General features: G+C 39.0%; 1 protein-coding gene, 1 long non-coding RNA gene, 1 other non-coding gene and 1 pseudogene across 5 annotated transcripts; 3 read left to right on the forward strand and 1 right to left on the reverse strand.

Moving 5' to 3' along the window:
- Positions 1-14825: 14825 nt before the first annotated feature.
- On the reverse strand, positions 14826-92427 carry WAPL (WAPL cohesin release factor). 2 transcript variants are annotated; one of them, XM_060125666.1, is made up of 19 exons: positions 92009-92427; positions 88820-89340; positions 66512-67555; positions 63207-63325; positions 39041-39136; positions 37728-37880; positions 37316-37452; positions 36487-36598; positions 34071-34298; positions 30848-30959; positions 30376-30473; positions 29590-29666; positions 26640-26815; positions 25823-25938; positions 25285-25449; positions 21854-22061; positions 21021-21109; positions 17487-17582; positions 14826-17156 (listed from the first exon to the last, which is right to left on the reverse strand). In XM_060125666.1, exons 2-19 carry the CDS (start codon positions 89316-89318, stop codon positions 17091-17093), a joined length of 3591 nt encoding a protein of 1196 aa, XP_059981649.1. In that variant the 5' UTR covers positions 89319-89340; positions 92009-92427; the 3' UTR covers positions 14826-17090. The 2 variants fall into 2 exon arrangements, with proteins under 2 accessions (XP_059981649.1, XP_059981648.1); XM_060125665.1 differs by lacking the exon at positions 92009-92427 and adding an exon at positions 89942-90068.
- Positions 23411-23510, forward strand: LOC132507677 (U6 spliceosomal RNA; annotated as a pseudogene).
- Positions 80049-80155, forward strand: LOC132507660 (U6 spliceosomal RNA). The gene has a single exon (XR_009536239.1). It is a non-coding gene; the product is annotated as a U6 spliceosomal RNA (small nuclear RNA).
- A 195-nt stretch (positions 92428-92622) lies between the features above and the next one.
- LOC132506874 (uncharacterized) lies at positions 92623-98831 on the forward strand. 2 transcript variants are annotated; one of them, XR_009535977.1, is made up of 3 exons: positions 92629-92742; positions 95190-95305; positions 95961-98831. It is a non-coding gene; the product is annotated as an uncharacterized LOC132506874 (long non-coding RNA). The 2 variants fall into 2 exon arrangements; XR_009535978.1 differs by lacking the exon at positions 95190-95305 and having other exon boundaries at positions 92623-92742; positions 98553-98831.
- Positions 98832-144179: the final 45348 nt, after the last annotated feature.

Consider the following 144179-nt stretch of genomic DNA (forward strand, 5'->3'; position numbering starts at 1 on the left):
AAAAATTCTGATGTTTCATATTCTAAGAGAATTATAAGGTTTCAAATCAGCCATCAGGGAGTATTACTTGAAAGCTGAAAAGTGCGACTGCCCTATGGTGTCATCCTCAACTTGGCTCTTCGTCGGAGGGTCAGGTTTCTGCTGCTCACAGGCCTGCTTTCCCTCCCAAAGTCTTGATCGTTTATCAGCAAATAGTGGTCCCGTTCTCATCACATCCTTGAACAGAGTTGTTTTGAGTTGCTTCTGCTCTTGATGTTTTAAAACACTTTAAATGCCTTAAACAGACTGTTATTTGGAAATCGACTCTGTTTTCAATAGTATTTGCTTTTTTCCAGGGATCAAGACATTCATTAAAAAGATCTAAAAATCATTCCCAGTTTTGCATTAAGCTATTCATATGATGCTGGTTGAAATATACAGTACCTGTTAACCTCTCAAGGACTCTTAGTTGCATGTAACATGTTTATTATATTTACTGCCTACGTCTGGCACTAAATAATGATAACTTGCCCCCACAAAGCTCAAGTTTCCACTGAGATATTAGGACTATTTGAACTAAGTTGAGGGCGGTTTGCTGGGATGCTCTTGAATGTAACCAGATCACCATTTAGGCTCAATATTTAGAATCCTCTGTAGATAGCTACTAGGTAGCAGTGGCAAAAATACCAGCTTTATGTCTGTTCATTTGATTTTCTGGCCTTTCAAGTTTATTTTTAATACATATGAAATGAATAAATATGTTCTTATTTAAAAGAAATCCAAATCGATACCGATTAAACAAAGTTCACCCTGACATCTCCCTTCACCTCATCTTCCAACATAAAAATCATCGTTATCAGTTTGATAAGTAGCCTTCCAGAATTTTTCTGTCTATGCACTCATAAGCATATCTAGATATCATATAAATATGTACTTTAACTGATTATGATGCACTGTACATATTACTGTGCAACTTAAATATCCCCCTAACAATACGACTTTGAGATCGTGTCAGTAGAAGAATGATCTCTTTCTTTGCACAGATGTATGGTATTTCAGAGATGTGCCTATGTAATGTTTATGACGCATAATCCTTTTTAAAGTTTCACTGTTGGGGCTTCCCTAGTGGTGCAGTGGTTAAGAATCCACCAGCCAATGCAGGGGACACAGGTCGGAGCCCTGGTCCGGGAAGATCCCACATGCTGTGGAGCAGCTAAGCCCGTGTGCCGCAACTACTGAGCCTGCGTGCTAGAGCCAGTGAGCCACAGCTACTGAAGCCCACGAGCCTAGAGCCTGTGCTCCGCAACAAGAAAAGCCACCCTGGGCTTCCCTGGTGGCGCAGTGGTTGAGAGTCCGCCTGCCAATGCAGGGGACACGGGTTCATGCCCCGGTCTGGGAAGATCCCACATGCCGCGGAGCGGCTGGGCCCGTGAGTCATGGCCGCTGAGCCTGTGCGTCCGGAGCTTGTGCTCGGCAACGGGAGAGGCCACAGCAGTGAGAGGCCTGCGTACCGCAAAAAAAAAAAAAAAAAGAAAAAAAAAAGGAAAAGCCACCCTGATGAGAAGACCGTGCACCACAATGAAGAGTAGCCCCCGCTTGCCGCAACTAGAGAAACCCCACGTGCAGCAATGAAGACCCAACGCAGCCAAGAATAAAATAAATTTTTAAAAAAAGTTTCACTATTATTACCTGGGGACAAGGAAATCCCTCAGGGCAAAAGTGATTGTGAGTGCTGGGTTCTTCCTTCTCACCTCTTTGTTAAGCCAAGTAATGATTCACTAGCCTGTTAGTTCTTCAGTGCTTTTCTTAAAAGGTTTAAAAGAATTTTTTTTGCCAGCATTTTAATTTGTCTTCAGCAGGATGGTTTGAACTCTTCTGTTGGCTGTTCAGTTTTTTTTAATTCTTATCTACTATATTGCTAAACTATCTTTTTATTTCTAACAAATTCTCTATGGATTTATTTGGATTTTGTATTAGACAATCATATCTGCAAGTGGTTTCAGGTTTTCTTTATTTTCAACTTCTATGTCTATAATTACTTGTCATCACACTGGCTAGAACCTCTAAATAATGTTAAATAGAAGTACTGACATTGGAAATCCTTATTTTGTTACAGACTTTAAAGAAAATGCTTCTAGGATTTTACTATTAAGATACATTTCTGGGGCTTCTCTGGTGGCGCAGTGGTTGAGAGTCTGCCTGCCGACGCAGGGGACACGGATTCGTGCCCTGGTCCGGGAAGATCCCACATGCCGTGGAGCGGCTGGGCCTGTGAGTCATGGCCACTGAGCCTGCGCGTCTGGAGCCTGTGCTCCGCAACAGGAGAGGCCACAACAGTGAGAGGCTCGCGAACCACAAAAAAAAAAAAAAAAAAGATACATTTCTGTAGATTTATACTAGATACCTTTGATTGTTTCAAGGAAATTCCCTTCTATTCCTACCTTGCTAAAAGATCTTTTTTTCTTTGAATATTTTTGAATTTGTTTTGTTAATACTGAATCTTCAAATAAAATAATTCTTTCAGCTAGGCTTTCGATTTATTTTGAATATTATTTGAATTTAATTAAATGCTTTTTGTGCATCCACTGAGAAGATCCCACGGTTTTTGTCATTTATTAATGTGAAGAGTTACAGATACTGATTTCCCTAATGTTAATTTACCATTGCTTTCCTGTGATAGATCCAACTTGGACATGTTCTGTATTTTTTTAATAAATTGCTGGACTCAATTTGCTAACATGTTTTAAAGGAATTTAGTGTCTATGGTTTTCAGTGGGAGAAGCCTGCAATTTCCTTTTCCTTGTTGTCCTTGTCTTATTTTGTTATTAGTGTTATATGGACTTCATCGAGTATTTAGGCAAGTTTCCTCTTTTTCAATGCTCTAGAAGAATTTGTGTAAAATTGGAACTGTTTATTGCTTGGAAATTTAGTGGAAATAACTTTCTTTCTTTCTTTCTTTCTTTTTTTTTTTTTTTTTCTTTTTGTGGTACGCGGGCCTCTCACTGTTGTGGCCTCTCCCGTTGCGGAGCACAGGCTCCGGACGCACAGGCTCAGTGGCCATGGCTCACGGGCCCAGCCGCTCCACGGCATGTGGGATCCTCCCGGACTGGGGTACGAACCCATGTCCCCTGCATCGGCAGGCAGACTCTCAACCACTGCACCACCAGGGAAGCCCAAAAATACCTTTCAAAACCATGAACTTTCTGTTATATATGTTATGGAATTTTTTTCTTAATGTTGATTTCTTTAGAAGTTATAAAACTCTTCTGCTTTTCATTTCTTTTTGTGTGTTTTGTTCACTTAATTTTTCTGATTTGATAATGTCTCTTATCTATTTCATTAGCATATATCTATTCAGAGTATTCAGTTAATGTCTTTTAAATCACTATCTCTGTACTTTTGTATTTTTATAGTTAATTTTTAAATGTGTACTTTATGTCTTCGTTCTTGGTCAGTATCCCCAAAGTTAGGTTACCCTCTTCAAAGAATCTATTTTTGGCCAATTAAAAATTTTTTTTCTATTAACTTCTTTTTTTTTTTTTAACTTCTTTTTTTTTCACTTTAAAATGGTTAAACTGATACTTTTATTTTATGCATGTTTTCCTAAAATTAAAAAAGAAGCTATCAAGAAAGTAAAAAGACAGCCCACAAAACGGAAAAAAAAATTTGCAATTTCTATATCCGATTAGGGTCTAGTATCCAGAATATAGAGAGAACTGTTACAACACAACAAAAAAAAAGAACAAATAACCCAGTTTCAAAAATAGGCAAAGCAATTCAATAGACAGTTCTCCAATGAAGATATGTAAATGGCCAACAATCACATGAAAAGATTCATGTAAAAGATTCTTGTATATGAATGCAAGAGATTTTGTGCATTAATTTTGTATCCTGCTACTTTACCAAATTCATGGACTAGCGCTAGTAGTTTTCTGGTAGCATCTTTAGGATTCTCTATGTATAGTATCATGTCATCTGCAAACAGTGACAGCTTTACTTCTTTTCCGATTTGGATTCCTTTTATTTCTTTTTCTACTCTGATTGGTGTGGCTAAAACTTCTAAAACTATGTTGAATAATAGTGGTGAGAGTGGACAACCTTGTCTTGGTCCTGATCTTAGTGGAAATGGCTTCAGATTTTCACCATTGAGAACGATGTTGGCTGTGGGTTTCTCATATATGGCCTTTATTATGTTGAGGAAAGTTCCCTCAATGCCCACTTTCTGGAGGGTTTTTATCATAAATGGGTGTTGAATTATGTCAAAAGCTTTCTCTGCATCTATTGAGATGATCATATGCTTTATCTCCTTCAATTTGTTAATATGGTTTATCACATTGATTGATTTGCATATATTGAGGAATCCTTGCATTCCTGAGATAAACCCCACTTGATCATGGTGTATGATCCTTTTAATGTGCTGTTGGATTCTGTTTGCTAGTATTTTATTGAGGATTTCTGCATCTATGTTCATCAGTGATATTGGCCTGTAGTTTTCTTTTTTTGTGACATCTTTGGTTTTGGTATCAGGGTGATTGTGGCCTCATAGAATGAGTTTGGGAGTGTTCCTCCCTCTGCTATATTTTGGAAGAGTTTGAGAGGGATAGGTGTTAGCTCTTCTCTAAATGTTTGATAGAATTTGCCTGTGAAGCCATCTGGTCCTGGGCTTTTGTTTGTTGGAAGATTTTTAATCAGTCTCAATTTCAGTGCTTGTGATTGGTCTGTTTATATTTTCTATTTTTTCCTGGTTCAATCTTGGAAGGTTGTGCTTTTCTAAGAATTTGTCCATTACTTCCAGGTTGTCCATCTTATTGGCATATAGTTGCTTGTAGTAATCTCTCATGATCCTTTGTATTTCTGCAGTGTCAGTTGTTACTTCTCCTTTTCATTTCTAATTCTATCGATTTGCATCCTCTGCCTTTTTTTCCTGATGAGTCTGGCTAATGGTTTATCAATTTTGTTTATCTTCTCAAAGAAGCAGCTTTTAGTTTTATTGATCTTTGCTATTGTTCCCTTCATTTCTTTTTCATTTATTTCTGATCTGATCTCTATGATATTTTTCCTTCTGCTAAATTTGAGGGTTTTTTGTTCTTTCTCTAATTGCTTTAGGTGTAAGGTTAGGTTGTTTATTTGAGTTGTTTCTCGTTCCTTGAGTTAGGATTCTATTGCTATAAACTTCCCTCTTAGAACTGCTTTTGCTACATCCCATAGGATTTGGGTTGTTGTGTTTTCATTGTCATTTGTTTCTAGGTATTTTTTTATTTACTCTTTGATTTCTTCAGTGATCTCTTGGTTATTTAGTAGTGTATTGTTTAGCCTCCATGTGTTTGTATTTTTTACAGATTTTGTCCTGTAATTGATATCTAGTCTCACAGTATTGTGGTCAGAAAAGATACTTGATATGATTTCAGTTTTCTTAAATTTACCAAGGCTTGATTTGTGACCCAAGATATGATGTATCCTGGAGAATGTTCCATGAACACTTGAGAAGAAAGTGTAATCTGCTGTTTTTGGATGGAATGTCCTATAAATATCAATTAAGTCCATCTTATTTAATGTATCATTTAAAGCTTGTGTTTCCTTATTTATTTTCATTTTGGATGATCTGTCCATTGGTGAAAGTGGGGTGTTAAAGTCCCCTACTATGATTGTGTTACTGTCAATTTCCCTTTCTATAGCTGTTAGCTGTTGCCTTATGTATTGAGGTGCTCCTATGTTGGGTGCATATATATTTATAATTGTTATATCTTCTTCTTGGATTGATCCCCTGATCATTTTGTAGTGTCCTTCCTTGTCTCTTGTAACATTCTTTATTTTAAAGTCTATTTTATCTGATATGAGTATTGCTACTCCAGCTTTCTTTTGATTTCCATTTGCATGGAATATATTTTTCTATCCCCTCACTTTCAGTCTGTATGTGTCCCTAGGTCTGAAGTGGGTCTCTTGCAGACAGCATATATACAGGTCTTGTTTTTATATCCATTCAGCAAGCCTGTGTCTTTTGGTTGGAGCATTTAATCCATTTACACTTAAGGTAGTTATAGGAACATACCTATAGGAACATAATAGGTATGTTCCTATAGGAACATAATAGGAACATAGGAACATAGGAACATAATAGGAACATAATAGGTATGTTCCTATTACCACTTTCTTAATTGTTTCGGGTTTGTTATTGTGTTTTCCTTCTCTTGTGTTTCCTGCCTAGAGAAGTTCCTGCCTAGAGAAGTTCCTTTAGCATTTGTTGTAGAGCTGGTTTGGTGGTGCTGAATTCTCTTAGCTTTTGTTTGTCTGTAAAGGTTTTAATTTCTCTGTTGAATCTGAATGAGATCCTTGCTGGGTAGAGTAATCTTGGTTGTAGATATTTCCCTTTCATCACTTTAAATATGTCTTGCCACTCCCTTCTGACTTGTAGAGTTTCTTCTGAAAGATCAGCTGTTAACCTTATGAGGATTCCATTAAATGTTGCTTTTCCCTTGCTGCTTTTAATATTTTTCCATTGTATTTAATTTTTGATAGTTTGATTAATATGTGTCTTGGCGTATTTCTCCTTGGATTTATCCTGTATGGGACTCTCTGCGCTTCCTGGACTTGATTGACTATTTCCTTTCCCATATTAGGGAAGTTTTCAACTATAGTCTCTTCAAATATTTTCTCAGTCCCTTTCTTTCTCTCTTCTTCTTCTGGGACCCCTATAATTCGAATGTTGGTGAATTTAATGTTGTCCTAGAGGTCTCTAAGACTGTCCTCAATTCTTTTCATTCTTTTATCTTTATTCTGCTCTGCAGTAGTTATTTCCACTATTTTATCTTCCAGGTCACTTATCCGTTCTTCTGCCTCAGTTATTCTGCTATTGATTTCTTCTAGAGAATTTTTAATTTCATTTATTGTGGTGTTCAGCATTGTTTGTTTGCTCTTTAGTTCTTCTAGGTCCTTGTTAAACATTTCTTGTATTTTTTCCATTCTATTTCCAAGATTTTGGATCATCTTTACTGTCATTACTCTGAATTCCTTTTCAGGTAGACTGCTTATTTCCTCTTCATTTGTTTGGTCTGGTGGGTTTTTACCTTGCTCCTTCATCTGCTGTGTGTTTCTGTGTCTTCTCATTTTTCTTAATTTACTTTGTTTGGGGTCTCCTTTTTGCAGGCTGCAGGTTCATAGTTCCTGCTGTTTTTGGTGTCTGCCCCAGTGGCTAAGGCTGGTTCAGAGGTCTTCTGCCACCGTTCCGTAGGTGTTCTGTAGGAGGTGTTCCACTTGTGGATGTACTTCTGGTATATTTGTGGGGAGGAAGGTGATCTCCACATCTTACTCCTCTGCCATCTTGGAGAGCTTTAGCCCAAGCACAGTCAGGAAGCCAGGCACCTTTAGCCTCAGTTTGTCAGTTGGGGAAAAAAGGGGAGGTGAAGACTCACTATCCTCTTCCTCTAGCTGGAACTGCTTCGCCCCCGGGGGCTGTCTCCAGGGCGCAGCACAGCAGAGCCTAATGCCTGTTAACTTCTACTTATCAAAGGTTTATTCTATTGCTGTTCTATCTTTAAAGTGGAAAGTTTGTCCTTTAGAGTTTTCAGTCATTCTGTTTTTCAAATATAAACATTTAAGGTTAAACGTTTATCCTTAGTATTGTTTTGCTGCTTCTTATGACTTTTGATATTTTATTTTTGTCATCATTTAGTTCTAATTTTTGAAGAATTTCCATCATAATTTCTCTAACCCATAAATTATCAGGAGGTTTGTTTTAAACTTTCTAAAAAAAGATTTTTTCATTTAACTTTCTGTTATTTTTTTCCAGACTAATTGTTGTGAATGTTTTCACCTTAGGCTTGTTTTGCCAGTTCTACAAATTTGTATCAATTGATTCATGCTATATGTAAGTTTTTTTTTGTTAGGCTTCTTCCACTCATCATTATAAATATGAGATTTATCTACATTGTTGATTGAAAGAGTAGGTCATTCCTCTTTATTGCTAAATTATGTTGCATAAATAAATCACAATTTGTTTATCCGTTGCCTGTTGATGGACATCTATGTTGTTTCCAGTGTTTGGCTATTGTTAATAAAAAATGGCTATGAACATTTTTTCACACATTTTTCTGTTGAATGTTTTCATTTCTCCTGGACAAAATGGAAATACTGAGTTGAAAGAGAAATGTATTTTTAATTTTACAATCACATCCCAAAACTTTTTCAAAGTGGTGTTATGACTTTACATTCCCACCAGCAACATTAACAAAGTTCCAGTTGCTCATTTGTGCCAACATTTAGTGTTATATTTGGTTGAATTTTGGCTGTTCAGTTGAATAGAGTAGTATCTCGTAATTTAAACGTGCATTTTCCATGATTACTAATGATGTTGAGCGCTTTTAAATGTGTTTATTAATTCATACATCATCCTTTGTGAAGTACCTATTCAAGTTCATTTAAAAATTAGACTGCTTTTTTTTTGAGTTGTAGTTCTTTCTATATTCTGGATACAAGTCCTTCATCAAGCATATGATTTGTGAATATTTTCTCCCAGTCTAAAACTTGCCTTTTCATTTTCTTAATGGTGTACCTTTATGAACAGGCGTTTTTGATTTTCATAAAATTTAACGAATAATTTTTTGGTTATTGATTTCTGTATCTTGTCAAGAAAATTCTTGCCAATCCCCAAATCATGATGATGTTCTTTCATGCTTTCTTCTAAAAGCTTTATAGTTGTTGGGTTTTTTTTATAGGTAGTAGGTGGTACATCTTTATTAAAAAAAAACAAAACTTCTATTTGATTGACTTAGAAATAATCACTTACAAATTAAATATTTCTAAATATCAAGGTAGCTGGCTAGAATGAACTTTAGGGTCATGTGATCTAGTAAATATTTAATTTTGAGTCAATATCTGGTATTAAAGCTAGCTTAAGCTTGTTGGTTTAATCAATACAGATATATCTTACTTTTTAATTTTTTTTTACATCTTTATTGGAGTATAATTGCTTTACAATGGTGTGTTAGTTTCTGCTTTATAACAAAGTGAATCAGTTATACATATACATATGATCCCATATCTCTTCCCTCTTGCATCTCCCTCCCTCCCACCCTCCCTATCCCACCCCTCTAGGTAGTCACAAAGCACTGAGCTGAACTCCCTGTGCTATGCGGCTGCTTCCCACTAGCTATCTATTTTACATATGTCCATGCCACTCTCTCACTTTGTCACAGCTTACCCTTCTCCCTACACATATCCTCAAGTCCATTCTCTAGTTGGTTTGTGTCTTTATTCCTGTCTTACCCCTAGGTTCTTCATGACATTTTTTTTTCTTAAATTCCATATATATGTGTTAGCATACAGTATTTGTTTTTTTCTTTCTGACTTACTTCACTCTGTATGACAGACTCTAGGTCCATCCACCTCATTACAAATAGCTCAATTTCGTTTCTTTTTATGGCTGAGTAATATTCCATTGTATATATGTGCCACATCTTCTTTATCCATTCATCCGATGATGGACACTTAGGTTGTTTCCATCTCCTGGCTATTGTAAATAGAGCTGCAGTGAACATTTTGGTACGTGACTCTTTTTGAATTATGGTTTTCTCAGGGTATATGCCCAGCAGTGGGATTGCTGAGTCATATGGTAGTTCTATTTGTAGTTTTTTAAGGAACCTCCATACTGTTTTCCATAGTGGCTGTACCAATTCACATTCCCACCAGCAGTGCAAGAGCGTTCCCTTTCCTCCACACGCTCTCCAGCATTTATTGTTTCTAGATTTTTTGATGATGGCCATTCTGACTGGTGTGAGATGATATCTCATTGTAGTTTTGATTTGCATTTCTCTAATGATTAATGATGTTGAGCATTCTTTCATGTGTTTGTTGGCAGTCTGTATATCTTCTTTGGAGAAATGTCTATTTAGGTCTTCTGCTCATTTTTGGATTGGGTTTTTGTTTTTTTTGTTATTGAGCTGCATAAGCTGCTTGTAAATTTTGGAGATTAATCCTTTGTCAGTTGCTTCATTTGCAAATATTTTCTCCCATTCTGAGGCCTGTCTTTTGGTCTTGTTTATGGTTTCCTTTGCTGTGTAAAAGCTTTGAAGTCTCATTCTACAGATTCAATGCAATCCCTATCAAACTACCAATGGCGTTTTTCACAGAACTAGAACAAAAAATTTCACAATTTGTATGGAAACACAAAAGACCCCGAATAGCCAAAGAAATCTTGAGAACGAAAAACGGAGTTGGAGGAATCAGGCTCCCTGACTTCAGACTATACTACAAAGCTACAGTAATCAAGACAGTATGGTACTGGCACAAAAACAGATAGATCAATGGAACAGGATAGAAAGCCCAGAGATAAACCCACGCACATATGGTCACCTTATCTTTGATAAAGGAGGCAGGAATGTACAGTGGAGAAAGGACAGCCTCTTCAATAAGTGGTGCTGGGAAAACTGGACAGGTACATGTAAAAGTATGAGATTAGATCACTCCCTAACACCATACATAAAAATAAGCTCAAAATGGATTAAAGACCTAAATGTAAGGCCAGAAACTATCAAACTCTTAGAGGAAAACATAGGCAGAACACTGACATAAATCACAGCAAGATCCTTTTTGACCCACCTCCTAGAGAAATGGAAATAAAAACAAAAATAAACAAATGGGACCTAATGAAACGTCAAAGCTTTTGCACAGCTTTATAGTTTTAGCTTTTACACTTGGATCTAGGAACCATCTGGAATGAATTTTTTGTTTGGTATGATGTGGGATCAAGATTTTGTTTTAAATGGATATCTAGTTGTTTCAGAACCATTGTTAAAAAGTAGTTTCTGCATTAAATTGCTTTGCTGCCTCTGCCACAAATCAGTTGGTGATATATATGTGCTTCTGTTTCTAGGCTCTATTTACTGTACTGATCTATTTGCCCTTATGCTAATATCACAAGGTTTTGACTACTGTAGTTTTATAGTGAAACCTGAAGTTCAGTAGTGTACGTCCTTTGTTATTCAAGATTATTTTGACTACTTTAGGTCCTTTGCATTTTCATGTGAATTTTAGGTCCGTGTGCCAAGTCTTCTTAAAAAAAAGTATTGAGATTGGACATCTCTGCCTTTTTCTCAATATTAGGAGTAAAGTATTATACATTACTGTACTTTTCCTATATGCTCTTTTTCTTATTATGGTGGTTCCCATCTATTTCTAGTTTGCCAAGAGTTGGGGGGTTTTAAAATCATGAATGGGGGGGTGCATTTGGTCAAATACTTTTTCTGTATCTAAAGAGCTGATCATATTATTTTAGTCCTTTATTTTGTTAATATGGTTTATTATCTTGATTTTCATGTTAAAACAACCTTGTATTCCTTTGATAAACCCCACTTGTGATGTATTATACTTTTTATATAATAATGGATTTTATTTTCTAGTATTTTGTTAAAGCTTTTGCATCTTTATTCATAAAATTTGGTCTGTAGTGGTATTTTTTCCCTTTGCTGTTTATTTTTTCCATTGTCTGCCTTTAGTATTAGGGATATATGGGTAAGACCATAAAAGTGATTTGAGAAGTATTCCATTCTCTGCCTTCTCAATAAGTCTATTTAAGATTGATACTCTTCCTTAAATGTTTTATGATACACTAGTGTTCTTCTGGGACAGGACTTTTATTTGTAAGAAGATTTTAAAATATAAATTATTTTTATAGATAGAGGGCAAATCAGGTTTCCTATTTCTTGAGTCAGCCTTGGTAAGTTTTGTTTTTCAAAGAATTTGCTCATTTCACTTAAGTTGTAAAACTTACTGGCTTAAGTTGTTCATAAGTCTTTATCATCCTTTCAAAGGTCTGCAGTATCTATAGTGATATTCCATCTTTCATTCCTGGCATTGGTAACTTGTAACTTCCTTTTTCTTGATTAGTCTTGCTAAGTGTTTATCAATTCTATTAACTTTTCAAACAACAAAATTTTGGCTTTGGTAAAATTTCTCCATTGCTTGTCTTTTTTATTTTATTGAGTTCTGCTCTTGTTTTGACTTCTTTCCTTCAACAACTTACTTGGCTTTAATTGCTCATCTTTTTCTAGCTTCTTCCAGTAATTAGCTTCTTCAAGCTAATTTTCCTCTAAGCACTGCTTTATCTGCATCCAACAAATTTTTTTTTGTATTTTGTCATTTAGTTCAATTTTTTTTCTAGTTTTCCTTTCTGATCTGTTATTTAGAAGTGTATTTAATTTTCAAATATTATGTTCTAGATATTGTACTGTATTGCCTTCTGATATAATTCCTTGTGATCAAGGCTTCAGTCATCTGAAATTCACTGAGACCACCATCTGTGGTCTGTCTTGGTAAAGGTTTCACATGCATTGGAAAAACGGTTCAGTGTAAATGTCCCACAAATGTCAGTTAGGTCAAGGTAGTTGATATTGTCATTCAGTTCTTCTTTTCTTACAGATTTGTAAAATGTATCAATTCCTGAGAGGTGTTAAAATATCAAACTGTTACTGTGACTGTATCTATTTCTCCTGTGGAAAAAGAATGTTGCCTGCCCTCAGCCACTGCACACCCCCTCTCCCCACCACCACGAAGGCATACCCTGAGGGGAATTCAGGATGGAAGAAAAAAGTTAAGATTCTGTGATCTGGATACTGGCCCTAGGTAGTTAAGATGCATATCTAAGGAATGATTTGTGAGCCGACGCTTGCATCTTCCCATGCACAGAAAAGCACTAAAACCATTAGCTTGAAGTTTTTGTGATCAGCAGTAATCTTTCAATGTTTGACTACATGTTCTTTTCAGCAAAAACTCCTATGTGTTCTGGCTCCACCCTCACCTCTTTGGAGGAGTTCCTCAGAGCTATATGAGAAGCTCTCGGGCTATAGTCCTCAGTAAGGTCCCCAAATAAAACTTAACTCACAACTTTTAGGCTGTTTTTCTTCAGTAGACACTCCCTTTAATTTCAGTTTTTACTGTGCATTTTAAAAGTTCTACTGCTAGGTGCATAGCCATAATTGTTATTTCTTACTGATACAGATTTTTCCCTTTCCCTAATCATTATGCAATGCTTTTTAGACTTGTTAATATTCCTTTGTCTTGAAAGTCTACTTTGCCTGATTTTAATCACTCCAATTTTCTTATGATTAATTCTTGCACAATGTATCTTTTCCCATCCATCTTCTTTGAAACTATTTGTATATCCATTTTCTTTGAAATTATTTGTACATTTGTGTTTATTGTATGACTCTTCATTTTTCAATTTGACAATCTCTGTGATTTAATTGGAGTGTTAAAATAATTTAAAATAATTACTGGTATCATTAGATTTAGTGAACAACCTTGGCTTGTTCCTGTCTTAGGAGGAAAGCAGTTTTTGCTTTTTACTTACATGTGTTTTCTATTTTTCTCATCAGTTTTTGTTACTGCTACTCTTTCCCTACCTTTGGTTAATCAAATATTTTCCAGTGTTTGACTTCGATTCCTGTAAGGAATCTTTTTGCATTACTTTTTACTGGATGCTTTAGGCATTATAACAGGCATCTTTAATTGACTTCAGTCTACTAAGTATTACACTACTTTACATTAAGATTTCTGAGCCTTGTAACAGTATAGTTCTATTTACCCATAGTCTCCGTTATACAACTCTGGCAGACAGGTCCTTTTAATCTAGGTGGTGTACAGGTATGGTTTTCTATTTTTGCTCCTTGAGCCAGTGCACGGCCTTTGGAGTATTCAAATTGCAAACACAGAAGCTAAGGAAATAGAGGTTTGACCAAAACACTCAACAGTATTTATTCAATTTTTTTCTTCAGTTTAAAAACTTTCTGTATGAAATTATCTATGCATCCAGTATCAGGATACCAATTAACTGACAGTGAATTGTGCAAACTTCTTCTGGTCCTTGCTTCTAATGTAAGGAAAAATCTTATTTGAAACATTTTAATGATTACTTAATTTTATTCCATTTTTCCCCTGCTTTATTAGTCACTACCAAGATATTAATAATATGTTTTGAAACAACAATTTTAGAGATTTGCCTTTAAAGTAACCCAAACCCAGTACCCACAGTGATATGAAAAGGTATTATCCCAGGTGTTTAAAATTGTTCTTCACATTTGTTCTTCCATTTCCTGATGGAGTGAAAACAAAATTGTTTGATAAAAGCTACTGTTTACCAAGACCTGTTTGAAACACTGAATGCTTCACATGTACCATCTTAATTGTCACAACACTGAGGTTAAGTACTATCCCCCATTTCTGGCTGAGTAAACAGAATAAAAGTTCAGGAATTTATTCAAAGTCCATAAACATCACTAATATTCAAAATTTATGCATTTTTTTTACGATCTTTCTATATCCTTAGCCTGCACTCTTAAACAGGTTATATACTATCTCTATGTGGGTAAGAGGGGAAAGTAGATGGGAACTTCCAGGACAGATCCTTTCATCTAGGTTTGTAGTTAAAAGCACTGAGGAGAGGTTGAGGAACCCACTTGAGTAAATACAGGAAACTTAAAGGCTGTCAACTAAGAAGAAAACTGAAAAACTAAAAAGCAGCTCTAAAAACTCAAACGCAAAGAAGTCTTGGGTCATATTCAGAGGAGCAAAAGGATTAAAGCAACTTAATAAACACACCGAGGGCATGACTGCTTAACCAGAAAACTACCATCCCTAATATGTGAGCTGCTCAGTTGACATTACATTCAGATGAGTATTATTAAAAACATGGGGAGATATAGTGTTTAACAAAAATTGGTTAAATTTTTATGTGCATATTCAAAGTGTGAAACTCACTTAAGTGACACATCATGTTCCCCATTAGTTGGCTATATCAAGTTCGTGAGACTTCCTCCTCCAAAATAGTTCAATAGATTTATGTTAAAGACAACATGTGTATTGAAAGTAGCAATTTTATTTGAGTTAAAATTATTTACAAAAACCCAAAGACATACTTCATGAAACTGGTACAAACTAGTTTTTTCCTGCCGTTGGCTTTTGCTCCAAAGATCACAGCTGAGAAATACTGTATAAAATAAAAATAGGATTGGATTCAAAAAAGTACTCTACCTTCTAATTTCCGATTGATAGTATTTACAGAAATATTTACAATGGAAAAAAAGGTTACTTTAAAACTTTAAATTGCAAGTCAGCCTCAAGTACCCTAAAATGCAGAGTTCTCTGAGGGTTAAAAACACACAAATGCACTGCGGTTGGTGAGGTGATTTCTCCCCCACCACTCCCCACCAAAATCTGCATCTCTATCAGTGCTTGACAATTAGTTATTATTTAAAAAACAAAACAAAAAAACTGTTAAACACTGAGGTAAATCAATTCTCAAATGATTACCAGTGTAACAGAAAAATGTAGTTCGCCCTGATTGTTCTTATCCAAATGTTTTATAATACCCCTTACCATCTGCCACAAGTCAGTTTGATCAACACTAAAAATCTCTTCCTAAATCCAATGAGTAATAAATATCAGTGTATTTTAAAATAATTTAACTAATTCAATTTTATGGATATCATTTACCAATAAGCTTTTAAAATAGTTTGCTAAGCTAGCTTTTATACTCAGGGCAAATACAACCTCAATCTTTCCCAAGTTACACTGGCATACTATGCTCTTAAAAGGTGATGGGTGGGGTTTGGGGTGGGTAGGAGGAAGAAGAAAACAATTTGACTGGAATCAGTTACTTCGTTATAGATTTCCCAACAATCTGCATTATCAAAAATAGGAAGACAATAAAAGGCAGCCACTGCATTAAAAAACATTACAGGTGGCACTGATCCAAGAGCCCCAATTTGTCACTTTATACAAGGAAATAACAAAGTCTAAATGGGTAAAAATTAGACTTTCAGCTATTTTCCCCAATACACACCAAACTAATATTTTTATGGCTTCAAGTTTTACAAATCCAATGAAGAAACATAACTACCTGAAAGGTATTTTAATGTATTAAACGAAATCTCTGGAAAGCCTGTATTCAGGCCTGATCAAGAAAAAAGAAAAAATGTATTAACCAGTGGTCTGAACAATAATTAATATAATAAAAATTTGCAGTGTTGTGAAATTAAATACATAAAATGTGTTTTGTGTGTTCCAAACAACACACTGTTCTATGAACTAAAAGAATCTGAATGAAAAAAAGGATCTTCTCTAAACCAACAATTTAAGGCTTTGCGTTTATGCATTTGATCCTGTCACTCTTATAGAAGAATATACATGTTATCTGGAAACATGAATTCTACATTGGTGTTTTAGCTTACTTATATTTACTGTACTGAACATTAGAAAATATATCTAGAGAGTTCTCCCTCAAAACTTAATCATGTTTCAAGAGCCTCCCCTAACATTAAGGGTAAACTACCCTGGGTTTGTCTATTTTGCTTCATCCTTTTAACAGGGCACATCATCTTATATTCCCTCAAACTGTTATTTGTTTTCTTGCGTCTATAGCTATGACTCATTATGATATGATAATGAATATGGTCATGGTCTCAAAGGTGAAAAATAGTTTTGACAACCCAAACCAAATCAAGAATAAAAAAATATACTATTAATCCCTTGTGTCTTTGGATTCCATCTAATTTTAAATATAGACAGTAGTTCAGGGAACAACAACAAAAAAAATTCACAAAATTATTAAAAGCTTTATTTACGATCGGAATCATTCAACAAAAAAGCAAAAGCAAATGAGCCTGAAAAAGGAACTAAGCTGTTGTCTAGAATGTCCCCAGAACATTCGATACCTCAGTAGCTAAGCTGCCTTTGCACCTGGCTGGCATGACAACAGTGGCTCAACATACACAGCAGTTGCACTAACAGCAGCACAAATTTTCCCCTTAAAACTTGCCCAGAATAGAAGCAAGAAAACAAGGGGAGAGTATAAATTCTGCCAAAGTGTGTTTAAATACTGTGTGGAACTGTTAACAGCCTGAACCTTTTCCCTCATTTTTGATAGTTGCAGATTGATGTAGTAACTGTCATTTAGCAAATGCAGAATGCATGACGAAGAAGAAATCAGGTGGCCTTAAAAATCCACATATGAATGATACTGATGAATGTTCTTGGTATATCTTCAAGGACTTCTTTCGTGACTTTTCTTTGTCTAAGAATAGCTCCAGCATTACCGAGCACCTGAAGCAAAGGTAAAGCAGCTAGCAATGTTCCAAGTATTCAATCACTCTAGAGATAGATTTCTGGCCTGTGGTTCCAACAGCACACTGAAAAGGGGAGGATTTGAGGTCGGGGGGGGGGAGAGGAAGTAACAATTAATATTTATCAAATTTTCAAAAGTATTGAATAAGAGCTTAAATTCTTTAGCTTTACTAAACCAAACAAACACTATGAATCAAAACAGATTAAATTGTGGCTTTGATAATACAGTATCAATATATTTGGCCATAATAATTCAGTTATCTTAAAGAAACAGAACACAATTATTAAGAGAATCTTTTTTTTTGCTTCTATTCACTATGGCCAAGTATTTGTATTTCTACTGTCATTAATGTATCATAATTAAAACCACAGAAGCTGCAACAGAAGCCACTTACAGTAAGATTCATGAAGCTCAGGAATTTTTTGAGCATCTCTGTCATTATTGAAAAGTCCCCTTCTGGCAGATACTCACGCACAGTGGTCACATTGATCTGAGGAAACATGGAAACATTGATCAGGTGACACAAACCATAAGCTTGAACCTTGCACTGTGTTGTTGGTTTTGGCACACACACCCTATTTCAAACTTCTACAAGGTCCTTGAACTCCTTGTAGATAGTAGTTCAAGGACCTATGTGATTTCCTTTTCCACACTCCTTAATTCTGTAAGTGTGTGTGTCCATTCCCTACTCTATCCCATTCTCAGAAAGAAAGGAAAAAAGGTAAAGCTGACAAAGGCTACAAAGAAACATGTGCATGTTTACTTTTGTAAATGCACAGAAAGATGCCTGAAATAACAAAATGCACTGTTGAATGTGTGTGTTGGGGGGGTGAAGGGTGGTGGAGATGGAAGGAGATGGAGGGAGAGGGAAGGAGTACAGACTTAGAATGTATCCAAAAAGCTGCTTAGGAATACAAAGAAAAAGATCAAAGAAAATTCTTAGTGTTCCTATGTAGGCTAGGAATTAACTGTATCTTTCCAAAGATAATATAATATTATCTATGAGAAGGAAAATGTAGGCAATGCCAGGAGAGAAGATTAAAATGTTTCCCTCCATTATTACCAAGAAGCAGCCAAACTATATATAAACCAATTTGTTGTAAGAAAAATAGATGGCCTGCTTTAAAAACTGTTTTATTTCAATATATTTTTTAAATGCTTTAAGCATTTTAAGCATAGCTCTTCTAAGGAGGCTCACCTATAATAAAAAGCACATACAAAAAAATGTTGTCCCGAGTTTTGGGCCACAAGATGGGGGGGAAGTGGGAAGCTTCCGATTTGACTTTTGTTGATGGAGGCAGGGGAGGAAAGAGTACATATTATCTCTTAGGAAATTTGCAACCAATCCCCTCCTTCCAACTTTAACTGCTACTGGGTTAGATCTTGGAGCTAAAATCTTTAAAATACTTATATTTTTTAAATATACTGAAAAGTGGAGAGTATGTTATAAGGGCAATAGCTATGGTAACTAACTGCAGAGGTAAAGGAACGCTGGATTTAATGACATCTTTAACCAGTTTCTAGGAAAGGGACATGATAGCACCGTGGTGGGAAGAACAGTGGCTATGTTGTCTATGAAGAGTGCTCAATAGAAAAGTGTACTTCTATCATTCAGAATAAATGATGAGATCCTAGATTTTGAGTGAAAGCCCTCAACAACCCAAATCAAATCCTTTTCTATCAACACACTACAGAATACAACATAAAAAGTAGCTGAGGCATAGGAAGGAGAGCCTGAGCAATTTTTTTTTTTTGGCCGCGCTGCATGGCATGTGGGATCTTAGTTCCCTGACCAGGGATCGAACCTGTATCCCCTGCATTGAAAGGTGGACTCTTTACCACTGGACCACCAGGGAAGTCCCTGAGCATTTATTTTTAAATAGTGTGCAGCAGGTATAAAAAGAAAAGGTGTGAAATGGCATGGCCTATTTGGGAAATTTAGAAAAAGTACCCACAGGGTATGACAGATTTTAATATTGGATCAACTATACTTCAATAAAATAAAATTTAAAATAAGAAAAATTGGAGAAGCATTTAAGTTTGGAGTCTTACAGTAAACAAAGTCATCATTCCCTAAATGATGGTGAGTCAGGAAAGACTGATGAGAGAGGAGTTACATGATCAGATGTGCTCTTAAGGAAGTCAGCTATGGTGGCAGTGTGCAGGATTTCAGGAATGGAGAGTGTCGAGAGCAGCAAGGACAGAAAGACCAGAGAGAAGACTGACCATTGCAATGCACCAAGATGTATAGTGGGTAATGGAAAATGACACCAGAGTCTCCTGGGCTTCCTAAGCATGTTGTCCTTTACCATAAAGCAGCACTTAACTGCATATAACCACCTGCTTTCTTGTCTCTCCTCGACTTAAACATTGGGCAAACCAGTTTCTTTCAGATTTTGTGGCATCAGCTAGCTCTTTGGGGTTATAATCATAATGATTCCCAAGGCAACAAAGACATCCTGGGCTCTATGAATTCACAATATTGTTTACAACCTAAGGAGCTTATCTCTTTAGAGACAGGAGAGAAATAGACAAATAGGAAATTATTAACATGGGAAAGATGGCCCTAAATAAATCACACCTGATAATTAATTTTAAGAATGATTATTTAAGAAAGAACATGATTGAAACCAGGTGTATACAAAATACAATACCTAAAAATCTTTAAATTTAAATAGCATACCCATTGTTTTTTTCTTTTGAGGGGGCGAGGGGGGAGTCTTCCTCCTTCCCTTTGCTTGGTATGTGTTTCTCATTTGTCCTTAATCTCCGGATTTTAAGGAAATAAGGAAAAGAGCTGAGCTGAAGGATTCAGGAAAAGGAATAAAGATTTGCAGAGACTCCAGAGCCACAGTAAGAACTCTGGTCTTGATCCTGAAAGCAGCTGTGCCAGCAAAGGCCACAACGAAGTGGGCTACTGTGCATTTAGATCTGAGCTGTCTATAATATAAATATGGAAGAGATGAACAAGAAGGATTCAGAAAAATGCACAGGACTTAAGACAGATACAGGGCAATGCAGAAAACTCAATGGCAAAAATGAGGAAATAAGGGTAGGCTGATAGAAGCCCTTCATATCATAATTATGTTCTTCTAATCCTCCTATACAATACATCTCCACTCTTTCTTGCGTCCTGAATGCCCTTGCTTGTAAGGGAAAAAAACAACTCCTTTTTTTGTAAAATTTGGCTCTTCTACTGGGCCTTTATGTTAAAAAAAAAAAAGAAAAAATCCACATGTCCCCGATTTTAAAGCAGACTGTCTGAACAGCCAGAACCTGTCCACTTTTGTGCTGATCCAGCCCAGTTGTGTAGACACTCACATGCTTCTCATAGTTACATAATGATGATCTAAATCTCACATAGTAATCCCATTTTCCCGGCCAGTGAGTAGATCAAACAAAATCATGTGAGCTAATGTTGGCCAAGGTAAAGGGAAGTCTACTTTTTGCAGTGGGTGTGGAGAGGTCCTAGAGAAAAGAAACCATTGCTCTTACAAAGAAACAAAGAGGCCACGTTCTTCTGCTGGACATTATTTAACTAGATGAGACACATAGCCAGAGTCAGCATAGGGCCATGAAGAGAGCTAGCAAAGGATAAGACAATATGCAGAGGACAGCAGAGTTTAAGAATAGAAATTATGAGTCCTTGATGATATCACTGAGGCTAGACTTTTCCACCTTAAGTCAGCTGAGTGCAGGTTTTATATGATGTTCTTTTACTTCAACCAAAGACATGTGAAATCATTCCTCCATCAATCTGGAACTTACTCATCAAACCCAATATACTCTTACTTTGAAATGCACCTTCTAAAGCTCACCAAATATATAAATGTTTTTAGCATGAGGGGAAATAAATAATAATTAGGTAATGATGTGAAGTGATCGCAATGGAATCCTTTTAAGATACATAAAACAACACTGAACTTACTGGACTCTCCTGGCAGAGACACCCGAGAAGTAGTGCTGTGTATGAGGCCACAATGCAGTCCTCCATGTGTTTGCCAGCATGCTGAAGGGCTGAAAGTATTAAAACAAAACCGTAACAGCACATCCAAAAAAAAGCCCACAAGAAAACAAACGCCCCCAGGAAACCAACTGCTGAACATCAATAAATGGTGCTAGGAAGATGGGATATCCACACAAATTAACAAAAAAATAACACAAGTGGAAGAGGGACCTTAATTAAAAGCTAAAACCATAAAACTTTCAGAAGAAAACACAGGACTAAATCTTTGTGACCTTGGGTTAGGAAATGGTTTCTTAGACACAACACCAAAACCACAAGTGACAACATAAAAAACAGATTAAGTTAGACTTCATCAAATTTAAAGCTTCACCATCAAAAAAGTGAAGACAACTCACCGAATTTACCTGCAAATCATGTACTTGATAAGAGTCAAGTCTCTAAAATACACAGAATTCTTAAAACTCAACAACAACAAAAAAAGACAACCCAATTTAAAATACGGGCAAAATTTCAAAACTCTAAAACCTTTAGAGGTCACATTATTTGGCTGCTTCTCTTTACAGATGAGTAAAGAACGAACCAGGGAGGAAAAGCAAACCTCCCCCACACTGCACATATACCTTCCTCACTGCTAGGAAGCCAATGAAGAAGAACTATGAAAAAGCAAAGCTTGTCTGCACTGAACTAGAGAGGCCATAAAATAGCAAGATTATTACAACACACGAATTAAAAGAAAGTCTTGCAGGAAAAAAACCACATTACTTTTTTTAATACACCAGTCAAAATAAATATACCTTTATTGAGGTCAAGTTCTTCATCGTCCTCCTCCTTCTTATGTTTCTCTTCTGTACCATCAGTCTTTTCAGTTGATACCCACTGTATTTCTCCACTTGTTTCTTGCCACTCTCCACTCTTATCATGCTGAGTGGTGGGAGCATCTTTGATCAATTCATCTGTTTTACTTTCTGCCAACTGTGCTGCTCGCTCTCTCTCAAGGAATAGCTGATAAACATCATTTTTGAAGATCATTAAAAGGATCACCAACCAACATGTATGTACCCAAATATAAGGCTCTATTTGCTTTTAAACATCACTAACCCTAAGAAGCATGCTGTTTGGTAAAAAGGGTATCAATAAAAGCCTTCACTCTACATCCAACTGAAGGCCAAAACAAAAATATAAATGCCACTGGGGTTCAATCAAGTGCAATCTACTGATGATGCATACATTGTTTTTATGCATACATTGTTTTTAAAAATGAAAATCTTAACTCCTTCCCTTAATTTAGATAATACTGACAGGAAATTCAAGCAAAAACTACAAATTAAAGGTTAAAATTAAAAGAGTTAAAAATTCTTTAAACCTAAGCAGCCTGGATAAATTAACTGGAAGGAGGGAAGGAAGGACACTGAATAAAGCTACATAGTATTGGGGAAAAGCAACATAGCTTCTTTAAAAGAAATTTAAAGAAATAAACAAGAACCAGTGAAAGTAAAAGGCCAGTTTTCAGAGAAAGACTCAGAAGTGAATCTCAACTAGTATTATTAACAATAGAAGTACCGGGTGTGGAGAAAAGGGAACCCTCTTGCACTGTTGGTGGGAATGTAAATTGATACAGCCACTATGAGAGCAGTATGGAGGTTCCTTAAAAAACTAAAAATAGAACTACCATACGACCCAGCAATCCCACTACTGGGCATATACCCTGAGAAAACCATAATTCAAAAAGAGTCATGTATCATTGCAGCTCTATTTACAATAGCCAGGACATGGAAGCAACCTAAGTGCCCATCAACAGATGAATGAATAAAGATGTGGCACATATATACAATAGAATATTACTCAGCCATAAAAAGAAACGAAATTGAGCTATTTGTAATGAGGTGGATGGACCTAGAGTCTGTCATACAGAGTGAAGTAAGTCTTTGAAAGAGAAAAATACTGTATGCTAACACATATATATGGAATCTAAGGGGAAAAAATAATGTCATGAAGAACCTAGGGGCAAGACGGGAATAAAGACAGACCTACTAGAGAATGGACTTGAGGATATGGGGAGGGGGAAGGGTAAGCTGTGATAAAGTGAGAGAGTGGCATGGACATATATACACTACGAAACATAAAACAGATAGCTAGTGGGAAGCATCTGCATAGCACAGGGAGATCAGCTCGATGCTTTGTGACCACCTAGAGGGGTGGGATAGGGAGGGTGGGAGGGAGGGAGATGCAAGAGGGAAGAGATACGGGAACATTTGTATATGTATAATTGATTCACTTTGTTATGAAGCAGAAACTAACACACCATTGTAAAGCAATTATACTCCAATAAAGATGTTAAAAAAAAAAGTACAGTGCTCACTTCAGCAGCACATATACTAAAATTGGAACAATAGATTAGCCTGGCGCCTGCACAAGGATGACACACAAATTCGTGAAGTGTTCCATACTTTTTACAACTAGAGATTATCATACTAAGTGAAGTAAGTCACAAAGAAAAAAATACCATATGATACCACTTATATGTGGAATCTAAAATATGACACAAATGAACCTATCTACAAAGCAGAAACAGACCCACAGATACAGCGACAGATTTGTTGCCAAGGGGGAGGGGAGTGGGGGAGGGATGGACTGGGAGTTTACGGTTAGTAGATGCAAACTATTACATATAGAATGGGCGGACAACAGGTCCTACTGTACAGGACAGGGAACTATAGTCAGTGTTCTGGGATAAACCATAATGGAAAAGAATATGAAAAAGAATGTATATGTGTAACTGAGTCACTCTTCTGTACAGCAGAAATTAACACAACGTTTTAAATCAACTATACTTCAATTAAAAACAAACAATGGAAGTACAATTGTCAATGGAAGTATACACCAAAAAGTCTGAAAGGGAACACACACTAAAATCTTTTGCCTTCACTTACTTCCCTGTGCTGATACAGTGTTGAATGTACAGAAAGCATTTCATATATTTGCTGATACAATTTGGAGAAAATCCCAAGTTACTAATGACAACTACCTGAAAACTAAATGCCAAGTAGATCTCAAAAACTTGCTGAGTATATACAAGAGTGGTATGTAAACTTTAATACCCTTAAGAAAATAAAATTTAAGCTTTATATAAAGCAATATTTCTTAAAATTGGGTTCAAGGATCCCTAGGGGAACGCAAGATCCTTTCAGGGAGTCGGTGAAGTCAAAACTGCATTCATAAGAATATTAAAAGGTCAACTGACTTCTTTCATTCTCTCATGACTGTATGATGGAGTGTTCCAGAATCTACATGCTATGTGATTATGTTATTGCTCCAGTGGTTAATAGAATGAGTGCCTGTATTTTACACTTTTCTCTGTTTTGATTTCTAATTTAGTAAATATCAATAGATAAAGCACACATAAACAAAAGTTCTTTGGAGTTCCCAATAATTGTTAAGAGTATAGAGAAGTCCTGAGATCAAAATGTTTGAAAAGAGAATGATGGGCTTCTAGTTATGACTCAGGAAAAGATCCAAGTTGTTGAAGATTACCTCAAGACACAGTTCAAGCACTTCTAGTTTCAAAAAGGCCGAAAGGATTAAAGGTTAGCAAAGGCTTCAGAAAAAAATGAAAAGAATGGTTCTCTATCACTTGTGAACATGTACAAATTGTCATTTAAGAAAATTACAAAGGTAGCTAGGAACTGGCAAAAAGTAAAAACTGTAATGCCCAGCATTGTCAAAAAACAAAAACTCACATACGGTTTGGGGGGGAGTATAAATAGAGGGGAGAGGGAGTGTTCGGTTTTTGGGGTGGAGCGAGTTGGAGACATCAATTTTAAAACACATATTCTGACACAATTCCTAAGCCAGGAAATTATACTTTGAAAAGTACGTCCCAATATTTAGTTGCACAGATCAGACCAGTAAGTAAATGCTGGAGGACTTGAACCAGGATAGCGCTAGAACTTAATTCCTAATTTGTTGTTAATCATCTACCTTGATTCATAAACAAATATGCCTTGTTTCTGCTTTTTGCTAACAATGTCTAACAAGTGATTATAGTAGTTGAAAACAGTCAGCAGAGAAGTAATGGTATACATTCTAACCCAGTGTACCTCTCACAGAACTGGTGAGAGTTAGAGAAAGGGAGAGGGGAGGTAGGGGGGAGAGAGAAGATGCAACTGATCAAGAAATTGGACAGATGCAACAAACTGAAAGTGTTAGGTTTTAAATTGTTGCTTACCTGCACTAACGCCTGAACTGCGTGAACTTGTCCAGCTATCCTTAAACTATCATCTCCTTCTCCACTACAGAAGGAAGAATCAAAAGAACACGATGTTTCCATGTTGACAAGACAGTGCCGATTCCGAGCACTATACTCCACTAGATTTATCAGTAGACCTAAACCCTATAAAAATTAAAACATGCATGTTACCACAGGGAAGAATTAAAAGCAAATGAACACAATATACATAACTCTTACTGGCAGCCAGAAAACTAATCAGTGCTCTACCATCTACAAAGTGGTTAAAAACCAGTATATGATCTTCCCAAACAAAGATTTCACCACTTTTAAAAGTCACCACTTTTAGTTCTTATACTTTTTATTTTTACACAGGGCCCTTCATAGCTCTCTTTTGTACAATAAGAGGTATATTCATAAGGAATCAATTGAAACCCACAACATATTAAACAGCTGGTTCTTAAATCCAAAACTAAGATGAAGTTTTTATCTTAATAGATCAAGTACTCATTTCTGAAACAGTCACACTTCAACTCACCAGCACTCGAATATCAAATCTCTGCTCCTGAGGTAGGTACTTTGGAACCTGAAGCACACAGTTCATCGCTGTGCCAATCAAGCCATCCTGTTCTCCTGTTTTGGTGCTGCCCCATTCTAAAATGGAGAATGGGAAGAGTATGAAAATTGTTACTGATTCTTTATGACAACCAATACTTATTAACATGAATATTAAAAGTTAAAAACATGTATCTTGAAAAAAAGTATAGCTATTCCTTTATTAAAATACATCGTTGATTATAATATTTCTGAGCCAAGCTACCAAGCCGGTTCTAAAAATATCAACTCCTAAAAGCAGTTAAATCTATACATGAATAAGTGAATTACATGATGGCAATTTAAAAATCACTACATCAAGACAAGAAACAAGGGAGAGGCTTCCCTGGTGGCACAGTGGTTGGGAATCCGCCTGCCAATGCAGAGGACACGGGTTCGAGCCCTGGTCCAGGAAGATCCCACATGCCACAGAGCAACTAAGCCCGTGTGCCACAAGTGCTAAGCCTGTGCTCTAGAGCCCGCAAGCCACAACTGCTGAGCCCACATACCATAGCTACTGAGGCCTGCACACCTGGAGCCCATGCTCCACAACGAGAGAGGCCACCACAATGAGAAGCCCACACACTGCAACCAAGCGTAGCCCGTGCTCACCGCTAGAGAGAGAGAGCCCATGCACAACAACAAAGACACAACACAGCCAAAATAAACAAAAGAGTAAAAAAAAAAGGGGGGGGGGATTAACTTTCTTAAACATGTAATACAATCTATCATTGAGAATATATGTAGAAAATATGACTTACCATTATCATTAGTTAAATTGAGTAACACCCCAATGATGGCTCTCATGCAGTCTTCCACTGCTTTGCCCACGTGATTAGTTACATTCTGGTGAGGCAGAGGCTTACTGTCAGGTAAGCATATACTGTTCTCAGCACGGTTATACTGCTTAATCAATTCTTCACAATGCTGTAATGCTCTTGAAGAGAAGATAAAATACAGACTATTATGCTAAACTAAAATAGTTACACTAAGAATTTCTACCTACTTCGACCTTAATGTTTTAAATCTGTCATGAGGACCACCCTGGTGGTCCAGTGGGTAAGACTCCGTGCTCCCAATGCAGGGGGCCCAGGTTCAATCCCTGGTCGGGGAACTAGATCCCACATGCATGCGGCAACTAAAGATCCTGCGTGCCAGTACTATGACCCGACGCAGCCAATAAATAAGTAAATAAATATTTTTAAAACATACAAAGAAAAAAGATAAATCTGTCATAAATGCTGCCAAATTAATTTTTTTCTACCCCAAAAGTTATATCAACTATCCAGTCATGTACCAAACATGTCTGATATCACACCAGGTGCTCAATTTTATTTTGGGAAAACCTGGTAATATAAATTTTTCTAAGCAAAGTTAAAATTATAAAGTCAATGCAGAAGTTTATAACTATACTACCTACAGCTGTCCCCCATTTTACCAATCTCTCCAACATAACAGAACTACCACTACCCCACTCCAAACAAGGTAAAACCTTTAAAAGCTAACACTGGACACTTCTGAATTTGATTTAATGTTTTTCCTTTAGAATGTAAGCTCTTAGCAAGTAAAGTATATTATTTATATTAACATTGCATAATAACCTTATGTAAATGGATGTTAAATACTTCATAAACATCAGAGCAAATCTTTTTTTTTAAACATGAGGTCATTTAACTGACATGTCTCCTGGCAGACATACAAGGGTACCAGAAACATCCAAGGACTCTCAAGATGCTACCCAAAATAACAAGGAAATGTAATTTTTAAGTGGGTCTAGTATTTCTCAAGACTCTCTTTAAATCACTAAGTCCATTAACTTAAAAAAGTCTATGAGAGAATGAGGTAAGCTGACTCTGTCAGTTGATTCTTCATGTATTATATACCACACAAAACCCTTAAAGAAAACTGTACTATATCTAATCCCCCTCTAGCTGCTCCTTAAAACACATCCTCTAGTGAGGAAGGTGTTCGTGTCTAACCTAAAATAATTTGTTTAGATGTTTGAGGATGTTCGCCAGAATTACCATGCCGTTACTGTTAACTGCCTTAAGTAGTACTGAGCTAAATCTGTTGGGAGGTGAGGGGAGAACAGTAAGGGTACACCATTTAATCGTTCAATATGCTATCCCTGCATTTATCAGGGTTCTACTGAAAGTTTCAAAAAGTCTTTCACAAACATCCAATTCTGACGTCTACTGCCACTTCTAAGACATCTGACACAAGTTCCTAATCGCAAAGGTTCCTAACCTCCTTTTAGAAGTCCATTTGTCAGGGGTCATGAAGTATACAGGAGACGTTTTAAAAATAAGAAATAGATTTAACTTGCAAGAATACTCTTTGGTGAGGGAGGGTAAAACATGCTAACAAAACAACAACACATGCCTTAAGGATACTAACTGTGATACAAAATTTAAAGAGATGGAGGGGAAACCTACAGATTAAAAACAAGTCTATTGGGACCTAGAGACTATTAGAAATTTGAGACTATGGGAAATTTGAATACTGACTGGATTTATGATAATATTAAGCAATTAATAATTTTTAAGAGATGAAAATGGTATTGTGGTTATACTTTTTAGAGTCCTCTTTTAGAGATTATATACTCAAGTATTTATGGATGAAATCTGTAATTTGCTCCAAAATAATGTAGAGGGGGGAATGGATAGGGTTATACATGGAAACAAGACTGGCCAATGTTTGATGATTATTCAAGCTGCATGAAGTGTACACTGGGGTTTATCAAACTATTGTCTACTTTTGTCTCTGTTTGAAATTCTCCAAAATAAGAACTTAAAAAACAGATAAACTTGAGTCAGGCTGTAGTGGACCTTTGATACTCTACTAAGGACTTTGAACATACATCCAAAGACAAGGGATCACAGAGATTAGGAGTTTGGGATTATTTTTACAAGACAGAAATCTGGGGAAAGTTAAACCCCTGTGGTATTATGTTGGAGAGGCTAGAGGCCAGAGTACCAGGGCAGAGGTATCAAAAACTAAAATAGACATATTAGGAAGAAGCTGCTGTAATAAGCTAGAACCAGGACTGGAGACATACTTGGAAATTTTACACACACTGAGTGACAGCATTAGCCTAATGTCAAGAAAGTTGGGTGGAGAGTGTGAAATGGAGGAAGCTACATATAGATCTGGGGAAACAGGTATAAATAAACAGTAGAAGGCAGCTAGTAAACTTCATTTACAATAAAAATAAGGACTAATGCTTAGTGCTTACTATATGCCAAGCATTGTTCTAGACTTTACATATATATATAAAAACTCCTTAATATATATTGTATATAATATATATTATATACAATATACAAAAGATAGTTTAAAAATTTTTAGAATTAAAATATTATTTAAAATATATATCATATATAATTTAAGATACATTAACATATACTAATTCTTTTTATTGCAACAACAACCTTGGGTGGGTAGATACAATTATCACCCCCCTTCTGAGGAACCTGTAAGTATTCTTGCCCAAGGTTATAGGGCTGAAGTTCTGAAGCTGGGATCCAAACTCAAGTTATTCTGGCTTCAGAATCTGTACTCCTCTAACTTTTGTACTATACTGCACCACTTCTGGTTCACAGAACTTGACAGAAAGAAGTTACTTTATGGAGGAAGGTGATACAATGGCACTTCCTTTATGGTCAATCCAAATGCTTTAAATAAATAGCATGACATTTCAGAAAAACTTACTTAGCTGATGAAACAATGAGTTGTGAATCTTTATATGCTATCAAGTAGCTTTGATTCTCTGGATTATGCACCGTTACCTAAAAGGGAAAATTTTGAAGTTTTGTGGCAATCCATAACATTCATTCATTCACACACAACACACAGTGCTCTAAAAGACATAAAGATGAGGCATAATTAGCCCTTGTCATCTAAGGGAATAACAACCCACATGTTCTAAATTTAAAATAATAGAGCTATAGCTTTTTTACAGAATGTAAACACCACTCTTATAATTGCTTGCTCATAATTAATATATTCTGTACTATACATTCACTGTAATGAACTACCAAGCACTTTAAATGTCAGAAAAGAGCAATCACTAACTTAATAAACTAATATTTTAAACTACTTAAGTAGATTCATTTAGAATTTTAAAAAATTAGATCTGTTTATCAAATGTACCTGACACTCTAGAAAAGGAACAATTTCAATTTCATCTGTGCCAGGAACTTTTCATTCACACTATTTTCCCATAGATGTTTCATAAAGTACCTAGCTAATCCAATCTGCTCAACACACAGTCTATGCATCCTGAAATTCACCGGCAGAATAAATTCTAATCTACACTGAACTGGGTTAAGTCATTCATAAAAGTCAAAGAACAAATAGACTGCATTACAGTTACAATTTCAATTTGGATTAACAAAAGTAAAACTCTAGGGATATGTAATATAAACTATGACAGTCTCACATACAGAGTCACATTTAAGATTAAATAATTTTCTCCAAATAGTTGTCCATACTTACACTTTCTAAGACTCGTAAACATCTCTCTGCTCCCCATAATGAGGCTACTAGTTTCTCTTCATCTTCATCTTTACTTAAATGATCCACACATTCTTTCACTAGGAGAAAAGAAATGGACATAAATTAGCATGTCTCACCACTTCAATACTTACCCCCTTTACTAACATTAAAAGCCATCTGTACACATGCTATGAATATGCTGGAACCTCTCCGAACACTGTTTATTCTAAGTTTTATAGTGTGAGATGCTGAAATTTACGAAAATCTGATTTATAATTATTTTATTTCCATAATTCCCCAATATCAAACTGTTAATGGCCTTTCCTTTAAAAGTTAAGAGATTTTCAAGATGCTACGAAAAGGAACAGACCTTTTCAAACTGATGCAATTATTCTTTGAAGTATGTAAATAGAATATTTTCCGCAGGCTTCAAATAATATATAAAAATGTTATACGTGTGTGTATATCATACCTTTATCTACAATATGATCCAGACCACCCAAAAGCCGTAGTTCTTCTTTAAACCAGTCTCCGGCTCGTTTAGAAGTAAGGGACAGTAATGTCTCCATAGCTAAATGCCCAGTCTGAAAATCAAAAGCACCATTAATGAATACTGACTCTTAGCAATAACTCTGAGGCAACACTTCTAGAGACTGCTTTTTTTAAAACACATACTGCATGCTACCAGCCCACAGTAATACAGAAAATGCTTTTTTAAATAAAATTAAACATTTAAATTCTTAAGCTGAAATGTTTTTAACCATTGGGTTGTTTTCAGAGAAAATCCATTATTTAAAGTAGTCTATCACTTGCCAGTTCAATAAAATATATACTGGTACCATCATATAAAGACTCAAGGGCAAATTGAAGGGTACATGTATTTTAACTGCAAATCAATATGTTGGATTAATTTACCACAAAGGCTGTAAAAGGTAATACTCTAGGAACAAGGTGTGGGTGTGTCTAAATTTTTGTCTGTTGGTAAAAACTGGTATCTTATTGCTTTACTTTGCATTTTTCTAATTATAGCAAATGAGCTTGTATTCATATATTTATCAGTTAACTGTATTTCTTCTACTGTTAAGTCCCGTCAAATATTCTTTCCTTATTTTCTTGCAAAGTTGCTTGTCTTTTTCCTGTTGTTCTATACATTTTCTTATCTATTCTGAACAAAAATCCTTTGTTACTTTTAGGGTTTCAGATTCACCAGTTTTAAACTTTATACTACAGGGTTATTAGCAGCTTAGATATACATAATGTGGCCACCATGACAAAATTATATATAAATAATGATTCAGGACTACCACTAGAGGAAGCATAGAACAGTCAGAGCCATATTTATAAACCAGTTTCGGTTTTTCCCTCTCTTTATTTGCCTTTAATTATTAATCTTACTTTTTATTGTATTTCTTTTAAAAAACATAAAACCACCCACCAACAATGGGCAATTTGGTTCCTGTTGCAATAAAGGAACGTTAGTGTAACAAAAGAAATGCTTTAGTTAACAAGGCTGAAAAGACCTGGGTATCTTCCCAAAGCTTTTTCCTTTGAAAGATCCAAGTTTACATTAAGTCTTCCTGGCCTATTTGGAACTGCATATAAAATAGATATTCAGAAATGCAAAAAACAGACCTTATCAGTGAAAATCTTCCTATTACTGATTTAGAAGAGATTTTATTCTGTACCTTATAGATTTTACTCTATACTTTAAAAAGAACAAGGTTGATATCCAAGGTGACAAATATATAACTAGAATTCAACACTACAAAAACAAATTAAATTTTGCTCATTCTAAGTCCCTGAAAGAGTAATGTAATGAGATCGGTACAGGCAGGTTAGCATATGAGTCACAGAAGTGAAACTGAAGACTAATGAGGCTTTCTTTGCTTAGGAAGATTTGATGTTAATATAGCAAAGACTCATAAGATTTTATGCAAAAAAGGGACTTGACTGTTTCTGTAGGCATAAAAAGGACTGTTTGATATTTTAGGCTATATTCAGTATATAATAAGCTAGTAACAGCCTACAATTCAAACATTTTATTTGAAACTGGAATAGTCCTCAAAGCATTAAAGCACAACCAAATCACTAATCAGAATGCTATTCAGCAATTGTGAGCTCTCAGTTATTTGAATTATATTTTAATATTATTAATGTTTTAAAGTATCTTTCCATGGCACATCAGGAGAAGCAATGTATTTCAAGGAAGAGGTTGAGCAATTAACGAAACAAACAAAATTAATGTGTAGGAGATAGTCACTGTATGAAACAATTCTACTGTTAAAATTTAAAACAAACACAATATCCAAGAATAGCTGAAGTTGGGGTGGGGGGAGGCAGGCATCCTAATATTAGCAACTGTGTGTTCTGGTTTTAATCATGTGAGTTAACTACTTAACACAGTATAACAAAGTTATTATCTGGTGTTTACCATCCTAATAAATTCCACAAAAGATGGAGAAAATTCAATGAACAAGTTTCCCATCATGTTATTTAAGAGCGAATGCCTGGAAAGAATCTAAATGTTCAATAATATGGGAGATGAACTAATAATAATAATTTTTAAAAGCTGTATTTATTCCATTATGCAAATAAAAATTATAGGCTCAAATTTATTTTATAGCATTAAAAATTAGTATATGTTGTAAAATTGTTAAAAGTAAATAAAAATTATGAATATATTTTAAAAGCAGTATACAAATAGTTTGGTGAGGTAGAAAGATTGTTTAGCCACACTTTGAACGTAACAGCTATTTTCTAATTTTAATAAGTGAAAGTACTGAATACGTGTCAATTTTGTATCCTGCTTTTTAATGTTAACGTGCTTTACCCCTCAACCCTCCACTCTACCTGAATCTATTCCCTACTCTACCTTAACTAAACAGAGCAATAACCCTAAGTTCATATGTGGGTAGCACAAAGCATTCTGTAATTTTCTGAGGCAAATGTCTTCAGTTGTCAGTTTAGTGGGCAGTCGAAAAATGAATGTTTATATAGTTCAGATGTTGGAAATATCTGAAAGTCAGGTATATACAAATAATCTTATTTTTTCAAAACGACAAGGCCAATTCATCTTCTACTGGCCTACTAGTCTTTGGGGATTCTACAAGTTAAAAAAAGCCAGAGGAAAGTAGAACTAAAATCAACCAAAGGCAACATAGTCATCTTGAACTTAGGGAGTTGTATTGAGCATAAGGGTAGCCATGGCCATGACCCTGAGTATGAAGGACACTGCTTGACAGAAGGGCAGGTGCCTAGGAATCTTCCGAGTCTTGGTGCCTTGCAGCAGTTAATCAGACATCGTAAGATACTATGGAATAAATGAATGCTCATTGAAACTGGTTCTTTCTGAAGATCCTTTAAATCTTTATTCCTGAAACCCACAGAGGGTTAAAAACTGAAGTTCCTAATAGCCTAAATGTAGTTTCTACGCTGGAAAAAAATTTTTTTCAAAAGGGAAGGATTAGGCAAAACACAATAAAAAATTTACTGGGAAAAGAAATCTAAATACCAATGGGCCAAGTTTAGGAATTTCAGGCAGGGAACAGAATTATGCTCAGAGCTAAACCTTAGAAGAATTTGCCAAATTGTAAACCAAGAGGTTAAATGATTTGTCCAAAGTCATACAGCTGCTGTGACAAATTAAAAACTTTCTGAAAGTAATTTTCATTTTACAATAGAAGGAAGGAACCCACCGTTATATTTTCTAGATCAAGGTGCTTGTTGTGTACAGTTTCACAGAGCCTTCGAATTTTTTCTTTTATTTTGTTCATGTCTTTTTCATTCAGCAGCTTAGCTGAAGAAGCATCTTGTTCCAGTTCTAGAAGTCGAATCATTAGATCTAGGCTAGCTCTATCAAGATCCATGTTCAAACGATCTCTACTCAGTATGTACATGAGGGCAGCTGTACAAAGGGACAGATTCTTCAACGGACCCCCCGCAAAAAAAAAAAAAAAAAAAAGTTAATGTAAGCAATTAGTGACAATTTCAGGAAACAAGACTATTTTGACATTTGTTCATATGTTGGAAACCTTGAAAATGTTTTATTCAGTGAAAACCTCACTCTTAAAATATTCTAGGGAAATGTGAATTAAATAAATACATAAATAAAGCACCACTGCTTAAGATTTTCCTTTCTACAGACCTTCCCTATATGAACGCGCCACAGCTAGAAGCATTTAAGTGGAATTACATGTTTTTGGCCATTCTGTGCTAAATGAGTTTACAAAACCTTTTTTCAGATATATAATCCTATTTTACAATACACTTCACTCTTTGTCCTTTATGATACAGTAAAGTCAAATTTCCATTTAAAATCAATAATGTAGGGACTTCACTAGTGGCGCAGTGGTTAAGAATCCGCCTGCCAGTGTAGGGCACACGGGTTCGAGCCCTGGTCTGGGAAGATCCCACATGCCACAGAGCAACTAAGCCCGTGTGCCACAACTACTGAGCCTGTGCATAACTACTGAAGCCCGCGCGCCTACAGCCCATGCTCCACAACAAGAGAAGCCACCGCAAATGAGAAGCCCACGCGCCGCAAAGAAGAGAAGCCCCCACTCGCCGCAATTACAGAAAGCCCAAGCGCAGCAACGAAGACCCAACACATCCAAAAAATAAAAAAAACAAAAACAAAATCAATAATGTAAATGTGTTTTAAAATCTGTATCAGAAACTTATTTTTTTCTTGTAAAAATAAACACAGCTGGGTTTGTGTCAATACATAAAACTAGGATGCTCAAATAAACATATTTAGACTCATTTCTTTAAAATAAACCTATCAGGTCTGGTTGAACCAAGTAATTTTTTTAAAATCATTAATATAATGTGCTCTCAAAATCATTCAGATCTGGTAGTTAGCACACTCTGCTTATAATAAAATCTACAAGTACTGAAGGTGATATAGGTAAGCATTAATATAACAAAGAGGTCTATGTTTGAATATTCCAACATTTGAGATATTACTTTTTTTCCCTCCTACATATGTATTTATTTTTATTGAAGTATAGTTGATCTTACACTTATTTCAATGCACAGAAACACAATTAACTATCTAAAGATTTAAACTTTGAATCCCCAAAATTCAGACTAGGTGACTAATTAAATGCTTACACAGCAAAATATATTTGGAAATAAGGATGTCACAGTACAGGACTTAGGAGATCCACTGCCCCTAAGAACACATATTAATGCCTTGGTCCTCTCATAACTGCATAAGAAAGCAAATTAATTCTTAGTTCTCTTCTCCCTCATTGTTTTGTACCTGCTACAACTTGGTAATGGAGTTATCCTCACTTGGGGTTAAGTATACTGATTTCAGTTTCAGAAGACTCAATATTAGATTATGTCACCTAATCTGCACTTGGAACATAATTTCCCTGAACAAAAATATAATAAAGCCATCTCAAAATATCACTATTGATGATTAATAATGATATTTTTCTAACTTTGAAAATGTTAAACCCGATTTTTATATGTAAATACGCTTTTAAGTGTCAAAGTCATAATGAAAATGAGGATATGATTCCATTTCACAGTGGGATTCAACATCCAGACAGAATGCTAAAAAAAAATTAGTATCAAAACTTTTTTTCATGCTATTATTATCAAAAACTAGTAAAAGATTTTTTTTCCAGTACTTTCTAATTTGAGGAAATCAGTACTTACAGAATTAAATATCCAGTATGGCATGGTATGTTAGCTACAGTATCCAGTATGGTATGGTATGTATGGTATGTTATATAACGGTTAATAGGATATACTGACAAGTTAAGGAGGAAAAATGTCATGAGAAGACAATCTTAAATGATTTATTAAGCAAGAATTCTGGCATTAAGCTCTAAATATTTAGCACATAAAACTAACTCAACCCATAATGAGAAATATTTACAGATGAATATCCAATGAAGGTTGCTTTTTTTTCCTATTTTGGTCATGCCACACAGCTTGTGGGATCTTAGTTCCCTGACCAGGGATCGAACCCAGGCCCCTGGCATTGGAAGTTCAGCGTCCTAAGCACTGGACCACCAGGGAACTCCTGAAGGTATTTCTCAGTAGCCAAATAAACTAGAATTCTAAAATAATGCTTCTCAATCCCAGAAACTTAAATACCTGATGATGCTGGGAATCATCCAAGGTTTTAAAGACCATTGCTACCATTCCATGTGCTCTCAGGTGCATTCGAAAACTGGGCATGGCACATTTAGTAGCCAAGCTAATAACACTAGAAGAAAATAGACTAGGTTAAGGGGGCTGAAGTTTTTTTATTTGCATAATACCAAAATAAGCAAAAGGGTGCTCAGGGGTGGGGGTGTATGTGTGTCAAAGCATTGCCCATGCAGATCACAATATTAAAAACACGGGCAAAACAAGTTATTAAAAATTTACTGATGTGATTAGGTATGCTATATAAAAAATATGAATAACCCATGATCATCTTCAGTGTTTTCCTTACATTACTACTACCATTAAATGAAAAGCAAAAAATCTCAGCTACCTTTCAAAATGCTTCTGATCCATAAAGATTATAAATATCTAATTGGACATATTCCAAATGACTGGATAACTCAATCAAACCAAAATATTCAATCCATTACAGTATATAAAAGATGATCCAAATCAAAACATGCTTAAATTAAATCAAATCTATCACTTGCATGTGTAAAATCTGGGGCTAAAAGTACTTAAAAGATTCTTTGGCATAACACTCTTTTAAGCATCTGGAAACTGAAGCCTATGCTGTGCTAAAATGCTGTATCATCCAACTTTCCTTTGTGCATGTAGAATCAAGTCCCTTAAAAGAAATCAATCACATTTTAACATCACTGGCTATAACCTACACCTATGATAAGAAAAATCACAAATGTTTGGCTCTAATGAGCTAGAAAATTTTAATGAGAAAGCATGCACACAATTTTCAAATATAAAAATAAGATCTTACCTAAGGCAACGTGTGTTTAGAGGCTGAGTGCTCTTTAAGCCACTTAACAAGTACTCAATGTCATCAGTGAACTCTTGATTTTCACCAAATTCCACCACATCATTGAAGTGCTTCACGTGCTGAACAACAGTATACAACTGCCAAGAAAAAAATATGTCCACCTCTTTTGTAACTATGAAGTAGCATATTTAAATATTTAAAGCACTTGCTATGCTTTATTTAAAAGTGTATAAAATAGTTTATTAGATGGCAACCAAAAGAAATGTTTTAAAAACATGGGTAGTAGTAGGACAAGATAAGTTTGTGGCTCAAAACTGAGTATCAGTATACTGATATGTGTTCAAGATATTAAAAGGCTAAATTACATACGAAATTCTATCCACGTGCAGTAAAACTGTATATGGCTGCTTACTTCTTTGTCTTCTTTTCTGCATTTCAGTGCAGTAACTATATCTTGGTAGGGCTGAGTAGGTATTGTCACAGTTTTTATCACTTTGGGTGGTGGTGCAGGAGCCTTAAAAACTCCATCATCTTTTTGATTTTGCTCCTTTGAAGACAGCCTCACCTATTAATAAAGGTATTAAATTAGTTGTTCTAAATAAATATATAAAAATAGTAACATCTCATCTACTTGGCAAATTTAGCTTAAGAGTAATAAAACCCCTATTCTCCCCCTCAAAGGTAGGAGGAGGCCTCTGAAAGGTCACAAGGGATACTTTAAAATTCCATGCACTACAAGATAAGACTCATATGTATTTTATTCACAAAAGAACCACTCAGGAAGTTATTCTGGTCTTTTTAACTTTACATTTCATACAATTTGTTATCATCTCCAGGACCATTACAAGGAATAAAGAACCACCATTACATACATAAATAGCATTGATAAGCAGCTCAGGACAGACAGGAAAACTATAATAGATAGACAAAAGAATTTTTTAAGTACAGGAGTCCATAGTTTGGGGTAGGGGGAAAAAGCCATAATAAGAGCATGGTATATAATTACTAATATACACAATAATGGTTTAATACTAGTGAAAGAAGTTTAATATGTCAAGAAGACATGGAACTGTACATTACATTTTAGAATGATCTCTATCCCTATTTTTTGTTGTTGTCTATAAAGAACCCATTCCTTGATAGCTCCAGATGACGGAGGTGTCACCATTAATCTGTAAGTATTAATGCATGGTCCTACCAGTTATTCTGAAAAAAGTAATTTGATAAGAATCTTTTTCAAATGTGTTTTGAATTGAAAGGTATTACTGGAATGCAGGAAAAAGTTCTGCTCTGAAAAACAAATTAATCACTCAAAGACACTTTAAGATCAATGTAGGATATAATTTATAATATAGCTTTTAATCATTAATACAAACTTGAAATATGTAATTTATAATATAGCTCTTAACAGTTAATAAAAACTTCAAATAATTTTCCCTTAAACACTAAATACTATAATTCCATAAAATGTCAGGAGTGAAAAAGTAGTCCAATATTTTTTAAGGCTTTCATTTATAACCGAGCAACACCAGAATTTCTGTTATCCTGTCCACAATCCTTACTTTTCCAATGAGTTGAACTAAAGCCACTAAATTTTAGTGAGGAAGTTGAAAATAAACTGTTAAACAGAAAAGCCAGAGACTTTCAAATTATGAATGAAGATAGCAACTGTTTAATTTAAAATTCATTACACAAACATGAAATTAAAAAGTACAGTTCACTTACTGTGACACTCTGAGGTTTTACTGCTGGTGGCCCAGGTAGTTCTTCTGAATCTGGATGATTCCAATGCCTGGCATTATATACAGCTTTTGTAGGAGACTAGAGAAATGAGAAAAAGATCAACTGTTTCCATCTTACTTTGCATCCTTATAAAATTACCTCATTTTAAAACTAAAACTAAAAATCATATAGAGTAATTTAAATACATAAATATATATCCTAGACAGAGCAGGATAAACAATATCTGGCTTATACTCCCACCACGCTCCCATGCCGATGGCAGACATGGAGTCACAGTGCTATTCTGACACAAAATCAACAATCAGTGTTCCGGACAGTCATTACCAACCAAGAAAAGCAATTAAACCTCTTGCCAGGCTTATATTAACTTATAATTATATTAACTAATCAATATAGTTAAATTCAACCTGTTCTTTATTCCTCGTAACTGCTGATTCATGCCCCACGTTCTTCTAACACGGAAAATAAGGCAGGTTATGACAAGGGATAAAAGTCCTTATTCATTTAAGTGAAACTGGTGAGGCCAGATGAGTGCCGTTATTCAAGTTTTCAGGTTTTATAAAGGTAACTATGGTATGTATAACATATTACATAACACACTGGAATCTAAAGCAGTACTATATACTAAAATACATGCAAATGTATAAAAATTCACACCGGGTGGGATAAAGATGTAAATTGCCCCACCCCAGTTCAGATTAGTTTGCTGCCAAATCAATATACTATAAGCTTAATGAAAAAAAACTTTCAGTTTTAACACGTTGAATTTCAGAATTGAGGATAAATAACTGTGAGCCTGCATGATCAAATCCATAGGATTAAATCTGTATAAAAGGAACAAATCCTCACTTTCAAAAGGGGACTAATTAAACAGACTGACATTTTCTCCATCCTTTACAAAAGTGATATTAAATTATGTCCTTTAAACTTCAAATAAATAATCTCATTAGAAATTTTTTGTTTTTAATACTGTAATTAATGATCTTCATACTTTCAGTACTACATTAAAAAAAAGAGTACAAGAGAAACATACTTCAAGACTGGCCAAAAATCTGCATTAAAAAATTAACCATCTTCCCTTATTAGCTGCAGTGAAGTAACATAATTGGAATTAAGCATCATACAAAGCTATCTTTTTATACAAATATTATCTTCAAAATAACCATGCTGTGACAAAGACAACAGTGTAAGCTCCAAAAGAACTGGTTTTTCAAAAGATAAAGTTTAAACTGACTCACATATTAAATTTGTCAGAAAATCTTAATGCTAAAAGGAATCTACTGTGAAACTTACATAAAGCAGTCTCATTTGTATTGTGTATATGAACGTATTATTCTTATATATCAGGTTAGCATAAAGTAATGCAGCATTAGTAATCTAAAGCAATTTATGCACTCATGCAATGACTTGATCAGGCCCCCTAAGGCACAACCATACAGAGCAGACTGAACATAAATTTTTAAACCTAGCTCTATTCCTTACTATTTTCCTCTCAAACATTATCTATATAATCTACATGCCTGCTAACTGTTAGATCCCTCATTTAAGCAACCTCTAATCCCCAAAGCACAGCCATAAGCTCAGGAAGATAACAGACTTTTGAAAGGAATAGGTGCCTCAAGGCTTAAGCACTTTACTTATTTTTAAAAAGCACTGATTTCAGGTAACAAACCATCTTTTGGATAACAAAAAGATTATCTGGTTCCACAGATAACAATATAGCACAGTCAGGTCAACGTTCTAAATTAAACAGACCCTGGAGATTGGGACTGACATATACACACTACTATATATAAAACAGATAACTAATAAGGATCTACTAGATAGCACAGGGAACTCTACTCAGTACTCTGTAATGGCCTATATGGGAAAAGAATCTGAAAAAGAGTGGATATATGTATATGAATAACTGATTCACTTTGCTGTACATCTGAAACTAACACTGTAAATCAACTATACTCCAATAAAAATTTTAGAAAGATTAATACCAAAAATTATATATAAATTAAACAGACCCCCTTCCAGTTAATTGTGAGTGGCAATATATACCTAACAGTTATAAAGGAGACACAGGAACCAGATGGTCCAGATAAATAGTAAGCTCTACTACTGCCTGTTACTAAACATCTTTCTCATCTGTAAAATGGGGTTAATAACAGTACCGACTGTAAAGGGTTGTTGTGAGGATTAAATGAATATATGTAAAACACATATTAGAGTGCCTGAAACAATATGTGCTATACAAGTTTTATTGCTGATAATTCAAGTTATAATAATTATGTGATGATGTGCAATTCTGAGTTCAGCATCTTCATAAAAAGAATTGGAGTATATGGTCTACCCACATAACAGAGGACTGCAATAAAAGGGATAACTGACATGAACACACTCTGTTAACAAATACTATTATTACAAAAAGTAGACTGGGATATACTGTTCTAATTCATCTCAAAAGTAATTGAATGATATGCCTGATAAATACAGAGGCAAAAATCCTCAACAAAACACTAGAAAACTAAATTCAACAGCACATTAAAAGGATCATACACCATAACCATGTAGGATGTATCCCTGGGATGTAAGGATGGTTCAACATATGAAAACCAACCAATGTGATACACCACCTTAACAGAATGAAGGACAAAAATCACATAATCATCTCAATTGGTGCAGAAAAAGTATTTAACAAAATTCAACTCTCTTTCATGAAAAAATCACTCAACAACAGGAACAGAAGGAAATTGCCACAACATAGAGGTCATATTTTAAAACATCATACTCAACAATGAAAAACTGAAAGCTTTTCCTCTAAGATCAGGAACAAGGCAGGGATGCCGATGCTCACTGATTCTACATACTAGCAGAAGTAATTAGGCAAGAAAAAGAAATAAAAGGCATCCAAATCAGAAAGAAAGAAGTAAAATTTTCTCTATTCACATATATAATCTTGTATATAGAAAACCATAAAGATTCCATCAAAAAAGAACCCTGTGAGAACAAATAAATGTATTCAATAAAGCTGTATGATACAAAACTCATCTGCAAAAACAATCGAAAGAGGAAATGAAGAAAATTCCATTCACAGTAACATCAAAAAGAATAAAATACTTAAGAATAAACTTAACCAAGGAGGCAAAAGATTTGTACACTGACAACTACAAAATGTTGAAAATAAAGGCACAAAGAAATGGAAAGACATCCTTTGTTCATGGATTAGATGACTTAATACTCTTAAAATGGTCATACTACCCAAAGTGATCTACAAATTCAATGCAGTTCCTGTCAAAATCCCAGTAATAATTTTTACAGAAATAGACAGAATGAACCTAAACTTCATATGGAATCCCAAAGGACCCTGAATAGCCAAAACAATCTTGAGAACGAACAAAAAAACCAAAGGCCCCACACCTGCTGATTTCAAAACATTACAAAGCTACAGTAATCAAAACAGTAGGGTACTGACATAAAGACAAATATATAGACCAACAGTACAGAATAGAACGCCTATGAATAAATCCATATATAGTCAAATGATCTTCACCAATGGAGACTGTCTCTTCAATAAATGGTGCTCGGAAAACTGGATATCCACATGCAAAAGAATGAAACTGGACCCGTATCTTATACCATACACAAAAATCAACTAAAATGTATTAAAGACTTAAACATAAGAGCTGAGCTACAAACTCCTAGAAGAAAACATGGGAGAAAAAAATACGTAACACTGGTCTTGGCAATGACTTCTTGCCAAGAAGCACAAGCAACAAAAGCAAGCATAGACAGGTAGGACTACATCATAAAAAGCTTCTGCACAGCAAAGAAAACAATCAAGAGAGAAAAATGCAACCTACGGAATGGAAGAAAATATTTGCAAACCATATATCTGATAAGGGATTATTATCCAAAATATATAAGGAACTCCTATAAGTCAACAGCAAAAACAAACAAAACAAAAAACCCTGACTAAAAAATGGGCAAAGGACTTGAACAGAAATTTCCCCAAAGAAGAAATGGCCAATAGGTATACAAAAAGAGGATCAACATCACTAATCATAAGAGAGATGCAAATCAAAATCACAATGAAATATTACCTCGCACCCATTAGGATGGCCACTAGCAAAAGAACAGAAAATAACAAGTGTTGGCAAGGATGCAGAGAAATTGGAACCCTCATGCAGTGTTGGTGTGAATTTAAATAATGAAGCCATTATGGAAAACAGCATGAAGGTTCCTCAGAGAATTAAAAGTAGAACTACCACATGATCCTGCAATCCCACTTTCAGGTATTTATTCAAAAGAATTGAGAGCAGGATCTCATAAAAATATTTGCACTCCCATGTTCAATGCAGTATTTTTCACAACAGCCAAGAGGTAGAAACAACCTAACTATCCATCAACAGATGAACAGAGAAAATGTTACATATCCATACAACAGAATACTATTCAGCCATAAAAGAGGAAAAAGGAAATCCTATCATATGCTACAACATGAACCTTCAGGATGTTACCCTAAATGAAATAAGCCAGTCACAGAAAGACTTTAAAACTGTATGATTCCACTTATGAGATATCTAGTCAAACTCATAAAAACAGAAATGGTGGTTGCCAGGGGCTGGAGGGAGACTGAAGTAAGAAGTTACTATTCAATGGGTATAGAGTTCCGATCATGCAAGATGAAAAAATTCTAGAAATCTGTGGCACAATACTGTGCTTACAGTTAACAATACTGTACACTTAAAATGTTCCTAAGAGGGTAGACTTCATGTTGTGTTTTCTACAATAAAAAAAAACTTTGAAAAGGCTTTGAAGCTTAAAAGTATACAGAATAACTGCATAAGTTATATTCAAAAGACACATTCAATGAACATTTTGTTTACTCTGTTGAACTAGGCAGCTTAGTAAATACTATTATTTTAAAAGTTTTGACAAGGTTTTGCCATTTTAATGCTAATGATTAATCTAAAAGAAAGTGAATCCAATGAGAACTGTTCCTCGACTATTAATTATTTCAAAGTTTTACAAGGTTAATATAGAGCTTACCATCGGCAGCAGGAGATGAAGATACACCCTACTATCTAAAAATTAAAATAAAAAATAACATCTGGATGTGGCTAATACATACACATGGGGTGGGGGGGGTGGCAGAGGTTAAGTTATGACAACACTGACCGACTCTGAGCTCTTCACATCATTCCAAATGGTATAACAGTTCCACATGCACCTAAGTGAATTGTATATGGAAACAATACAACACTACTATGTCACATCATAATGTCACTCAGTGAAAGTGACTGTGTACAGTACCTGCAAATATACCAGATAGCAATCAACTTTTCATGGAAAATGAAAATCACTCCTATCATTTAGCAACCTAGCTAAGTTTTAACTGGGTCATTCTGATTACACCACCAGGCTTATCTGTAATTCCTGTTAATTTTTTTCTGGTTTAAAAAGCAGATGCACATATTAACCAGATTCCTTAACTTTTCTGTGTTAAAAGATTTGTGGATTCTGTTTCCTCTGAAATGTAATGGGAAGAATACTTAGAACGAAAAAAGCAGAAAGCTCTTAAGACTACTCTAACATTCTAAAGATTTGCAATCATTGTAGCACATTTCAGTCCTCGTAATCTTTTTTTTTTCTTTTTTTTTTTTCCTAGTAATCTTAAACATACTATTCTCTTCTTTCAGTTCTCCAGGGGCATGACAAACAAGAACCTCAAATGTAACACTGTATTACAGCTAAGGAAAAAATATGCCAGTGACAGACCCACAGAGCATTTATCCATGAGAGAGAATCCAGCACCTATAAAAACAATGGATAAAAACTGGTTTTTACATTAATGCCAAGGCTGTGGTTAACAGATTGGCTTATTAAATCACAATTATAAAACAGAGGTAAGAAGAGTTCCTTCATGAAAAGCTAAGAAGAAATTACAGTATTATGTTATCCTTTATTGAGCTGGCTCTCAAAAGGGAAAAAAATTGGAATAACCGCTCTTAAGCCATATGAATTTTTTAGCAGTACCAAACGTATTTCTGAGTTTTAAAAAGTACTGTGTATACTGTGTACTAAAGGAGAACAAATATAGTAAGCCTATTAGAATTCATCCAGCCTTACGCACACAAGGATGTCATAACTGAATTGCACTCCCACCAGTAATTCAATCAGCACGTTCTAAAACTAGAAGAGTTCTGAAAAAGCAAAGTGCCACAACGCACCACTGTGCGTGCGTTTGTGCACACGTGCAGTACTTTAGTGGCAATTCAAAAAGGGAAAATTAATCTGGATTTGGCTTTTTAAAAAAATTGTTAAGTTTTTTTTTCCCCCCTAAAGATGGGCAGTAGAAGCAGAGGGAATTTGAGGAAGAAAGTTTTACAAAGATTAGGGTACCTTTTAGCTCTTTAGAACTTTCTTTTAAGCATAATCATATAATCCCAAATTGTCTTAAACTATGACCAAAAAAGCCTTAAAGTAAATTTTCATAATTTGTTACATATTCAGGGCATTAAATTATTTGAGGAAAAACTGCAGCTATCCCTAAACTAAAACCAAGAATGTCTGTACTGCTAAGATCTAGACATTTAGAATATGTTAAGATAGAGCACTATGCAAAGAATATAATCCAAAGGTATACGGGAGAAGTAGAGCTGAAAATCTTTCTTTTCTGCCTGATTCAATTAAGTGCTACAGATAAACCTTTCAAAGATACAGCTGCTATTTTTATGAAGAAACTGTCAATTCCTATCCACAAGAAGAACAATACACCTACTACTCAGTTGTTTTAACTTCAAAAGTATTTATATCAATATTATAAAACTTTATAAAAGCGAGCATTGCCACATCAGAATATCACCTTGAAATAGCATAACCTGAACATAAGCTCTAAAAAAGTCCAGGTAACAAAGCATAAAATCCAATACTTGGCCCTTTGTGAAAACTAATACAACTAAGCCTACAATTCAACAATTGTTAAATAAAAAGATACTAGAATGATCCATGATGAAAAATCGGCTGAAATAAGCATCAGTTTTACAACTAAAAATATCACTAAATATAGAATGGACCAGTCGTATTAGGGAGATGATTTATCAAATTTAGAAACACGAAAAGAGAAGCTGAAAATATCTTCAGACACCTATGGGTAGAAAGAGAATGTTCATTCTCCCCTTCGTTTTCCTCTTATTTAGCTGGACGTATGCTTGCCCTGATTTTCCAACATCTCTTGCTACTTGTGTGGGCACATGACCAGGTTCTAGTCAATGAATGAACAAAAAAGTAGGGTACACCTTCTGGGTCCTGGGCTTCTAGGGATGGTTCTTTGCCTCCCCTTCCCGTTCTTACTATTTGTACTCTTCAATACTCTAGAGATGGCAGGACACCACCCACAGAGGAAGGGGTCTCTGACAATACAGCAACTTGAAAATAGTCCAAAGATAAACAGCCAAGGTCTGATACGCCACAGAAAAATAAGCTACCTATTAAAAACTAACTTGAGATTTCTTTCACAGTAGTTGAGGCAAATGCTACAACTGAAATTAGGACTAAATAATGATAGGGGTGTGCTGAATATATAAGATTTTGCCAACACTGGATTTGTATATATATAACCTACACACGTATAACCTTAAAAGAAACAATTTGAAGGATATAAAGAACATTTAAGAGAAGAAGGAAAAAACCAAGGAAAAATACAATCTAAAGCCAACTTTTTTAAAAAAAAAGTGTAAACATATATATTCTGAGGAAGATCTATGAACTCACAGGGTACAATTTCCAAGAGTTATTACTAAATAAAAATTTAAATAGAAAGAAAAGTGCACATACAGATCCTACCTTTTATATAAGGGGGAAGATAAGAAAATTTGTGCTTATCTTTATAAAAAGAAATACAGAAAGGATAAAGCAGAGAAGTCCCTACCAGGGTGAGTGATGGGCCAGAACATCACTCAATGAAGTGACCGTTCATTGAACTTACCTTTTTGTATAGTGCTGACTTTTGGAAGCATGCTAATGTTGTACATATTCAACCAAATAAATTAAATAAATGAGAATGAAAGGGGAAAAAAAACCTAAAAGTGAAAGCAAACCAGAACACATAAACCTACTCATAATTCAAATGAATAGCAAATACAATGAAGGGAAGATAGGAAGAAAAGACAGGCAGACAGAACTCATCTAAATTACTTATGAACACAGTATTTGACTTTATACCTTGGGTCAGTGGCAGTGTAGGGTAGGGCAAGTGCAGGATTACAAATAAATCCTAAACACAGTAGTAGAGTTATTTATTGTAGTGGAATGGACAAAGCAATTCTCAAACTATTTTAGATGTATTATAGATTTGAGTAAAAGTGTTGATATTGCTGGGAGTCAGGGTTAAGACAGAAGGCAAGAAAGAACCCTGTAGGGATGGACTAATATTGAAGTTAGTGTGAACTCATGATTTCTAGAACAGGTACGTGCATATGCAGGAACCTATATGCATATACATGAATGTTTCCTATCTCCATCTATTACTAAAAGGGCCAAGAAGTGATGACCACATCTACTGCCCAGATCTTGGTCTCTAGTACCGTTCCCCACTAAAGGGAATGGAGACTTCTCAGAGAATGGGCTTAATTCCAGGGCTGGAGCAGAGCAGGTACAATATGAATCTGGAAAACTGTGTTATGTCAATAAGTAAGAAAATGCCCATAGAATGATGGGGGTATGTCACAGCGACAGAAGAGCCAGACTAGCCAAATCAGGACAACTGTACCTCCAAAATAAATAATGAATTTTGAACCATTAAAGAGGCAGGGATTCATGAGTCCATACTGATAAAAGAAAAATAAAACAACCAAACAAATAAAATAAATAAATAAATGGGGAAAATCGACTGAATATTTTGCAAGCGGCACAGCAAACACTGAATCAGGAAAGCATCATCATGTATATTAAATCTAAGAGTATGAAGAACAAGGTATTTGAATAGTCTCTTCAAAGACTGCTTTTTAGTTGCATGGGGAAGAAAATAATTATACAGCAGAGGAATAGACAACCCCTTAACTGGGTGATCATAATTAACATTCTCCAGAGGTGGCACGCTGAAAAAAATACATCATCACTTACACAGTATCCCAGCCTAGAATGAATAACCTGAATACAATCATGAAGAAACTTCGATTAAACCAAAGTGAGAAGCTTTTTTTTTAAAGGGGGATCAGGGGATGTCAATGTCATAAAAGACAAAGAAAGACTACAGAAATGTTCCTGGTTAAAAGAGACTAAAGACACAGCTAAACAGCTAAATGAATGACAGCTAAATGAAATACCTCACCCTAGACTGGATCCTGTAGCAGAGACGAGAAAATGCTACAAAGGACATTACTGTGTCAACTGACAAAACTGACACAACAGATTAGGTAAAAATACTGGAACAATGTTAAATTTACTAAAGATGATTACTGTGATGTGGATATGTAATTGATTAGGAAGTACACACTGTATTTAGGGTAAAGGGCTAATTATATATATAAAATATATATATGAACTTACCCTTAAATATTCAGAAAAATTACATATGTATGAATATACACACAAAGAGAAAGAACAAATGAAAAAGCGAATATTAAGATAATATTCATAAGGAATGTTTGTTGTACTATTTTATTTTTGTAACTCTTCCGTAATTTTGAAATTATTTCCAAGTACAAACTATTTTTTAATTATTCCCAGATAAAAAATATTAAAAATCTTTAAAAATTCTCTCAGAAAACTTTTAAAATAGAAAAAGTATAAATCATCATTCTATCAGTTAATATTTTAATTTCCATGAAACAACTAAATCAAATTCAGACAACAGTTAAATTAAGAAATCAAAGAGTAATAAAAAGATGAATTCAAGTTTAATACAGGCAATCCTACAAAATGGGAAGGGATATTCTTCTTTTATGTTCTTTAATCAAATGTTAATTAAATAGCCCATCAATAATAAATGAAATAGCAATACTTCTTAGCTGAGGCACAGAAAAAGATGAAAACATAACCCATACCTGGTGCAACGGTAGTAAGAGTTTTCTGTTTTTAATCTCCCCTCCTAAAAAGCAAACGGGCCACTGATAATCTTCTTTGCCCTGGCTTCTAAGAAGCTCAAAGTTGTATTTGTGGTAGATCCCCAGGAAATCCATCAAGACAAAAAGGCTTGAATTTTGGATTCAACTCATCTATTCCTTACTTTTTCTTAACACAGTTTCCTCATTTATTTTCAATCTGGTTCTACCAAATTTGTCTCTGTTCACTGTAAGAACAGACCCAGAAACAAGGCAGATGACAGAATTAGGAGACAAAGACACTGAAAATAACTGTAACTATATTCCACATATGTAAGAAAGAAGGGAAAACAACTGAGTACGTTAAGTAGACAAGAAAGATATAAAATAGACCCAAACTAAACTTTCAGAGATGGGATTAATAGCTGCTTAGACGCTGTAGAAGAACCTGAAAATGGGCAACAGAAACTATCTAAACTATCTCCAAATGAAACCAAGACTGAAAAAATTAAAAAGATGGAAAGAATGTCAGCACACACTGGGACAAGTTCACCCAGCCCAATAACTGTATGAGAAAGTAAAAATTAACTCCCTTCACAGATAGTACTTTGCCCTGAACCTCTCAAACACTGTTTCATTTAAATTTTACCCAAACTCCCCAGTTCCCCCAAAATCCTACAAAAACTTTTCTTTGGTAAGATGCCCCTTGGTTTCTCTGCTGTGCAGTATCCTTTATTGCAATAAGTCAATAAGCCTTATTCTGTCAGACTACAGGTTATACGTGTTGATTTTAGGCTGATACAAGCAAGACAAGTATAATAAGAGTCCCCAGAAGGGGACAGAGAGCCAAAAACTATTTGAAGAATATTGGGTAAAATTTTCCCAAATTTGACGTTTACCAATTTTCAAACATAAAAAAGCCAAACATTTAGTACTATATGAAGATTATTTGCTGAAAGATACTTTCAAAAATCCTAGAAATAAACATTTATGAACACCTTCTGTATCTCAGACACTAAGAATTTAAAGGTGAAAAAATATATGGTCACCATCCCCCAAAAACTCCCAATATTTTACATCTAATGTTAATTTATGGTCATCATTAGCATAAAGTCGTAAGACTATCAATAAAAGAAAGTTCAGCAAAGAGTTTTCTGGATGTCAGAATCCCAATGAACTCTAAATAAAATGTACTACAAACTAGAAAACCAAATTCCAAACTATAAACAACCTAACACACCCACACATTCTCTCTCTCTCTCCCTCTGTCAAATGTTTGTTCGAGTTCCCATGTTCTTGATTAACCCATGGCTACATTTTCTCATTTCAAACTTCACTTTCTGGGAAATAAGTTATAGTGAAATATTTTGAACTTTCAAACTTTAAAGGAACCTGAACTACAGAAAATAAAAAGATTAATGGTGCTTTTATTCCTTATTAAAATCCTTCCAGAATAAAATATTACAGGAAAGAAAACCACCCGAATTAGATCTCATAAAGAAAATAACTTACACTTTCCTACATCTTTATAGAATACAGATCAATGACTTAAGTACCTGGTTCAATGTTTAAGTTAAATACTACCTATATAAAAGGAAGACAGATACTCCTGCTTTGGAACAAACATAATGAGTATGAAATACTAAGACTACTCAAAAGTTTCCGTGGGGAAAAAACATTCTACCTCACTTTCTAAGACACTTACTTATTTTTCTCCTTTTTATATCCCCAGTACCTAGTACTGTGAAATGCAGGTATTATGTAAAAACAATGACAACGAAAAGTCAACTAAAACTGACCCTCTTCCATACCCAGGCTCAGCCAGAACACGCTCAGCTTCAACAACTCTTTGACTCACCAACCTGCTTTTTACTTTTACACTTTGGCCAGCATCCCTCATCAGCAGACCAATGGCTTACAGTCTCTCTTTTTTTCGGCTTCACGTTTATCTATGTCTCAGGTTTCTAGTCCATGAGACTATAGTGAATCTCATACTGCTATCTCGATGACTGGATCCCAGGATGGTCAATGAATCCCCAGACACAGAACAAAGGTAACCATGGGTAAAACAATTTGACAGAAAAATAAGCTGCTTCATCAGAGTGAGTTCTAATTGCTGGAGAAGGATACTATAAAGGAACATCTGTTCTTGGGTGAGAGGTGGAACTACCTGCCCTTTAAAATCTCTTCAATTGTAAGATTCTGTTTTTAAGTTGACAACCTATATATATAAACTCATTTTATAAAACAAAAAAAGATGAGTTTACAAAACTATAAAAACTATACTGAACTTTAAAACTGCAGCTTTATACAATTTTAACTTTTGAATACAGCTAAATATATAACCATGATTTATACTGATAATCAAGTTTTAATTCAACTGCCCATAAACCCACTATCCTATGTCATATTGAATGACAGGAGGGAAGAGGAAAAAAAAGTCCAGAATGTTCTTTTGAAAGTCAAACAAAAGACAGTACCACATGGGCCCAGCATTAAACCACAGGGAAATGATGAAAGTGAAGCTATAAATATTTGAGAACTGAAACTGAGATTGACATTATGGTTAGTTTCATCAATGACCCAGCAAATAGTCTTAACCGGCAAAATAAGATGGCCAACGCCCAAGGTAAAATATAACCCTCCAAGCACAGAAGGTTAGTTGGGATGATTATACAGATAATCCCTTAGGAAGAGAGCAAACTGGCAGCAGCTGAATGGAAAGCTAGAAATCAAACAAAAAGCAGGGCAGGCAGAAAAAATGATCTAAACTTATCAGCACATACGGGGTTGGCCAAAAAGCTCCTTCAGTTTTTAAGTAAAAATAAAAGACACATTTTTCATTTTCCCCAACAACTTTATTGAACAACGTATTCACTGTTTTGTTCCACTACCTTCTGCCATTCTTCAGGCAATTTCATAATTCCATCTTCCCAAAACTTTTCATCTTTCTGAGCAAAGAACTGTTCCAGGTGCCTTTTACAGTCTTCCAAGGAATTGAAAATTTTTTCCATTAAGAGAATTTTGTAAAGACCAAAAAAAATGGAAATCCGAAGGTGCAATGTCTGGTGAATATGGCGGATGAATCAGAACTTCCCAGCCAAGCTGTAACAGTTTTTGCCTGGTCATCAAAGAAACATGCGATCTTGTGATGGAAGATTATGCGTTTTCTGTTGACTAATTCCGGATGCTTTTCGTCCAGTGCTGCTTTCAGTTGGTCTAACTGGGAGCAGTACTTGTTGGAATTAATCGTTTGGTTTTCCAGAAGGAGCTCATAATAGACGACTCCCTTCCAATCCCACTGTATACACAACATCACCTTCTTTGGATGAAGACCAGCCTTTGGTGTGGTTGGTGGTGATTCGCTTGCCCCACAATCTCTTCCATTCCACATTATTGTACAGTATTCACTTTTCATCACCCATCAGTTTGTTTTACAAACGGAACATTTTCATTACAATAAGTAGAGAATCGCATGTGGAAATATGGTCAAGAAGGCTTTTTTTGCTTAACTTATGTGGAACCCAAACATCAAAGCAATTACATAACCAAGCTAGTGAAAATTATTTTCAGCGCTTGATTTGGATATTTTGATTATGTCGGCTATCTCCCACGTGGTATAACGTTGATTGTTCTCAATTACTGTCTCAATTTGATCACGATCAACTTCAACTGGTCTACCCAACTGTGGAGCATCGTCCAGCGAGAAATCTCCAGCACAAAACTTTGCAAACCACGTTTGACACCTTCGATCAGTCACAGCACCTTCTCCATACACTGCACAAATCTTTTTGTGCGCTTCAGTTGCGTTTTTACCTTTCTTGAAATAATAAAGCATAATATGCCGAAAATGTTGCTTTTTTCTTCCATCTTCAATATTAAAATGGCTACACAAAAATTCACCAATTTTGATTTTTTTTTTTTTTTTTTTTGCGGTACGCGGGCCTCTCACTACTGTGGCCTCTCCCGTTGCGGAGCACAGGCTCCGGACGCGCAGGCTCAGCAGCCATGGCTCACGAGCCGAGCCACTCCGCGGCATGCGGGATCCTCCCAGACTGGGGCATGAACCCGTGTCCCCTGCATCGGCAGGCGGACTCTCAACCACTGTGCCACCAGGGAAGCCCCTGCTGTTTTTTTTTAAATGCACGCTGATATGACAGTCACATACAATCTAACAAAATTGTTTCAAATGAAGTTAGTGACAACTAAGCACTACTAGAGCCATATTATGGAAAAAAAACTGAACGTACATTTTAGCCAACCCAATATATGGCAACTACAAATAATGGGATTCAGGGAAACTGTAGCCAGTGATCAGAAATAAGATGGCACTGAAAGAAAAAAAAAAACATTAAAATTATCAAATGATCAGGACTTCCCTGGTGGCACAGTGGTTAAGAATCCGCCTGCCAATGCAGGGGACACGGGTTCGAGCCCTGGTCCAGGAAGATCCCACATGCTGCGGAGCAACAAAGCCTGTGCACCACAACTACTGAGCCTACGCTGTAGAGCCCACGAGCCACAACTACTGTGCCCGCGCACCACAACTACTAAAGCCTGTGTGCCTAGAGCCTGTGCTCTGCAACAAGTGAAGCCACCACAATGAGAAACCTGCGCACCACAACGAAGAGTAGCCCCCGGGCTTCCCTGGTGGCGTAGTGGTTGAGAGTCTGCCTGCCGATGCACGGGACACGGGTTCGTGCCCCAGTCCAGGAAGATCCCACATGCCGTGGAGCAGCTGGGCCCGTGAGCCATGGCCGCTGAGCCTGTGTGTCTGGAGCCTGTGCTCCTCAACGGGAGAGGCCACAACAGTGAGAGGCCCACGTACCACAAAAAAAAAAAAGAGTAGCCCCCACTAGCCACAACTAGAGAAAGCCCGCGTGCAGCAACGAAGACCCGACACAGCCAAACATAAATAAATAAATAAATAAATATTTTAAAAAAAATTATCAAATGATAAAACCACATACAGAAACAACAGGTACTCAGGCTCAGGTACTTAAAACCAGGTATGTTTCAAGCTAATGCCTCAAACTCTATATTTACTTTTCTCCCTTGTAAGTGACAACTTTTCTGAGTAATCATTTCAAATACGTTCTTACCAGAAGTTTACTTTACCTCCTCATCTTCTTTCTGCCACATGTGTTTACCCAGCCAGCCCTCAATTCTGTTACGAACAGAATTCTTTATATACCTGGTGAGGTGTTGGGGAAAATTCTCACAGCCAGCAAGCTTAAAAAGTTAGTTTTTTGTTTTTTTTGGCTGCACCACACAGCTTGTGAGATCTTAGTTCCCTGACCAGGGATCGAACCTGGGACCCCAGCCATGGAAGTGCAGAGTCCTAACCACTGGACCACCAGGGAATTCCCAAGTTAATGTTTTCTAACATGGGAAGATAGAGAGAGGGAAGAGGGATCTCTTGGCTGGTGGCACTAAAGCTGAGGAGATGGCCTGTGTGGTCACGAAATTGGCTATATACAAGAGGACTGAGCAAATACGTAAATGTATTGAGGATACTGGGAAGCAGATTCCTCACTGTCGGCAAAGAGAAGTAAAATGTGCAAAGTGGGAAGGCTAGAATAAAACATGTGGTGTTGAACTAGAATTGGAGGTATCAGTGTGAACTCATGGTTCTAAATATACATAGATATGAAATAAGTATGTGTCTGTGTGGTGGCGGGGGGTGGCGAAGGAGAGAGGAAGAAAATGCATATATTCACGTGTTTCCTTGCTCTGTTAACTCAAAGAAGGCCTAGAAGCAATGACACCCCAGAAGAGATGACCATACTTTGCGACCAAATTTTAAAGATCATTCTCCACTAAAAGAAAACAGGGGTCCTTGGAGGAATGGTTGATTCCACAACTGGGAATGTGCATCATGAGCCTTGAACATCTTTGTGTGTCATTAGTAAGGAAATGCAAAGTGGTGGGCCATGTTAAAAGCCAGTTTGAAAAACCACGAACAGGCCAAGTCTAAGAAAATCTGAGTATCGAAATAATAACAGTACTATCATTTAAACAAATAACAGTAACAAATGATGAATAAAACAGAAATCCATGTTCATACTGATATAAAGAAATTTATAAATAAATGAATATATAATGTATATACTACATAATGAATATATAAATACATATATTCTTTTATATACATGAAGGAGAGGAAAAAAATCTACCTTACCAGTAGAAGGCCAACTACTAACAACTAGAGAAGGCAGGATGTAATTAGAAAAAAAAATTCAACAACCATCATAGTAAAGATTGATTCAGGCAAAAATCAATGCTAAAACTAGTGGGTAAAAGTTTGATGAGGAGTTGAGGAACCTGACAGGCCTCAAGGGATAGTTAACATCAATAGCAATGGTACAAAGTGACACTGTGCACCACCTGGTATGATGCAGTAAGAACAGAGCACCTCTTCTGAGGTATTTCCACCAAATACACAAAACCTAAATCTAATCGGGAGAAAACATCAGACAAGCACAAACTGAGGGACATTCAACAAATAACTGATTTTAACTCTTCAAAGATGTCAAAGCCATGGAAAAACTAGGAAAGACACAGATGTTCCAGACAGAAGGAGGGTGGAGACTTGTGACAACTAAATACAACATGTGATTCTGGATTGGATCATGGGTTCTTTCTCTGGGAGACGTGGGGGAGGGGGGAGTAATGTGTGATTTGTTCTGCTATAAAGGCCATTAATGAGACAATTGGTAAAACTGAATGGGATCTGTGGATTAGACTGAATTATTATATCAATGTTATTATTAGCTTCCTGGTTTTGATGGGTATACTATAGCTATAGAGTAGAGTACTCTTGTTTTCAGAAAGTAAAGACTAAGGTATTTGGGAGTAATCAGCATTAAGTCTACAACTTACTCTCAAATCATACATACACACACATACCCCCAATGAGAGGGGAGCCCATTTTGACCCCCATAGGACATTTAGTAATGTCCAAGACATTTTTGGTTGAAATGGAGGCGCACAGAGCAGGGGAAAACAGGACTAGCATCTGGTGGGTAGAGGCCAGCGATGTTGTTAAATATCCTCCAATGTACAGGGCTACCCTCCACAACAGCTTTATTCAATCCAAAACATGAGCTAAGAAAGCCTGATAGGTAAGGAGGAAAATTTGCCACTACAAGACGTGGGCCACCTCTCTACCACTCAGAAATGAGGTCATTAGTGCCTTTAATCAGAATGCAGAAGACCCAGATACTCCCACTGACCTATCAGCTACAGGAGGGTATTTCTATTATAATGGAGAAATGGAACAACTGCTGAGTACATTTCCTATGCCCACCTACCTAGTGACCCCTGCCTTTCCTTTTTCTCTGGAGATTTGGGGGATAACCTACATAAAACTCCTTGGAGAACTGAGCTTATCCTTTTTTACATCGAAACCATGAATCCTGATTTCTCACATATGAAACAAATCTATTCTTTCCACTCTGTTAATCTATAAATGCTTAAAACTTTGATCCCATTTATTTCCTGTATTCCTTTATACTCATCAAAACTCAATAAGGTTAAATTTCCACTATTTCTGTTTCTCAATGGTTCTCTCCTTTTAAACAACTCTTAAGTAGTCTTTTAGCTGTCTTGAAGACAAATGGATGACCTATTTATTTTAAGAGCTAGGGATTTTATACTGCTTAACTTCTTGCTGCTCTCTTCCTGAAGGAGGCTTCTAAATTCTTTACCTAGATATTTTCATAAGGATACATAACTTCCATGGGATCTAAAGCATTTTTTATTACTTTTTACTAAAGTACTGTAACACTCTGGATCAAAGTCTCATTTTTGAATCTTACTGATCCACCTAAATAGTAGTAGTATCTAAGTGAAAAAATTCGGACACAATTCCACTTAAAGAGGGTTTTGGGCAAATCTTTCAATAGGAGGTTTAAAAGGAAATTAAAACATTTACTGAAGCCTCTTTGGGGATTAAATCAGGACTATTGTTTTAAGGCAGGCTTTACTTATATTACATCTTTTAAATGAGTTCAATCTCATAGCTCTTTTGGTTTCATAAATTAATAATGATTTTCTTAATTTTCCTCTGACACTATCCATCAACAGTAAATAGGTCTTCTGCCTACTTGGTTGCATGACCTGATTTACTTTAGGCCGGAGAGATTCCTTCGTAATCGGGTCAAGTACATGTACACTGCTGCCTCCTAAGTTGTGTTAGTAGGAAAGAAATATATCCAATATTAAGTTTAAAACTAAGTTTAAAAAAATGAACATAAATAAGTATATATGAACTTGAATACTGAATTAACATACACAAGATAAAAATTACTTCAAGGGCTTCCCTGGTGGCGCAGTGGTGGAGAGTCCGCCTGCCGATGCAGGGGACACGGGTTCGTGCCCCGGTTTGGGAAGATCCCACATGCCGCGGAGCGGCTGGGCCCGTGAGCCATGGCCGCTGAGCCTGCGCTTCCGGAGCCTGTGCTCCGCAATGGGAGAGACCACAACAGTGAGAGGCCCGCGTACCGCAAAAAAAAAAAAAAAAAAAAAATTACTTCAAAACTTTTGAACACATTACTATGACTTCATCATTAGTGAAATAATCTAAAGACAAAAAGAACTGGAAAGAAATTTTAACTTCACTTAGTGTATTTACTGTTCATAATAATATTGGTGTTATAATTTAAAAAGTAATGTGTGCTGTACAATAAAGAAAGCTAAGTACCAAATTTTGAAATGTTAGATTTGAAATGAAACTATCAGTATGAACTCAGTTTATTTTTCAATGTATTTCATAGCTCTGTCCAGTGAAAGAGCCTAGAAGCAATGAACACACCCAGCACTTAGTTCTGGGTTTCTAAGTACTAATCCCCACAAAAAGAACCAAGGATCCTTGGATGGGTCCATGATTGAAAGCACAAGATAAGTCCGGGTCATCTTTCGTGCAGAAAGCAAAAGAAAAGCTCAAAGATGATGGGTCTATATCAAAAGGACACAAGAAATGGCTTGAAATGGTTTACTCTGGCCAAATCTATTATAAATACATTTAATAAGTAAAAATTATTGAGTCTATAGTGATAGAAGTTCGGGGTTGGGATGGGGAGAAAGAAAACTCCTTTTTACAAAATTCCAGTTATTAAATGTAGAAGAAATTGCAATTAGAAAACTCACCATTCTGTAACTGTCAGTGTAATAACTGATGCAGGCAAAGATCAACAATGGATGCTAAAATTATGAGGTAAAACAATAATGGGGAACAGAATATTCACGTGCTGCCAGAGTCACACCCAGAAGCTTACTAATTAAATTATAAAAGGAAAAACATACTTTTATTTTGGGGAGATCCAGTGGTCACAACCTTCAATAGGTGGTCAAACAATTTTGAGTGGAACAACCAGATATTACATACCTTCCGATGTGATGCAACATACACAATATGACTTTGAGGCATTCTTGCCAAAATATGTTTAAACCTCAGCCTAATCAAACGTAGAGACTTACTTCCAGTGTTCTATGACACCATACTACTTTAATATAGTGGAGTAACAACTTACATCATCAGGAAACAATCAGATAAATTCTGAATGTGAAACATTCTACAAGACAGATATCCTGGGCTCTTAAAAGCAAAAAAAAAACCCCAAAAAACTAGTGCCATGGGGAATTTTAAAAAGATGAGGGGACTGCTCAAGATTAAAGAGACATAACAAGTAAATGATTATAGTTTGGGGAGAAAAACAGCACTAAAAGACATTTTGGAGACAGCTGAGGAAAACTGAATATGGCCTGGACATAGGATTATATCAAAGAATTACTAATTTTCTTAAGTATTACAATCATATAACCACAGTTAGGTATGAGACTGTCTTTTTTCTTAAGAAATGCATGCTATCTCAACAACTTTCAAATACGACAGGAAAAATGTTATATAATACACACACACACACACACACACACACACACACATGAAGAGAAGAGAAAAAGGGGAAGAGGAAGGGGACTGTGTGTAATTATGACGATTTGGTGGGGGGGTGGGGATCAATCTAGATAGAGGAATATAGTTATTCATCACATTTTTTTACACTTTCTGTATATTTTAACTTTTTATAATAAAAAGTTGAGGTGGGAGAAATAAAGTAGAATGCTTTAAAGGACTCAGGAAACTCTTCCAGGGTGTCTACAAAGACAAAACCATTTTCACAATAATAATATGTTGTTTGCCTTTTTCACTTCGTTGATATTTGCAGGGATGGTGCAAAAGCAATGCTGGGTAAAGCTGTTGGTGTCTTAGCATGAATCAAGGCAGGGGCTCTGAACTGTATATAAGTAGTCATATTCTTCACTGCTACACACTTCATAGTTAAAAAATAAAATGCCAGTTTCACGTAAGAAAAAAGCCCTTGATAAAGGAGTGAAAATTAGTGATTAAATCGTAACCCTAAGTGCACTAATGGTCTATGTGACAAAACCAGTGTGCCTAAAACACTTCTGTTGCATATAAAGTGTGGTTGTATCAAAAAAAACCACTACTGGCTCAAGTTTCAAGCTGAACCAGCCACTTTTTTCCTGAACACCATTCTTTACTTAAAAAACTGACAAACTATGCTTATACAGACTTGGGTATTATGCAGACATTTTCTCAAAAATGAACAAAGTAGGCCTGTCATTGCCAGTCATTTTCCCTGAAGTATTTTCTGCCAATGAAAAAATTTCAACTTTTAAGCAAAAACTAAAATTCTGGAGAACTGTGAACTTGATAGCTTCCCAATACTTAAAAGACTTTTCTAATGAGTTTGACAGTGATATTAATGATATTTTTGATACTGTATAATGAAGTGTGTCACCACTGAAAGATTTAGATAAATCAGTCTAACCAGTATTTTCCAAATGACCAATGTATAATGTTACAAAGCATGCATGTGTAAAAGATCCATTCAAAGGCAAGACAGACCAACAGATTTTAATGCAACATTATGAAAGGTTCACTGGCACGGTTTTAGACTCCAAGTTACAACTAATCTTTAAGAAGCTCCTGGGGTAGGTACTTTCCTCGTGGTCCAGTGGGTGAGACTCTGCGCTCCCAATGCAGGGGGTGCCTGGGTTCGATCCCTGGTTGGGGAACTAAATCCCACATGCCAACAACTAAGACCCAGCACAGCCAAATAAATAAATAAATGGATGGATAGATGGATAGATAGATAGATAGATAGATAGATAGATAGATAAATAAATATTAGAAAAGAAAAGAAAAACTCCTGGGGCTTCCCTGGTGGTGCAGTGGTTAAGAATCCGCCTGCCAATGCAGGGGATATGGGTTCGAGCCCTGGTCCGGGAAGATGTGACATGCCGCGGAGCAACTAAGCCCATGCGTCACAACTACTGAGCCTGCACTCTAGAGCCCACAAGCCACAACTACTGAAGCATGCACGCCTAGAGACCATGCTCTGCAACAAGAGAAGCCATCGCAGTAAGGAGCCCACGCACCGCAAGGAAGAGTAGCCCCCACTCACCTCAACTAGAGAAAGCCTGTGCGCAGCAACGAAGACCCAACACAGGCATGCATAAATAAATAAATAAATAAAATTATTTATTTATTTATTTATAAAAGAAACTCCCATTTTTTTTCAATTTTGGTGTAATGTCAACGAAGAATGTCTATAATTATCTGAAAAAGCTACTTAAAATACAACTACTTATCTATGTGAGGCTGGATTTTCTTCATATTTTTCAACTAAAACAACAATGAAAAATACTGAATATAGAGGATATAAGAATCTAGCTCTTTTAAAAAAAATTTATTGAAATATAGTTGATTTACAATGTTAGGTTAATTTCTGCTGTACAGCAAAGTGACTGTTATATATATTCTTTGTCATATTCTTTTCCATTATGGTTTATCACAGGATACTGAATAGAGTTCCCTGTGCTATACGGTAGGATACTGTTGTTTATCCATCCTAAACATACTAGTTTGCATCTGCTAATCCCAAAGAATCTACCTGTCTTTTACTAAGCCAAACTTTATAAAGAGATTTGCAAAAAATGTACAATGCTACTCTTCTCACCACATTTTTAAGAAAATAATTCTCGCTAAAATGTTATATTAACATGTAATGGGTTACTGTTAAGTGAATTATTAATAAGTATCTTTGAAATATGTTTTCACTTCCAATTTGATAAATATAACATATATAATCAAAAGCTTTCTGGGATTCTTAATAAAATTTTAAGAATGTGAAGTAATCCTGAGACCAAAAAATGTATAACTTTTACACTAGAAATCAACACATGCCATACACAATTTTATAAACCAAAACCTCACCTAAGCATTAAGGGCTATAGCCATTATACCACACTACCCTGGCCCCTGGCTCCAGAGCAAGTTAGCTCTGTTGAAATGAGCATTAAGCATTTTTTTTTTCTGGTGGGGGGTGAGCACCTGGGACTGCAAAAGTATAACACAATCACTCTGAAAAGATTCCTAACTGGCTGTTTACAGAGGTAAAAGAATAAAAATAAAACGAGGCCAGATAATATGGACACACTCATTCTTTAGTTGCTTAAAAGTAGTTCAATCTACAAAAAATGTCAACAACTTCTAACTGCAATTTTCAATAATAAAACTGTTTAACACTATACAAGCTATTTAAGTAAAGGAATTTTTTTTTTAAGGAATTTTTTTTTAAAAAAGGTAAAGTCAAGCAAATTATTCTCAATACCTATGCTGGACCATATTAAAATGACTTATATAATGCATAAGAATGAAGTTGGACCCTTAACTTACACTATATACAGAAATTAACTCAAAATGGATCAATGACCTAAATGTAAAACCTAAAACTATAAAACCTAGAAGAAAACATAGGGAAAAGGTACATGACATCCAATTTGACAATGATTTCTTAGATATGACACCAAAAGCACAGGTAACAAAAGAAAAAAATAGATAAACTGGACTTCACTGATATTAAAGCACACTACCAAGAAAGTAAAGAGACAATTCACAGTATAGGAACATCTATGTGCAAATTATGTATCTAATAAGACATTCATATATAAAGAACTCCTATAACTCAACAATAAAAAACCAAACAACTTGATTCAAAAATGGGCACTGGCGATGAAGAGTGGCCCCCGCTTGCCGCAACTAGAGAAAGCCCTCGCATAGAAACAAACACCCAACACAGCCAAAAATAAATAAAATGTAAAAAAAAAAAAAAAAAAAAAAAAGGGCACTGAATAGACATTTCTCCAAAAAAGATATACAAATGTCCAGCAAGTACATGAAAAGATGCTCAACATCAATAATTAGGAAAATGTAAATCAAACCACAATGAGATACCATTTCCCACACATTAGGATAGCTATTATCAAAAAAAAAAACTCAGAAAATAAATGTTGGTGAGGATGTGGAAACATTGGAAACCTTGTGCATTGCTAATATGAATATAAAAATGGTGCAGTCAAGGTGGAAAACACTTTGGCAGTTAAACGAAGACCTACCATATGTCCCCAAAATTCCACTCTTAAGTATCCAAATCAATTGAAAGCAGGGACTCAAATAGCCAAAAAGTGAGAACCACCCAACTGTCCATCTACAGATGAATGGATAAACAAAATTTGGTATTCAGCCATAAAAAAGAAACATTCTCATATATGTTACAACAGGGATGGACCCTGACAACATAATGCTTAGTGAAATAAGCCAAGTACAGATAGACAAACATTGCGTGACTCCACTTATATTAGGCACCTAGAATAGGCAAATTTATAGAGACAGAAAGTAAAACTGTGTTTACCAGAGGCTGGGAAGGTCAAGGTGGAGTTATTATTTAATGTGTACAGTGTTTTTGTTAGAGACGATGAAAAAGTTTTGGTTATAGGTAACAGTGACGGTTATACAACACTATGAATGTATTTAATGTCACTGAATTGTACACTTGCATATAATAAAGACTATGTTATATATGTTTTACCACACTTCAAAAAATGGTTACAATGCTTTGAAAAAATAATTTACATATATCCTCTGAAAGACAAAATTTAATTGCCATGATGTTTGTTAGTAATTTTTAAATAAAAAAAGAGCTGAGCCCTCCAACAATAATACAAATCACCGATAGTGCTTTACTTACCCGTTTGGGGCCACTAAAAATCTTTCTGGTATTTTCCTTTGATTTATCTCCTTGTTTATTTGGGGGCTTCTTCACATTTTCAGGCACACCAGGCAAATCCTCTGTAAAATCCAAGTTTTCTGAAATGGTAATCAAAACTAGCTAGCTTTCTATTATTTCAAATTATCTACCAGACAACCTATGAACATTTTGAGGAGAAAGAAGCATATTGTGGGGAGAAAAAAAAAGGAATAAAAGCACCACAGAGTTGACAAAATACTCCAATGATATTAAGTCTCATTCTCCCGTGCTCACTCCCTGCTTGTCCCCTACTCTAAAAGAAAATCAGAAACCTAGTTGCTGTGTATGTGCTCCAGTTTCACTGGCAAAATCAATTCTTTTCCAGAATAATTTGTTCTTCGAAGTTCATATAACTGCTAGTTATCTATCAACATTAACACTGGCATGGTCTAGTTTAAACACACACACACACACACACACACACACACACAAACACACACACACATCATCAGGTGATATGCACCTGTAACATTTTTCTAGAATTTAAGTACACTTAATCATGTTGGCCTTCAAAGAATGCCTGCTTACATCTGAAGAGGCCACATTTTTAAAAAACCCCAAAAAAGGATATAGCTATCCTTGGCAAGATACAGAATGACCTAGTACAATGTAGTTCAGTGGTCTGTGGTACTCCCACAAAACTAACCAAAGGATTACACTAATTTCCAAATGGCTATATTTTTTTCTAGCCTAAACAAAAACAAAAAAGAAAAAAATAGGAAGGGGACTTCCCTGGTGGTCCAGTGGCTAAGACTCCACGCTCCCAGTGCAAGGGGCCCAAGTTCGATCCCTGGTCAGGGAACTAGTTCCCATGTGCATGCCACAACTAAGAGTTCGCATGCCACAGCTAAAGATTCTGCACGCCGCAGCTAAAGATCCCGCATGCCGCAACTAAAGAGCCTGCACGCGGCAACGAGGATCCTGTGTACGGCAACTAAGACCCGGCACAACCTAAATAAATAAGTATTTTTTTAAAAATAGGAAGACTTGGGCTTCCCTGGTGGCGCAGTGGTTGAGAATCTGCCTGCCAATGCAGAGGACCTGGGTTCGAGCCCTGTTCTGGGAAGATCCCACATGCCACAGAGCAACTGGGCCCGTGAGCCACAACTACTGAGCCTGCGTGTCTGGAGCCTGTGCTCCGCAACAAGAGAGGCCACGACAGTGAGTGGCCCGCGCACCGCAATGAAGAGTAGCCCCCGCTCGCCGCAACTAGAGAAAGCCCTCGCACAGAAATGAAGACCCAACACAGCCAAAAATGTAAATAAATAAATAAAAATGAACTATCAATTCCCCCCTCAAAAAAAAAATAGGAAGACTTTTCTCTGTGCCAACCCTTAAAAATGTTTGCTGTTTCATACAGTGTATGAAGACTCAGATTCCAACTTTGGATATATCAATCAAACAGTCTCTCATTTTTAAACATTATTTGTTATCAACATGATGCTTTTCAAAGGGAGCCTAATGATTTACGATAACTTGCTATCAAGGTTAGGATAAGAGCTAAGAAGGCTGTAGCAGAACTGGAGCTCAGGTTTCAGTACATAATTACTAACCATCTTCCTGAGAAAGCAAATGTAAAGCTGTCTACCCAGTCATATCTCAAGTGACTAGCAAGGCTGCAGCAAACTTCAGTTCTTCAGAAGCAATTCAACACAACGTTGAATTCTGAAAATACTCTTATTTTTCTGCAGTGGGGAGTAAGGCGGGCTCCTAGGGGCTACTCCTGTGTAATTCTAGCTTTAGCGATTCTAATCTAGCAAACCTATTTTTAGGCCAAATGAAGCAAAATGGTAGGTAGCCTCAAGTATGATACACTCTATAAGAAAATCTGTATGTAAGAATACTATGGGATCTTTAGTTGCAGCCTGTGGGCTCTTAGTTGTGGCATGAGGGATCTAGTTCCCTGACCAGGGATCAGAAGCCAGGTCCCCTGCATTGGGAGCATGGAGTCTTTTTTTTTTTAATTTATTTATTTATTTATTTATTTTTGGCTGCACTGGGTCTTTGTTGCTGTGCACGGGCTTTCTCTAGTTGCAGCGAGCAGGGGCTACTCTTAACTGCTGTGCGTGAGCTTCTCATTGCGGTAGTTTCTATTCTTGCGGAGCATAGGCTCTACGTGTGCGGGCTTCAGTGGTTATGGCTCACAGGCTCTAGAGCACAGGCTCAGTAGTTGTGGCGCACAGGCTTAGTTGCTCCGCAGCATGTGGGATCTTCCTGGACCAGGGCTCGAACCCGTGTCCCCTGCATCAGCAGGTGGATTTAACCAACTGCGCCACCAGGAAAGTCCTAGGAGCGTGGTGTCTTAAACACTGGACCACCAGGGCAAGTCCCTACTATGATAGTTCTAATTCACCATAATGACTCTTGTTCTATGACCCTAAAAGGACAAAAGCTCTATTTAACAAGTAAACTGATGTAGGAAAACTGTATTTGGTTAAATACAAATAAATATAACCCCTGTATCCCAGAGGCTTTCACATACTCTTCGTCGCTCAACAGTCAATCCACTTCACAAAGCCCTTGTCAAGTAGTGACTTACTCATAGCAAAGCTAACCTACTTCTTTTGTTTGTCTCTCAGTGGAGACTATCAACTCCTCAAGGACTTCAAGTCATTACTGGTCCTACTATCTTAAGGGACAAATTAATTTTTCACTGGTAAGAGTGTATAAATACTTAACTAGCACTTTTTAATTTTATTAAGTCAACTTACGAGGATGATTCTTAAGATTTAATCTTAACTTCATAAATTTAAGATTTCTTTAGAATGTTTTTTAACATTTATTGATTAGGCTTTTTTATTTTAATTTTCTAATACTTCCCTCATTACAACCACCTAGTATCAATATAGTTCTAAATGACCAAAATCTATCCTTATGTTTCCATTGCATTTAGTTTTTCAAAACTGAAATATCAAGATGTTCATTATCCCTACACACACACACACACACACACACACACACACACACACACACACACACACTAAAATTCTCAAGTGCTAATGGTAGAATTAAAATACAAATATGAAAAGACTCCCCAATTTACAAACTGGTTCCTTACAAGGTGGGACTTTATTAACATTTAAATGCTGTTATCTTTGGATAAGGTAATCTTTGGCACTAAATAGGTACTCCTATTAAAATTAAATGTAGTAACAAGCTAAAACTAAGTATCCAGGAGGAAACTAAGTAGCTGTTACTTAAGCCTGAAAAACACGTTTACTTGTAGTTTTTTTTTTAAGTCTTACCTGCATTATTAGTACTAGACTGACTGTCCTGGGAATTATCACTGCTTTCTGGAGGAGGCTGCAAGGAGGGTGATGGAGCCGTTTTAGATCTTTTTTTGTTTGTCTTTCTTTCCACTTGACAGTCATCATCTTCATCATCTTCACTTTCACTGAGATCATCAAAGCCAAAATACTTAATTTTGTAATTAGAACTCCCAGAACCTCCTTCATCACCTCCTGTCTCATCATGATCTTCAAAACCAAAAAATTCAAGTTTAACATCTTTTTTAGACTTAGTATTACTAGGTCGAAATCTAGTAGTGGTCTTAGACGTTGCAATATCTGCTTTTTTTCTTAGCCGGCCAGCTTCTCCCAAATCTGCAGGAGTTGATGCAGTGAACTCATCCATGCTGCGTTCCATAGTATCCTGTATGGTAACATTACAAACTGACAAGCAAGATGGATGTAAAACAGTATAATCTCTAGTCCGTCCAACCGTCCCTCTAAAACTGGTCCCACAACTTACACTGCCTTTTTTTGCCTGATTCAGGCCATCTTTACTTGATTCACTGTTTGCTTTGGCTAAGCCCTGACTGGTGCCGTCCATTAGCTTATCAAAATTTGATGCTCCTTGTGAGGATTTTGCTTTATTGGCCCTACAATACGTCCTACAGTTGCTTGGCCTAAGAACCCTTTGCATGATGTCTTCCTCAATGGCTTCATTTAGATTTTCCAACCGATTTTTAAAATCCTCATCCTTCATCTCCAAAAGAGGATCACTATCCAAACTTAAAATACAATCTTCTGATCTGCTATCTTCAAAGTCATTATCCCATTCATACAAACCAGTTCTTACAGATCCCTTGATTGAAGATGTTTCTGATGGAGATTCTGACCTTCTTCCAAGCTGGGAGTTCCAAGTATCATTTGTTTCTTTGATTTCATCAGCTTTGTATCCAGAAGCCACTGTTGTTTCTGCATTGGGTTTCTTAGTACTGTCTTCAGCATTTTTGTAAATATGGTGACTATTTTTTTCATGTTCTTCACTAAAGTTCTCCACTTTATCTATAAAAATGAAAAATAAGTCAAAGGATAAAAATATGAGTGACAGCAATATAAAAGTTAACAAATAAAAGGGACATTTGGTTAATTAATAGTACAATTAATTATGAAAAAATTGCAAAAATTTTAAATTGTGAAAAAAATAAATGTTTATATATCTGATAATTCCCCTTCCAGTATACAGCTCTCATGTCTTCCAGCGACCTCTCCCTAGGCATCCAAGTCCCTTAAAATTGTTACCCTAAACTCAAGAGATTTCAGCAGTGTTAAAAAACAGGATCAATTCAGAATGACATATAAATAACTCAGCCAAACCTTCTAAGACATACTATGGATTTTTCAAATAAAAATGTTTAATCACTGTAAAGCAATTATACTCCAATAAAGATGTTTAAAAATTATTTAATAGAACCTTAACAATGTAACACAATTAATGAAAACATTCTGGCAGTGTCTATTCCTCTGGGGTAGGGTTGCCCATATGGCATGCCAGCTCTGTCTAGATACCTGTTCCAGGGTCAGGTTTCTTTATTTCTGCTTTCCATTCTTTTTTCTAATGCTAAAAGCCATACAACTTCAAGGCTCTTTTTTTTTTTTTTTTTTTAAACAGTGGCTCTGATGCCTAAGTTACATGGCTACAGTGGTTATTTATCCATATCAGCCAGTGGTAAATCTTAAACTGCCTACTCATTTTGTACTTGGGAAATTCATTTCTGTTGTCTTTAATTTTATCATCAGAAATATTTTTTAAATTTTTCTAAATGAGATGGAAATGTGATTCAAACTGGTACTACAATTAATTCTCCAAGCACTTGTTAGTAGGAAAAGTCGGGTTAAATGTTTATGCCAGGGGCTTCCCTGGTGGCGCAGTGGTTGAGAGTCCGCCTGCCGATGCAGGGGACACGGGTTAGTGCCCCGGTCTGGGAGGATCCCACATGCCGCGGAATGGCTGGGCCCGTGAGCCATGGCCGCTGGGCCTGCGTGTCCGGAGCCTGTGCTCCGCAACGGGAGAGGCCAGAACAGTGAGAGGCCCGCGTACCGCAAAAAAAAAAAAAATGTTTATGCCAAATAATAAAATTACCAAAAAACAAAACAAAACCAAAAAAACCTACATTTAAGAAAAGTCATTTACAAATCTCAATTAACAAACCATCAAATAAAAGCAAAGGGATGCTTTACATGAATTCACTGTACAATTTTTAATGCTACCCAATGGGTGTAAATGTAATTTATATTTACCTACCTCTACAAGGCAACTAATTTATAGGTATACCTGTTTTATTCTTGGATATTTTCCAACCAAAGGCAAGGAACTATAGTTTTCATAATCTCAGAAGTACCAAATCAGTAAGTATACAATACTGAAAAGCGAAGAATTAAAAGCTGAATCTGGCATCTGATACTTTCTTAAAAGGGCAGAAGCAAAGCCAAGTTTAAAACCAAACCTGAAGAAATGATACCACTGCTCTTATAACAAGTGGAAAGAGCACTAGTAGTTGAATTTGGAGACTTGTGTTGCCCTAACCAACTAGCCCTACAGAGCTCAGGCAAGACCCTTAACTTTGGGCGTTTTCCTGAGGGCTTCAATTTCCTCCTGTGCTCAAAAGGGAATCCACTGACCCATACTACTTTACAGCATTATTAAAGGAATTATTTGCTAAAAAATGACTATGGGAATGCTTTGCATGCCTAGCTATACAGACGTCTATGAGATGTCACTAAATGTTATACCACACCACTTTTATAGTTACATAGCATTCTACTGTCTTAATGTCACAAAATTTATTTAAGCTGTTTCTAATTGTTTTATGTAATAAACATCCTTCTGACTTAAAAAAAAGGTTATGTTACAGTAAACTTTATTATCCATGTTTTTAAAAATTACTACTTCAAGTTTTACTTACCACTCCCATTTCCCCTAAAGTCAGAGAATATGTGTTGTGTTTTAACAGTTACTATTCTCATGATCTGCCTTTCATATGTAAATCTAACTGTTGTGAGTATACCTTATAAATTTAAGTGCAAAGAATAATAAAGAGCCTTAGAGAAAGAAGTATTATCACTAAAAGTTATGTCACTAGTAAATACAATTTATTCATGTATTCAATTATATAGCATAAACAATCCTACAGATTAATTATTAAAGTATATTATATAATTTTTAAACTTCAGAAATACACTGCACAGATAAAAACTAATTTAATCAACAAAGAGTTCTGCACAAGAAAAGCTATCTAAGTTTTCCACAACAGTATTCTGATATGTAAAATAAATACTTTCTACAGTCCTTCATCATTTAGGTCTTCAAGAAATATTCTTAACTATACCTTCAGAAGAGAAAGCAAGGTTATCTTGTCCTAAAATGCAAAATAGCAATTACTTTCAACTGCCCTCCTTCCTCAAACATCCCAGCTTCCTTGTCAGATAAACTCACTTTATATCTCAAAACATCAAGGGTGGGGAGGGGAAATAAAAATGAGTTGGTTTTTTTTTCTTTTAAAATGGCTTTTATTGAGACACTTTTAGGGCTTCTGCAACATTTCTACTCGGAAATCTTCTTTATTTCCAGTTCTTAGGTGGCTAAACTCTTTTCTGTATGCCAACAAGGCTCACTCACACCACCTTAGCAAGGAAGCATACTCATCTATCTTTGCTCAAATGTCCAACCTGGTATGCCCCCACACCTCTTTTTTTTGGTAAACAGAGAAGATAAATATCAGTGTTTACTCTGTTTTAATCTAAACCAGCTATATAAACAGTAATGTATTTCTAGCAAAGGTAACAGTTTAGGAGTTAAATGGATGAGTGTCAGCTCTGCCACTTAGTGGCTAAAATGACCTTAGGCAAGTCACCTTAACTTGGGACAGGGACTTCCCTGGTGGTCCAGTGGTTAAGAATCCACCTTCCAATGCAGGGGACTCGGGTTCAATCCCTGGTCAGGGAACTAAGATCCCACATGCTGTTGGGCAACTAAGCCTGCACACCACAACTACTGAGCACGCAGGCCAAAACTAGAGAGCCCACGCACCACAACTACAGAGCCCATGCACTCTGGAGCCCACACACCACAACAAGGAGCCCACAGGCCAGAACGGAGGATCCCACGAGCCGCAACTAAGACCTGACGCAGCCAAAAATAAAATAAAATAAACATTAAAAAAAAAAAAAGAAGTTGGGACAATTTCTTCATCTGAAAAAACAAGCTAATAAAATCTGTCTCAAGGACAAGTTGAACAGATAAAAGAAGATAATGTATCTAAGGATATATGCAGGTTACAGAACGTCACACAAATGCAAATTATCATAGCTGTTACAACTCTGCCACATATAAAATATATTTTTAATAATCTTTTAGTGAGACATTTCTTAGTGGAATTTAACCTATATGTTCATCAATATTCCCTTAGGTCCTGTGTCTATCAGCTTCAAGCAAGGAATCCAAAACTACACTCTAACGCCTACTGTTCTTCCTCAGCCTAAAGGGTGAAGATTGGATAAGTAGAAAGTTTTTAGCAGAAGACTTAGCCTAATCACTGGATAGGTACTCAATCTTTTGCATATTCGGTATTACACAAGGGAGGGAATTTAGCATAATAAAGGCTATGTGGAATTTGAGAAACATGGTATTGAACCACACAGCTAAAACTATAACTAGATGTGTAAAAATTTGGCAAGTCGAATTTCCTCTCTGAGCCTCATTCTGCTTATCTAAAAAACAGTAAGCAACCTCACATTAAAGATTAATTAAATGCCTATTATTCCCTCTAGATTCTTAATTTTGAAAGGAAATAGATGATTCCCTTAAAAATAAAAACACATCAGTACTTGCAATAATATGAGTATATATGGGTTTATGCAGGATAATAATCAGGTGGGATAATTTAAGGCTTCCATGCGTAAAGTGAACTCTGAAGTATTTAAAAAGTGGGAAGGGAGGTTTGATCAGAGATTTATGAAATGATTTCATGGGTTCTGCAAACCTTGTGACACTGTGTGAAAAAAATGCCTGTGCACACATTTTTCAGGGAGAGTATCTATAATTTTAGCCGGTTTTCAAACATTCCAAAATACATTTTTTAATTGGTAAATGACAAGAGAAGGAGCAAAATATCTGTGGGAAATCAGTATATGTTAATTGCAGAATTTCAAATCTCTATAGGAAGGATTATTCAATAATGTATACTGGAACATCTTGTATCTTTAACCATAAAGCAAAAGAAATTCCATCAAAATTAAATGTCCATATATACACTACCAAACATTAAGGTAGATAGCTAGTGGGAAGCAGCTGTATAGCACAGGGAGATCAGCTCGGTGCTTTGTGACCACCTAGAGGGGTGGGATAGGGAGGGTGGGAGGGAGGGAGACACAAGAGGGAAGAGATATGGGAACATATGTATATGTATAACTGATTCACTTTGTTACAAAGCAGAAACTAACACACCATTGTAAAGCAATTATACTCAAATAAAGATGTTAAAAAGAAAATTAAATGTCCATTAGAAAACCACTATTTAGGGAATTCCCTGGCAGTCCAGTGGTTAAGACTCCACACTTCCACTGCAGGGGACACAGGTTCGATCCCTGGTCAGGGAACTAAGATCTCACATGCTTCAGCGCAGCCAAGAAAAGATTAAAACACACACACACACACACACACACACCAAAAAACACTATTTAAGAGAACTACCATACCAGAGAGAGAGGGAAAGAGAGTGAGAGAGAGTGTGTGTGTGTGTGTGTTTGTGGGTGTGTGTGTCTGTGTGTGGGTGTGGGTGGGTAGGTGTGGGTGGGGGTGGCCGGGGCAGGGTGGGGGGTTGATTACAACTATGTAAAGAATGCCCCAACTCAATAAGATACCCAATAAAAAGTTAAAATAGAAAAATGATCAAGAGACTTGGACTTGACCAGTCACTTGATAAAAAAGGATATTCAATAAACATATAAAATATAAATATATTAAAAGGCACTGACATTCATTGGTTATTAGAAAGATGCCACTGAAACCATAATGAGATGCTACTAAACAACCAACGAAAGAGTTAAAATTCACAGTGCCAAGTATTGCGGAGGAGGTAAAGCAACTTCAACTGCTCAGAATGGAAATGGGAACAACCACTCTCGAATTATCTACAAAAGCTAAACATAACAGTTATCCTATGACCCAGAAATTCCACTTCAAAGTACTTACCTAAAAGAAATGTATGCATATGTGCACTAAACGACTTATTAAACTTAACCATATGAAACTTCCACTTTTAAAATAATTAAGTATTCGCCATTCCACATGGTTCAACATAAGGGAAGTACACTTATGACGTCATTCCAAAACAAAGAAATATAAATATCCATTAACAGTACAATCAATAGTGGTCTATTAATACAAAGAAATACTGCAGAGCAATAAAAATAAATAAAACTACATTTCTGTAGGAGTATATCTTAGTACAATCACTACAGAGAGCAATTTGGTAATACTTTTTAAAATTAAAAATGTACATATGAAAGAAATAGACTGACCCTGAAGCAAGCTGTTTTATTTACTCTACAAATAACTCTCCATGAGTATGAATAACATAAGCAACAAGGAACACTGTTTCCTGATTTCTGCTTTCATAAACAATACAAATACCTATCAATAAAGAACTAACTAAATTATCATACAACCACATGTCTGAATACTATATAGCTGTTAAAAAGAATGAGGCAGGTCTACAGATATGGTTGCCCTTAGGGAAAGGGATGACAGAAGGATAAAGGGAAAGTCTTCCATACCTCTTGAATTTTATATTGTCTATAGTCTATTCAAAAGTCTTAAAAGTAAAAATTAACCAAAAAAACAAAAAAAAAGTAAAAATTAACAAAGGTACATATTAAGTACCTTAAACTGTAACAGTGATCCTACAGTTATCTTTTTTTTGGAGTGCTGAGCTGTTAAAGAATTATATTTATGGGCTTCCCTGGTGGTGCAGTGGTTGAGAGTCCGCCTGCGGATGCAGGGGACACGGGTTCGTGCCCCGGTCTGCGAAGATCCCACATGCCGCGGAGCGGCTGGGCCGGTGAGCCATGGCCGCTGAGCCTGCGCGTCCAGAGCCTGTGCTCCGCAACGAGAGAGGCCACAACAGTGAGAGGCCCACGTACCGCAAAAAAAAAAAAAAAAAAAGAATTATATTTATGTATGAAATACAGTGTCTGGAATTTGCTTCAAAATAATCCACTGTTGAAAGGGAGTAGGTGGTAATAAAAATAAGACTGACTATGAATTGATGTTTATTGAAGATGGATATACACACACACCTGTGTAACTGTATGCTAGTCTGTATATACAAACAGCATATATACTACCTTCACCCTTCTTAGAAGAAAGTGAAGATATTTCCTTTCACTTTTCACCAAACCCATCATTATATAGATAAAGAAAAGGCAGCCCAGAGAGGCCAATGACGACAAAGGCTGCCGATTAAACCAATGACCAAGAGATCTCATAAAAAGAACCATACCAAATTCTAATACACATTACACTACCTCTAGTGGTGGCTGCTGAAAATTGAAATACTAAAGCAGATAAACCATCTTAACCCACATTAATATAAGAGGTCTAGATGAGATGAAGAGGTTAAAATCTAATGTGTTGGGCAAATTGCAGTGCGTATCACCTGATGTGCTAAATACTAAATTTAAACAAAAACCTCTGATTTCTAAGGCGACTGTACAGATGATAGAGAAGTGGCTTTGGAGACCATGACCCATGAAATACAGTTGAGGTACCGAGAAAAGTTTAATTTGTGTGTGTGGGGGGGTGTGTGCCACCATTACATGGCAAGCTGCCTCTAATTTGAGTGGCTGTCATGCAAAGAGAGAACAAACTTATTCAATGTGTAGAAATCATTCAAATTCATAGAAACTAAAAGGACTGATGAGCATTAAAGGTCAATTAGAGGGACTTCCCTGGTGGTCCAGTGGTTAAGACTCTGCGCTTCCAACGCAGGAGGACCGGGTTCAATCCTTAGTCAGGGAACTAGATCCCGCATGCCTCAACTAAGAGCCCACAGGCTGCAACTAAAAGATCCTGCATGCCGCAACTAAAAGATTCTGCATGCCGCAACTAAAGATCCCACACGATGTAATGTAGATCTTGTGTGCCACAACTAAGACCCAGCACAGCTAAATAAATAAATATGTAAATATAAATAAATAAATATTTTCTTTAACAAATCAATTAGCGCTGTCCAATGAAGGGGATGCCTAGGGAGGAGAGTGTACTCCCTTGTCATAAAAGAAGTATTTGATAAAATGGGACTACATCAAAACCAGTAACTTCTGCTCTACAAAAAACACTGTTAAGAGAATGCAAAGACAAGCCACAGAGTCGGAGAAAATGTCTGCAATAAATATGTCTGATATAATACTTGTACCCAGAATAAAGAACTCTCAAAATTCAGTGAGAAAATAAACAACCCGATTAAAACTGAGCAAAAAAATGTGAGCGGATGTCACCAAAGAAACTATACTGTTACCAAATAAGTACATGAAAAATGATCATTAGTCATGAAGGAAACGCAGAAGGCTGATTTCCTTAATATACTAAGAATTCAGGGCTTCCCTGGTGGCGCAGTGATTAAGACTCTGCCTGCCAGTGCAGGGGACAAGGGTTCGAGCCCTGGTCTGGGAAGATCCCACATGCCGCAGGGCAGCTAATCCCGTGCACCACAACTACTGAGCCTGCACTCTAGAGCCTGCGAGCCACACTACTGAGCCTGCATGCCACAACTACTGAAGCCCGTGTGCCTAGAGCCTGTGCTCCGCAACGAGAAGTCACCGCAATGAGAAGCCCACGCACCGCAATGAAGAGTAGCCCCCTCTCGCCGCAACTAGAGAAAGCCCAGGCGCAGCAATGATGACCCAGCGCAGACAGAAATAAACTAATTAATTTAAAAGATTTCTATGAAAAATATATATATATACTAAGAATTCTTACACATCGATAAGTCCAATGAATGTCCCAGCAGAAAAAGCAGGTAGAGACACATAAAAGCAATCAATAGAAAAAGAAATAGAATGAATTAATAACTTATGAAAAGGCACTCAATTTCATTCACAATTAAAAATCAGAGTACACAATGTTATATAATAATTATACTTCAATAAAGCTGGAAAAAGTAAAACAATTGAACTATATACTTACTAAGGCCTCAGTATGTGCCCAGTACTGTCCTAAATACTTTCCATCTATTAATTCATTTGATCTCTTAGCAACCATCTGATGTAGGTACTATTACAAGTTCACAAGCCTTTATCCACAATTCTAACATCTAAAAAGCTCTGAAAACAAAGTTTTCTCATAATGCATTTTGAAGCAAAACCTGACCTCACCTAAGTGAGGCTACTGATAGTATTTTTTCCTGAAGAAACAGCTGTCTTGATTAGACTGCTGCCTAGCCCCTGATGGGTGTTAATGTAAAATACATACACTTTCTAAATTCCAAAATAATCCTAATTTCAAGACAAATCTGGCCCCAAAGGTTTCAGATAAGGAAATGTGAAGCTGTATCCCATTCTGCAGATGAGGGACGGTAGATTTCAGTTAGTAGACAGCTGACAGCCACATAGTTAAGTGGTGTTTACTGTCTGAAAAATAAAAGCAACTTTTTAAAGAAAACAAAAACACTGGAAGCAACCCAAAGGTCTGACAACTACAAGGAACTGGTTAAGAAATTACAAAACATAGGGAAATTGACACACCATGCAGCAGTATTTTTAAATAAAAAAGGGAGGGAGGCCAGAAAGAAAACTTTCATATACTGACATAGACTTATTCCCAAGATATATTAAGTGAAAAAGCAAGGTACAAAACAGCACGTTATCATTTTGTAGATCTAAATACACACACATATATGCAACTGTTTGTATTGCTTGTAGGTGCACAGCATATGTCAGAAAGGGTAACTAAATTATGAATGGTCGATCACTCCAAGAAGAGCTGGGACAACCGGAGAAAGGGGCTGGGAAGCTTTTAACCACTATCATTTTGTACCATGTGCAGATAGATTTTTAAAATTTTTAAAACATAAAGATGTATATATTCTAAAGCAGAAAAAATTAAACCCCCAAAATAAACATTTTTTTTCTACTTTCAGCTAGACAAAGTCCGAAGTTAGACAGAATGATATGCTAGGGAAAAAAAAGCCACACTGTTAAGTGGGAAATTTGGCAATATCAATTGAATATTTAAATGTATATGCTCTTTCAATTCTAGATGTTTCAACTTCTAGAAACATCTTCTGCCACTAAACTGACAACATGACTCTCAAAAACATAAGTAGAATGATTTTCCAAGTAGCATTTATTTGTAATAGCAAATGACTATAAACAGCCAAACTACCCCTAAGAGACTAAAGTATGGTACATCCATATAATGGAAAACCATAAAGCTGCTAAAAAAGAACAAGATAGATTTATAAATACTGATGTGTACATCTTAAAGATTTTTCTGTGTTTTTTTGTGTGTGGTTTTTTTTTTTTTGCTTTACGCGGGCCTCTCCCGTTGCAGAGCACAGGCTCCGGATGCACAGGCTCAGCGGCCATGGCTCACGGGCCCAGCCGCTCTGCGGCATGTGGGATCTTCCCGGACCGGGGCATGAACCCGTGTCCCCTGCATCGGCAGGCGGACTCTCAACCACTGCGCCACCAGGGAAGCCCTTTCCGTGTTTTTTAAGGCACAATACACTATACACACACAGTATACACAGATATACATCATGCTCCCATTTATGTGTTTGTTTTTAAGGATACACAGATTTATATGCTGTGCATATTAAAGATTATGAAAGTCTATGTAAGAAATTGTTAACAGCACTTGCTTCTGTGAAAGGGAACTGATTTTTCACTGTCAATGAAGGTATGTGGCTATCTATCAAGGGCACTTAAAAAACTCACAGGAAAAACATGGCACATCATCCTCAGTGTATCAGTTTTACTCAAAGATGTGGAAGGTAAAAAGTACTTAAAAAGTTAAGCATTTCAAGTGGTAATTTAAAATGTTTTTACATTTTATAAATCATACCTATCAAACACACAGCCCACATGTAATTTTAAAGATAAAACAGTAAATATAAAACAACTTCAGGGACTTCCCTGGTGGTCCAGTGGTTAAGAATCTGCACTTCCACTACAGGAGGCACGGGTTCGATCCCTAGTCGGGGAACTTAACATCCTGCATGATGCACAGCATGGCCAAAAAAACTTCAAAAGCAGCATTCAGCTGGGTCCACTACACAGAGCAGTCCAAGTCAACTCAACTTCCCCTCAGTTCCCATCAACAACAGCCCATGGAGAGCCTTACTGCCCACTGCCATTGCCCACCCACACACCAAGAAGCTTGTCTGCTCCTGTGGCCTCCTGCTCAAGCTGCCTAACTCTGCCCACCCTTGCAGAAGAACAGGGAACCACACCCACATACCCAAGCCAATCCTCAAACTGTAGGCCACCCTGACAATTAACTCTTCAAACTAGATACACAGACCCCTGGAGTTACACAAAGACCTTCCAAAACATATACAGGCACAATTAAGTTTTAGGGACGTTGGTTTCTAAATCCCCATCTTCCTCATGTACTCTGGTCCAAAAACTGATCTACCAACCCACCTGGGATTAATCATTCTTCTCCCACGTTACAAATAATGGCATATCCCTCACCTACCCGTAATCTATGATACACTGCTCCTACTCTGGCATGACCTATAAAGAAATAATGTGATACATTATTAGCTTCTGTGCTTAATAACTGAGTAACTCTAATGTCTTGGTAACAAATCCTTTGCATGTCAGGTGGTTCCAATTATTGCTTTCCAAATAGAAACTACCATAGCAAAACTCTCTCCATTCTTATTTTTGTCAATATGGTATCTCAACATTTACATGTATTAAAAAATAGGAATAGATTGATGCCAAAGACTTCGTAATTCTAGCAATAATATTCATCCACATATACATGAGCTAATTGAAAAAAGGTGCCACGCATATCATTAAGAGGTGTATTTCCAATAAACTTTGCCTTTAAGACTCACAGCAATCACATTTGATCAATTATACACTAATAATTGTGGTCATAACTTAATCTAGAAGAATTTTTAAATACTTAAAGCATCAGAATCACAGAAAATTCTTAGAAGTTTACATTTAAATTTATAAACATATTTTTGTACAAAGAATTATGAAAAGATGACCGTTAAAAGACATATTCAGGGGCTTCCCTGGTGGCGCAGTGGTTGAGAGTCCGCATGCCGATGCAGGGGACATGGGTTCGTGCCCCGCTCCAGGAAGATCCCCACATGCCGCGTAGCGGCTGGGCCCATGAGCCATGACCGCTGAGCCTGCGCGTCCGGAGCCTGTGCTCCGCAACGGGAGAGGCCACAACAGTGAGAGGCCCGCGTAGCAGGGGAAGAAAAAAAAGACATATTCAGGGGGCTTCCCTGGTGGCGCAGTGGTTGAGAGTCCGCCTGCCCATGCAGGGGACACGGGTTCGAGCCCTGGTCCGGGAAGATCCCACATGCCACAGAGCAACTAAGCCCGTGCGCCACAACTACTGAGCCTGCACTCTAGAGCCCACAAGCCACAACTACTGAGCCCACATGCCACAACTACTGAAGTCTGTGCACCCTAGGGCCCGCGAGCCACAACAAGAGAAGCCACCGCAATGAGAAGCCTGTGCACCGCAACGAAGAGTAGCCCCCGCTCGCCGCAACTAGAGAAAGCCCACGTGCAGCAACAAAGACCCAAAGCAGCCAAAAAAAAAAAGACATATTCATTAGGATCAAATTCTAAAGGGCAAGTGGGATAGAAATACAATTTCAAAAAGGATAAAGGGTGCTGTAAATCTTCTGGCTGTTAAAGAAAAACTTGTTTTTTTTTTAATGTATGAAAGTGAACAGCAAATACTTATGTATTTGTAAGCAAGAGGTGATTACAATAAAAAACAGGATAGCAATTACTTTGAGGTGAAGGAGGGGACACAAGGAAGAGCTTCTGGAGTGGCTGGCACTCTTCTGTTCCTTGATGTGGGTGGTGGTTACAACAGTGTTGCTCTTATAATAATTCACTAAGCAAAACATGTATTTCTAGATATTTTATTATATTGTGTGATTTTCTGTATCTGTGTTTTATTTTACAATAAAAAAGTTAAAGAAATCACTATGATACCTATTGCATGTCAGTTTTATTTTAAAATGCCAATATTTACAGGAAATTATATTATTATTTTACAGAAAATGTATATCCTTTGCAAGCATTTCAGTATTTTCGTGACCAGCAATCCACACCTAGGCTAGGTACTTGCCCCAAGAGGAATATGGACATATCTCTACACAAAAACCTAAATGGAATTGTAAGCAACTTCATTCATAATCGCCAAAAACTGAAAACCCAAATGTCCTTCAACTAGTGAATGGATTGTGGTACGTACAATGGAATACTAGTCAACAATAAAAATACTGATACAGTGCTCGCTTCGGCAGCACATATACTAAAATTGGAACGATACACAGAAGATTAGCATGGCCCCTGCGCAAGGATGACACGCAAATTCGTGAAGCGTTCCATATTTTTGGCATGGACATATATACACTACCAAACGCAAAACAGATAGCTAGTGGGAAGCAGCCGCATAGCACAGGGAGATCAGCTCGGTGCTTTGTGACCACCTAGAGGGGTGGGATAGGGAGGGTGGGAGGGAGGAAGATGCAACAGGGAAGAGATCTGGGGACATAGGTATATGTATAACTGATTCACTTTGTTATAAAGCAGAAACTAACACACCATTGTAAAGCAATTATACTCCAATAAAGATGTTAAAAAAAACCCTGAAACATGCAACAACGTGGAATACTCTTAAAAGCATTATGCTAAATGAAAAAAGCCAGACTGAAACTGCTACATACTCTATGACCTCAGGTATATGAAATTTTGGAAAAAACAAGGCTGCAGGAACAGAAAACAGATCAGTAGATGCCAGGGTTGGTGGTGGGAGAAGGGACCCACCACAAAGGAGCATGAAAGAGCTTTTGACAAGAGGGAAGTAGTCTCTATCTTGATAATGATTACCTAATTGTGTACATTTCCACTTTTTTTTTTTTTTTTTTAGATATTGCACCAGTTATCTTCTACTTGCCCTTCCAGATGTACTCTCCACCCTGATCTCAGCCCCGGGAGGCTGACCTGTAACAAAGTTTCCTTACCCTCAGGCTTCCCTCGGGTTCCATCTATGAGGAGCCTCAGGACAGAGGAGGGAAGGAGCAGAGTTAGGTTCAAATACTTTATCCTCAAGCACCCTCCTTATGAGGCCCCTTCAAAAGAAGGATACTGCTCTTCTTAAGGTGGCCTCTAAATGGCCCAATTAATCCCTTGCCCCTGTGAAACTGGGTGATAATAGCTTCACTGCAGCTAACCCAGGCTAGGCTTTCCCTAACATTCCTCCCACACCTTTGTGAATAGCCTAAAACCCTCCCGGTTTGAGCCTAACTGGGGCATGCCATGTTTCCAAGTGCGACCTTGACTGATAAATCAAGATGAAAACTTTAAAAATATATGAGAAGGCAAATACATCTTGTCATCTACCTCCTCCTGTACTCTAACACTCAAAATGTACCTGCACTTCTTTCCCATCTCCTAATCCAACAACCCACTACCCCCACCCCCCGTACCTTTTAAGTCCAGAGTATTCAGGCCTCAGTGAAGAGCAAACTCACACACACCTGGGGGTCATGCCCTCTATCACCTCCTTGTCCTAACTGAAATCTAAGGATGCTACTTCTCCTGCAGTGCCCTCTAGTATCTCAGAGAAGGATGGCTTGCCCTTTATAAAACTATTACTACTCCCCACTCTTATAAAAGCCCATTCCTTTGAGGCTTGTGCCACCTAGTTACCCTCTAATATTCCTCATATCTGTCATCTAACAACCTTATTCTTCATTAAAGGATTTTACACAAAGATTTATAATCTACCCCTGCATGCCACTTTCGCTATCATCCTGAATTCCACCAAATTCCAAACCCCTAACCTCCCAGTTTCTTAATCTTCTCCCATCAACAGTCTTCTACATTCCATCTGTGCCACCAGTTCACAGTTTCATCCAGGAACTTGTCATGTCCTAAAATGCTTCAACTTTCAAATATTAAAAAATCAGATAACCCATATTTTAATCACTACCAACTATCCAACTTGCTTGTTCCAGTAATCCTATTCTTGGCTTTTATTTAATAAGACTCTCAGTATACTGACCTCTCTTCTCTCCTTTCTCCTACCCACCCACCCTGTCCAGTTAGTAAACTTTAAACTGCACAGTCCATCATTTCAGTCACTCTCTGGTTGATAACCTAAATTCTTTCTTCTCTATCTGTTCATTCCATATCTACTCAGACAAAATGCCAGTCCAGGGTAATTCTCATTATTCTATCCAATTCTGTATTTTGTGCAGGTTCTGGCTAATAGGGCCTACTAAAGAAGAGGGGGAAACACACATACTCAATGGGGAGATCAGCAACCATGAGTTTTCAGTGATACAAACTTCAACTAAGGCATCAATAATGTCCAGAAATTCTACTTTCTCCCTAGACAGCTCCCTCCTTTTCCACTTTCTGCAACATCTATTTGAACCCTTTGCTCCTCCCCTCCAGCCACCACATACCCATCCTTTTTTCTATCTCCCTTTCAGAGATGACTTCTTTTGCCACTTTATGGAAAGAAAAAAAAAAAAAGAAGCTTCTGTTCATAAACCACCTCATCTTCCATCTTCCCATTAAACTCACATTTTCACCCACCTTTCCTCCTAGCCAAGAAATGCAGCATCCCTTCTCCTAAGACCACTCTCCCCCTGGGTTTTGGATCCTACGCTTCAAGGCTCCCTTGTGTAATCAAACTTTCCAGAACCCCTCATTTATCTCTAGCTGCCCCTTTTCTTCTCTCCTTCAAACATCTTTAACAAGTTGTGTACACTTGCCAACCCCATTTCCTAGCTGTGTACTCACTGCTCAGACCACTTCTATCCAAGCTGTAAAATCCAATGCCTGCTTTGTAGTCCTCATTTTCATTGATTTTACAGCAGGAATTCCAATTCAGTAGATCCTTCATGAAACACTTTTCTGTTGGGTTCTATAAAATATCACTCACATGATTTTCCTTCAGGTACTCTAGTTTCTCCTACTCAATTTCCTTATCTAGTTTTTCTTCCTCTTTTCTCCATCCATTAAGTATTGCAAGTTCTTCACAGTTCAGTACTTCTCCTTACATTCTCTGTAATGACTTCTAATCCTGTACTTTCAAATAACATTTATATGCTGATTCACAAATTTATCATCGCTAACCAAGGCTTCTTATCTAAGAAGTTCCATACCAGCAGATCCTGCTGCCTCTTGAACATACCTCACAAATATCTTAAACTCAATGTATCCAAAACTGAACTCATGAACTTCCCCTCATAAATGTCCCCTTATCTCAATGAATGACACTACAACATACTCAGTTGCTCACATCAGATACCTGGGATTCATTCTTGATGTCTCCTTCCTTATAGCCCACATCACCAAGCAGGTTCACTTTTATCCTTTCCCAGTCACCAGCAGGTCTCAAGTCAAATGTCAGTCTTGCCCCCAGGCCTCACTCAGACCAGGTAAATTAGCCTATATTTCACAGCATCCTATATTTTTCTGTCATTTTCTGCAGAAAATGTTTGTCTTTATTCAATCTGTCTTATTCTTTATTCAATCCATCTTGCCCACTAGAATGTGAAAAAGCAAGATCTTTTTCATGGACATACACCCAACACCCGGCATACAGAAGACACTGAAATTATAGTTGGATGGTTGGAAGGAAGGCATCCCCACAACTACTTATGAAAAATTCATCCTCCTCTACCACCAGAGGTCTGGAAAAGTTGAGGACTATTTCCTAAAGAGTCAGGGGCTGAACCATAAAAATATACAGTGCATCATCTTGTTCTAAATTCTAAGAATATGGAATACATGTTGAAAATGCTCTGAAAAACAACAAACATTACAAAAATGTGTTGCCATTGTTTTAGAAATACTTATTTATCATAGCCAGCAGAAGTCAACAGTTCCATCCCTAGAGGACAGAGACTATGCTTATGGTTTTCTTGTACCAGCTCATGGCTGGTATTCAACCTGGATCTGAGAAGAAACTTATTAGTGATTACCTGCGCTTGTGTTACTGCTCAAACGCTAAGAATGAACCTCCTTTCACAAAGAAACTCCTTTACAAGAAACTAAAGCTCTACTTTAAAACAAAATGTATTTACTTGAAATTACAGTGACTCAGAATTTGCATATTGTTAAATTTCCATACAGAACAAAAAATTAACAAACAGAAGATACCTATTAACTATAAAAATAAGGTCAGCTTTCTTCAGCAAGTATTATAGGTAGTTTGGCCTCTATTCTTATTAAAAAGAAAATTACTTAAACAGAGGCAAAAGATAATCCATAATTTGTTGTCAAAGTTATTTCCAACATCAAGAGAAAACTCATTGTATAGTGATAGTCTGTTAAATATAAAGCTTTAAATATGATAAAATTAAGTTCACTCACATCAGAATACAGCAGCACTGTACGAAAAGAACACTTTGGATGTTTCTCAGATCTTCCACTTAATAGTTCAAGTTATTCAACTTCTCTGAACTATGCTTTACCCCCTCTAAAATGGGAATAACACCTGCCTTAAATAGTTGTGATTAAAGAGCAACTGATACATAAAGGGCTTAGAACAAAGTAACAACAGGCATCTTCTCCTCTTCTCTCTTTTTTTTTTTTTCTTTTTTGGCCAGCTTTGCACCTTGCAGGAGCTTAGTTTCCCGACCAGGGATTGAACCCATGCTCCCTGCAGTGGAAGCACAGAGTCTTAACCACTGGACCACCAGGGAAGTCCCTTATCCTCTTCTCTTAAAAGAAGCTGATTTCAGGTACGACAGGTATATTCTATATGACAAATACATTCAATATCTAAATGAAGGCAGGTAACTCTTGCTGATGCTGTACTTGCAGAATTCTTTAGTAACCCTTATTAATCACCTGTACTTTATCCAATGAGTAGATGACAATCTCCTCTCAGGTCACAAGTTCCTGGCCTACTTTAAGCTTTCAGGACGAGAACAATTCATTTCCCTTTCTAAAAACCTCTTCAGTTCTAAATCAAAGTTGCTAATTTCCTGACAGTAACAGCCCTCTAACTTATACAAATACTCAGTACAGCTTTAAGCAAATGGAAAAAATTTTATTGGCTACAAAGACAGTCATGCAAATTAAGAGCCTATGCCATAGTTATCTCAATATTTGGCAGGAAATGTAGACTGAATCCCAGCTGGCTAGCAAGGAAAGTGTGCCAAATAGAAATACAAGTCTTTACACACTTTATTCTGGAGCCCAGATTAAAAACCTGTAGCAGAAAGCACAAAGATGGAAAATAGAAGTAGCTGCATATAAAAGGCAAGAGAAGCTTTCTTTTACCCCTAATGCACATAGCCCTGGATTCCAAACCTTATAAGAGTACTCCAAGATCTCTCAAAAGGTCAAAGTTTTAGGCCCTGCTAAAAGTCATTTTTAAGTGTCGCACTTGTTTGAGGATTCACTGGCTTTAATGATAACTGCAACTGAAGTATCTACAGATAAAATAACAAATCCTGAAGCTGCTTTAAAATAATCCAGGAGAGGGACTTCCCTAATGGCACAGTGGCTAAGAATCCGCCTGCCAATGCAGGGTACACAGGTTCGAGCCCTTGTCTGGGAAGATCCCACATGCCGCGGAGCAAATAAGCCCGTGCGCCACAACTACTGAGCCCTCGCACCTTAGAGCCCGTGCTCCACAGGAGAAGCCACCACAACGAGAAGCCCGCGCACCGCAATGAAGAGTAGCCCCCGCTCACCCAACTAGAGAAAGCCTGGGCTCAGCAACAAAGACACAACGTAGCCAAAAATAAATAAATAAAATAAAATAAATTTAAAAAAAAATCCAGGAGGCAGAGAGAGTAGTGTCTACAATAGATGGAACAAGATTTGCCATATACTGACAACTGTTGAAGCTAGAAAACAGGTACATGACGTTCTTTTTAACATTCTATTTTTGTGTGTCTGAAAGTTCCACACTAAAAAGTTTTTTTTCTTAAATCAAGGTTAGGATGTTTTAGCAACTCAGTCCTTCCCTGTAGTTCTCATTCAGTTTGTAATCTTGCTTCTGGTTCCCTTACCCACCAAGCACCTATTTGGAAAATAGCAACCATCATATTTTATCATGACCTCATTCTGGGTTTCCTCTTCAAGTAAGCCATAATCTTAAAAAGCACTATCTGGTATGAAATATTTAAAACAAAGAATTTTAATAGTACCTAAAAATTAACCACATACTACGCCATAAAGAGATCTACTTTAAAACTTAATGCCAGGAGATATGATATAGTAAGTCTGAGCTTGGATAAGTCCTTTTCACTGATGTGATATAATTCTGCAGCAAAAATGGTATGAATGAGCAGGAACATTCCACTGGAAGGATACCAAAGAAACTGACTTGTGCACTTTGAACAGAATAATCATAAAATTTCCTGTACATGACCTGCAAAGAATTTCTGAGACCAAAATAGGTGTACAGCACTTTTATCTGAAGTCCAAAATTTTATCATTCTCAAAAGATCTCTAATTCAAAAAAGGTTTAGGAACCACTCTAGATTTACAGAGACTCCTTTTATCAAAACCTTAGGTTTGAATTTCTAAACAACAGCTAAAATGAGAAGGTTTTCTGAATGATAGCAAAGGCAATGACAATCTGACAGACATAATGCAAGAAAAGAGTCTAGGCACAGAGAAATGCCCAAATTTTAGAGAAGACGGGCAAAAAAGGAAGCTCATCATGTATAGAAGTATTCTCAGAACTATAACCAACTTATAAACATGAACTTATACAGGGTTTATAAGAACAATAACTTTTACATCTTAGGGATAGGATAAGACCATGAGAATTAAATGCACTCCTTCAAAGTTCCCTTCTTATCCTACAGCAAGCTACCAGGGTTGCTGCAGCTCTGGATGGGTGAGGGAGAGGAGAAAGTAAGAAATATTTATAGTGCTACACCATTCCCTTTCTACTAAGGGTGCCTTGCGAAGAAAGAAGGAAGAGGAACAAGACGTTCTTGAACATCTATTTTCTCTATTTTAGTATATATTTTCCCCTCACAAACCCATTACAATGGAGTTTGGATTTCCAGTCAGTCCACAGTATCAGCACCAGAACTACAATTTAGCTACATTATACTGGGAAGCTAATACCTCATTTCTACAGAAAATTATGTTTCCAGTTCCCAGTGAACAACTTCAAATGGCACTCTGGATATATATAGATGTAACATGAGCAAAACTATATAAGCAATTGCTGCCTATGAATATTTCACTTCCAAGTTCCTGTTCTCCCTGTACCTAAACATTTATCCTATTGATGATACCCTCTGCCTGCCAGTGATGCCCCCCTCTCCTCCAAAGACAGCACTTGGGAAAGCTTGTGTCTGCGCACCTTGACCAGTTTCACCACTTCCCCAGCCTCATCTTCCCTCCTCCAGCCTATCTGTCCCATACTGAGGACTAGAACACTGGATAACTGACTGGAACAGCATTCCCAGAGCCTGGCACAGTGGAGGACACAAAGTAGGTGTGCGTTTTGAAAAAAATCAATAAATGAATCTCATTCCAATTCTGCCACTACCCAAACTTGGACTGTTATTTAATCTTTTTGAGTCTCATCTATAAAACAAGGAAAGCTGAATTAAAGTTCATTTTGGCTCAGTGGTTCTATGATTAGAATACACTTTTAGGAGCTTATCTGGAAAACAGCTTTTATGCTCTGTTTTCTAATGAAAATTTAACCTAACCTTAATTTATGAACAATGTTTCAGGAGAAATGTAGGAAAAGGATAAGAAGAGCCAAATCAGAATTAACCAGGAGGACCAAGGGAATGACAGTAACAGCTGGCTCATCCTCTCATCCAAGGGTGAGAAAAAGAGTGAAAAATGTTCAGGATTTTTTGTAAAACTATGCAAGGCAAAGTATTTGAGGTGCCTTATAGTAAGCCCCCAAAGGACAAATTCCTCTACAGAATTCCGAAATAGGAAAGTTTTGTCTTTACCTCCTTTTAAAATATGAGCTCTCTGTAACTTTTTTTTTAAAGGCTGCGCAGCATGCGGGATCTTAGTTCCCTCACCAGTGATCGAACCCGACCGAGCCCCTTGCAATGGAAGCGCCGAGTCTTAACCACTGGACTGCCAGGGAAGTCCCTATGTAACCTTTTATTATCACTAAATTTTGTCAGGAAGTTAAGAACTAAGGTTTGTTTTAGACCACAGTGCAATCCTTATCCTATTGCTGATAAGGCACGCAGGCTGTCTCCCTTGCCATCTCCAATCTAAGCTCTTCAGTCTTTTAGTTAATTGCACTTTTTATCATTTATTATTGTAAGTCTTAAATCCTTTACATAAACGAGTTAGGGGCTTCCCTGGTGGTGCAGTGGTTGAGAGTCCACCTGCCGATGCAGGGGACATGGGTTCGTGCCGGGAGAGGCCACAACAGTGAGAGGCCCAAGTACCGCAAAAAAAAAAAAAAGACGAGTTGGGGTACAACTGATAAAATACATTGTTTTAAGAACAAACACTAGATGCCAGGTTTACAAATTAACATTTTAAAAATACAACTGGTTTTGTGGATGAAAATCAAGTTGCTACTGGCACCAGACTCCAAACTAATTTCAATTTGCTCAATTCTTTGTTTCCACTCCATACTTCCTTAATCTTCCTAGTTTTGGAAGAAAGTGTTAACTCCTAAACTTAATCCTCATTGTAAACGCTCATCTCAGTTTCATTATCAGTAACCATCCAAATCCTCCACAGTAATAGAAATGAGATACTGTGCAATCCCAACACAACAAAAAGATGTTTCTTACTTCAATTGGAGTTAAGGATTAATGAAAGATCACTCCCAAAATGTACTGTGGGTACAGTCTGGAAACATTAATTTCCAAGTTGCTTAAGTAAAATTTCAACTCCTAATTGGTTTCTTTAATTTCTTAAATCTCTTCTACAAAATTATCTTTGGTCCCCATTAATTATTAATGCAGAAAAAACCCCAAGAGGTGTAATATTTCAGAATCTAAATCAAAATCATTTAACTAAATATTAGCTTACACAAAGCTCTCCTGGCTCAGAATAAAGAAAATCAAAACTTACCTGAAGTAATTAATTTAGCACAGCTACTTCTGCTTGCATCATCATCTAAGACACGGTTTGTGCTCTTTTCTTTCCCAAGCAAAGTATCCTCCAAACGTAAGCATTTATCAGATACAACAATGTCTTCACCCATCACATGACTAATTTTGCTATTAGTTTCAAGTACAGAAGTGACGTCTTCCAGCTGAGCAGCTTCACTAGATTCTGAATAAGAGGAACCTTTACCCTGGGCTAAATTCTTTGAAGAAACTGGTAGAGACTCGTCATCACTGTCAAATCCAAAAGGATCTCCAGTGTCTTCTTCTTCCATCTTAGGTTTCTTCGGAATTTCTTGGATATCCGGTTTGAAATTGGGCCTCTTCTGTCCTAATTTAGCCATAAATGTGGTCTCTCCCCACTTTGTGCTAAGGGTGGTCCGTTTGTTGGAAAAGACTTCATCAAACTTTGAACTGCCATTTCCTCCTTTCCTACTGTATGTTTTCCCAAATCTGGATGTCATTTTGACACCTGTTTCATATTCTCTGTGAAAAAAAAAGTAAGAAAATATATAATCACCAAATATTTAACAAGTAAATATGGCTTTTCTCCCCATATGGCTTTTCCACATTCAAGGTACAAATCTTTAAAAACGGTTAAATAAGGGGAGGGAGTATACAGAGAGGGGCTCATTTTTTACTCTACATACTTCTGTTAATCTTTTTTACGAGTACATATTCATTTGCTACTTTCAGAATAAGAAAGCCTAACAACTAACCAACTTATAAGCCAGCATTCACAAAACCAACTTATACTGGAACACTGATTTCTTTAAAAGTTTCAAATTCATCTACTTATTATTCTCATATCACTTTTACCATAAAAAATAATCTGAATAGGCTAATTACCCTTAATATAAAATCTTAAGCACAAAATGTTAATTTTTTTCAGGATTTTAGAGATGTCAAATAATTGACTAAATATAGTTCCTTGAAATTTCAGAGCACTTACTCATATAAGGGGGAAAAAGTCAGAAAAATGGTGCTATTTTCCCACATATTAGAACCTGCAGCTTTTAACCCATCCTTAAAAACCTGATTTTTGGCCTAATGTAATATGAATTATGACTTGAAAAATATTCCTTACTTGGTCATCTCCCTTAGTGCAAGAAACCGTATTTCTTCTACCTTCCTTGTCTCCATAGTGCTGTGCTCATTTGCTGGAGCTAGTGAACTCCAGCATATTACAATGACTGGTCCATGGATTATTAAAAGAAGCAATAGAAACATGTAACTTTATTTTCCTCTTTGCTTGAAGATAGGATAAATTGATTCATCTGATTTATCTACATACTAAGTACTAGGACAAAAATTTCAGGACAGTAAATGAAGAGTCAAACATTTTTAAAACAAGTTAAAGTACTTCTTAAACACTATCAATCCTTATCCATTTCTTACACAATACAACAATCAGAATGATATTTTGACCTATACTTTTCAATGTTTTAATCTGTAGTTTATGTTTCCCTTTATCAACTTAAATTCTCCCAATTTATAGGGAATCCCTATAAACTCAGTTTGATATATATATGTGTGCATATATATATTTAGTAAAGCAATTTCCCCTCTAATATTTTGGTTAGAAGCCAATTCTAATTGGACAAAATAATACTTAATTTAGTCATCATACACATCTGCTTTAAGAGAAAATAATTTGTAATTGTTCAAAAATCTTTTAACATCTCACAAAACTTTCTCCTTTGGGAAATCTATTTCCCCTTCTACTGTAGATTTACACTAAAAAATCTTGTCTTTCTTGTTAAGAATAGCTAAAAAAACTAAGTATATTTAGCAGGTACAAGAAACACAAAATAAGTCATTTCTTTTCATTCCTCCTGGGATGTAAAGCCCTGATCTACAGATCTATATTTACACATACACCAACAAAGCTGGAATGTTTTGGATACACTAACACGGTAATTACCTAAAAATGCTGACTAAAGGCCAAACCAAAAATCTAGACTTGGGCTACTTTAGGCCCATACCAGAAAAACTCATGGCAAAAGTGGTCCGAGAACCATAAAGCATTAACTGTTACAACTTGAAAGTCTGCAGATGAATATTTGATATTAAGGAGTGAATTATTTCAAGTTACAAGAAAATCATGCTTATGTTTTTTTTAAAAAACCCATGTCTTTAACAAATATATACTGAAATACTGATGCAATAATGTCAGTGATTCTCTAACTTGAAGGGGTGTGGAATGGAAAGTGCATAGATGAGAAAAATTTAGAGTTAATAACTGTTGAATCTGAAAGATGAATACATGGGAGTTCATTACACAATATCCCCTACCTTTGACTGTCTTTACAGTTTTCCACGTCTTTTTTTTTTAAAGGTCACTAGACAAACTATTGTGATGGCATTATCCAAGCCTCGAGTGTAAAGCACACAGAAATTCAAAAACAAGTGTGTAGACGTATGTGACATTGTACTTTCAGTATACTTCAAGAACACAGGCTATCTTGCTCAGGCTTCAAACGCCAAAGATTACCCTAACCAAAAAGGAAAGAATGATTCACAAGTAAGTCTTTTCTGTCGGTGGGCCTTTGCCCCAGCCCAAAGCCAGGTCGAATTTTCTGGGAAGTGCGCTGGGATAAAAGGTCCTCACACTTAACCCCCAACCAAATCCAGCGTCTTTCAGATCTCCAAGGGCTTAGGGGCTTCCACGACGGAATGAAAGCCGGAAAAGCCAAACCTCATCACCCAGAAATCCTCACCTGGGGGCGGCGGTGCGCGAGGAGGTGGCGGGGAGAGGCGGCCCCCCGCCCGGGGAAGCTCACGCAACTTTTCTCCTCCCCACCCCCACCTCCCAGGAAAGGGATGTTGCTTCCGACGCCCCGGAAGCCTCTGCCACCGAATCCCCAGGGCAGTGGAAGGCCTCCGCGGCGGCCAGGGGCGGAGGAAAGACGGCAAAAAATTCCGGCCTGAAACCAACGCACTTGACCGCGCCTGGGAAGGGAACTAAATCAGCCATAGCCCAGAAAGAACTCAGAATAAAAGGGAAAAGAGTTCTTCAGATCGTTCCCCTGCCCAACTTCCTCAGAGGCCGGGTGGGTGAGGTACAGAGACTTCCATCACCCCCTCCCGGACCCCTGCCTCCCCCACCCTCGGCAAGCTCCGGGCCTAGGCAGCCACCCGAGACCTCACTTACCCTCGGCGCCTGGCGAGTGCTTTAGCCTCGGGCCGCCTCCGCCTCTCCCGCTCCCAACTGCCCACGGGCGGGCGCCGGAGCCCCGCGCGGGAGAACGGGGCCGGCTGGTGAGCGAAGAGAGGCAAAGGGCTCCGCCACCGTCAGAACCCGCGACTCCGCTCTCGGTAAATAGGAAACCCGGTGGAGGGGGGGGAGGAGCGGCGGCACCGCAACTTCCCTCCCCGCCTCGAGCGCCGCCGGCCGGGCCCGGGCCTAGGCCTCCCTGGCTACCGCCGCCGCCGCCGCCGGAGCTGGTACCAGAGCCCGCTACGTGCCCCCAATGGGCCGCCGCCGCCTCCTGCGCCGCCGCTTCCGTCGGTGAATGGTCAGCGCTAGAGTTTGAACAGGGCCCTGAACCATCTCAACGCCATTTGCCCTCCCGGCCCCCACCTCCTTCCTCCAACAGCGGCTCGCTCCGTCACTCCGCTTCCCACAGGCCCCGCGCGGCCGCCCGACCCCGCAGCCAATCGCGCAGCTGCTTACTCAAACCGCCGCGCAGGCGCCGCGCCCCGCATGCTCCGGCGCCCGCCATTGGGCCGACCGCGGGGCCCGACGGGAGTTGTAGTCCGGGTCCGCGAGGTCGCGGCGCTGAGAGCTCGGCGCGGGAGTTGGCAGCGGGAGGAGAGGTGGCGGCGGACCCGGACGGCCCGGGCTCCGGAGCAAGTTCCAGCTGCTGGCCCTGCCGGGAGACGCAGGTGCCACGGGGGAGGGCCGGGGGCGCAGTGCAGGCAGCTGTGTCAATCGTTTCCCCTCCAGGGACTCGCCGGTGTCAGGGGACGGTGGGATGTACAGCTGCGCCGGGCCTGCTAGGGTCGCCGCCTGGGAGCCGGGAGGCTGGGAGCTCGCGGCTCCGTGCGGCCCTCGACCCGTCCTGGCCGGTGCTGTACTTGCGCAGTTAATGACAGCGGGAACTGGGAGGCCCGGGGAGCTGGGCAACCGATCCACGGTCGCGGCCTGGAGCGATGTCAGCTCGGCTCTTTATTGTGCCACCTGTATCCCCTCGGTCCTTACCTTCGTAGTTCTTTCTCCCTCTGTCCATCCCGAACCCGTTAAAAGTGACCCCTGAGAATATTGGATGGTATTAAGGAATTATCGTTAACCTTGTTGGGTGTGATGACAGTAATGTGGTTATGTGAAGGAGAGAAAGAAAAAAAAAAGACGAAATACTAAAAGTTTTGACAGATAAAATGATCCAGTGTCTGGGATTTATTTTAAAATAACTCCTACAAAAACTGATGGAAGGAGGATAAAACAAGCCAGTGGGGTGTTTTCCATTGCTGATGCTGTGTTATACACGGGCTCATTCCAATATCTCTACCTATATATCTGAAATTTTCCATAATAAAAAATTTAACCAGTGATTGCCTCTGGGGAGGACAGGGAGGTGACGGATGATGGGAGATCATTTATTTTTCTTTATACACCATTTTGTGCTGTTCGAAGTTTTTTCCGTGTCAATGTATTACCTCTTCAGAAACTCGGAAAGTTTTAGTTTTCCTTTTTTGTTTTTAAGGCTGCGGAAGGAAAACCACGTTAAGAGTAGCACAATTGGTTCCTCCTAAGAGATGTACATGATTCTTTGGGCTCGGATGGCACTGCTGTTAGGTAGGCGGTGAATGGAGATCCACTTGGGAAATTAGAAAACTACTAATTGCTTTATTTGAAAAGCCCGCCTCTTCCTCCACAAAAGGTAATTTGCTTTTGAATGCACCAGAAGTTACCAAACTCCTCCAATATATTCGGGCAACTACAAACAGAAAAAATAGTTCAGACATCCTGTAGCCCTTCCCAACAGGAATTTAATGTGGATTTTAGTATGGCTGAATTGTTTTACTTTTGCACAACTGCTTGCAAAATTTACATTCCGACATTTACAATTTCCCAAATATATCAATACTTGATTGTATCAAAACCAACTTTTTTCTTTTTTTTTTTTTTTTGGCTTAAACAGTAGAAATTTATTTCTCACATTCTGAAGGCTAGGAAGTCCAAGATCAAGGTGCAAGTTGATTCTCTTCCTGGTGAGGACTCTCTTCCTGGCTTGCAGATGGCTGCCTTCTTGCTGTTTCTTCACATGGTAGAGAGAGATGATTTTTGTCTCTTCATATAGTGGTTCTACCCTCATAAACTAATAACATCCCAAAGGCCCTACCTCCAAATGCCCTCACATTGGGGTTAGGGCTTCACTATATATATATATATATATTTTTTTTTTTCAAAACCAACTCAAGTAGCTTATTCTAATGGAAGTTGTAATGAGTCTGCGTGTTCCACGGCATGTGACTTTTATTTGGGTCAGTTTTGTCTTTTTAAAAATTGGCATAGGGGCTTCCCTGGTGGAGCAGTGGTTGAGAGTCCGCCTGCCGATGCAGGGGACACGGGTTCGTGTCCTGGTCTGGGAAGATCCCACATGCCGCGGAGTTGCTGGGCCCGTGAGCCATGGCCGCTGTACCTGCGCGTCCGGAGCCTGTGCTCCGCAATGGGAGAGGCCACAACAGTGAGAGGCCCGCATACCGCAAAAAGAAAAAAAAAATTGGCATAGGATCTTGTTTTATCAGTTTGTTTGAAGACTGCCAGCAGAGGTGCAAGCTGCACTTACTATAATTATTTAGATGACATGGTGGTGGGTGCTAATTAAGGGGTAATTATCATTAGAGGCAAAGGCTAAGATCAAAAAGCTGAAAGTGGTGGGGAGACAGTTGCAGGATCTTTCTGTAAAAGGGTGCTGTGAACCCTCCGGGACCAAATGATGCCCTCACAAAGCTCATTATGCCCTGGCCTGGCTGGTGCTGGGCACTTAGCTGGGTCAGTGACTCTGCATGAAGCTGAAGTGGAAAAGTAAAATTTTTAAAGAAATAGCTAGTCCGTGGAGCTCCTTTTGAGGGCTTTTTGTGTGGTCGTTGTGTCAAGTAATGGAACTTAATGTTCATTCTTGCTACTCCAAGAGTGACCCCCAGCATAGTCAGAACCTGGAAGTCTTTTGGGTAATGCAAGAATCCTTGTCCCCTCCCCAACTCCCCTGAATCAGAATCTGTACTTTAACAGGATTCCCCCAGGTGATTGGTCCACATGTTAAAGGTTAACAAGTACTGTTTTAAAGTATACCCATAGCATTTGACAGTAATCTAATTCTTTTTGTTAGGATGGGGGAGAACATTAAGAACCTACTATGCATCAGATATGACATCAGGCTCTTGAGGAAGTCTTTATTTGCATCTCTACCTGTTATCTTTATTTTACAAGTGAGGTAATGGAGACGTTGGCATTTGCTCCAGGTGTTGTAACTAATGAGGAAATCAAACTTTTTCTTAAGCATTCAGGACCCATTATTACTTTCAGATCTTCTTGAATCCAGTACATGATTTGAAAAATAAATTGTGTGTGTGTGTGAAGTCTGTGGAAGCTTGGTGTATGAATACCGAAAAGAGCTGTGCTATGGCTCTCCACCCTCATGTGTCCCACACTAAAGACAGGAGAGCCTGCCCACTCCAGGGCCCCTCCTAGAGGAGGTTCAGACTGTGGATTTGCAAGCTGTACCACCACTTTACCCTTTACCTCCCTGGTTCCACTGAGGCTAACAAATGCTCTGAAGGCTCCACCCCATTCCCTTGCCATGGCCCTGAGTTCCCTACCAGAGTGAGCGAACTGGATTCCAGTGTGGATAACACATGGGCAAGCAGCTTTTTGGGGTTTTTTTATATTTTATTGCTTTTGTTTTCTTAGTTCCCTCAACTTATACTCCTGCCCATTCCCCATTCCCACCCCCTAGGTTGGTTCTCTTCACTTCATTTGAATCTGTGCACATACATACCCAGTAGGTGCTTTTTTCTTTGCTAGAATGCCTCTATGCAAAGCTCTCAGATGTCTGATTTTTTTTCCATTAAATTTCCTATGTATTTCCGAAACTGAAAAGGATCTGAGGCAAGCGTGTACCCTTTGATGCTGCAGGCTGTCCCAGTATGCTGCCTAGAGGAGCACAGCATCCCCACTACCTTGAGTTCCACTCAGATGGACTCTAGCTGAAAAAAGAAAATCCCACAAAAAAAACTAATAGAATAATCTATTCTGCCATTGTTGTGCCTTTGTTTTAGCCCAGTCATGGGAACTGTCAGAACTGGAGTTGCTAAATAGAGCTATGCAGTCTTTCTCTGATAATGTGTAGTAAAATGTACTACAACTTATATAATTCAGTTCCAAGAACTAGAGGTCAGAAATTACCACATCGGCTAGAGGAAATTTTTCCTTTTCATGGAATGTGGAATAAAATTATAAATCATACCCTTAACATTGTAGCAGTTGTATTACAAGATGTGGGCCCCGCCCTGCCTTTATCTCTCTGACACTCTGCAACCCTTCTCTCTGTTCCGAGGAATATTGGGCTGATAGGACTTTTTTAACTAATGTCCCCCTGACTAGCCTATTTTAAATTGTAACACACCCACTCTCAAATGTTCACTATTCCCCCCTTATTTTTCTTCAGGGCATTTATCTCCTCATCCAACATATCACATATTTTGCGTGTTTATCTTCCGTATGAGGTTAGAGATCTTTGCCGGTCTTGTTTTCTGCTGTATCCCTTGCACCTGGAAGAGTGTGTGGCACATAGTAGGTGCTCAGTAAATATTTGTTGAATAAATGGCCCCATTTCTTTCTTTTTTTAATGTAAGATTATATCATAAAAAGAAAGTGACTTGAAACTAACAACAGTTTCACATAAATTGTGGCTCCATAAGTTGATGACTGGGTTTTCCCAAGTGGGAGGGAGTGCTTTCTGGAGCTACCTTTTGTTCTTGCTTTGGATAGGTTTTCATTCTGAGAATTGAGGCGATGAATATTACTACAATCCCAATTACCTTGTTTTCTGGGATAATTGGAACATGTTCTCTGTAGATAGTGACATCCTTTGGGGAATAAACTGCTGTCTAGGTAATTGAAAGACAAAGCAAGGGAAATTCCCTGGGGACAGGCTGCCTGACAAGGATTGGTACCCAGTCATCTCTAAAGGTTTGGCTACCTGACTCTTGTCTGGAAACAGCCCTCTTCTTCCCAAGGTCATCACCCCTAATGCTCTATGATACCCCTCTCCCTCAACAAAAACCCTCCTGGGACTTCCCATCATGAAAACTAAAATCCAAAATCCTTACCATGGCCTATAAGGCCCTGCATGATCTGGCCCCTGACAACTCCTATCCCTTCCCACTTTGCCAAGCCTGCCTCTGTCTACTACTAGAACCTCCCAGCTACTGCCTCAGGGTCTTTGTACTGCTGTTCCCTCCACTGGTCCTAGAGATAAGCACAGGACTCAAGCCCTCACCACTCAGGTCTTCGCTCCAGTGTCTCCTCAGTAGCGACTACACTGACCATGCTATTTAAGTTAAACCCCTCACCCTGCTATCCCCACACTCCATATCCTTTCCCTCTGGTCTTTCACCATAGTAATCATGTTTGTTTTACATATTAACTTGTCTGTTTGTTTCCTTCCACTAGAATATAAACTCTATGAGGACAGGGATTGTTGACTTTTCACTGCTATATGCCCAGCACACCTAGAATAGTGCCTCACACACAGAAAGCATGCTGAAAATATTTGTGAACTAAATACCTCGTAAATTATGTTGAACTCTTCCATATCTTTACTTATTGTTTGTGTGCTTGAACTACCAATAATTGCAAAAGGTATATTGAAACCTCCCACTGTAAGAGGAATTTTGTCAGTTTCTCCCTACAATTCTATTTCTGTTTTTATGTTTTTAGGATATTTGTTTGGGCACACAGAGTTTAGCATTGTTATAACTTCCTGATGGTGTTGAAAGCTTTTTAAGTAATATGGGAGATGAATTGCCAAAATTGCCTGAATTTTCCACCCCTCCCTGTACACACACCTCTTGCAATGTGTCTTTCCAATTCCTCCCAGAATCTGGGCTGGCCTTGTAACTTGCTTCTGCCAAAAGAATGTGGCAGAAGTGATAAATAGTTCTGAGCCTGAGCCTTCATAAACCTTGAATGCTTCCACATTCTCTCTTGGATCCCTGCCTCCACCATGAGAACAGGCCTGGGCTAGCCTGCTGGAGGATGAGAAGCTATATGGAAAAGAGCTGAGGACATCCTATACCAGTCAACAGCCAGCAGACCCCAAACAGGCAAGCCCAGCCAGGCTCAGCATAGCCACCCACCTGACCTGCAGCTGCTCACAGATGCATGTGTGAGCCCACCTGGGCCCAGAAGAACTGCCCAGCTGACTTGTAGACTCATGAGCAATAATAACTAGCTATTATAGTAAGCCTGTGAGTTTTGAAGTGGCTTGTTATACAGCATTATTGTGGCAATAGATAATTGATGGTTAATGCCTCCTCATTTCGGTCGCAGCCTCAGAAAGGCTTTTCCGACTACCCAGGCAATCTAAATCTGCCTCCCAGTCTCTGTATAATACGGGTGTATTATTTTCTCAATAACGCTTATCACTCTCCAAAATGATTTGTTGACTACTATCTGTCTCCCACACTAGACTGTCAGCGGTATGATGTCAGAGACCTTGTCCACCTGCTCATCCTCAGCATCCAGCACGGTACTGCACTGTCCAGCTGTGTGTGTCCACCAAGCACTGGAAATGTGGCTAGTCCAACCTGAGATGTTCTGGAAATACAAAGCACTGGGTTTCCAAGGCTTAGTACAAAAATTGTATATATAAAGTATCTCAATTGTTATACCGATAAAATGTTGAAATAATAATATTTTGAATATATTGTGTTAAGTAGAATATGTTATTAAAGTTAATTTCATCTCCTTTTTACCTTTTTTAATGTGGCTACTAGAAAAAGTAAATTTGTGACCTTGCATTATATCTTTATTAGATAGACAGAATCTATAGAAGTTGCTATAGAAGTTCAGTAAATATTTATTGAAGGAAAATGTAAAAAAACAGACTTACGGGGCTTCCCTGGTGGCGCAGTGGTTGAGAGTCCACCTGCCGATGCAGGGGACGCGGGTTCGTGCACCGGTCCGGGAAGATCCCACATGCCGCAGAGCGGCTGGGCCCATGAGCCACGGCCGCTGAGCCTGCACATCTGGAGCCTGTGCTCCGCAATGCGAGAGGCCACAACAGTGACAGGCCCGTGTACCGCAAAAAAAATAGACTTACCAGGGAATGCCCTGGTGGTCCAGTGGTTAGGACTCGGCTCTTTCGCTGCCAAGGGCCTGGGTTCAATCCCTGGTCAGGGAACTTATATACCACAAGCCGTGCAGTGTGGGCCCCCCAAAAAAAGAAATAGACTTACCAAAAGAAATGAGCTCTCAAGCCACAAAAAGACATGGAAGAACCTTAAATGCATATTACTAAGAGACAGAAGCCAGTCTGAAAAGTCCACATACCGTATGATTCCAACTATATGATGTTTTAGAAAAGCAAGATGTGTTGAGATAGAGTGATTGCCAAGAGATTTACAGGAAGGGAGGAGGAGTAATGAATAGGTGAAGCACAGGGGATTTTTTTAGGGTGGTGAAACGATTCTGTGTGATACTGTAACGGTGTGTGCGTGATAGTGTGCACTTGTCAAAACCCATGGGACTGTAAAACACAGAGTGAACACTAATGTAAACTAGGGACTTTAGTTCATTAATTGTAACAAATATACCACACTAATGCAAGACAGTAAACTGGGGGGGTGGGGAGGGAGGTATATGGGAATTCTCTGTATTCTGTGCTCAATTTTTCTGTGAACCTAAAACTGTTCTTAAAAAAGTCTATTTAAAAAGATGAATTCACACACAGCCACCAGAATGATAATTCTAAAATATGAATGTAACAAACCACCTACCTCTTTTAAAAAAAACTTTGGTGGCTCCCCACTGTCTACCAGAAATGAGTTCACATCCATTGGCATTTGCAGTGGCGTTGACCACACCTCCCATCCCGCTTCCTCTCCTCTCTACCTGTATCAGACTACTCAAGAGCCTCAAGCCTTCATTGCAAGACTCATTCAGTCCCCTCTGCCTGTAAAGTCTTTCTCCCTCTCCACTTGTGGAACCTTACCATGAATCCTATACCCTCTCACATAAGTCAGTTATCCTCTATTCCGTGTTTCCATAGTTCTCAAAAGTAGATACAGAAAACCAGGCATGTGGAGTTTGGGTCACATTAGAGTTTTGTGCCTCTTTCTAGTAAGTCTGGAAAATGGCTATGATGAGTATGTATTGGAAGCATTGAAAAAGAATTCTGATAGCCGTAGGCAGGCTAGAGATTAATATCCTTGAGATGGAAACAGTGGAAGAACAAGGCTATTGAATGTCAGTGAAGATCTGCTTGGGCTCTCCTCCTAGGCAGGAGGCAGTGGGATATGCTGCTGGGAGCAAGATCCATCCCAACAGTGAGGTGGTGTTAGCTGACTGCCTAGCTACAGTGACAGGAGGCAGGCCTCTGGGTTGTCACCTGCTCTGAAAGCCAATCTCCCTCTGACTGCTGCTCACCCAAGCCAGGATGCCAGGGTGATTCAGTTTCAAGTATTTCACTTGCAGGGCAAACGATAGTGTGGTAGTGACATTACCGTCTCTGCTGTCATGTAGTAGAGCCTCAGGAGAGCATGTGAGAAAACAGGTGAGCAGGCTTCCAGGTGCTGAGTTTACGATGCAGATTTCCCTACATCTCCTTTTCAGGGATTTTGGTTCTATTATCCAGCCACTCTGCTGATGGGAAACTTAAGGAACACTGTCAAAGATAAACGATTTGCCAAAGATCACCCAGCGACTAAGGTGTCTGTCTTTCTCCAAAGGTCACAGGCATGAAGCATGTACTATCCTGGGCCCTTAATATCAGGCCATGTAGAGGAACCCTATAGTTTGGCTGTCCTTTTAAGCCAGAGGTTCAGGCCTGCCTGGAAAAGTAAGAATCTGGTTGAGACTTTGGGGGTATTTAGAGGAAGAGGCCAGGTTGGAGTCAGGAATGGACTAGTCCTTGCAAGATAAAACAAATCTAGGAGACCCTAGGAGATATGTAATCTGTGAACACCAAGGGTAGAGGGGCAGACAGGTGCCTACAAGACCAGGCTTATTCAACACTTTGGGGCCACAGTGCCTAGTCTTACCCAGGTGATATACAATCTCTTCCCACCTTGTCCATTGGGTCCTCTGACAGCACCCAGATGCTATTACTGGGATAGAGAGCGGGCTCCTCTACTCTAAGCTGTTCCTCCTCCCTTCCCTGTGTCCCTCAGCTGGCCCAGGGGATCCACAACTTGGGACAGAGGAAACACAGGAATTGGAATTTCAAATAAATGCTTATGAATAACCTGGGCAGGGATTTCTTCCAGTGACAAACTCCAGCTCTTGGGTGAGAGCCCTCCTAATCTGTACATACCCCAGCCTGGCCCATAGTTTGGGCAGCTCAATATTCTCTGCGCTGAGGGACCTCTCCCAGGAGAGTGGGAAGGAATTCTTTCTTTTATGTGACTTGCTTCATCATGTATGAGTGTTGTTGGCTCTCATAGTTGAAAAATGATCATTTCTCTGTTGGGTTTTCCCAGCTTGAGGAAAAAGCTTTTGGAAGGCCAGGCAGCGCCTGCTTGGAGGGTTTAATGGATTAAAGAATGTTGAAGTTGGGGAATTGTGGGGGCCTGGCAGCGTTCCAGGACCACAATGGCGCCCTGGCGACCTCCACAGCCTCTCTCCAGCACATATGAACCCCGAGCCCTTGAAGTCATACCTGCACAACTGGAACCCCATATCCTATGCGCGCATCCCGATTTGCTCTCATCCCGAGAGGACGGGTGGAGAGTAAGTGATGTACCTGTTCTAGAAAGAAACATTGATGACTTGAATCATCTCATCAAAAATTAATCCATGTGAAGGGATTCGAACGGTGACTGGCAGAGTGTCAGCGCTGCCAAAGTGTTCGCGGGTACTATTATCATCGCTAGCAGCTGGGCTGAGCAAAGAATCCGACAGGATACTATTTTGGCAATAACCCGACAACTATGGAATGTGAGCAGGGAAACACAGGTCAAGTTTTTTAAAAACACCAGTTGTGACAACCCTCTGTGTCCTCCCGCTAAGGAGGCCGGGCGCGTTAGGCTCAGGCCTACGGGCCAGAGACACAGAACCTCGCGGTGGTCGGGGCTTACCCCAAGACATCCGGAATTCTAGCGGCCACTTGGCGGTGGAGCTGCGGGCGGGGATCTGGCCTGATAGCACCTGGGCGGGGCCTGGGCTTGGCTCCGCCCGGGCGCGGCGCCGCCCCGCCCTCTACCTGTGGCCCGGATTCCACCGTGCGGGTCGAGGGGCAGAAGTCAGCGGAGCTGGGGCCGTCAGCCCGGAGGGTGCAAATAAGGGCCTGTAGATTGGGAAAACTTCTCACTCTTGGAATCTGTGCACAAAGGAGTCTTTTTAAAGCGAGTGGCGGGACTGTGTAATGATTTACCCGCGTTTGTCCTAGTACACCTGCCTCTCTTTGAGACCAACAAATGTTTACCCGGCTCCCACCCAAGCCAAATGCTGGTTTGTTTATTAATCCCAGAGGCTGCAGCCTGCTTTCAAGGAGACAGATCCAGGCCTAAGGGAAGCTTCAAAACATTAACATTTCAAATGAATGCGCTCCGTAATTGTGGGGGAAGGGTGCGGAGTGGGGGCGGGATTCCTCCGGCTGCTTCTCTCCCGGGGCTCCACTGTGCCCGGGGACCCGGCCCGGTATTTACAAGACAGAAGGCGCCGCTTGGGGCCGCCTTTGTTGTACCGACGACCTCGCGGGCACTTCCTGGACTGACCGATGGCCCGGCGGCTTACGCGGGGCTACTCGGCAGTGGCCCGGGGAGCGGATGGGGGATGATGAACGAAGGCGGGTCCTTGGGCTCCCGCGGGCGGAAGAACGCGGGGCAGCAGCCTTCGTCCGAGCACACCGGCTCTACTGACCCGCACAGTGGTCGGGAGCCGCTGGGGACCGGCTAGCGGCGGCAGGATTCTCCCGTCCACCCCCAGCTAGGCTTTGACCTCCTTATCTGAGGCTTTTGAGTCCAAAAGGGCTTAGCAACGACTGGCACTGAGCCAGCCCGGTTGAAGTGGACACCCACACCTCCGTGCCTCCCGCCCACAGCGGGTTTGGCCTGTGCAGCTCAGGAGGGAAGTGTGGGAGTGAACCCGCGGTCTGCAGCGGGTCCTGGGCGTCGGAGGCCACGCACAGTGCCCATCGGGCCACGCACCATGCTACCGGGGTCTCTGCTGCCGGATGCACGGTTCCTGCACATTTTGCCGCTGTCCCCTTTCCCCGGCGCCCACACCTGCCTTGCTTCCTCTGTCCTCCCGAAGCTGATCAACACAGCAAATCTGAGGCCTCCGAGCCCGTGGCCTCTTATCTGCCCCCAAATCCCTGGGCGACCCCGAAGGTATTCCACAAAGTTGTAGTCGCAGTCATAATTAGTTGTGTGCGCCCTGGACTTTCTCAGGCCTTGGCTTCGCTCCGTCTCCCCTGCAGAATGAATGTTTGCACACACAGTCTCACGTACTCACCCCAGGCTGTGCACCCTTTTCTCTGGAATCACGGAGATATCTCCAAGAGGACCCCTGGGATTATAGAAAAGGAATGAGTTGTCAGTTTCGGTGAAATGAAAACAATAATACCAGTCCCCCTTCCCCCTACAGAAAGGGTTTTAGGAGGCCCCATTGAGTTAAGGCCACTGTACTTCAGACAGGGTTGATAAACTGTAAGGTCCGATCCTAGGCAGCTTCCGAGTTTTATCTCACTCTGCCCAGAAGCAACAGTGGCTCTCAACCTTTGAGAAAAATGCTATGAGCTCTGTTAACCCTGTGCCCTGAAAAACGCACGTGATCTCTCAGCTTTGCACCCAGTTTCAGTCTCCAGGCCATGAAATTTGTCTGGGCCCGGGTATAAGAATCCTATTCTAAAACCTTCCCAGCCTCCACTTCCCTGCTTATTCCCTTACCCCTGTCAAGATGGCTTACTTGTTATTCCCTAGTAGGTACCTGGGCTGGCCAGCTTCAGTGTCTGTTAGCAGTGAGTTGCCTACAGGAATGCCACCCCTTGCAACTCTCCTACCCCTCCCACCCTCCACTGCAGCCACGGGTCATCACCTCAGAACTTCCACAGCAACTGACTGAACCTTCTGACCTGGAGCCAGCTGCCTCCTAGCCTTTGTCTTCATTGGGTTTGTCTCAGTTCCCATGACTGGCACACTCCTGGGACAGGGCCTTTACTTCGCTCTTCTCTGTTCCCTCTCCACCCACCTTAGTCCAGAGCTGACTGGAGGACCCCTTTGATAACTTCACCTCAGAGGTAACCTCCCAGATGCTGCTTTCAGTGGAGATGTCACCAAGGATGGTTCAGAAATCCCCAAACGGCACACAGAATAAATTCAGAAACTTGGCAGGATTCTTCTGCCTAGGACAAGCAGTAGGGCTGGAGAACTACTTTGGGGCTTCCCACATTGAGGGCTCTGCTAATATTCTGTGGGCAACTCTGAGCTCAGTGGGGTGGGACCATCAGCAGGATGCTGATGGAGGACTGCTGTGGGCCAGGCAGCAGGTCAGGTTAGGGGTACCAAGAGCACGGGATCTAAAAGATGACAGCTACTGTGTCTGTACTCAAGCAGCACACCCTGAGCTACTCTCAAGGCTTGAAATTTCTTCCAGCTCCACCCCACTGCATTAGTTTCTCCCTCTCTTTGAGTACTTACTACGCTATCATTCGTTAGTTTTATCAATGCCCACCAGAGCCAGGCTGGTGCCCACCTGAAGGAAGGTCACCAAACAGATGATGGTCAGGACGACCTCCAACCCCAACTCTCAAAGGAAGCCAGGAAAGGGATTCCAAGGTTGGCCCTGGGAACTCAGGGGTTTTTTTGTTTGTTTGTTTAATTTGTGGTTTTTGTTTGTTTTAGTGTAGCAGGATATAAAAATTACACAGAGCTCTCAGCTCTTGGTTTCAAATACCATTCTCCAATAAAAGGAACCAGGGTCCGTTGGAGATATGACTCATTCTAGGACTGGGGTAACAAATGTGCAAGAAAAACCTGGAGCATCTTGTAGTGCCAGAAAGTAAGGGAGTGCTGAAAAACAAAGCCTCACAATTCTGGGAGTGTTAAGGGGACACAGACGTCAATTGAAAGAGCTCCCAATGGCTAAAGCTGGAGCAATTTGATCAATAAAAGTAGTATTGGTGATAACCCAAAATATAAAATAAATATCCATGAGTCCATGCTGATATAAATGATTGAATAAATAAATGGAAAGAAAAGACAAATCTCCCATGCACAAGAATTTCAAATAATGCATGCTGCTGATGTGAGTTAGTTAAATCTTGAAATTTTTTTTCATAAAAGGCTGCTCCTGTGTTTTATGTTGCAATCTGACCTCGGGACAAGCTGGGTGTGATCTCTATAGTCCAGTAGTACTCAGTCTTGGCTGCAAGTTAGAAGGTCTGTGAGCTGCTAAAACCCAAATTAAATTGGACCCCAGAAAAATTAAATCAAAATTTCTAGGCATGAAAGCCAGAGACAGTGTTTTCTAAGACTCTCCAGGTGATTCCGATGTGTAGCCAAGGTTGAGAACCATAGTTCTCGTAGTAGGTCTAGATACAGCACCAGGAGGGATTGGCCTTCTCTTGCAGGTAACTCGCTCCAGAGTCTCTAACGAGTCTTCAAGCAAGGTGACTCTTCAGACAAACGAGGCTGAGTATGGTTAGAAGTGTGAACCTCATTGCACTTTTGAGAATCCTCATCACTTGACTTTTAGCTAAAAAAGTGAGGCTGGGGCTTCCCTGGTGGCACAGTGGTTAAGAACCTGCCTGCCAATGCAGGGGACACACGTTCGAGCCCTGGTCTGGGACGATCCCACATGCCGTGGAGCAACTAAGCCCATGCACCACAACTACTGAGCCTGCGCTCTAGAGCCCATGAGCCACAACTACTGAGCCCATGTGCCACAACTGTTGAAGCCCATGCTTCTAGAGCCCATGCTCCACAAGGAAGAGTAGCCCCTGCTCGCCACAACTAGAGAAAAGCCCGCACTCAGCAACGAAGACCCAATGCAGCCAAAAATAAATAAATAAATAAAATTAATTAAAACAAAAACAAAACAGTGAGGCTGTGAATTCAACTGATCATGTAATTTATCAGATTACTGCTCAAACTTTGGGTCTGACTTTTGGCTATCTCAGCCAGTGGCTACAAGAGGTGAGAGATTCTTTTAGCACAATCCCAGGTTATATGATTTCATTCCTCAAAGAATTCTCAGTCACTTTGAGCAAGTGGTTTTCCTACTGTATTCCTGAATGGAGGCAATCTCTTTCTCTGACTTTGTTTTTATTAAATAAATGTCTTCACCATTATGTGAGGTGGGTAGAAGTAAAACCATACAAAACTTGAAATTGCTTTTTTTTGTTGTTTTTTTTTGTTTTTTTTTTGCGGCACGCGGGCCTCTCACTGTTGTGGCCTCTCCCGTTGCGGAGCGCAGGCTCCAGACGTGCAGGCTCGGCGGCCATGGCTCACGGGCCCAGCCGCTCCGTGGCATGTGGGATCCTCCCAGACCGGGGCACGAACCCATATTCCCTGCATCGGTAGGCGGGCTCTCAACCACTGCACCACCAGGGAAGGCCCCCCCATAGGTTTTTGATTGTCGTGTTTTCATTGTCATTTGTCTTTAGGTATTTTTTGATTTCCTCTCTGATTTCTTCAGTGATGTCTTGGTTATTTAGTAATGTATTGTTTAGTCTCCATGTGTTTGTGTTTTTTACATTTTTATCCCTATAATTCATTTCTAATCTCATAGCATTGTGGTCAGAAAAGATGCTTGATATGATTTCAATTTTCTTAAATTTACTGAGGCTTGATTTGTGACCCAAGATGTGATCTATCCTGGAGAATGTTCTGTGCGTACTTGAGCAGAAAGTGTAATCTGCTGTTTTTGGATGGAATGTCCTATAAATATCAATTAAATCTATCTGGTCTATTGTGTCATTTAAAGCTGTCTTTCCTTATTTATTTTCATTTTGGATGATTGGCCCATTGGTATAAGTGAGGTGTTAAAGTCCCCCACTATTATCGTGTTAGTGTCAATTTCCTCTTTTATAGCTTTTAGCTTTGCCTTATGTATTGAGGTGCTCCTATGTTGGGTGCATATATATTTATAATTGTTATATCTTCTTCTTGGATTGATCCCCTGATCATTTTGTAGTGTCCTTCCTTGTCTCTTGTAACATTCTTTATTTTAAAGTCTATTTTATCTGATATGAGTATTGCTACTCCAGCTTTCTTTTGATTTCCATTTGCATGGAATATCTTTTTCCATCCCCTCACTTTCAGTCTGAATGTGTCCCTAGGTCTGAAATGGGTCTCTTGTAGCCGGCATATATATGGGTCTTGTTTTTGTATCCATTCAGCAAGCCTGTGTCTTTTGGTTGGAGCATTTAATCCATTCACGTTTAGGGTAATTATTAATATGTATGTTCCTATGACCATTTTCTTAATTGTTTGGGGTTTGTTTTTGTAGGTCCTTTTCTTCTCTTGTGTTTCCCACTTAGAGAAGTTCCTTTAGAATTTGTTGTAGATCTGGTTTGGTGTTGCTGAGTTCTCTTAGCTTTTGCTCATCTGTAGAACTTTTGATTTCTCCATTGAATCTGAATGAGATCCTTGCCGGGTAGAGTAATCTTTTTTTTTTTTTTTTAAGGCTTCCTAAAGTATATTTTGGTGTTTTTTTTTTAATCTTTATTGGAGTATAATTGCTTTACAATGGTGTGTTAGTTTCTGCTTTATAACAAAGTGAATCAGTTATATATATACATATGTTCCCATATCTCTTCCCTCTTGCGTCTCCCACCCTCCCACCGTCCCTATCCCACCCCTCCAGGCGGTCACAAAGCACCGAACTGATCTCCCTGTGCTATGCGGCTGCTTCCCACTAGCTATTTACCTTACGTTTGTCCATGCCTCTCTCTTGCTTTGTCACAGCTTACCCTTCCCCCTCCCCATATCCTCAAGTCCATTCTCTAGTAGGTCTGTGTCTTTATTTCTGTCTTACCCCTAGGTTCTTCATGACATTTTTTTTTCTTAAATTCCATATATATATGTTAGCATACGGTATTTGTCTTTCTCTTTCTGACCTACCTCACTCTGTATGACAGACTCTAGGTCCATCCACCTCACTACAAATAGCTCAATTTCGTTTCTTGGCTGAGTAATATTCCATTGTATATATGTGCCACATCTTCTTTATCCATTCATCCGATGATGGACACCTAGGCTGCTTCCATCTCCGGGCTATTGTAAATAGAGCTGCAATGAACATTTTGGTACATGACTCTTTTTGAATTATGGTTTTCTCAGGGTGTATGCCCAGTAGTGGGATCGCTGGGTCATATGGTAGTTCTATTTGTAGCCTTCTAAGGAACCTCCACACTGCTCTCCACAGTGGCTGCATCAATCCACACTCCCACCAACAGTGCAAGAGTGTTCCCTTTTCTCCACACCCTCTCCAGCATTTATTGTTTCTAGATTTTTTGATGATGGCCATTCTGACTGGTGTGAGATGATATCTCACTGTAGTTTTGATTCGCATTTCTCTAATGATTAGTGATGTTGAGCATTCTTTCATGTGTTTGTTGGCAGTCTGTATATTTTCTTTGGAGAAACGTCTATTCAGGTCTTCTGCCCATTTTTGGATTGGGTCGTTTGTTTTTTTTATTGAGCTGCATGAGCTGCTTATAAATTTTGGACATTAATCCTTTGTCAGTTGCTTCATTTGCAAATATTTTCTCCCATTCTGAGGGTTGTCTTTTGGTCTTGTCCATGGTTTCCTTTGCTGTGCAAAAGCTTTGAAGTTTCATTAGGTCCCATTTGTTTATTTTTGTTTTTATTTCCATTTCTCTAGGAGGTGGATCAAAAACTGGGTACAGTAATCTTGATTGTAGATTCTTCCCTTTCATCACTTTAAGTATATCATGCCACTCCCTTCTGCCTTGTAGAGTTTCTGCTGAGAAATTAGCTGTTATCCTTATGGGAGTTCCCTAGTATTTGTCATTTTTCCCTTGCTGCTTTTAATAATTTTTCTTTGTCTTTAATTTTTGCCAATTTGATTACTATGTGTCTCAGCATGTTTCTTCTTGGGTTTATCCTGCCTGGCACTCTCTGTGCTTCCTGGACTTGGGTGGCTATTTCGTTTCCCACGTTAGGGAAGTTTTCGACTATAATCTCTTCAAATATTTTCTCTGGTCCTTTCTCTCTCTCTTCTCCTTCTGGGACCCCTATAATGTGAATGTTGTTACATTTAATGTTGTCCCAGAGGTCTCTTAGGCCATCTTCATTTCTTTTCATTCTTTTTTCTTTATTCTGTTCCACAGCAGTGAATTCCACCATTGTGTCTTCCAGGTCACTTATCCATTCTTCTGCCTCAGTTATTCTGCTATTGATTCCTTCTAGTGTAGTTTTCATTTCAGTTATTTTATTGTTCATCTCTGTTTGTTTGTTTTTTAATTCTTCTAGGTCTTTTTTAAACATTTCTTGCATCTTTTCGATCTTTGCCTCCATTCTTTTTCTGAGGTCCTGGATCATCTTCACTATCATTATTCTGAATTCTTTTTCTGGAAGGTTGCCTATCTCCACTTCATTTAGTTGTTTTTCTGGGGTTTTATCTTGGTCCTTCATCTGGTACATAGTCCTCTGCCTTTTCATCTTGTCTGTCTTTCTGTGAATGTGGTTTTTGTTCCACAGGCTGCTGGATTGTAGTTCTTCTTGCTTCTGCTGTCTGCCTTCTGGTACATTGCTTTTAGTTTTCATGTCCTTTTAATCTCCTTCACTCTGGAACAATTCTTTAGTCTTTCCCTAACCTTTGTATCCTTGATATTTTGGGAGATTACAGTTCAGTTATTTTTTTTTAGCTCCCAATTTAGATTTGTCTGCTATTTCCTCATGATTAGATTTGGGTTATCACTGACGTGATATTGTTTCCTTCTATTTTCATCCAAACAGATGGTGCATGATTTTGATTTGTCACATTGCTGGTGATGTCCACTTTTTTTTTTAATAGGTTTTTTTTTGGTCTCACCACATGGCACATGGTATCTTAGTTCTCCAGCCAGGGTTCAAACCTGTGCCCCCTGCAGTGGAAGCTCAGAGCCCTAAGCACTGGACCGCCATTTTGACCACTTAAGTAAGAAAGTGTCTGCCGGGCCTTGCCACTGTAAAGTCACCGTTTTCTCCTTGAAATTAACAAGTATTTTGTGGATATTTTGAAACTCTGTAAATATCCCATTCGTAATTAATTAATTTGTTTATTAATTTATATAGACTCATGCTTTCCTATTTTATTTTAATGAGTTGTACTTTCTTAATGTCATTTCTTTTGACTGGCTCAAATTGTCCCAGATTTGGCCAGCAGGAACCCCTTCATGCTGGCTCACAGGTCCTTTTGACGCGTCTCCAACATTCTTTGAGCAATCCTTGCCTTCTGGTACAAAAAGATGTTTTGAGCTCATCTTGTATATTTCCTGCTCTAAGCCTGGAATCTGCCATTTCTCTAAGGAACACTGGTTCTTTTTTAGGAAAAATGGTATTTCTGGTTGCTAGGTATGATCATTGCTATTAGGATTATCCTCTTCCAGGCCCCCTAGACAGCAATAGGAAACACACACACACACACACATCTATCTATCTATCTATCTTATCTAGAAAACCATGAGTTAACATTCATACCTCCGACACCACAGGATTTATGTTATTTTTCTCCCTTTCTATATTTGTAACTCAGTCTTCTGACAGTGAGAAACTCCAGTTATCCTTAATACACTTACTCACGTGCTCAATCCCCTGTATGCAAACTATCTTCCACCACTGCTCCCACCCCCACACAGACACAGATGACTTCCTCAAACACAGTTGGGCTCTAACTCCCCACACCAGTCTGTCTCTCCACATGGATGTCTTCTTTACCCTGCTTGGGCTCTGGAAACCCAGGCCAGCTTCCCCTTTGTGTGTACGCCCTTCTCACCCTGCTCAGACTGTGAGACCCCATACCAGGCTGTCCCTCCATGGCTTCTACAGTGGTTTTAAAATATGTCTGTGAATTCTCTGATACTCCTGCCTAAAAAAGGTGGAACCTAATTCGTTGGCCGTGGGCTGGATTTAGCGACTCACTTCTAATGAATAAAACATGAAGGAAATGATGCCATATGACTTTTTACACTAGGTCTTAAAAAGGATCACTTCTTCCTGACTCACTCTCTGGGATCACTGGCTCTCCGGGAAGCTAGTTGCCGTGTTGTGAAGACACTCAACAGCCCTGTGGAGGGCGCCACATCTGGATAGGCCCACATGGAGAGAAACCAACTCTTTAGCACTGGCTTTCCAAGTCTGAAGTGAGCCACCTTAGAAGCAGATCCCACTCAGCTGAGACTTCAGATGATTTCAGCTCTCCACCTGTCAAGTCTGTCAGCCAGGGCTCCAGATGTCATAGAACAGAGACAAGCCATTCCTGCTGTGCCCTGTCTCAGTGCTTGACCCACAGAAACTGTGAGATAGTAAAAGTTTATTGTTCTCATGTACTAAATGTGGGGGTAATTTCCTATGCAGCAAGAGGTAATTAATATACTTTCAGTGTCATGCTCAGGCTATGACGCCTTCACTGAGCATCTCCTTTGCAGGGCTGTCCTACTCACCTTTCTTGGGCTCTAACACCTATGCTAGGCCACCCTCCTGTGCCCTCCACAGCCAACTCAAGTTCTGACTCTCTATGCCAGGCCGCCCTCCTATATAAATGCTCTCCTTACCCAATTCAGACACCAATACCCGCTCTGTGCCTCCACAGTTCCTTCCACTTCAGGCACAAATGCCTTCCTTGTTCTGTCCTACCTAATGCCTTTAGGATTGAATTTTTCAGCAAGGTAAGGGAAAAGAAGAAAAGGGAAAAGTAAAAGTAAAACGAAGTAGAAGAGGAACAAGAATTTATGAACTTGTGCTTATCAATCTCTTTCCTTAAATTGTGCAGCAGAGTTCAAAGCAATGGCATCACCCATAGCCCTTAAATTCCTTGTTTCCTATACGCTGGTTTTTGGTGTCAGCCATCTGGTCCCCCAGAGCCTTGCCTCAATGGATACTTCATTGTAGGCAACCCTAAGCAATAGTTAAATTACTTATTTCATCACCACATGCCATAACTTGCAAGTTCCCATCCCTAAATAATTACTGTTAGTTACCTTTGGTACGTAACAAATTACTCTGCAATTTAGGGGCTTAAAATAACACACGCTTATTATTTCACAGTGTCTGTGGGTCAGGAATCTGGGCACAGTCTATATGCATCATCTATGTCAAGGTCTCTCACAGGGTGGCAATCAACGTATCAGTTGAGGCTGTGATCTCATCTTGATGGAGAAGGATCCATATTCAAGCGCTCTCACATGGTAGTTGAGAAGATTCAGTTCCTCATGAACTATTGGTCAGAAATCCCCATCAGTTCCTTATCATTTGGACCTCTCCAACATGTCAGTTTGCTTCACTAAAGAGTGCAGACATATGGTAGGAATGTAAATTGGTGCAGCTACTATGAAGAACAGTATGTAGGCTCCTTAAAAAACTAAAAATAGAGTTATCATATGATCCAGCAATCCCACTCCTGGGCATATATCTGGAAAAGATGAAAACACTTAATTCAAAAAGGTACATGCACCCCAATGTTCATAGCAGCACTATTTACAATAGGTAAGATATGGAAGCAACCTAAATGTCCACTGACGGATGAATGGAAAAAGAAAATGTGGTATATATATATATATATATATATATATATATATATATATACACACACACACATACATATATATATACATATATATACATATATATAAATATATATATATACATACATACAATGGAACATTACTCAGCCATAAAAAGAATAAAATAATGCCATTTGCAGCAACATGGGTGGACCTAGAGACTATCATACTAAGTGAAGTAAGTCAGAAAGAGAAAGACAAATATCATATGATATCACTTATATGTGGAATCTTAAAAAATGATACAAATGAACTAATTTACAAAACAGAAAAAAACTCACACAGAAAACAAACTTACAGTTATAACCCAAAGGGGATAGCAAGGCAGGGATGAAGATATAAATTTTGAGTTTGGGATTAACATACATACACTACTATATGTAAAATAAATGAGGATTTACTGTATAGCACAGGGAACTATATTCAATATCTTAAGCTATAATGGAAAATAATCTGGAAAAGATTATATGTATATGTATAACTGAATCACTTTGCTGTACACCTGAAACACTGTAAATCAACTATACTTCAATTAAAAAAAAAAAAGAATGCAAACATAGAAGGGAATAGAGCAAGATGGAAATCATGGTCTTTTGTAACCTGATCTCGGAAGTGATATCCCATTATTTTGCCACACTCTATTTGTTAGAAGCGAGTCACTAGGTCCAGATTACAAAATAGCATGACTAGCAGGAGGCAGGGATCTTTGGGAGCCATCTTAAAGACTGCCTACCACAATTATCTTAACCCCAATAAGGGAAGATACCAGACTCAGATTCTCTCCATTTCCCTGAGAGTCTATTGCTTATACCTCACACCTCATATGAATTGCTGTTATATTCAGGGTTCTTCATGGCAAAATAAAAAACCAATTCTGGTTAGCTTAAGCAAAAATGGTCTCTATAGGCCTTCCCTGGTGGCGCAGTGGTTGGGAGTCCGCCTGCCAGTGCAGGGGATGTGGGTTCGAGCCCTGGTCCGGGAGGATCCCACGTGCGGCTGAGCAGCCGGGCCCGTGCGCCACAGCTACTGAGCCTGCGCTCTAGAGGCCAGGAGCCACAGCTGCTGAAGCCCACGCGCCTGGAGCCCGTGCTCCACAACCGGGGAGAGGCCACCGCCATGAGAAGCCTGCGCACCACAGGGAAGAGTGGCCCCCGCTCGCTGCAACTAGAGAAAAGCCCGCACGCAGCAACGAAGACCCAACGCAGCCATAAATAAATAAATAAAAGTTAAAAAAAAAAAAGGTTCTCTATAAAATTAGGGTTAGTGTTCTAAAAAGTTCTTGATATTCTCAAAACTACCATTAGGTATATAGCAAACACTTTGTGGTTTTTTGAATAAGCTAGTGAGAGAATGAATGTATAAATGAATGAATTAATAAATTCTCCAGTAGTAGGTGGATGTTATCTGGTGGCATATTTAGCTTGGGAAAACTCTTTAAAAACTAAGCTTATTACTGTGAAGCTACTTTCTAAAAAGCATGATATCTATAATTACTCACTTGGGAAGTTGTCTACAATATATTTCTTGATGAAAAAAGCAAGCCCTAGAACATGAACTTGTTCTGAACAAAATTCAGCTACATTTAATCCCAAAAAGTTATCCAAGACAATCATGGTGAAACTTAAAATCAGAGATTTGGAGATTTTTTAAAAAGGATTAGAGAAGAGTAGTCTTCCAGAATACATTGGACACTCCAATCAATATTGGTGACTCCACCACACCGATGCAGAAAGGAGTTTGTAAATTTTTTATTGCCATGTCACACATCATCCCAAAGCTTAGTGACTTAAAACAATGGCAATCATTTTATTTTATTTTTCTTGGTCACCACTTAGCTCAGCTCAGCAGTTCTCGATGGTATCTCTCCTGTAGCAGTCAAACCACGGCTGGGACCTGAAGGCTTTCTCATGGTTAGAACCTCAGCTGGGGTTTCAGCTGGATCACCTGCCTTTCCCTGTGACCTAGGTCTCATCACAGCTAGATTCCATGAAGGAGTGTCCCAAGAGGACACAGGCAGACAGAAGCTGGTCTACTTTTATGATCTAGCCTCGGAAGTCACACCATATCACTTCTTCTGTATTCTATTTGTTAGAAGCAAATTACTAGGGACAACGCATATGCAAGGGAAGGGGAATTAGACTCCACTCCCGATGGTGAGAATCTCCAAGAATTTGTGGCCATGTATTAAAAACCACCACAGGAATCATTAGGGAGATTGCTCTGGGCTCTGCAAGCAAAGACTTCCCGGGCAAATGCAGTGTTTGAATCATGAGGAGGGCACACACCAACTTCAGGAAATACAGAGGGGGAAAGGGCTCAGGACGTGCAGCAGCCTAGGGCATGGAGGAGGAGAAGAGGCCATTCCCCGTGCCCAGTGCTGGACCTCATCCCTGGTGCCCAACTTGCCCACTCCTCAAGTCAGCTCCTTCCTGGGCAGTGTAGTCCGGCCTGGCAAAGGATGCAGACCAACCTGTTTCCCAGTGTGGTTCTGCCACCTACGAACCCTTAAACTTGGGTGAGTTACTCCTTTATCTCTTTAGGGATTATATCGGTCAGGGTCCTGGCAGAAAACAGATGACACACTCTATGGGGTAATTTGAGGAGAGTTTACTAAAGGGACTATTTACAAAGGTGTGAATAAAGTGTAGAATAACCACCAGGGATAGTGTGGTCCTCTGGGAGCAGAGACTAGGGACTAGGAACAATAGGGCTGTCATCTCCCGTGGGCCTCAAGGACAAACACTGGAGACAGAGAGGCTGTGCAGAGGGCTACCCTATGGGTGGTGGGGTCCTTAGTGGCTGGACGTAGCCAGCCAGTAGGGGTTCTTCAGTGGAAACTGGGGAACAAACACCTCAGGTGCTCTGTCCTCTGTGTGCCACCTCCTGGGGGTGCTCCCCATTGGCCAAACCCAAGGGGAAGCCAGAGCAGGAAGGACCTGGCTGATGCTGTCTCAACAGCTCAGCCTCTGGGGGGCACAGGGTGGGTGGAGAGGGCTGGGGAGCGGATGGGGGGTGTTGCGGTGCAGATATTAAATGGAACATGAATGAAGACTGCCTGCCCGGCCCAGAGAAGACACTCAATAGTACTTAGTTCCAACTCACTGCTCAAAAGATGTAGAAAAAGTTATGCTTCCAATTTGCAGATCTTTACTTGGCATAAAAATGCATACAGGTGTGTCCTAACACAAAACATTTTTAAATGCATGTTTGTCATTTCCCCACAGGAAAGAGGAAAGGCAAACACTGCCTGTCTGGGAAGCATATCACAGCCTATAGCAGCATCTAGTGGTTGTTTAATACATGGGGAAATGCGAGGATCAGGATATTCTGTCAAACCAACTGTCATAAACCTTAGTGATGGTTTGCATCCAAATGTGACAAATTTGTCTAGGACTCCTAGAATTTGGACACCATGTTTTTAATCACACCTTTCTTGGAACCCATCTAAGAATGTAACTAGGCAAAAAATGCCAGCAGATGATTCAGAATAAATTTCAAAATCATAGTGAGATGGGCTGCCTGACAAAAATGAAAACTGATGTTGAAGAGATATCTACACTCCCCCGTTCACTGCAGCATTATTCACAACAGCCAAGATACAGAAACCACCTAAGTGTCTGTCAGCGGATGAACGGATAAAGAAGATAACATACATATATATAACAATACATAATAAAAAATAATAACAATACATAATTCTATTATATATAGAATACTAATCCATTTTATTCTATAATATTCTAATATATGTAAATATATACATGTATATGTGTATTAGTATTATTAGAATACTATTGTGCCATGAGAAAAAAGGAAATCCTGCCATTTTCTACAACATGGATGGACCTTGAGGATATTATGCTAAGTCAGTCAGAGAAAGACAAATATGGTGTGATATCTCTTACATGTGGAATCTAAAAAACCAGATTTGAAGAAAGAGTGGAATGGTGATTACCAGGGGCTGGGGGGTAGAGGAATTGGAAGAGATATTATATAAGGGTTCATACTTACAACTAGTAGATAAGTAAGTCCTGGAGATGTACTTGTACAGGGATTATAGACCACAATGTCATAGCGTAAACGTGTACAGAGTACAGTGACTATAGACAACAATACCATTTTATAAACATCAAACTTGCTGATACTAAAGTTTTAATTGTTCCCATCACTTTGAAAAATGGTACTTATGTGACATGATGAACAGTTAGCTAATGCTACAATGGCAATTGTATTGCCATATAAATGTATCAAATCAACACACTGTACATCTTAAACTTACACAAAGTTTTATGTCAATTGCATCTCAGTTTTAGAAAGTGAGACCTGATATTCGGTTGTCACTCAACAGCCAACTCAGTGAAGTGTCTGGTTCACTTTGTCCTTCCCTTTTCTTACTGGAAATGCAATAAAAGATGTGAGTGATGTTTTTAAAAAAGAAAATCACCTATAATCCCACACCCGAACACAGCAACTTTTTTTTGGAGTGTGTTTTCTGGTCTTTGTTCATTTAACTTCATATTATTTTACTACAGCTATAGACCATTTTCTCCACTTAAGTGTTTTTCAGTGGTGCAATGGTTCAACAAAGACTTCATAATTATCATCCTTTAGTCACTCCATAATATTCATTGAAAAGATACACTGTAATTTATTTGACCTGTTGTACATTTATATTATTCTAGTTTTTTTTTTACTTTTATAAGAGAATAATGTCATGGACACTTTTACACATCAAAGTTAGTTCTTGAGGCTCATCTTCCCACAGTTCCTGAAACAGGATTCCAGGGTATGGGGCTAAAGATGAGATACATGGTATCAGCACCAAACACTGCATGTCTAAGCTAAGTCCTGCAATGTTGGGAAACCTTCTGCTTTGTTAAAACAAACATGTTTGTGCCTCAGAAGGGCCAGGGTTTGTAATGGAAAGATCAGTCAAGCACGCTTGGGTGTACATCCCTGGCTTTGTGAGGCTATGCATTAAAAACCAATATACCACACCGAGATACCATTTGGAGATGGCTGTTAGTTTTAAAAAATGAAAAATAAGTGTGGGTAAGGATGTGAAGAACTTGGAACCCTCATATATTGCTGATAGAAATATAAAACAATGCAGTCACTGTGGAAAACAGCATGGCAGTTCCTCAAAAAGTGAAATGTAGAATTACCATATGATCCAGACATCCCACTTCTGGGCATATACCCAAAAGAACTTAGAGCAGGAGCTTGAACACATATCTGTACACTAACGTTCACAGCAGCATTATTCACAGCAGCCAAAAGGTGGAAACACCCAAGTGTCCATCAACAGATGAATGAGTAAACGAAAGGTGGTACATCTATACAATGGAATATTATTTGGCCTTACAAAGGAAGGAGATTCTGACACGCTACAACATGGTTGAACCTTGAAAACATTATGGTAAGTTAAATGAGCCAGACACAAAAGGTCAAACATTGTACGATGCCATTTTATAGGTACATAGAATAGGCAAATTCATAGAGACCGAAAACAGAACAGAGACACCAGGGTTGGAGGGAGGAAGGAACGTGGAGTTACTGTGTAATGGGTGTGGAGTTTCTGTTTCGAATGATGAAATGGATAGTGTTGATGGTTGAACAACATTAGGAATGTATTTAACGCCACTGAATTGTATGTGTAAAAATGGTTAAAATGATAAAATTTATATTATGTGTGTTTTACCACAATAAAAAAGATAGATCCAAATGAAGAAAAAAGTAATTATAAATTCCTTTGTTGTCATTTTATCGGGTTTTCCAGAGTCGTAAAATTAGACACACATGTTTAATTCACTTTTTTATCTGCTCAGTGAATATGTATTAAATGAATAAATGAATCAGATCTAATGGAAGTGTTGTTGGACATATACAGAGGAGCAAACACACAAACCTTCACGGCTGAATCCCTTTTTCCCATCTGTCTTTTAAATTTCAAGAGCAGTATATGAATTCGTGGTTATTATTAAAAATTATACACCCTCAAACAGTAACTATGTGATGGTTCACTTTCACAGATTCTCTATCCTACCCCCACTCTCAAGCTTTTACTTCCAATGATAATTGGCTGAAATTAACACCCATGTGTACCTGTCAAAGCTTGCCTTCCAGCTTAAGCCAGGACCCTGGTCCAGCAGCCTCTTCTCAGGAAAGCCTCTTGTGTTCTCATGTCTGACTCCTACCCCCACTGCGTCCTATGAGACACACACACACACACACACAATTTTAAGATTAAGGGGACTTCTGTAGCCTCTTTTACTTTTCCACCAGCAGTGCATGCCTGGAGATCCCTGCTAGGTTGTGGGTTCACTTATTTACTCTGATTTCTATCTAGAAAAACTCTGACAAAATCCAGATGCCTGAATCAGGGTTACTAGTTGCAAACAACAGAAGCCAACTCTGACAGATTTAAGGAAAATGGAATGTATAGCATGAATATGGGGAGACTTGGAGACCCAGGCCTGGAAAATGAACAGGTCCAAGGGAAGCTATGTAGCCAGAGCCACAGCAAATATTATGCTGTAAAACGAAACCAGTGATATAAAATGAGGCCGCTGCGGCATCTACTGGGTCTGTTAACGTGGAATCTGGGACATCACCACTGGACCCACTGTCAGCCCTAGACTCTCTACTACCATTGTTTCTGGCCTACACTGTCCCAGCACCTGGGTGGTACCCTTGTTGCAGCTGATGACCCTAGAAAGGATTCTTCACACCACTGGCTCTCACTTCAGGCTCTAGGGAGGATGCAGCTGATTGACTAAGCCTGTGTCGTACGTGCCCATGCCCTGTTTGTAAAGGAAGCTGGAAAAGTGGGTATCTGGCCCTTATGGCTTCCATAGTGGAAAATGATCTCTGCCTCCCACCAAGAGACATAGATACGTTCATGCTTGGCAGCTTTAAAAGAAAGTCAAAGCTCCATTCTTCCCATCTTCAGCTAGATTTTTCCAAGCCTCCTGTGTCACTGTGCTAATCACTGCCCAGACATCACATTACTCTGTAGTGCAGAGCAGAGTTACTGAAGATTTAAAGAAAAACCAGGGAATTCCCTGGCAGTCCAGTGGTTAAGACTCTGCGCCTTCACTGCCAAGGGCCCGGTTGGATCCCTGGTCTGGGAACTAAGATCCCACAAGCTGTGCGGTGCGGCCAAAAAAAAAAATCAACTGAAAAATGATCTTTGATGCTGGCAATGAATGATGCTTGCCTGGATGCAGATGGAGCTTGTGTGTGTGCATATGTGTAAAATAATTTTATTACATTCTTCCTAGATTTGATGATATCATTCTTGGTGGGTTTTTCTTAAATTTTTAAAAATATTGGTAATACATTTACCTGGTTCAAATACAAAAACAGTATATAAATGTTCATGCTCAGAAGTGTTGCTTGCACTCACATCCCCATCACCCCATTACCTCCCTATCTGCTCTCTGCAGAGAACCACATTTATTCATTTATTGTGAATACTTAGTGTTTATTTATGCAAATAAAAGAAAATACAGGTAAGTGTATATTACTCATCAAGTTGTATCATTAAATATATAGAGTTTTTTGTAGGTCAATCAGACCTCAATAAAGTAGTTTATTTATACACATTTTTTCTCTCTTTCTTACAAAAACAGGTAGTACGTTATTTACACTGTTTTGTGCCCTGCTTTTTCATTTAATAATATTTGCTAGAGAAATTTCCATATCAGTATACAAAGAACAACTTCTTCTTTTTTTTTTTTTTTTGCGGTGCACGGGCCTCTCACCGCTGTGGCCTCTCCCGTCGCGGAGCACAGGCTCCGGACGCGCAGGCTCAGCGGCCATGGCTCACGGGCCCAGCCGCTCCGCGGCACGTGGGATCCTCCCGGACCGGGGCACGAACCCGTGTCCCCTGCATCGGCAGGCAGACTATCAACCACTGCGCCACCAGGGAAGCCCCAGAATTAATTCTTTTTTAAAACTACCTGCCACTATATGGATGAAACATGGTTTATTTAATCAAAAACCCACAGAGGGACACTTGAGGAGTTTCCAATATTTACTATTAAAAACTATCTTATAAGTAAGTAAACTTGTATACACATCTTTTTGTCCATGTAGGAATATCTGTCAGATACATTCTCAAAAGTGAGATTGCTGGGTCAAAATGTATGTGCATTTGTAATTTGGTGGTTATTGCCAAATTTCCTTCTTTGGGGAAGCTGCCATTCTGCATCTGGACCAGCTATGCATGAGCTGCATACATATGTGACTGTATCATGCATGACTGCTTTCCCACAGTCTCAGCGGGTGTGTTGTCAGTCTTTTGAATTTTGCCAATCTGATAGGTGAGAATGCAACCCCATTGTGGTATATGTTTGCATTCTCTTTTTATAAGTGAAGCTAAACATCTTTTTCATATTTGTATTGCTTTTTCTGAAAACTATATTCATGCCTTTCTACATTTTTCTGCATAAATGTTCTGCATAAATTGTTGGTCCTTGACTTCTTGATTTTTAGAAGTTCTTTATTATTAGAGAGATTGGCCTTTGTGATCTGAATTGCATATATATATATATATATATATATATAACCACACCGTGAGGCTTGCAGGATCTTAGTTCCCCAACCAGGGATCAAACCCTGGGCCCCCAGCAGTGAAAGCATGAGTCCTAACCACTGGATTGCCAGGGAACTCCCTGAATTGCATACACACACACACACACACACACACACACACACATATTTTTTTTTTTCACTGCATTGGGTCTTTGTTGCTGCGTGCGAGCTTCCTCTAGTTGCAGTGAGCAGGGGCTACTCTTTGTTGAAGTGTGCAGGCTTCTCAATGCGGTGGCTTCTCTTGTTGCGCAGCATGGGCTCTAGGCGCACGGGCTTCAGTAGTTGCAGCATGCAGGCCCTAGAGCACGCAGGCTCAGTAGTTGTGGCACATGGGCTTAGTTGCTTCATGGCATGTGGGATCTTCCCGGACCACGGATCAAACCTGTGTCCCCTGCATTGGCAGGCAGATTCTTAACCACTGCGCCACCAGGGAAGTCCCTGAATTGCATATATTTTAAAAACCAATTTGAAATTTAAAAAATCAGCTCAATTGAAGCATAATTTACATATAATAAAATGTTCCCATTTTGAGTACAATTTGATGAGTTTAGAAAAACATACACACAACATGTAACCAGTACCACAATCAAGATATAGAATATTTTTATCATCCCTAAATGTTCCCTGTGCCCATCCCCAGGTGATCTACATGCACCACTCTCAGATCCAAAAAATCACGTATCTTCTTTCTCTAACTATAGATTTGGTTTTTCCTATATTTTGTATAAATGGAATGTACAGTATGTACCCTTTTCTGTCTGGCTGCTTTTGCTCAGCAGATTGTTTCTGAGACTTAACCATGTTGTTGTGTGTATCAACAGTTCATTCTTTTTTTTTCTTCCTTTTCCTGCATAATATACCACTGTATGGATATACAATCATTTATGTATCCATTTACCTGTTGATGGACATTTATACTGTTTCCAGATTCTAGCTATTATGGATAAGGCTACTATGAATATTCATGTACAAGTCTTTATTTAAATATATATTTCCTTTCTCTAGGGAGTACAATTGCTGTCTCTTATGGTAAGAATATATTTCATTTCATTTTTTAAAAAAACTACCAAACTGTTTTCCTAATTGGTTTTAACATTTCATACTCCTACCAGAAATATATGAGAGTTCTAGTTTATCTTTATAATCATAAATACTTGCCAGTCTTTTTAGCTTTAGTTGATCTAGTGGGTGTGTAGTGGTATCTGATCATGGTTTTACTATGAATTTCTCTGATGATTACAGATGATAAGCATCTTTTTCTGTTTTTTGGCCACTCATGTGGTGAGGTTTTTGTTCCTATTTCACCAGGCTTTTCTCTTTTTCCTTAATTGAAAGAGTTCTTTATATATATTGGCAACAAGTCCTTTTTCAGTTTTGTGTATTGTAGATATTTCCCCAGTCTGTGGTTTGCTTTGTCATTTTCTTCATGATGTTTTTCAAGCAGCAGTTTTACATTTTTGAAATTTAATCATTTTTCCTTTTATGATTTGTGCTCTTTGTGTCCTATCTAAAATGTATTTGTTTACTCCAAGGTTGCAAAGGTTTTCTCTTATGTTTTCCTCCAAATGTTTCATAATGTTAGCTTTTTACATTTAGTCTACGACCCATTTTTTAATTATAGCTTTATCAAGATATAATTCACATACCATAAATGTCACCCTTTAAGTGTGCAATTCAGTAATTTTAGTATATTCAAAGAATATACTATAAAATTTTTGAACATTTTTATCATCCTTCAAAATAAACTCCATATGCAGTTGCTACCAATAAATACCAGTTACTCCCAATTCCCCCTCCCCAGGTCCTGCCATCACTAACCTACTTTCTCTATTTTGGATTTTCCTATTCCAGGAAAGTCATATAAATGGAATCATACAATATGTGGCTTTTTGTGGCTGGCTTTTAAAATCTAGCATCATGTTTTTGATGTTTAGCCATGTTGTAACATGTATCAGTACTTCACTCCTTTTTATTCCTGAATAACAGTCCGTTGTAGGGGGAGTTCCCTGGTGGCCTAGTGTTTAGGATTCCAGGCTTTCACTGCTGGGGCTGGGGTTCAGTCTCTGGCTGGGGAACTGAGATCCTGTAAGTTGCTCGGTGTTGCAAAAAAAAAAAAAAAAAAAAAAAAATGGCCATTGTAGGTATATACGACACCTTGTTTATCCATTCATCAGTTGATGGACATTTGAGTTGTTTCTACCTTTGACAATTATGAATAATGCTATGAAACAGTCATGTTCAAGTTTTTGTATGAACATGTTTTCAGTTCTTTTGAGTATATACTTAGGAGTAGAATCGCTACGTCACATGGTAACACTGTGTTTACCTTTTTGAGGAACTGCCAAACTTTTCCACAGTGGCTGCACCATTTACATTCCCATCAGTGATGTATGAGGGTTCTCTACATTCTTTTCAACACTTGTCATTTTCCATTTAAAAAAATTAAACCCATCATAGTAGATACAAAGTGGTAGCTCATTGTAGTTTTGATTTGCATTTCCCTGCTGGCTAACGATGTTGAGCATCTTTTCATGTGCTTATTGGCCATTTGTATATCTTTTTTTTTTTTCTTGGAAAAATGTATTGTGCTCAAGTTTAAAATGGATTTTTTAAATTGTTAAGTTGTAAGAGTTCTTTATATATTCTGGATATAATCAGTCCTTTATCAGACATATAATTTGCAATTATCTTCTCCCACTCTATGGTTGTCTTTTCACATTCTTGATGGTGTCCTTTGAGTCCCCAAAGTGTTTAATTTTGATGATGTCTAATTTATTCTCCCCCACTTTGTTTTCTTGTGCTTCTGGGGTCATACCTAGCTTAAGGTCATGAAGATTTCATTCTACGTTTTCTTCTAAATGTTTATAGTTTTAGCTCCAACAGTTAGGTATACGATCCATTCTGAGTTAGTTCTTTTCCATATGATGTGAGCTAGTTCACTATGGCATGTGGATATCCAGTTGTCCCGGCACCATTTGTTGAAAACACTATTCTTTCCCTTTGAATTGTCTTGGCATCTTGTCTCTCAATTGACCATAAATGTAAGGGCTTACTCTTGGACTCTCAGTTCTACTTTATCTCTCTAGCTATTCTTATGCCAGTACTACACTCTCTTGATTCCTGTAGCTGCACAGTGAGTTTTAAAATTGAGAAGTGGGACTTCCCTGGTGACACAGTGGTTAAGAATCCGCCTGCCAATGCAGGGGACACAGGTTCAAGCCCTGGTCCAGGAAGATCCCACATGCTGCGGAGCAACTAAGCCCGTGTGCCACAGCTACTGAGCCTGTGTGCCACAACTACTGAAGCCCGCGTGCCTAGAGCCACAATAAGAGAAGCCATTGCAATGAGAAGTCTGTGCACCACAACGAAGAGTAGCCCCACTCACTGCAACTAGAGAAAGCCTGTGTGCAACAACAAAGACCCAACTCAGCCATAAATAAATAAATTTATTTTTTAAAAAATAAATAAATAAAATTGAGAAGTGTAAGTCTTCCAACTTTGTTCATCTTTTTCAGGACTTTTCGGCTATTCTGAGTCTCATTCATTTCCATATGAGTTTTAGAATCATCTTCTAAATTACTGCAAAAAAGTGGGGGCACCTGAGACTTTGATAGAGATTGTTTTGAATCTCTAGAACAATTTGGAGAGTACTGCCATCGTAATATTGTCTTCCAATCCATGAGAGTGCAATGTCTTTCCATTGATTTAGATCTTCATTAATTACCTTAAGCTACTGTTCTGTAGTTCTCCATGTACAAACCACACACTTCTGTGAAATTTATTCCTGATATTTCATTCTTATTCCTGGTACTGTAAATGGGATTATTTTTTCTTTCTTTCTTTCTTTTTTTATAAATTTATATATATTTATTTATTTATGGCTGCATTGGGTCTTCGTTGCAGTGCCCGGGCTTCTCATTGCGGTGGCTTCTCTTGTTGCAGAGCATGGGCTCTAGGCATGCAGGCTTCAGTAGTTGTGGCACACAGGTTTAGTTGCTCTGTGGCATGTGAGATGTTCCCGGACCAGGACTCGAACCCGTGTCCCCTGCATTGGCACGCAGATTCTTAACCACTGGGCCACATGGGAAGTCCTGTGATTATTTTCTTAATTTCACTTTCAGATTATTCATTAGGAGTGTATAGAAATACAATTGATTTTTGTATATTGACCTTACATCCTGCACATTTGCTTAACTTGTTTATTATTCACCAGTTTTTTAGTGCAATTTTTAGGATTTTCTACGTAAAAGATCATGTCATCTACACATAAATATAGTTTAATTTCTTCCTTTCCAATCTGAATGACTCATTTCTTTATGTTACCTAATTACCCTGACTAGAACCTCCAATACAATGTTGAATATAAGTGGGGAGAGAGAACATTCTTGTTTCTGATCTTAGGGAAAAATAGTCTTCCACTATTAAGTATGTTTGCTCCCTGTGGGGTTTTCATAAATGCCCTTTATAGCTTGAGGAAATCTCCTTCCATTCCTAACTTGTTGAGTGCTTTTGTCACAAAAGGGTGTTCAATTTTGTCAACTGCTTTTCTGCATCTATTCATGTGAGTGTGTGGTTTTGTCCTTTATTCTATTAAACATGTATTAGGGAATTCACTGGCAGTCCTGTGGTTAGGACTCTGTGCTTTCAGTGCCAAGGGCCTGGGTTCAATCCCTGGTCAGGGAACTAAGATCCTGCAAGCTGCGTGGCAAGGCCAGAAAAAAAAAGATAAAAGGTGTATTAGTGTTTATAGTATTCCCTTAAAATACTTTTTATTTTTGTAAGGTTAGTAGTGATGTCTCTTCCTTCATTCTTGATCTTAGTAATTTTAGTCTTCTCTATTTCTTGTTCATTTTACCTAAAGATTTGTCAATTTTGATAATATTTTCAAAGAACCAATTTTTGGTTTTGTTGAGCCTCTCCATTTTTTAAAAAAATTCTCTATCTCATTAGTTTCTGCTTTGATCTATATTATTTCCTTCCTTCTGCTTGCCTTGGGATTAGTTTCCTCTTCTTTTCCTATTTTCTTTTTCCCAGCTGTATTATGATATAATTGACATAGAACATTGTGTAAGTTTAAGATGTACAAGGTGTTGATTTGATACACTTATCTATTGCAAAACGATTAACACTACAGCTTTAGTTAACACCTCCATCATGTCACATAATGACCATTTCTTTTTTGTGGTGAGAACGCTTAAGATTTACTCTCTTAGCAACTTTCAAGTACATAACAGAGTATTATTAACTATAATCCCGAGACATGCTGTGTATTAGGTCCCCAGAACTTATTTATCTTTCACTGTAACTGAAAGTTTGTACCCTTTGACAACATCTCCACATTTCTTCCACCTCTGAGCCCCTGGTAACCACCATTCTACTCTTTGTTTCTATGAGTTCAGCTTTTTAAGATCCTACATATAAATGATATCACACTATTTGTCTTTTACTGTCTGATTTATTTCACTTAGCACAATGCCCTCAGGTTCTATCCACATTGTTGCAAATGGCATTACTTTCTTCTTTCTCATTGCTGAATAATATTCCATTGTGTGTGTGTACATACATATATATACAAACATATATATATATGTACACCACATCTTTTATTTTTAACATCTTTGTTGGAGTATAATTGCTTTACAATGTTGTGTTAGTTTCTGCTGTATAACAAAGTGAATATACGTATACATATATCCCCATATCCCCTCCCTCTCGCATCTCCCTCCCACCCTCCCTATCCCACCCCTCTAGGTGGTCACAAAGCACCGAGTTGATCTCCCTGTGCTATGTGGTTGCTTCCCACTAGCTATCTATTTTATGTTTGGTAGTGTATATGTTTCAAGGCCACTCTCTCACTTTGTTCCAGCTTACCCTTCCCCCTCCCCACATCCTCAAGTCCATTCTCTACGTCTGCATCTTTATTCCTGTCCTGCCCCGAGGTTCTTCAGAACCTTTTTTTTTTTTTTTTTTAGATTCCACATATATGTGTTAGCATACAGTATTTGTTTTTCTCTTTCTGACTTACTTCACTCTGTATGACAGACTCTAGGTCCATCCACCTCACTACAAATAACTCAATGTCGTTCCTTTTTATGGCTGAGTAATATTCCATTGTACATATGTGCCACATCTTCTTTATCCATTCATCCACTGACAGACACTTAGGTTGTTTCTGTATCTTGGCTATTGTGAATAATGCTGCAATAAGCATGGAAATGCAGATATCTCTTCAAGAGTCTGTTTTCGTTTCCTTTAGATATATACCCAGAAGTAGAATTGCTGAATCATATGGTAGTCCTATATTTAATTTTTTGAGAAACCAGCATACCGTTTGGATGTACCAATTTATATTCCCATCAATAGTGCACAAGAGTTTCCTTTACTCCACATCCTCCAACATTTGCTATCTCTTGTGTTTTTGATGACAGCCATTCTACCAAGTGTGAAGTAATATCTCATTGTGTTTTTTCATTTTTTTATTTTTGGCCACACCATGTGGCATGTGGGATCTTAGTTCCCTGACCAGGGATTGAACCTACGCCCCCTGAAATGGAAGCACAGAGTCTTAACCACTGGACCACCAGGGGAGTCCCTCTCATTGTGGTTTTGATTTGCATTTCCCTGATGGTTGCTGATGTCAAGCACTTTTTCATATACCTGTTGGCCATTTGCATGTCTTCTTTGGAAACATATCTGTTCTGTTCCTCTATTTTGTAATTGGATTGTTTGAATCTTTTTTTTTTTTTTTTTTTTGCTGTTGAGTTGTATGAGTTCTTTATATATTTTGGATATTAGCCGCTTATCTTTTCCTTTCATGTACTTATTTTAGATTTAATTTGTTGTTTTCCTAGCTTTTTAATGTACTAAATTGGACTTTTGATGTTAGACCTTTCTTATTTATTTATTTATTTTTTGGCTGTGTTGGGTCTTTGTTGCTGTGCGCAGGCTTTCTCTAGTTGTGACAAGCGGGGGCTACTTTTTGTTGTGGTGCATGGGCTTCTCATTGTGGTGGCTTCTCTTGTTGTGGAGCAAGGGCTCTAGGCACACGGGCTTCAGTAGTTGTGGCACACAGGCTCAGTAGTTGTGGCTCATCGGCTCTAGAGTGCAGGCTCAGTAGTTGTGGTGCATGGGCTTAGTTGCTCTGTGGCATGTGGAATCTTCCTAGACCAGGGCTCGAACCCACGTCTCCTGCATTGGCAGGCGGATTCCTAACCACTGTGCCACCAGGGAAGCCCCTTTCTTCTTTTTAAATATAAACATTTGAAGTTATAATATCCCCTTAAGCACTGCTTTAGCTTCATCCCACAAATTTTGAAACGTTGTGTCTTCATTTTCAATCAGTTGAATGTATTTTCTGATTTTCCTTGTGATTTTCTCTTTGATTAATGGTTATTTAGAGGTGTTGTTTAACCTCCAAATATTTGGAGGTTTTTCTAGATTCATTTCTAATATTGATTTCTCTTTTAATTCAATTCAACTACTATTTCTTAATTTAATTTCATTCATACAAATGTTAGACTACTTGATATTGTCACATAGCTCATTGAGTGCTATTCACTTTTTTCAGTCTTTCTTTTGCTCATTTTGCTTCATTTTGTATTTGTGTAATTTCAATCCTTTTAATATTACTGAGGCTTGTTTTATGGCATTTGGTATATTTTAATAAATGTGCACATGAAAATTATATATTGAGTAGAGTGTTCTATGAATTTAAATTAAACTGTTGATAATGTTTTTAGGTTTTCTACATTCTTACTGATTTTCTTCCTATTTATTGAATCAATGACCGAAAGAGGCATGTTTGTATTTCCAAATATAATTGTTGATTTATTCATTTATTTTAGCTTTTCTGTTTATTTTTTCATGTATTTTGAAGCTTTGTTATTGGGTATGTATGTATTTAGTATTTTTATGTCTTTGTAATGTCCCTCTTTATTCCTTGTAATATTCTTTGTGTGATATTAGTTTAGCCATTCTAGCTTTCTTATGATTGGTGCCTCCATAGTATATCTTTCTACATTCTTTTACTTTATTTTGTCTGTGTCTTTATGTTTAAAGTGGGTTTCTTGTATACAGCACATTGTAAAGTATTGCTTTTCTATCCAGTCTGATACTTCTGCCTTTTAACTGGAATGTTTAGGCCATGTACATTTATTGTACTTATTGTTATGATTGGGTTTAAGTCTACTATCTTCTGTTTGTTTTCTACTTGTTCCAACTGTTCTTTCTTTTCTTACTGCTTATTTTGGATTTTCTTTTTCTTTTGCCATGCACGCGGCTTGCAGGATCTTAGTTCCCAAACCAGGGATTGAACCCGGGCCCTTGGCAGTGAAAGTGCAGAGTCCTAACCACTGGACTGCCAGGGAATTCCCTTGATTAATTTTTTATGCTTCCATTTTACATCTTCTATTGGCTTACTAGCTCTACCTCTTTGTTTTATTAGTTTTAGTGGTTGCTGTAGCACATACAATATACACCTTTAACTTTTCACAGTCTACCTTCAAATAATACTATATAACCTAATGTAAATTGTAAGAATCTTACAACAGCACACTTCCATTTTCCTTGTTCCACCCACTTTCACACATTTTACTTCTGCATTTGTCATGACCCCGAACCATTTATGGTGCCATTCCTTCCTGTCTATAGATCAAGGTTTCCATGTGTTTCATTTTCCTTACATCCAAAGAACTTCCTTTAATATTTCTTGTGGTACAGGCCAACTGGTGACAAATTTACTCAGCTTTTGTTATTGTTGTCTGAAAAGATTTTTATTTTATCTTCTTTTGTAAACAATATTTGATACATATGTATTCCAGGTTGATCATTTTTTTAGCACATTAAAAATGTACCATGGCCTTATGACTTACATAGTTTCTGAAAAGTTTTCATTAATTTTTATCTTTATTCCTTTGTTTCTTTTTTCCTCTGGCTAATTTCAAGATTTTCTGTTAATAATATTTTGGCTTTCAGCTATTTGATTATAACATGTCTTGATTCTGGTGCTGGTGCTGGTGGTGATGTGCGTGTGTGTAGTCATCCTGTTTCATGTTTGTTGATGTTTTTGGATAGTATTTATCACCAATGGAAAAAATTTTGACCACTATTTCTTCAAATATTCTTTTCTGTATTATTATCACTCCTTTCTTGCTGGGTTTCCAATTAGAACTATGTTAGACCATTGGATACTGTCCCACAAGTCACTAGACTCTGTTCACTTTTTTTTTTTTTTTTTGCGGCACACGGGCCTCTCACTGTTGTGGCCTCTCCCGTTACGGAGCACAGGCTCCGGACGCGCAGGCTCAGCGGCCATGGCTCACGGGCCCAGCCGCTCCGCGGCATGTGGGATCTTCCCGGACCAGGGCACGAACCCGTGTCCCCTGCATCAGCAGGTGGACTCTCAACCACTGCGCCACCAGGGAAGCCCTGTTCACTTTTTTAAGTCTTTCTTTTTCTCTCATTGTTTCATTCTGAATAGAATCTATTCCTGTATCTTCAGGTTTACTGATTGTCTTCTTCATTGTTTAACATGCTTTTAATCCCATCCAGTGATTTTTTTTTCATCATAGGTATTGTTTTTCACCTCTAGGAGTTTCATTTTGTTCTTTTTTTCCTATCTTTCATCTCTTTCTTTATTGTGTTCATGCTTCCTCTCCTTATTATGTTCATGTTTTCTTTTAAATACATGAAATAGCTATAATAGCTGTTTTAATATTCTTATTTGCTAGTTCTATCAAATCTATCATTGAGTCTATTTGTATTGACTGATTTTTCTCCTAGTTATAGGTCACATTTTCTGGCTTCTTCCATGTCTAGTAAATTTGGATGTTAACAATTGTTTTACATTGTTGTGTGTCTTATTTTTGTTTTCTACCTCTATAGGATGTTGGGCTTTGTTCTCATAGTCAATGAGAACAGCTTGATCCTTTTGAGGCTCCTCTACAGTGTAATTAAAATGTGTTTAGAGAGGCCTATATTCTAGGGGTAGTTGAGCCTTTTTACTAAGGCATGGCCCACTTAGGGCCCCAAGTAATCAATTAGATCTCTCTATTCTGGCTGGTCAGAACTCAAATGTGTTCCACTTTTTTGTGCGTTTGGGGAACCGTTCAGCTCATAGCTTCCCGGTTGGTCTCCATCCAGCCTCATGAAGTTTTATCCCATACATTCACATGTTAGTATTCAGCAAAGATTCATGGAGGTATCTATGGAGATTTCTGGAATTCTTTTTCTGCATAATCAACTCCTCTCTGAACTCTGCCCTGCAATTTCCAGCCACCTCAGATAATCCTGAACTCTGGCTCTTCATCTAAGCAAGACTGTTGGACTATGTTTGGACTCCTCTTCCTTACTCTATAGTTTGAAATACGCCTCCAGGCAGAAAGCTGTGGAGATCATAGGGCTCAACTCATTTGTTTCGTTTCTCTCAAGTATCGCAGTCGTGGGACTTCTTTGGTGGCACAGTGGTTAAGAATCTGCTTGCCAATGCAGGGGACACAGGTTCGAGCCCTGGTCCAGGAAGATCTCACAAGCCACAGAGCAACTAAGCCATGCGCCACAATTACTGAGGCTGTGCTCTAGAGCCTGCGAGCCACAGCTACTGAGCCCATGTGCCACAACTACTGAAGCCTGCGCACCTAGAGCCTGTGCTCCACAACAAGAGAAGCCACCACAATGAGAAACCCACACACTGCAACAAAAGTAGCCGCCACTCGCCGCAACTAGAGAAAGCCAGCGCACAGCAACGAAGACCGAATGCAGCCAAAAATAAGTAAATAAAATAGATAAATTTGAAAAAAAAAGTATCACAGTGTGTGTTGCCTGTTATTTGATGTCTGAGATCAATCTCACATATTCTGTCCAGTTTTTTGTTTAATTTGTCTTTTGGCAGAATGCTAAATCTGGTCCTTTTTATTCCGTTACAGCCTGAAGTGAAAACCTGCCATTTTTTTGGATAATTTGTTTCTAGAGTTTTCGTTTTGTTATTAATTTTTTTCCATGCAGAAATGTCTAGATTTTATGTAATCAAATTGACTGAACTTTAGTCTATGACTTCTGAATTTTGAAGAACTTTGAAATTAAAAGGATGTCCCCACTCCAAGTTTAGGAAGGCATTCTAGGCCATTTCTTCACGCTGATTCTAACCTTGTTTTCCATGCAATTCATGTCCCTGTAACCTTGACTTGAACACTTCTAATCTCTTTGCCAGGTCATATTTGTCCTGCTTGTCCCCAGGGAAGTGGAAATTTTATCTCAAATGTGTGAAGTGGGGTTAATTTGGCATTTTACCTACAGTTCCCCAAAACAGTTATTTATGGCATAAGTTAGATGCCCTGAGTTCTTTTGGGCTTTATTTTTGACATCCAAGGCAATGGAAAGCTTTGGGAATTCTAAAACCCTTTCTATCAAAGTGGTGTCTTTGTCACAAATTCTAAAAGCCTATTTTAGAACTCAAAGGGTTCTTTGATACCTATGCCCATTTGAAGTAATTGACCTCTATTGAGACAGAATTGGGAGACGGGCCTGGCTGATTGGTCTGGGGAGGGCCACAAGGCACTAGGAATTGAAAAGGGAAAAGCACAAAGATTAATATATCAAAATATGTTTCTACCACACCCTCTGTCTTCTGCACTTTCTGACACACCAGCAGAGTAACACCATCAAAAGAGCAAATGAAGTTAGCCTGATACTGTCTCTTCTTCATTCTGGGGTTCACTGCCTTTTAGGTCAGCTCACAAACCAACCTCTCCAAAAACTCAGTCTACAATATGACCTTGGGTCTGCAGGAAGTTCACTATGGAGAATTCTTTTTTGGAAACTGGAAATGGTAACCAACTAGTTTTGTTAGCTTATTTGCAAGTTTTCCAGAATGTAATTCGTCAGAGCAGGAGAACTGTATTATTTAGAACAGTTTTCTTATTAATGCCGTCACCCATCTTTGGATCAACTCCCTTTTGGTGAACTTGGTTCTGTACTTTTCAGTACCATAAACAAGGCCTTTCTCACAGTCATCTATCAATATTATGTCTTTAGCTTCCAACAGAAGACTCCATTTCTTGCTCCGTAAATTATTTGCAACCAAGTTTTGTATTCCCTGTCTTATTTGAAACATCAGTCGAATTTACCATTTTATACGCCTTTTAAAATATTAAGCTGCTTATCCTTCTGGTGCGGGGGCTGGATTTTTTTTTCTAGTGGGCAGGACTCTTCCCATTAGGAAGAGTGACCTATTAGCATAAAAGTGAAGCAGAAAGCTTATCCTGAGCTTGGAAAGTAAGACACTGAGCGCCCCACTGTCCACAGAGCTGTAGGAGTATTTCCTGACTGGGCAGCATAGCCATGGGACTCTCAGGCAGAGAGCCCTGCTGCTGGATTCATAGAGTCCAAGGCAGGAACAGGTCTCACCTCCCACCTAGCGCCCCATTCTGGCCAGCTGATAGCCCAGCCTCTCTTTGTTGTCCTGGAGCAAGGGTCAGGAAACTCAGCCTGTGGGCCAGATCTGGCCTGCTGCCTTTTTGCAAATAAAGTGTTATTGGAACACAGCCGTACCCGTTTCTTGCCGTATTGTTTATGACTGCTTTCATACCACAGTGGCAGGGCTGGGCAACTGCAACATAGACCATATAGTCCACAAAGACTAAAATATTTCATTACTGGCCCTTTACAGAAAAAGCTAGCCAAACCCTGTCCTAGCACACTGGAACTGTGAGGGAATTTTGGTATTCTCCTTTTTCTAGGTTATTCCAGAGCCCTAACTTGGCATCCGGGAGTGATTATTGCCCTCAAACCCCTCGGCTCCTCCATCCTGGCTGATTCCCATTTCCTACTTGCTAACGAAGCAGAGCCTCTTAGTTTGAGTAGACCCAGGCGCAGATTCTGACATAAGGATTTAAATGAAAGCAATTTATTTGGGAAGGGCTCCCTGGAAACCCCATTAAGGGTGTGGGAAAGTAAGTTAGGGAAGGAAGTCAATATACTATGTCATCAAGCAAATTACTGTTGTGGGCAACAGGAAGTCAGTCTGGTATGGAACTCTGGAAGTCAGTGTAGAACAGCTGGCTCAGTGTTCTGCCAGCTGAGGAGTGAGGGAGCTGGGGTGTTTATACACCAGCTCCTGCCTATGATTAAGTAGAGGGCTGCCACCAGGAAGGATGAACTCTCTGTCACTTCTGGACTGTTTTTGAAGGCACAGTGGGCTCTAGAGAATGGTCTCAGGCACTTAGGTGCACATGCCAGCATTCAGAAGTCAGGCCAGCATACAATGAAGTGATAAAGTTAAGAGGGTGCAGGTAAGGTAGCGTCTGCCACAGGAAAATACAGAATACCAAGGTGACTGCCGGAAGATCCTCAGGGCAAAGGGGCTGGCTCTCAGAAAAAGAAAAACAAAACGTTCCTTGTGAAACATCTAGTTGAAGAGAAGTGAGCACTCAGTTCTGACTGTGTGATCCTGGCCAAGCTCCCTACACTCCTGGGGGTTCAAGGGGCCCGCCTGTAAGACCGAGGTGAACTGACTGACCTCCTCCCTGACCTGGTGAGGGGCAGTGTTTTGTTTTGGCAAAATTTGTGCACAGCAATTTATTTAACACAGGTTCACTGTGGGAATTTCACAAGCTAAGAGCATACAGGATAATGTCTCTTAATAAGCCAATAACGAAATAACATACCCCAAACCACTGACAGGTTAATCACACTATTGTTCCAGGCAAGGGGAGAGGAAAGGAATAAAGTCCAAATTCAGCATGAGGTGTACCTTTATACAAGCTGGGAGGAGACAGATGCCTTAGCCAACTACTAGCTGATGTCCAGCTGCCAGGACAAAAGTCAAAGTCCCTTGTTGCTAGAGCACATTGCTAGGGAACGAAGGCGCTATTGTTGATGGGCGAGATGGCCTCCTTGGAGGAGCCACCGAGAGGCTTTCCCTACTGCCAGTAAAAGACTCATCCTTATCTAACAGGACCTAATGTCTAACAGTCCCCCAGACTATTTAGTTCAGCAAAGGGCTGCCTGCCCAGACGCTCAGATAGCCCCACAAACACTCCGTATTTACAGGCATACCTCATTTTATCGCATTCCACTTTATTGTGTTTTTTCACAAATTGAAGGTTTGTGGCAACCTTTTGTTGTCAAATGATGATTAGCATTTTCTAGCAATAGAGTATTTTTAAGTTAAGGTATGTACATTTTTAAGATATAATGCTATTGCACACTTAATAGACTACAGTTTAGTGTAAACATAACTTTCATATGCACTGGGAAACCAAAAGAAAAGTATGACTCGCTTTATTGCAGTGGTCTGGAACTGAACCTGCAATGTCATCTCTGGGGTATGCCTGTGTCAGTTCTTCACATGTTCTTATCAATAAGCTCCCAGTGGGGTCCCTCAGCAGCTGAGCTACTGAGTGCTTACCAGTGACAACAGACCAGATGATGACTGCCTGACACTACTTACTTCATTCTTATATCAAAACAATTTTATCTCTAAAAACAACTTTTTTTTGGTCTTTGCCATAAACAAGTAGATTAAAACAACTTCACTTCAGTCATAAACAAGTGGGTTTGAAATCATATCAAACCCATTCACAACAGGCAGATAACTCAGGAAACATCCAAAGATATAGGGATTAAAGTGCTGGAATATTTGTTTTCTCCCCAGATGGAAACTCTATTATTTTTACTGACCATAATACTAAGAAATACTACAAAAGTTTTTTTTAATCCAAAAGAGTAGAAATAGGAAATTTTAAATCCTTCCCAAAGCTAGCTACTCGCAAAAGTTTAATGTGCTCTATAACTTTCCAGATTTTCTATGTATATATAGATTTCTGTTTTTACTTAGAAGAACTCACAGGAACATACTAGTTTTTAATCTGCTTTTTTTTTTACTTGACAATATATTGAAGATCTATTGGCATACATTAAGAGGTATGGATCTGGGCTTCCCTGGTGGCACAGTAGTTAAGAATCTGCCTGCCAATCCAGGGGACACGGGTTCAAGCCCTTGTCTGGAAGGATTCCACATGCCATGGAGCAACTAAGCCCGTGTGCCACAACTACTGAGCCCGTGTGCCGTAACTACTGAAGCCAGCGCCTAGAGCCTGTGGTCCTCAACAAGAGAAGCCACTGCAATGAGAAGCCCGCACACCACAACGAAGAGTAGCCCCCGCTCGCCGCAGCTAGACAAAGCCCGTGTGCAGCAACAAAGACCCAACACAGCCAAAAAAAAACAAACAAAAACAGGTATGGATCTACTGTATCCTTTTTAATAGCTATACGGTATTCCATTGTGTGCTTATACCATAGTTTAGCCAATGTACTCTTTTATTTTTTTAACCAATCTACTCTTGATGGACTTTTATGATTTTTTCAATTTGCCTATAAAGAAAATAGTACTACAAGGAAAATCCTTGTATATCTGTCTCTGCTTAGGTGGGCAGGGGTTTCCACAGGATGAATTTCTAGAATTGGAACTGCCTGATCAACGAGTATACACATTGTGACTTCACTGGTGGCACAGTGGTTAAGAATCTGCCTGCCAATGCAGGGGACACGGGTTCGAGCCCTGGTCCGGGAAGATCCCACATGCCGCGGAGCAACTAAGCCCATGCACCACAACTACTGAGCCTGTGCTCTAGAGCCTGCAAGCCACAACTACTGAGTCCACATGTCACAACTACTGAAACCCGCGTGCCTAGAACCCGTGCTCTGTGACAAGAGAAGCCACCGCAACGAGAAGCCCACATGCCACAACGAAGAGTAGCCCCCGCTCCCCACAACTAGAGAAAGCCTGCGTGCAGCAACGAAGACCCAACACAGCCAAAAATAAAAATAAATAAATTAACTGATTAAAAAAAAAAGAGTATACACATTCAACAATTTTTAAACTATTCTCAATTGAAAGACTGTATAAAATTACACACCTAGTCATAGAAAGTGAGGGCCAGTTTCATCTAAAACTGGGCATTTTTAACCTTTTGTGAATTGTATTTTTCATCCCTTTTGCCCATGTTTCAATTGGGGTTCTCATTTTTTATTTGATTTATATGAGCTCTTTATGTATTAAGGATAATACATCACCAAGATACTGACAAAGTCAACAGTAAGCTCTTACTGATGAAATGACCAGACGCAACATCACTTGCTTAAATCTACATATCTAAAATTTATAAAAAGACTCAGTGGTGTCAGGATACCCCATAAAGGGCTTAGAAGCATTCTGCAGAAGAGGTGAGGAATAGGATAAATTCCCAGCTTCTCCAAATCCCTTCCTGGAGCCCACAGTTGCAGAAAACAAAATCTGTTCCTGGGGGTTGCATCATGCCTCTGGAAACTCAGTTGCCCCTCCTCCAAGGCCAGCTTCTGTGCTGAAGCATTTCTACACCTAGTCTGGTCTGACCTGAAAGCTCCTCATCAATTTGGGGATGAAATTACATACAATCTGACCACAGAGTGTGGTACCACAAAGCCTGGGCCAAGTGCATTTCTTGACCTTCTTGCTGCATGATTCTTTGTAACATTAAAAGGTAATTGTTTAGGAGCAAACGGGCAAAGGCAGAGGAGAGGGCTTTATCTCCCTTAATCCCCATCAGCTCCCCTCAGGCCATCCTCCTCCTCTCCCCTCGTTACTCAAATAGATAGTTACAATATATAAATTTTCTGTTTCTTTGCAGAACAACAGAAATGTGTAATTAAAAGCAAATTTGGAAAACTGCAATTTGTATTGATCTGTAATACACTATTTAAATGAAAAGGTTGTGCAGCCCTATACACATGTTGCTTGCAGCAAAGCCCCTTGTGCCTCTTCTGGAGTCTCTAAAAGGTGACCTGGACTCCCCAGCTGGGGTAGGCAAGTCTGGCTCTGGGGCTGGAAACTGGTGGAGGGGAGTGTGAGGAAAAGCCCCCTCCCTGGCAAACCCTGGGCACCTCCAAGCACCCTTATCACTTCGCACCAGCGTTACTTGTAAATGAAAAAAAGAGGCACAGAGTATCTGCTCAAAATGATACACTGGGTCCTGGCCTGCAGCCTCTGACCCACCCTGTCCCTCCTGTGCCTGTGGTAGGATTGGGGGCAAAAACAGGCGGCCCCTTCAAGTGATGGGTGTGCGTGGTAAGAGCCCGCCGACCCCGACGCTGACCACCTGCGATGCACGGGTTTGAAGTCTCCAATCACTAACCTCCGCCAGTCCATCTTCACTTGTGCTTCTCTTTAGGAAGTCGATTTTAGTTCAGCCTTTGGAATGTGGGTTTCAACATCATGATGCATTAATTTCTGAATAGAAAATTTGAAAACAGAGTCTTTGTTCCATCTTTAAAAACTTGATGAAAATATATCCAGCAGATATTAAACCATTTATTTCCCTGCTGCAAGGCTGGGCCTATCAAATTTTACAGACTCTGTGGAGATCAACTGTGCTCCAAGGACAAAGACATATTCTGGTTTTCCAGTGGGCCCTGGCCAGTCCTGAAGTGAGCACGGGGAGTCTGCTGCCCCCAGCTGCCCCACCTCCCAAAAGAAGACCGGGGCGCACCTTCAGGTCAGCAGGAAACCACATGGGCTGCTCTGTTGCTATTTGACTTATTTTCCCCCACCCTGTGGCTTCTGACTAACGTTTTGCATTTTCAACATACTTGTGCACATGAAAGACCCCTTTTACAGATGCAGTCACTGAGCCCCAAGAGCTGTGGCATCTGGGCCCAGGTCCTGCAGCAAGGTGGCACCAGAGCTGGGGCTGGAGGCTGAGCTCCGGGAGGGCCAGGAAGCGAGAGGACAGGGGGCCGCTAGTCTTCCATCCCTTCCAGGGGTTTCCAGCATTTTCTAGTTGTCCTAACACCAGGGGCCTCTCCATGTCCCTGAATTAAGTGCTTCACGGAAGTAAAGAGCACCGCGGGGTGGGAGGGGGGTACGGGGTTGCGGCACTGAGGCTCCTGTGCACAGAGGCACACCGCTGCTGACGGAGGCCTCCCGCCGCCAGCTGCCCTTCTAAGCGCCCTGCAGAATCCTCTCCCCCCACGCCACGTCTGCACACTGTGCCGTGGGAGCCAGCACCATCACAGCCATCCTGTCCCAGCATGGCCTACAAGGAATCCTGTATCAGCATTCGAACACCTCCTCCCCCTCGGGCCGTTCAGCTGGAACCACTCGTCAGAACAATTAATTAGTTATCTGTGTGTCTCTCTGTCTCACCACGGGATCCTGGAAGGCAGGAACTATTTCTTGTCCCTCTTGTAACCCCAGTGCCCAGCACAGGAGGACCCAGCATTGCTCCTACTTCTTTTTGTGGCTGGTATCCCGGCGGGCCTTTACCTTTCTTGAGGAGCCGCAACGCCACTCAGTGGCGGGCTGGCTGTACTGAGGATGCCGGCCGAGGGCTCTTCCGCTCCACCCCCTGCTGGTGGAGGCCGGTTACTGCAGGAGTTGAAGGTGATCGATGGGTCACCTTCTCGGCAGGGCCCTCCAGCACTCCACAGCCAAGGTTAAAATGGGGGTGGAATGTCAGAGAAGCAGGCCCAGTGCCTTTGGGATCCATGGGCACAGAGACAGCTCTAGGTTGCTGAATCTGCCTGAGGCTAACGTTGTTCTTCCCTTCCTGCTGTCCTTCCTCCCTTCCCACTCTACCAAAATGCACTTCCAGGCTCAGCTCAGACACCGCCTTCTTCCTTTGCCCCTCGTATGCATACAACCACAAGAATCTAGCTTATTCAGCCTATATTCACATCCCCGCTTTGCCCATTATCTGTTGTGAGACTACAAGCAAGTTACTTCATTTCACTGGCTTCAGTTTGTTTATCTACAAAATGGAGAATAATAATAGTACTGGCCCTGCTGGATTGTAAAGAATAAGTGAGTCCTTACAGGTAAAGTATGTGCAAGTGTTGTGCCTGTTTAGTTGGTGCTACTATTCCTCAGTCAGTTTCACAGCCTGGAGACAAGGACCAGGTCTAATCCATTGCATCCTCACAGGGCTGGCATGGCATATGGCAAGAACTCAAAAGCTGCTGCACCTGCCAAACGCATGGGAACAGTCAGTCTTTGACTTTGGTCATAGTGAGCAGTGGAGATGCGGGAAGACCTTCATCCTAGTCCTGGCTGTGACACTTTATCATTGTGTATCCTTGCACATGCCACGCCCCTCCCTGGGCCTCAGTTTCCTTATGAATAAGTTAGGATATACTGGAGGAGGGACTATGCCATGGTGTGAATACTAGGGGCAGGGATCACGGGGGTCATTTCGGAGGCTGCCTACCACACAGACTCCTTAAAAATAGATAGAAAAATATTTTTATAATCTTGGTAGCTAAGCATGTCAATAAATCCAGAAGGCGAAAAAGAAATATTGATCATTTTATCTACAGTATGGTAAAAGACATGACCAATACTTCATTTCTCTCTTTTTAAATATATATATAGCTTCCTGGTTTTCTTTTGTAAAATTGCTTCTCTCTCATTGTGTGCAGTTTTGGTGGCTGTGATAGTCTGGGTATGCTAGCCACTGTAAAAACAACCTCCAAAACTCAGTCTCAACACAGCGAAGGTCTCTTTCTGATTCATGCCAGAGGTGTCCAGTTGGGTGACTCTCCTGCAAGCAGACAGGGAGCCAGACTCTCTGCATCCAGTGACTCAATGGTCCCCAGGGCTCTTGAACTCTCCTCCTGCATCTGGCCAGCTGATGTGTAATGGGGGAACGTGGAGGGTTGCATGAGAAGTTTAAGGGCCAGCCCTGGAAAAGGCACACATCACGTCTACCCACATTTGATTGGCCAGAATTAGACATCTTGATACCAGGGGCTTGGAAAATGTAGCTTTCTTTACTGTGTGCCCAGGAGAAAAACAAATCAGTTTGGTGAGCACGTGATTTTGTGCCTGCCATGTGGACCTGGAAGTCAGGATTTCTATTCTTCACCAGCCCAGGCTTGACTGTCCAATGGAAGGACTCATTCTTTTCAGGACTTCGAACCATGAGCCAAGTGACTCCAGGACTGAATCAACTGGGAGAATTACTGGAACTCAGCACCTGAGCCTGCAAGGTCTCTGGGTCGGTCAGGTGTTATTGATCCCTCATCTCTTTTCCCAGGGAAGTCCTGCCTTGTATAAAGAAGTACTAAGTTACATTCCATGCACAGCTTCAACATCATTATCAGCTTCTAAAATGCTACCCAAGGGAATTCTGCTGCATATCCTTCAATTTGCCTCCCCAGATGGACCTCTGACACTTCACCTTGCTCTGTTTCTCGGAAGCAGATCCGAATGCACTGCATCACGGGTGCCCTGGCCCTCTAACTTCCAGTTGGGTTCGGCCAACAGGAAGCACCAGCAAGAGATCCAGAAAGTGGAGTCCCTGGAGGATGTCATACTTAAAAGCAAAGAGAATAGTGTAATCATCCCCCAAGTACTCAGCAACCAATTATCAATTGTGGCTAATCTTGTTTCCTCTTTACTTTCCTCTTCAACACACACACACACACACACACACACACACACGCACACACACTTCCTCTCTGTCTCCTCCCCAACCTCTGCTGCTGGGTTATTTTAAAGTAAATTCCAGATATTATGTATCTTTAAGAAAAGCACTCAGGAATTTCCTGTTGGTCCAGTGGTTAGGACTCCACACTTTCACTGCCGAGGGCTGGGTTCGATTTCTGGTCAGAGAACTAAGATTCCCACAAGCCACGTGGCACGGCCAAAAAAAAAAAAAAGACTCTTTCAACATAAACACCATTCCATTACTTCATCTTTAAAGCAAATAATCATTTCTTTAAAACGTCTAATATCCAGTCACGGATAAAATTTCCCTGATTGTCTCCAAATGTTGGTTTGAGTCACACACTACATTCTGTTGACATGACATATTTCCTTTAATCTATTGAAGTTCCCCCTCTTTTTTTTTTAAATCTAAGGAACCCTTTTGGATCCTTTGTTCGTAACCTAACCTGCTGTGATCATGTCACAGGTCCCAGGGTCATTTGCTTTTCCCACCCTTTAGTAGACAGTGCTTTGGGTGTTCTCTTGGTGTTACACCAGTCTCACACCTCCACTGAGTGGTCGAGTGGGTCCCCATTTGCACCTACAATAAGTGCACCATCTGAAAACTTATTTCCTTGAGACCTTTTTGATGGTAAGTGGGGAGCTGTAATTCTCAGGCTTTTTGGTTTTCTGTTCTCAAGAAATGACTTTTTCAAGAAACCTGTTGGATGACTCAACAGGAGGCTTTCGGGTGATAAAGACACTGGGTTGTTTCACAAAATGTGGAATAGAACAAAGAAACATTTATAGATTGAAGTATCACTTTAAAATATGGTTTAAAGCATGAGTAACTAAATTAATAAACTAAATGAAAGCAGATGTAACTATTTCCTCTATATTTCAAAAGTTTTATATATTCATGATGAACAAAAATTGGAAAAATTGAGGTATTTTGATGAAGAGTTGTCATGCATTGGGTTGTATAAGGTGCTTTTCCAGTTACAGAACGACAGACTCATTTCCTAAGAAGACTGCCTCCCCTTGTCCCTCTACATTTTTTTATTTTGTGAAGTTACTTCTTCCACTGCCCTTGATCAGGTATCTCACTTCCTCCACACAAAGAACTCTGAATATGCTCTGGATGTGGTCCCTAGTTATTGGCCATCCTTGGATACCACCAGCCCTGTCCCCTTTTATCTGAGTCTCTGCTGGGTTCTCACCGATTCACTTCCCCTAGCTGCACACACCCTTCATGCCAGCTGGTAGCAATCGCTCAAGTGCAGGAGACAAGGCAAACACAGTCTCAACAACCTCAAGCCTTAGGAAGCAGGAGTTAAGTTCCTTTATGTTTCCTCTGTGGCCAGGAGGGATGCTCCAGCGACTTCTACTTGGCTTTTCCTGTTACAATAGACCTACTCTTTTTTTTTTTTTTTTCCCCGGTACGCGGGCCTCTCACTGTTGTGGCCTCTCCCGTTGCGGAGCACAGGCTCCAGACGCGCAGGCTCAGCGGCCATGGCTCACGGGCCCAGCCACTCTGCGGCATGTGGGATCTTCCCGGACCAGGACACCAACCCGTGTCCCCTGCATCGGCAGGCGGACTCTCAACCACTGCGCCACCAGGGAAGCCCAATAGCCCTACTCTTTAAGTCAGGGAGCAGTTCCATGGCAATCAGACCATCTGACCATTCAGAAACTGGGGAAATGACCCTGATGATTGCTGCTTCACAGGGCCTGCTGTTGACTCTAGCCAAAATTTCAGTTATCCTCTGATGCTCTTAAAGCCCTGAGTGGTGGAGCAAGCTGGTGGTCTATGTACCAAGGAATTGGTTTTATCTCAGAGCCAGGGTCAGTTGTAACTGAAAGTTTTGGGGGGGCGGTTCCTCTTTACCTGGTAGAGTTACCTGGCAAAATCACCACAGGTTCCTCGGTGGAAGACTAGGAAAAAGTGCACAGTATGTGCTTGTGCTGTTAAAGCTGGTCAGGGGCCTCTTAAGTCTGGAAATGGGCTCATGAGGGGCTGCAACTCGAGTAAAATTGGGCCTCTATTCCCCAGACCCAGAGTACATTCAATTATACGGCTCATCTGCAGCTAAATTATGCTGTTGACCAAATATTTCCTGCTCTCCACCTTTGGGGCTCTTGGTGGTTTGCGCTTCCCAGCCACCTTGTGGTTGCGTGGGGTACTACATGACTAGTTCTGGCCAATCTGCTCTGAGCCGATGTGTGTCACTTCAGGGACAGAACATCTAATTGCTGATTTGTCACCCTCTAGAACAATCCCTCTGCTTTTGAGTCTGGCAACATTCAAGATC

Source organism: Lagenorhynchus albirostris, chromosome 16 (genome assembly GCF_949774975.1).
Source record: "Lagenorhynchus albirostris chromosome 16, mLagAlb1.1, whole genome shotgun sequence".
Lineage (NCBI taxonomy): Eukaryota > Metazoa > Chordata > Mammalia > Artiodactyla > Delphinidae > Lagenorhynchus > Lagenorhynchus albirostris.

Bases quoted from the DNA above. Each gene is read 5' to 3' on its own strand.
- WAPL (XM_060125665.1), bottom strand. From the start codon at position 89,997: ATGGAGACAAGGAAGGTAGAAGAAATACGGTTTCTTGCACTAAGGGAG. The intron at 63,326-66,511 runs GTAAGACTTAAA...TTACCATTTCAG, and splicing joins GTCTAGTACTAATAATGCAG to AAAACTTGGATTTTACAGAG. The intron at 21,110-21,853 runs GTATATTTATTT...TAATACTTTCAG, and splicing joins AGAACTTGACCTCAATAAAG to CCCTTCAGCATGCTGGCAAA.